The sequence below is a fragment of the Camelus bactrianus genome, chromosome 12 (assembly GCF_048773025.1).
Source record: "Camelus bactrianus isolate YW-2024 breed Bactrian camel chromosome 12, ASM4877302v1, whole genome shotgun sequence".
NCBI classification, from domain to species: domain Eukaryota; kingdom Metazoa; phylum Chordata; class Mammalia; order Artiodactyla; family Camelidae; genus Camelus; species Camelus bactrianus.
The window spans coordinates 28,920,534-29,042,640 of NC_133550.1; the positions used below are offsets into that span (position 1 = coordinate 28,920,534).

The 122,107-nt window shown below is 36.8% G+C and overlaps 3 protein-coding genes and 2 non-coding genes across 10 annotated transcripts; 4 read left to right on the forward strand and 1 right to left on the reverse strand.

Moving 5' to 3' along the window:
* The first annotated feature begins 10,854 nt into the window (after nt 1–10,854).
* Nucleotides 10,855–48,274, forward strand: NUP107 (nucleoporin 107). 2 transcript variants are annotated; one of them, XM_010970492.3, is made up of 28 exons: nt 10,855–11,013; nt 12,750–12,841; nt 13,343–13,429; nt 14,079–14,194; nt 16,377–16,521; nt 20,823–20,926; nt 22,111–22,238; nt 22,933–22,981; nt 25,166–25,237; nt 25,645–25,733; nt 27,728–27,806; nt 29,238–29,351; nt 31,789–31,879; nt 32,025–32,101; nt 33,996–34,055; nt 34,698–34,843; nt 34,962–35,010; nt 37,783–37,852; nt 38,109–38,227; nt 38,951–38,989; nt 39,285–39,435; nt 39,777–39,889; nt 40,505–40,607; nt 41,064–41,224; nt 41,886–42,011; nt 42,829–42,942; nt 47,395–47,562; nt 47,926–48,274. In XM_010970492.3, the coding sequence occupies exons 1-28, from the start codon at nt 11,006–11,008 to the stop codon at nt 48,037–48,039; spliced, it is 2,784 nt and encodes a 927-aa protein (XP_010968794.2). In that variant the 5' UTR covers nt 10,855–11,005; the 3' UTR covers nt 48,040–48,274. The 2 variants fall into 2 exon arrangements, with proteins under 2 accessions (XP_010968794.2, XP_074231201.1); XM_074375100.1 differs by lacking the exon at nt 10,855–11,013 and adding an exon at nt 11,072–11,254.
* LOC123612985 (U6 spliceosomal RNA) lies at nt 25,894–26,000 on the reverse strand. Its single transcript, XR_006720312.2, has one exon. It is a non-coding gene; the product is annotated as a U6 spliceosomal RNA (small nuclear RNA).
* Nucleotides 48,275–53,410: 5,136 nt separating the features above from the next.
* Nucleotides 53,411–87,330, forward strand: SLC35E3 (solute carrier family 35 member E3). 3 transcript variants are annotated; one of them, XM_045506979.2, is made up of 5 exons: nt 53,411–54,071; nt 54,916–55,026; nt 58,896–59,054; nt 62,898–62,980; nt 87,267–87,330. In XM_045506979.2, the coding sequence occupies exons 1-5, from the start codon at nt 53,670–53,672 to the stop codon at nt 87,301–87,303; spliced, it is 792 nt and encodes a 263-aa protein (XP_045362935.1). In that variant the 5' UTR covers nt 53,411–53,669; the 3' UTR covers nt 87,304–87,330. The 3 variants fall into 3 exon arrangements, with proteins under 3 accessions (XP_045362935.1, XP_010968793.1, XP_010968792.1); XM_010970490.3 differs by lacking the exon at nt 87,267–87,330 and adding an exon at nt 65,489–67,754 and having other exon boundaries at nt 53,413–54,071; XM_010970491.3 differs by lacking the exons at nt 54,916–55,026; nt 87,267–87,330 and adding an exon at nt 65,489–67,754 and having other exon boundaries at nt 53,412–54,071.
* On the forward strand, nt 81,643–81,715 carry TRNAA-UGC (transfer RNA alanine (anticodon UGC)). Its single transcript has one exon. It is a non-coding gene; the product is annotated as a tRNA-Ala (tRNA).
* A 2,670-nt stretch (nt 87,331–90,000) lies between the features above and the next one.
* Nucleotides 90,001–114,646, forward strand: MDM2 (MDM2 proto-oncogene). Of its 3 annotated transcripts, none has more exons than XM_010970486.3 (12): nt 90,001–90,355; nt 90,694–90,931; nt 91,060–91,144; nt 93,906–93,980; nt 96,149–96,282; nt 98,273–98,322; nt 101,287–101,354; nt 101,485–101,581; nt 105,180–105,340; nt 108,853–109,008; nt 110,279–110,356; nt 112,000–114,646. In XM_010970486.3, exons 3-12 carry the CDS (start codon nt 91,064–91,066, stop codon nt 112,573–112,575), a joined length of 1,476 nt encoding a protein of 491 aa, XP_010968788.1. In that variant the 5' UTR covers nt 90,001–90,355; nt 90,694–90,931; nt 91,060–91,063; the 3' UTR covers nt 112,576–114,646. The 3 variants fall into 3 exon arrangements, with proteins under 3 accessions (XP_010968788.1, XP_010968789.1, XP_010968791.1); XM_010970487.3 differs by having other exon boundaries at nt 90,748–90,931; XM_010970489.3 differs by lacking the exon at nt 90,694–90,931.
* The last annotated feature ends 7,461 nt before the right edge of the window (nt 114,647–122,107 follow it).

The window sequence follows — 122,107 nt, forward strand, 5'->3', positions numbered from 1 at the left end:
ACACATCCATTTATTGATTAAGTTCAGGCCTATGGGCACAATTCATAGGTCTCCAAACAATTACAATAGTAACATCAAAGATCACCATAACAAATAGAATAATAATGAAGAAGTTTGAAATACTGTAAGGATTACCAAAATGTGACACCAAGATACAAAGTGAGCAAATGCTATTGGAAAATGGTGCTAATAAACTCGGCTTTATATGGGGTTACCACAAACTTTCAATTTGTGAAAAAATACAGTATCTGGGAAGTACAGTAAAGTGAGGTATGCTTGTATAAAGTCTTTCAGAGCCAGTGTTGACAAACTTCTTTTCAAATTCAGCTGCACCAAGTCCACAAGGCATCTTTCAAATATACGTCATTGAAATATTCCTTCTCATACCTTTCTAATGATACAAATATTTTTGTTCCTCTTATTTTTCTTAAATGGCACTTAGGTGTTCTACCCACAAAAATGTGTTAGAGAGGTAAATTACTGTTTTTTAATTGAGTTGTCATTTTGTTCCCCTGTTTCTATTTTCTAAAAAAAAATACTTGTGTCCTAGCTAAACAGTATATGTTAGTTCCTAGGGCTGCTATAACATATTACCACAGATTTTGTGACATAAAGCAGCAGATACTTTTTGTCACAGTTCTGGAAGCCAAAAACCCAAAATCAAAGTGTTGGCAAGGCCTCACTCCCTCTAGCCGCTCCAAGAGAGAAGCCATTCCTTGATGCAGTATTCCTTGGCATTAGGCCACAATCACTCCTAACTGCCTCCATCTTCAAATCCCCTTTGTGTGCCTCTTCTCTCTATTTTAAGGACATTTGTGTTGGCATTTAGGGCCCACCTGGATAACCCAGGATAATCTCATCTCAAGATCCTTAATCACATCTGCAAAGATCCTTTTTTCAAATATAACATTCACAGATTTGGGGGTCAGGATATGAAGTTATCTTTGGGAGCCATTATTAGCCTGTCGCACAGTTTTACTAACTTTGTGGTAAAAACAACCAGCATTGGTCTAGTCTAGGGTAAGCAAAAACATGCTGAATTGAATCAGCAGACCTAAAAGTCTCCTAGAGAGATCCTCACCTAGGAAAACCCCAGAATTAAACTACTCTGCAGAGGTTCTTCTAAGGGAAGCCTAGAATCAGATGAGACTTTCAGGAGTCAATAAGAGGTCCGGTTTGGCTAGTTCATAATTCCAGAACCAATAGAGCATCTGTGAAATGTTGTTAACCATAATCCCACTGAATTACGTTCTGCTTGGGTTAGCATACATCTTGTCTACCTGACATTTTATATTATTCAGTAATGGTGGAAATTTCCTTCTTCCACTGATTTAGATTTAGGAGTGATATAACAGCAAACTACTTTCTCTGCTTTTCATTTTCAGACACATTAGAAAGGATTTTCCCTTTACTTCACCCCGCACCTTTAATTAGGTATGCATGATTCATAGTAGAAGAAAATGAGTGCTTCTCAGACCAGTGTCATGATTTAGAAGATTTTACTCAACTTCTGCACTGAATTGAGTGTTTTACTTACTCCTTGTTTGTTTTAAGAAACAAGAGTAATGGACACGCAGAGGAATTCAAAGATAAAAATTCATTTGGTTGGAATAAAGTACACTGAACATTCAAGCAAATCATGGATTCATTCCACCCAGTAGGATTTTGGAGTTTTGTATTTGTTAGTACATCCTGCATTAGGAGTGAGATTTCGGCATGGGTAATCACTTTTAAAAATGAATTTGGACCTTTCCCAGATAGGCTTTATCTGTTAATTATTTCCGTTAACTACAATGGTACAAGGAGACAGTAACCATCTGTGTGGTTTACATGTTCGAGATACAGATTTACAGTTCCCAGAAATTGATTCAGTCTTCTACCAGAACTATTCTGGAAGAAAAAAAAAAATCTCCATTCACTCATTCCTTTGAATTTTCTGACTTCACTAAATCATGACGTGGATCATACAAGATTTTAACTGGAATCATAGAGTCTATTTTACTAGACTTAAAGACAATAATGATTCCTGAAATAACATCTTGGGCTCCTTGCAGAAGATGGAGCAGCTGGTAATTACTATGTAGCAAACACCTAACAGCTAGCTCTTAATTGTTCAGAGACAGAAAGTTATCAGCCACTCGTGCCACTAATTTCCTTCCACCAATGCTGTCATAGAGGATGGCACCCAGCACCTCTCCCTTCATCCTTCTACTCCAAACCAGTACAGGATATTATGGTCAGGGCATTCTCCCCTTGGCAGGATGTGGGTGATGCTGGATACAGGATTGATTTTGTTGCCCTGGGACGCCTGCCAGGTTCTAGTTCACAGAGGGTAAAGAAGATAGGTCTCAGAATGTCATCTAAACAGGGTAGAAGTAAAATGTCAAACATGTCAGCCCTGGAAAGTGAAGGCAATTTACAATGCCACCTCCCCCACCACTGTCAGAAGAGAACTACATCCTCCCCAATAGTTTGTCTCCCTAAAGCTATTACATCATAAGGAAGGACTTTTCTTAGCTCAGTTACTTGTGAAACTCACTGAGAGGAGCAGTAGAATTAATCATAATTGCCTCAACTGCTCTATCTCACTTTAAAGAAGAAAGCCAACAGATTCTAGGAAGTGAAAGATTTTGTGACAGGTCTCTAACCTGCACGCAATAAACTCAAACATCACATGAGATAAACCAAAATGTATTCACTATCTAGCGTTAAACCTAGTTTGACTATAACTTGTCTTTTTCAAAGAAAAATAGTCTGGAATAGTAATGATTCCTTAGATTGTTATGAAAGAGTAACGGCTGAATAATTCTTATGTAATAATTTTTATTTATTAATCTGTTATTATTACATAACAATCTCTGGAATCATCCCTATACATAGACTATTTCTCTGCTCTCCTTTCCTGTCATCCTGTGAAGATGAGAGAATGACCAATAAAACTTACATGAAAGCTGTTAGCCAGGCTCCTCAAAACCAATTAAAGTGGAGAATGATGAAAGAATAAGAAAAAACAGCAAATAATAGTTGAATTCTTGTTCTTTGGCATGATGTTTCCATGAAAGATTTTGTTCATTTTTTAATCATGAAAAAATATGTGCAAAATAATATTTAACATGTTAATCATTTTTCCCTTCCAGCTTTATTGAGGTATAATTGACATACAGCACTGTGTAAGCTTAAGGTGGACAGCATAATGATTTGACTGACATACATCATGAAATGATTGCCACAGTAAGTTCAGTGAACATCCATCATCTCATAAATACAGAATTAAAGAAACAGAAAAAAAATGTTTTCCTTGTGATGAGAACTCTTAGGATTTACTCTCTTAACAACTTTCCATGAAAGATTTTAGATTGAAGAACTCACAAATTCTGACAGTTGAGGAGTAATAACAATGTTAGTTGTCATTTGTTGGACCTCCTATTATGTGCCACACACTACTCTAACCTCTTTACAGGTATTTATCTTATTTAGCATTCAAAACAATGCTGTGAAATGGGAATATTAATGTCACCTAATAGTGATAATGGGTGCGTTAAGTCAATAGAATGAAACATTGATTATAAACACCAGAAAATAAAATTATTATAAATGAATGCCTCAGAAGATCAAAATGTCTATTAGAATTATTCAGGAACTTGGAAAGGTAGCTGGATACAAAATAAATATGCCAAAAATCAATAGCTTTTTTTCTATATTTACAATAAGCACTTAGAAGTTGATATGAAGGTAAATGTTTATGACAGACAAAAATTACAAACGTCTCAAAGAATAAAGCTAACAAGAAAGAGCTATTATAAAATCTTATTAAATAGAACATAAATCAAGATCTGAATCTGAACAAATTCTGTATTCTTGACTGGAAAGATTTTATATCAAAATATCAGTTCCCACAAATTAACAGTTTAATATAGTACAATTCCAATTTGAATTTCAGCTGGGAAGGTTTTGAAATTGAAATTAAACTAAATGATCTTAAAGTTCAAGTGAAAGAAGAAACAATTAGTAGAATAGGATTGAGTCCAGAAGTAGGTTCTAGTATATAACAAGTTGATATATGACAAAATTATATTTTAGTAAGAGAGAATATTACTTAGTAAGTGCTGGCTGGCCCAACTAGCTATCTGTTTGAAGTAAATGAAAGTGCAACCCCTACGTCACACAAAAAGCAAATTCCAGGTATTTTTAATTTTTCTGAGCTCTAAAACTAAACAAATCTAAGAGACTGGAAGTATAGTGTAGACACAGGGGAGACATTAGCCAATTCAAGAAATTTCAAAACTTTTAAAATTAAAATTATGTTTAAATTAAATTAATGAAGTTAAAGAGTTTGTAAGTTTAAAACTTGTTTAGCAAGGTATATTACAAAGTCGGTAGATTTGGGAAAATAGAACAAATAAAATATGCAGAGTTAATATCTATAAAATACAAAAGGGTTCTTAGAAATTGAGAAGAAACAATCCAAAAGAAAAATGCGTGAAAGATACTCCTAAGCAGTTCAGAGAAGAGCAAATCCAGACTGCCCATAAATATAAAAAGGTGCTCAAAAAAAGATGTTCACACCAACTAGTGGCAGAGAGATACAAAGTACCGAAGAACCCAACACATGGGCAAAATTTGCAGAGATAGCAGTACAACCCCAGAAGAGAGGTTAGAGGGCAAGAAAGGAGTCACATATTGCTGATGGAAGTGTGCCGAGTAGAGCCTTTGGGTAAACCAAAATTTTGATTTGCTATCTGCTGTTACCTATTAAAATTCAAAATAGGTGTGTTTGACCCAGCTACCCTAGTCCTGATAGCTACACAAAAGAAATAAGATTATATGTATGTATACATTTATACACACAATACTATATGTGTGTGTGTGTATCTACACACAAGACTATTTACTGCCACAATGTAGAAGAAAAAACAGAAATAGGGTGAACGACCATCAATAAAGAATGACTGAATAAATCATGATGCATTCATAACATAGAACATTTTGCAATCACTAGAAATGAGTGTGATGTTTAATGGTTAACTCAGAGGGTTTCTATGAGGTACTGAAAGTGAACAAAGGAGAATACAGAGAAGGAATGTGTGTGTGTATGTGTACTCCATGAGCCAGGAAGAGGTACTGAGGAATACATACCAGGCTGTTAACATGGTCATAGAGGAGGGGAGGGATGAGTAAGTTAGAACTGGGGGATCTGAGTAGGTAAGAGAAGAAAAGCAAAAATACAGCAGTGGGAAAGAAAAAACTGGAGTACAAAGGTACAGAGAATTCCTTATTATCAGTAGCAAGTAAGTAACAGTTTCTGAAATATAAATTTTAAAAGCTGTATTAATCTCATTACTGTACGTAAAGTATGAATCAACATGTAGGAGATAATGTTCAATAATAAAAATTACTGCCCTAGCAGTAGTAATATGGATGACTTTTGAATTATTATTTCTTCTTCCCTAGCATTCTTATGCTATCTTTAAGTAAAAATAAATTTTTAAAAATTTAAGTAAGTCATAACTTCATACCTAAATCAGAAAAAAAGTCATCTTTCAAAAGCCAAAGCTTAGCTTTCTTGCTTTCTTCTATTACCTGAAATGTAACCATTTTACATAGCTGAAGAACTTCAGTTGACCTTGTAAAGGACAAAAAAGCAGGAGTCCCCTAGGATGGCAATCAGTTTCCTAAAGATTCAACTCAATCATTTAAAAATTGCAAATAGGAAGCCAGGATAGATTCTGAAGCACGGATGTACCTAATGCCCTTATGAGGCACAGACTCCAGCTTCCTAACAAGTTTCAAGGGCAATGTTCAAGACAGACACAGCTTTTTCTTGGCATATCGCACTGCTAAATACTTATATTATATCACTTAATGCTTTTAAATGCACTTCTATTTATAGAACCTGCATAGTTTGTTCTATAAATAGCTCAAAATATGCTCAAAGTATTTTAAAAGTCAATTCCTGCTCTTGACTTATGAACTACATATGCTACATTTTCAATCATTAAAATAATAAAATTTTGTTGTCATTAAAGAATAGATTCATAGCATCATGGATGCATGATGCATCTTCTTATGGATACATTTTCATACAGTCTTCTAATTAGAAGAAACTTATAGAAGATCACTGTGTAGATACGATATCCTTTCAAATTTTTTAATTATTTTTTACCTTTAGTAACATTTAGTCAGATAATGATGTGTGTTTGTTTTCCCTGTATTCTTTTAATCCCTCCCTGCCCTCTTCCACCTCACTTAGCAGGCAGCACCTGCCTCCCATCTTTCTGACATCTGTCAGACACTGAGGTCTGCACAATGACCTGCATCGAATGAAGTGGACTGAAGGCTGAATGTCTTTATCTGTATTCTTAGCACCACAGAAACCACTCCATGAACTCTTATGCAAACCCCAGAGAAGAGGAAAGAACTCCCGTAATGTGTGAGGTCGAATTTCCTGCCTTCAACCCACCAAACCAGGCAGGATGAGGGCTCAGTCAGAAAGATCATACAAGAAAAAAATTTAATGTGAATTTTCTTAGCCAGTCAAATTTATGGGAGAAGGTTCATGCTAGCTACCTTTTTGTAATAAAAGCTAAACAGAGTATAAATCGTGTTGTTTAGAGAAAACAGAACAAAGCAATGCTGTCTTAAGGGCCTTAATAAATCATTCCTCAATAATGCGAATGTGTGTTTGATTTACAAGACTTCTATGCCAAACAGAGAACTATGTGAAAGCAGCACAGTAAAATGCATAAGCTGCAATAATAGTTTTGTGGTTTAGCTGGAGAGTGTCCTGTATCAACAGAGAATAACGATTTTAGTTTTTCAGTTGCCCCCAAGATCATTTTCACTATTGATGACGCCTGAGATGTCTGTAGAGAAGCATCACTTCAATTGATTTGTCTAGCAAACTTTTTGTCAGCAAATTCACCACTACCTTGAAAATGTCATTGACTGCTCAGTGCTTACGACACTAGAAGCACAAGCTGCAATGAAGCCTGTATTGAGCTAACCCTACTGTCAGAATTTGAAGGAGCAATAACGTATTTGTGATTTCATGTTCAAAATCTCCCCGACATCAACGTTTATATCACAATTCAGCAATAACAGTTACTTGAAATTACAAAGTTTTACATTTCACCAATTCTGTTTTCCTATTCACAACGAACACAATTTGAAAGAATTAAAAGGAGAAGCTACAATTTAAAATATTCATGTATATAAAAGAGGAGAAGCTATAACAGATTATTTGAGGGTTCTTCCTGTTTTTAAGCTCCGCGAGATTAAGATGATGAAGTCTTTTGAACTGGTAGAGAGTACTGAGATTTCTATATACGATAGAATATAAATAAAGGTGAAAATAAATTCAGTCTCACTGTACAAATGTAGATATTCTTATTAGAATATTTGTTGAAGAATTGAATGCAATTGTATCAATTAGAAATGACACATTCATTCAAAAAAAAATTTGAGCACCTACAGAGTGACAACAGGTAGAGGTGAATAAAACAAATTACAATCCCTTCCTTAGAGCTGAACAAAAGAGCAAACACTGATACTGAATATTTACTATATGTGGTGCATGATAATATTTGCCAATGTTTACTGAGTGGTTATTATATACCAAACACTATTCTAAGTGATAATCTATGTAAACTCATTTAATCCTTATAATAAATCTCTGAGGCAGGTATTCTTATTTGTGTTATACAGAAGCAGAGAGGTAGTTTGTACAAGGCTCCACTGAGTAAGTGGGGGAGCCAGGATTCAACCCAAGGAGTCTTTGTGTTCTGCGCCACCTCTCAAATTGCTACATAAATATTATTTAATCACCAGTACAAACTTTTGAGGACAATACTCTTATCTTAATTTTACAGAAGAGGAAACTGAAGTGTAAAGAGGTGAAATAGCTCATCAAATGTGAACTGACCAAGATCCTACCCACTGCATCACACTATGTTGGCTGCTTTACTGAGAAGATAGACAAACAAGTGTCAACCGGGCTCCATGTTTAAACTTTGACCCCATTTGACCTCAAGGTAAAGCGTTTTCCTTCAAACCAGATACCACCACCACCACCACCACACCCTCCCCCACAAAAAAAGATCATATCTGAAAAGACATAATGTACCCTGTAGAGAAGAGAAGTGATCTACAGTGTCAAATGCACCCAAGATGATGAGAAATGAAAAAACAAAAAAAACAAAAAAAAAAACAAAAAAAAACCTTTACTGATAGATCATTAGCAACTTTGGAGCAGTTTTCATTTAGCAGTGAGGGTTGAAGTCAGACTGCGTTAAGTTGCATTGTCAATGTAAATAGAGACAAAAGGGAATGTTCTTTTTTTCAAAATATTTGGCAGAATGATGCAGAGGTGAAGATATAGCTCTAGAGCACATGCTTAGCAAGCACAAGGTCCTGGTTTCAATCCCCATTATCTCCATTTTTTAAAAATTAAGGGGAAAAATGATGCAGATGAATAACATTTGATATGATAATATGTTCATACAATTAAGTGAAAAAGCAGATTATAAAAGTGTTATAGTCTATTCCCACTTGTTCCAGTTATCTATTGCTACATCAAGCCACCCAAAAATGTAATGCTGGAAAACATTAACTTTCTTGGTTCTGTGGGTTAACTGGACTCAGCTAGGTGATTCCTGTTGAGGGTCTCTCATGTAGTTGTAGCCAGATGTAGTTAATGGAACCATAGGAATTTTAAATTTTTCTCCATTTGCCTCTGTCTATTTTCTTATCTTTCTCTAATAGTCACATCTACTGGATTTATAGTAAGAAAACCATGAAACAGCTATTTATAATTTACCAAAACAAGTTTGGCTGAGACAGGAAGGACACAGAAAAGATAACAGCTAGAAGGAATACCAGGTGAAAGGATACTTTCGTTTGAGGGAGGAGGGAGTTTGGGCAGATTTTGAAAGAGCCAATTGACCTCATGTGCCATCTGTTGTGACTGAGAAATACTCAGAAATACTTACGTAGTATTCCTGCACCTCGTCCCTTCAAATGTTTTTAAAAATAGGTTTTTTTAAGTGTTTATTTTATTGTAGTAAGTAGGAGAATGTCTTGTTCTTGATTTAGAAGATGCATTCTGAAGTATTTGGGGTGAAGGGTCAAGATATCTACAACTAAACTTTCAAATGGTTCAGGCAAAAAGCAAAAAAGAGAGCATCTGTGGGGAAATGTTAGCAATTGGTGGTTCTAGGTGCAGAGTATATTAATGCTTATTTTACATCTCTTTTGTAGTTTTGAAATTTTTCAGTATAAAAAGTCAGGGAGCAGGGAAAACATGATGTTTGATTTCCTCAGCTGATGGGAGTGAGGGAGAGGAAAGGGTGCTCCAGGTTAGACACTTCAGGTTTGAGTGCTTTGGAGATGGCTACTTGCTGGTCTTTAGCTCCTGAGCAGCTGTACTTTCCCAAGCCTTTTCTCCAGCTTCTTAACAATTCCATGAGCTGCTGATAGGCTTCTGGTAAATTCTCCTTCTCTTAAGTTAGCCCTAGTGAATTTCTGTGATTGAAACTAAGAACTCTAAAAACAAGGCTAGAATGTATACAATATGCATCACACAGGAACTTATTCCAAACAGTTCTAAGGCAGTCAGATGAATATACTTTGAAATATTCAAGGTAGTATGGCGTTCATACCTACTAATCATTATGCCAAAATGAATCCCAGTGCATTTTTCAACAAGTGTTCTCTGCATATGAACTGAACATCGAGCTAATCCTTTGCCCAAAACTGTGCTTCCCTTTTACTGTGTTCCTTATGGTCAACCACTTCAAGTACGTTATATGAGTAAAACACATTGGAATTCACTTGCTAAGGGACGCGTGGCAAGAACCTGAAACACTGTCTCATACTTTGAATATACCTGCCTCTGGCACGGACAAAAACCATTAAGACCACATTTCATTTCCCGTAAGAGAACAAGTGCTCTGTTTACAAGAAAATAGGAAGATGGGGAAAATGAGGAACCATCAGGATGGAACTCAAGTAGTCACTGAAGGAAGAGAAATTAACATTTCGATGACTACTGTGTGTAATGCACATTTGACATTTCATTTTAATCCTCCCAAGAATTCTGTGATAAAGGCGTTATCTCCATTCTACAGATGAGGAATCTGCAGTGCAGGGGTCTCGAGCTTAGATGGTTCCCAGAGACACGTTTTTTTGAAACACTACGTTGTCTCAGCGAGAATTAGGTATGAAGAAGCCTTCCTGGAATGACGTTTCCCGGGATTAGAACAGAATGCAAATGCCTAAGGCAAAACTTCGACTGATTCCTTCAGAGCCAGAATATACTATATTTGCCTATCCGGCACTTGGAAATAGAGGGCAATACCATCATCTTTTATGCTTTTTAAGACAGGTGACCCTTTTCTCCTTAATAGGGAAAAATACAAAGTAAAGAACAAATAGCCGTTATGGAAAACAATTTTAAAAACTGTATGGGGGTTTACACTACAGTTCAAACAAGGTGAGTACAGTAAGAGAGGGACACCCGAGGTGTAAGGCAGTGCCTGCATGTCTGAATTCCAAATCCAGGCTGTTCCTCAGAGAATACCAGGAAATGACTTCACGTTTTTCTAGACGATCAATATACGTCAAGTATCCCAGTAGGAGAACCTGGAGCCTGGACCACGCCCACAAATGCCAGTCAGGCCAAGTGGCGGCCGCCCATCACCGCTAAACTGGGTCATGCCCCGCCCTCTGTCCCGCCCCTGGTTCTACCCAGCCCGGCGCGGTCAGCCACTGGCATACTTTTGCGCCTGCGCAAACCAGACACGCTGCAGCATGCGGAAGAAGTCGCGCATGCGTCTGTTGAGAGTTTTTTTTCCCCTCTCCTCCCTCTCCTCGCCCTTTCTTTCTGCAGAGGCTTCTTGAGGACCTGCTTCCGGGTCGAAGGGTTTGCTTCCGGAGAGCGGGAAGGCTGAAACGCGGTGGCTAAACTGGAGCTGAGTTTGCAAGGTGTTCAGGGGAGAAGGCTGTAACCATGGACAGGTCAGTTCTGGTGGTGACTACTGAGCTCGGAGACTTGTCCCTCCCGCTTGTTGGAGGAACGAAATAGGTGAAACCCGACTTCCAGAAGAAGCAGAGGAGGGCCCAGGTGCTGACCCTAGGACTCCTTTCCCTGTCCGGGAGACTGCAGCTGATGGAAGAAAGGCCGTTTGGGTCGGGGAGCGATACGGATAATGATAGTCTCCTGCTTTCCCACGGCATCCCGGCCGTCTGTGCGACTTTGGTGCGACATTTTCGCTTCTAGTATGGGCAGGGCAGGTGTTGGCCGGGCATTCGAGATGCTGAGTGACTTGCACGAAATCATAAAGCCAGTCAGTGACGGAACAGGGATCTTAGCCCAGACTTTCTGATTACAAGTTCTAGCATTAGATAGTTATTTAATCGAGTTCTTTCTATGACGCTGGCCCTACGCTTGGCATTTGCGAAAAAGATGAGTTATTCAAAGTTCTTGGCCTTGGCCTCGGGGAAGGTGTAGTGGATGGGACAGCTGAGCAGTGCGAATTGATTGTTTTGTACTGCTCTGTGGGAAAAGAAATGAAGGAGCAATGAAATCACCCTGTCATGGGAGGTGTCAGGAAGACCTCTCATAGAAAGTAACTTTCTTGTTGGTCTTTGAATAGTAGCAGTAGCCTACATTGAGTACCTTAAATACTTAAACATATTATGAGCTAATTTAATCTTTCTGACAATCCTATGAGGATAGCTACTATGATCCTTTTTTCGTAGATAACATTGGAAGTAAAAGAGGTTAAGGAACTTGGTCAGTTCGGAAGCTAACAAAGAGAACTAAGTTGCCAACCTAGATCTGGGTTTCTCTAGGCTCCAGGAGACCAGGAAGACTAATGAGGCAAATATAGACCTCTGTAAAAGAAATAAAATGTACAAAGGTGTAAAAATATGAAAGTGTAGCTAAGTGGTCACGTGCAGTGTATGTTTATATGGGAGTGATGTTTGTGGCTGAATAGGAGGCAGAACTGGTTAAATTGGAGTTAGACTGTAAAAACCATGCTAGGAAATTTAGATTTGATTCTCTAGGCCGGAGACAGCTATCTGAAGTTTTGAAGTGTGGAGAAAACGCGTATTAGTTTCTTGTCTTAACATACTGGTCTCTTAATTCAAACAGTTAATTTTCTAGACTTTGGGCTGAGAATGACAAAGGCATTGTGACTACAATAGTGCTGGGACAGGAGACACCCTCAGTGTACTCTGGGGAAAAATAACTTGAAGGATCATTTCTCTGCAATTTACTAGAATTCTTTTTCACTTAGCCTTCCAATTCATCAGCTCAAACAATATTACCTGTGGTTTGAAATATTTTGGAGACTACAGAAGATCCTTTTAAGAGAGAGTACCTGTAATTTTAAGGACTTCCTGAGTCCAACGAGGAAAGATTTACCTTCATGAAGCAATTATCTAAAACAGTGTTATAAGGTAGATTTAGATTCCAAGTGTTAAAATGATTCCAAAGGAGAAAATAATAAGTGAATGCTAGAAAGTCAAAGAAGTTTTTGTGCAGGTAGAATCTGAGCAGGACTTTGAGGGATAAGAAGGATTTGGAGCCAGAAGGGCATTGTCAACAAAAATATCAAAGACTTGGCTATTGGGGTGATCTACGCCATGACTGACTCAGGGTCCTTTAAAGCTCCAATCATGATTATTAAGTTTCTTACAAATGCTACGTTCTCATTTCATTCACATGAGCTTGATTGCTGTTTTAGGAGTGGCTTTGGAGAGATGTCATCCCCTGTGATCCGGGACGCGGAGGTGACTCGGACTGCACGCAAACAGAGTGCTCAAAAAAGAGTTTTAAGTATCCTTTGCATTTTAAGCATCCTCATAAAAATTGCAACATGTTTGGAATTAGCATTATAGAATTTTCTTTTTATAAGAGGTATTAAACACTAGCTATGATAATAAAATGCTGTGGAAATTAGTTTTTTTTTTTTTAACTCCCCAGATGTGTTATTTGGTAAATACAATACTGAAATTCAGTGAGATTCATGTTTCCCTGAAAACAAAGATAATCCATTTTACTGTTAACTATCATATTGTGGTTGGCTTCTGCTGAGACTAGATTTTTTTTTTAATTTGAAATCTGACTAAGAGCTCTTAGTCAGTGTGTAGTAACCTAAGACTGATAACTGAGAATTTAAATGGGAGAGGGAATTATTTACTCTTTACATAGAAAAAATGGTAGCTATAAAATTATTCTTGAAAAATGTTCATATATTTTGTATAGTGTAAGTATGGTTCACTCTATGTTTAATGGTGTCTTTTATACATGGAAAACTTTTCTTAACTTTTCCTGTAGTCCGGGCATCCCAAGATGAAACTTTTGCTAATACTACACCAAGAAACCAGGTTATCCCCCGAACTCCCAGCTCATTTCGACCACCTTGTAAGATTTTTTTTGTTTTTAAAGCATTTGTAATGATAATAATAATAATAGTAACTAATACCTGTAATACACATAATAATTATAATATTTGCTTAGAGTAGCAGTAATTATGAACAAATAATAACAATTGCAGTTACTATTTGTTGAACTCTCATCATGTGTAAAGCACTGTATTTTACGTAAATACAGAATAACTATGACTTAGCTATCGTTTTGCCAAAACTGAGAGGAGAATTAGAGAAGTCAATTAATGCAGATAACATAGCTAAGTATGTAAGTAATGGAACCAAAATTCAAACCATAATCTTACTCCAAAACCCATGCCCTCTATACTATAATATACTTTATCAAATTAGACTATGACAAATTCATGGACTCGTTAATGTCTTTTTTTTTTTCTCAGTTATGTTATAATGAAAGCATCTCTGTGTGCAGTAAAATTTTTCCTAGTGGGCTCAGTAGTACCAAAACATACTGAGAAAAAATAAGTCAAATCTTTGTATCATGGAAGTATTAATATTGAAAGTATTTATTTGGTTAGAATCTAAGTAATTGAGAAGTGAAAAATATTCTTTATTGTTTGCTTGTTTTATTTTTATGATTGATGCTCATGCACTTTGAATTCTTTTTACTAACCTCTTGCTTGTAGTTACTCCCCCAAACAGAAGCTTCCTAAGGCAGCCAGATGTTTCCTGCATTCTTGGAACTGGAGGGAGGTCTCCCCGGCTTACACAGTCTTCAGGGTTCTTGGGAAATTTGTCAATGGTATGTAGAAAAATGGGGCTGAAATTTTCTCCCATTTTATAAAATTATGATATTTATGTAAAGGTTAGTATTGAAAGTATTTATTTGATTAGAATCTAAGTAATTGAGTAATTTAGGTTAAAAGCTTTTAATGAGAAGTGAAGTCTTTTTCATTATAAAAGTAACCAGGTTGTGTGGATTGAAATAATTTTAACCGTCTCCTGCTGTAGGTGGAAGATGTGACACCAGCAGCTGTTAGATGCAGGTAAAATGTGTTAATCTGACAGTTTCCTACTCAGAATAAATGAAATCTGATTGGTTGCTGGTGGCTATAAAAGCTGAGTCCTGTTTTGAAGCATAGAAGAGAAGGAAGCCAAGAGTAATCAGTGAAGACTGTCATAAGGAAGAGAGGCAAAGCATTAAAAGAAAGAAAAGAGAAAATTTAGGGAGAAGTATATGAGACACTTTAGGAATCACTGTGGTACCAATAAATAGCAAAAGAAATGTCATGTAAACTGTGATACAGAATGACTTAATCTAGGTATTTAAAATACCCTGTAGAAAAAGAAGGAACTGTATCTCACTGAGAAGAGAACGGAAAAGTTTTGTTGGAGTAGGAGAGTATCATGGCCCATTTGCTTCCAAAAACAAGATAAAAATGGCTCTTTATTTGGCTTTCTGCTTATTAAAAAGGCACAGAGATTTTTACATACACTGAAATTGTCTAAATTATGTGTTTTCTGAGAAATGGTTTTGCATGTTAAACCTCTTCTTGTCTTAGAAGGTTAAATCAGTCTTTAAAATATATATAGTCTTAGAGATTTTTAGAGTGTTACTGTCTAACAGTGATTAAGTCATTGAACAGTTTTACTCTGCTTATGAAACTGGTTAATTTTTGGCAATGTTTATTCTTATTCTACTTAAAAACATGAGTGAATTGACTGCCTCTGGGTTTAAGCAAAGGAAAATGACTATTATTTACTGCTTCCAAACTACAAAATGAATAGTAAAATTATTACTCTCTTAAAGGCCAGGATAGAGTAAATGTGCAGTGATTATTACAAAATGTTTGGAAATGACTTTGTAGTCAAAAGTATTTTCTTGGATTTGTTTTGCCAATTTTAATATCAGCTGTGAGAGGTGGTCTTGGGTATGTACGTTGCCCTGAAGGAAGTACAATTATTTGCTATGTTAATTTTACCATATGTCTACCTACCAAGATCTGATTATGGACCAAAGTATTTTTCTTAATGCAGAATGTCACTGCTGTGTAAGATTTTCAGTTTGATCTTTATGCTAATGACGATAAGTCACTTACAGGTACATTTTTATTGTTGCTCATACCTGGATTTTAAATAAAGGTGAATTTTAAAAAACTTTCTATTGATTTTTAAAATGTATCCAAAAATAGAATAGTAAAGTCACTCCTATGTGCTTTTTGTGCACTTTCAACAGTTATCAACATATGCCTGATCTTGTTTCATCTATACCCACAAGCATTTCCCCCACATTACTTTACAGTTCCCAGATTTCATACCATTTTATCCATAAATACTCTGAGACATAAGGATGCTTTCTTTAACGTAAACGCAATATTGTTAACACATGTAACCCCTCCCTACACACATACACACACACAGACACACAGAGTAATTCTTTTATCATTTCAAATAGCCATTTTACTTTTTTTTCTTTACAATACGTTTCATTAAGTGTTTTCATTTCCTCAGTTGTGTCAAATTTTTTAAGTTGGTTTCTTCAAATCAGGATCTAAACAAGTTCAACACATTGCATTTGCTCGTTGTGTCTCTTAAGTATTTTAATCTACAAGTTCCTCTGTCATCCTTTTTTTCATTATCATTTATCCATCAAAGAAACTGGTTTATTCATCCTGTTCTATTTCCCAAAGTTTAAAAAAATTGGTGTGAACTAGTCCTAGAGCAGTAGGACTTCCTTATTTTTCTTATTAATAGCAACTTGAATATTACAAAATGCAACTTTATTGGCTTTTTTGTTTACAGTGTGGAGTAGTTCAGAGAAGGAAACAATCAAAAAAGCCATAATTTCCTTAACAAAATAATTCCGTGGCTATCTTTTAAAAATGAGAAACACATAAGATTTTTAAAAATCTTAATAGTATTAGCCTTTTTTCACTCAATGGTAATAACTCCATTGCTTTTCTGCATCTTCCCTTTTTTTTAAGGTAACTAACCTGGATGACAGTAACTGGGCAGCTGCATTCTCGTCACAACGTGCAGGGCTCTTCACAAACGCAGAGCCTCACAGTGTAACGGAGGATGTAACACTCAGTGCCGTGATGTTACGTGAGGATGATCCTGGAGAAGCTGGTAAGATGGCCTTGAGCTGTGTTTGTGACACAGTAGCTTGTCATTTTACTGAGATCAGGGAAATTATCTCCTATTTCTAAGCGTCATCAAACAGTATTTTTGCTAAGCTAATTAGTGATGGTAATGGCTAAGCTATTTGAAGTAGTAGCTCTAGAACGTTGAAAACCTCACCTTAGTTCTCCGTTGGAGCAGCAGCTTGCCATTTTATCTTTCAGTGTGAATAGCAGCCTGTTAGGTTATTAGACTAGTCACTATGATTTTATTCTTTTCATATTTGTGCTGTGGAAAGAGCTGCTCTTTCTCTTTTGGTTGAAGTTTTGTCTGACATTGTTGACATGTTTTATTTTGGTCTGGATGCTAATGCTGTTTTTTCCAAAGAGCGTTGTGACCATTCTAGCTTTAGGTTGGTTATTACCATTCCCTTTTGGAAAAAAACATTTGCTTTTAGTGTGTCTGTACCTACACACTATGACATAAGTTCGTCATCATTCTATCCTAAGTTTGCATATGTGAGTGCTAGTCAGTATGCTTACCACGGTGTGAACATTAACTCATTTCATGGCTATTAAATGGTTATAGTCATTATAGTTATAATAACTGTTCCCATTTTCATAGAAAGGAAACTGTTGCTCAAAAAGATCAAGTAACCTGCTTGAGTTCACCTGGCTAGGAAGTGATGGGCCCAGGATTTGAAACTAAGCAGTTCGATTCCAGAGCCCTTCTCTAAACATTGTGGTGACCACTGATTCTTTGTAGTGTACCAGTAATAAGTACTCAGATTTTGAGTGACTCCAAAATACTTTGTACTTAATCTATAAAATATAAACATTTCATTTTTGGTATGAACAATGGCTGAGGCCTGAAATATATAGTACTGTAGTAGAGTGCATGCTTTTCTCCCTGAGTAAAACATGTCGTTTTACTATCTGTCATAACTTTCTCAGCTATTTTGTACTTAAAATATAATTCAGATGTTTTAAAATTTGGCTCATGTTTTTATAGTAATTGTTTACAGACTAATGACCAATACATCTTTGGACTCTTAAAAGATTTATAGGTGACAAGAGAAAAAATAGATAAATTGGACTATATCAAAATTTAAAACTTCTCTGTGTCAAAAGATACAATTAATAAAGTGAAAAGGCAACCCATAGAGTGGGAGAATATATCTGCAAATCATATATCTGATAAGGGGTTAATATCCAGAATGTAGAAAGAACTTCTACAACTCAACAATAACAGAAAACAAACAATCCAATTGAAAAAAGGTCAAAGGACTTGAATAGATGTTTCCCCAAAGAAGATATAAAAATAGCCAGCAGGCATATGAAAGGTTGCACAGCATCAGTGATCATTAAGGAAATGCAAATCAAAACCACAGTGAGATACCACCTCACACCCATTAGGATGGGTGCTATCAAAACAAAAACAAAAACAAAAAGCCAAACAAGAAAATAACATGTTGGCAAGAATGTGGAGAAATTGGAGCTCTTGTACAGTGTTGGTACAGCACTATGATGAACAGTTTGATGTTCCTCAAAAAATTAAAAAATGGAATTATATAATTTAGCAATTCTACCTCTGGGTATATACGCAAAAGAATTGCAAACAGGATTTCAAAGAGATTTGTATACCCATGTTCATAGCCCCTTATTCATAATAGCCAAAAAGTCCGTTGATGGATGAATGCATAAACAAAATGTGGTATATACTTACAGTGGGATATTATTCAGCCTTAAAAAGGAAAGAAATTCAGACACATGCTACAACATGAATGAACCTTGAGGACATTATGATAAATGAAATACTAACATAAGGGATAAATACTGTGTGATTCCACTTGTATGAGGCACCAAGTAAAACTCAAAGGAGAATAATGGTTGCTAAGGTCTAGAGAAAGAGGGGAATGGAAATTATAGTTTTAGTTTAGGTTTTTTTTTTTTTAGATGAAATTGACATATAACATTCTTTAAGTTTTGGTGTACAACATACTACCATACTGCTTTGATACATTTGCATATTGCAGTATGATTATTAGTGTTAGCGAACACCTCTATCATACCTTCACATCACATAATTACTGTTTCTTTTCTGTGGTGAGAACATTTAAGATCTAGTCTCTTAGCAACTGTGAACTATATCATACGGATTTTTTGGCTGTACTCAGTGCTGTGCATTACATTTCCAGAGTTTACTCATCTTCTGACTGCAAGTTTGTACCCTTTAACCAGCATCTCTCATTTCCCCTACCCTCTAGCCCCTGGAAACTACCATTCTACTCTCTGTTTCTATGAGTTTGGTTTTTTAGATTCCTCATAAAAGTGATATACAGTATTTGTGTCTATCAGATTTATCACACTTAATGCCTTCAAGGTCTATCCATACTGTTACAAATGGCAGGATCTCTTTCTTTCTCATGCCTGAATGGTACTCCATTGTCTATATACCATTTCTTTATCCATTCATCTGGTGAGGACACTTGGGTGTTTACTCCTGTCTTTGCTATTGTGGATAATGTTGCCGTCAATGTGGGAGTACAGGTACCATTTTGATAACCTGTCTTCATTTCCTTTGAATATATATTCAGAAGTGATATTGCTGGATCGAATGGTAGTTCTATTTTTTGATTTTTTGAGGAACCTCCATACTGATTTCCGTAGTGGCTGAACCAATTTATATTCTTACCAACAGTGTATAAAGATTCCCTTTTCTCCACATCATCTCCAACACTTGTTATTTCTTGTCTTATTGATGATAGCCATTCTTTTTTTTTTCTCTTTTTCACTTTTTGCAAGTTGTTTTATTTACAATGCCAACTTTTAAAAGTCACTAAAGTTAACTGGAGAATAACTAGGTAGAAATCGCTTTACAAAAAGAGGGAAAGCCCAAAATGCCACTTTCTATAGAGAACCCACAGTTCAATTTTATTCAGAGCAAAGAACAAAACAAACTTTTGATATACTAGAAGAAATTCAGCCATAGATTTGGAATCTGTACTCAGACTACACATGCAGTGAGGACAAAATTCTGCTGAAACAATTGATTTACTGCTGCATTTGTCTACTATTTTTCTAATATTAACAATTATAAACAAAGCAGTGCAACTAGTATTTGGAACAATCCTTACAGTGTTACAACATCAAGCACGAAAGTTCACTTCTTCTCACACCACTCCGTGATGATAGCCATTCTTATTTCTTTTCTTTTTTCTAAATGGAGGTGCTGGGGATTGAACCCTGGACCTCGTGCATGCTAACATGCACTCTACCGCTGAGCTATTACTCTCTCCCCTCATGATAGCCATTCTTACAGGTGTGTGGTGACATTCATTGTGGTTTTGATTTATATTTCCCTGATGATTAGTGATGCTGAGCATGTTTTCATGTACCTGTTGGCCATTTGTATGTCTTTGGAGAAATGTCTGTTCAGTTCCTCTGCCCAGTTTTAAATCAGATTGTTTGTTATTGAGTTGTATGAGTTCTTTATATATTTTGGAGATTAACTTCTTAACAGATGTATGGTTTGTACATATTTTCTCTCATTCCATAGGTTTTGATTTCATTTTGTTGATTGTTTCTATTGGTGTACAGAGCTTTTTAGTTTGATATAGTCCCACTTGTTGATTTTTGTTTTTGTAGCTTGTGCTTTTGGTGTTGTATCCATAAATTGTTGCCAAGATCAGTGTCAAGGAGTTTTTTCCCTATATTTTTTTCTAGGAGTTTTATGATTTTCAGGTCTTGTTTAATCCTTTTTAAGTTCATTTTTATGCGTGGTTTAAGGTAGGGGTCCAATTTTGTTTTTCTTCATGGGTTTATCCAGTTTCCTCAGCACCATTTATTAAAGAGACTGTCCTTTCTCCATTCAGTGTTCTTGGCTCCCTTGTCAAATATTAGTTGACCATGTATGTGAGAGTTTATTTCTGGACTCTCCATTCTGTTCCATTAGTTTATGTGTCTGTTTCTAAGCCAGTGAAGTGTGATGCCTCCAGCTTTGTTCTTATTTCTCAGGATTGCCTTGGCTATCCTGAGTCTTAAGTTTTGTAAAATAAAGAGTTCTGTGGACGGATGGTGGGGATGGTAGCACAACATTGTGAAGGTACCTAATGCCACTGAACTATACACCTAAAAATGGTTAAGATGGTAAATTTTGTTATGTGTATTTTACCACAGTTATAATTTTTTAAAAATACAGCAGTTAAAAAAAAAAAGAGGACTCATAGCTATGTTTTTAAGTTTAAAAAAAAAACAGAATTACCTAGAAGTATGTCATTGAACTTTCTGTTTCTTTTTAATGTGTTCTAGCATCCGTGAGTATGTTTTCTGATTTTCTGCAGTCTTTTTTGAAGCACTCTTCAACTACAGTTTTTGACCTTGTAGAAGAGTATGAAAACATTTGTAGTAGTCAGGTAAGTTAATTTAATTCTATTGTTGGTCAAACTTCAGTGCTCTTAGGTTTTTTTTTGAATAGCATCAGTTTGTAAATTTTCATACTGTATTTAAGGAAGATGTCTCAGGGGTGTAGTGGCAGGGGTGGCATGGTTAGCACGTCAGCCACAGCAGCTCTCCTTTTTACATATTGAGAGTCCATATAAGATTTCTTTTGAGGACAAAAGGATTCTGCAACTTTGAAAAAGAAGATCTACAAATAATAAGTAAGTATATGAAAAGATCTTTAACATCATACATCATTAGAGAATTGTAAATTAAAATAAGGAGATGCCACTAAAAACCTATTAGAATGACCACAATTTAAAACTCTAACAAAACCAAATGTTGGCAAGGGTATAGAGCAGAAATTCTCATTCATTGCTGGTGGGAATGCAAAATGGTACAGCCACACTGGAAGACAGTTTCTCAGTTTCTTACAAAACTAAACATACTCTTACCATATAAACCAACATTCATACTCTGTGATATTTACCTAAAAGAGTTAAAAATTTAGGTCTACACAAAAGCCTGCACGTAGATGTTTATGGCAGCTTTATTCATAATAGCCTAAATTTGGAAGCAACTCAGATGCCCTTTAGTAAGTGAATGGATTAGATTTTCATGAAACATCCAAAAATGATAAGAACTACTGTTCTAGAACAAGGAGGGATTTTGGTTAAGTTTTGGTTAGAAATGACAATACTTTGGTACCAGTCTTCAGAAAATCTTTTTCTTGATTTTTCATATGGTATGAATTTTCAGATGTAATTTGAAGGTATCTTATTTTTAACTTTCAGTGCTGTTCTGTTGATTCGTGTTATGATTTTGTCAGATACAAGTTAGATTCATCTTATGTTCTGGGTTGATCTACAGGGAGAAAAAAATGTACTCAGGGCTGTTATTGTTGAATCTGAAATCTAGTGTATGTTAAACTTTACATATATATTCACATAAACACACCTTACTTCAAATTAAGGCCGTTTCTAGTGGAAGTATATTATGTTCAATTAAAAAAGAAAATATCCAGCAGGAAAATTTATAATATAAATGTATACATATATAAAATGTATATATGAATAGTTTTAGCACTGTGTACTTGAAGAATACAAAATTGTGACTCAAAATTATAGAAAACCTCTTTACGTTTGTGTTTTTAATTCAGGTAAATATACTGAGTAAAATAGTGAGCCGAGCAACACCTGGACTTCAAAAATTTTCAAAAACAGCTAGTATGCTTTGGCTTCTTCAACAGGAGATGGTCACATGGAGGCTGCTGGCTTCTTTGTATAGGTAATGTTGTACAGGACTTGTAAGAGAAATAAACATAAGGTAACAAACCAATTGGCGTATTAATTTAGAAGTTAGAGTAAGATGTGTTTGGAAATAGTTCTGCTATTCTGAGATGCTTGTCATTTCTAATGCCTTAGTTGCCAGACGTGAGTTAGGAGGAAAGAGGGGAATCTAAAAACTGGTAGCTACTAAAAACTGGATATGTATAAAGAGTTAAGGAAAGTGCTAAAAATACTGGAATAATCAGTGAATAGATGAAGAGAAAGAACTGATGGATACACTTTATATAATGTATATAAGAGAAGATAACCAAATTTTTCTTCTCTCAGGTGCTCAGTGGTTTTTGGTTTTGGCTCTCATTCTGTTGCTTTCTCATCCTAATGAGGAAAAATCTTGAGAGAAAATCACATTCTTTCATTTTTGCCATGTGAAAACATTAAAAAGTTAGGGGTGTGCATTAGCAGGTAGCCATTAAAGACTTTGCAATGTGTGTTTTAGTAAATATCAATTTTGTTCAGATGTCAGTATTAGATTTAGAAGGCATTTACTATTTGTTTTTAAGCATGTTGGGCTAAGTTAATAGGAAGCTCATTTGTTTACACTGGATGGAATGCAGATTTGTGCATGTATCTAGCTTAAAAGGTGATTTCATATTTCATGTGAAATAAGGCTTCTTTTTGTTACTTTCCCCCAGAGACAGAATACAGTCTGCATTAGAAGATGAAAATATGTTTGCAATTACTGTAAGTTTTATTTTAATTTTTTTCCTTTATGAATGCTTAAAATTTTAAATGTTTTTAGTAGTAGAATTTGATTTTTTACCCCATCTGAGTCTCTTCATTTTTAAAATTTTACAAGTGAAGGTGCAGTAAACGTATAATAATCAAATATTTATTTATACTGTAGACTATAAGGTAAAAGTCCTCTTCTGTCCCTCTTACCTTTCATTCTAACAATTTGGCATGTATCCTATAAGATATTTTTCTGTGCATCTCTATACATGTATATACACCACAAGTTTTGTTTTGTTTTAATGATCAGGTTGAGAATGTCACTGTAGTTAAACCTTGAAAAGATCAACCGAGGTGCTCTAGAGATCCCTTTCTTCAAACAAAGGGTCCCCTAAGGCAATGACGGATTTGCCTAACGTTCCTCTCAGTCAGACATTAGGCTTCTGGGAAATTTGAGGGCGATGTCCTTCAGGCCATTGAGCAGAAGTCTTTTTAAATGCAACCTGGGTGAAGTGTTGCAGGATTCAGTGACTTGGCTCCTTGTAAAGGTATGAGTCAAGATGTTAAATTGTGCAGACTTCTTTGCTCTGGAATGCATTTTGTCTTCTAGAGACTTCAAACAGAGAGAAGATAGATCCTGAAGAGAATGAGTCTCCTGGCTCTGCCTCATTCAATAAGTGGTCTTTCCATAATTTTCTTTTCCTCCCAGCAGACCCAGGGGAACTCAGCCACTTTGTTATCCTTCAAAACCCAGCACTTTATACAGTTGACCCTTGAACAACATGGGTTTGAACTGCATGGGTCCTCTTATATGGAAATTTTTTTTTCACTAAATATATGGTACAGGACTACACGATCTGCAATTGGTTGAATCCTCAGTTGGTTGAATCCTCAGATGCGGAACCTTGGATTCAGAGGAACTGGTGATACCAAGAGCAGGCTGTATAGTTATATGTGGATTTTCAAGTGCAAGGAGGGTCGGTGCCCTAACCCTTGCATTGTTCAAGGGTTGGCTGTATTTCATTTCTTCTTTTAAAGGAAGATAATGTTCAAGCACCGTGACTCCACTCTGTCAAAAGTCAAACCTACTTTTGTCTTTGAGTGGATGGCACCATAGCCAGCTTTCCAAGGAACCTGAACATTCTCTAAGCCAGTACTTCTCAAACTTTACTGTGCATGTGAGTTACCTGGGGATCTTGTTAAAATGCAGATTCTGACTCAGTAGGCCTGGAGTGGGGCCTAAGATTCTGCATTTTTAACAAACTCTTAGGTGCTACTGATACTGTTGGTCTGTCTACTACACTTCGAGTAGCGAGGGTCTAGACCTCGGTCTCTGCCTCATCTCAAAATTTAGTCCGTCATCAAATCTTGTTGATTCTGTCTCTTCTGTTTCAACTCTGATCTCTCATCTCTGTTCCTGTTGCCACCATTTAAGTCAAAGCCTTCCTCATTTTTTGCAGGAATTATGGCATTAGTTTTCATCTAGTCTCCCTGGCTCTGTACACACACATAGTTTTGGGGGGTTTTTTTGTTTGTTTTTCTTTTTCACCGTATAGTGTGATTTCATGTATACATTATACTGAGAGTTTTTATTATTCATAAGTATTTCTTAGTTTTTTTCATGTCAATTCATATAAGTTTACCTTATTTTTTCATAGTATGCTGAAATATAAATGTACCATAATATTTTTCAGATGTTCTGCTGGACATACTTAACTTGTTTTCACTATTTTTGCTGTAGCAGTAATAATTCAGTGAACATTCTTCTTCATACTCGCCTACATATTCGAGTATTTCCTACATTTCTAAAAGTGAAATTGTTGGGGCAGTTTCACAGAGATTGTCATGTTGCCCTACTAATGAAATGTACCAGTTTACACTCTTAGTGTGTGAAAATGCTTACTCTGCTTTGTGTTTTATTTTTCCCTAAAACAACATCTCTGGGGAAATAGAACTTAAAAATTTCAAGTGTAGCCAAGAATTAAAATATCAAGTAAGAGCAGCTGTAAATTGATCTAGCAGTTTGTATTTTCTTTATAAAAATTTTTCAAAGGTGAATATTCAGATTTACTTTGTTAAAAAGATTATGGGGAATTAAATATACTTATTTCGGATTCTTTTTTACCTTTCTGTCAAAATAATGTTCTTTGAACATCTTTTCTTTCTTTCCTTCAAAAAAATTTTTTTTTTAAATAGGCTCTTAATGCCAGTGAAAAAGCAGTTGTGGAATCATTATTTCAGAGAGATTCACTTGTCCGACAAAGTCAGGTATGAGTAGAATTTTTACATTTTTTTCACAAACTTATGGAGAAAAGGCAAATGATGTAAAAGAAATGAAGTTTTTTGAGTTTAAAACTTTTTTCTTAATTTTTGTCTTTTTGATCTTCTAATTCATAATTAAAAGTAATTAAGAACCTTATTCTTTGGTTTTCAAATAATAGCCCTAGGATTTCCAGTAATAACCTGCTAAAAGCTGTATTATTCCTATAAAAATTTTCATTCTCTTTTTGTAATACTTATATATCTTTTAAAAGTAAAAATAGGGATAGGAAAAATTGTTACTTGGCATTTTTGAATTAGAAACTTTTTTTAAAATTAATTGTAGGAATACTACTACTTCAAATAAAATACTTACAGATTTTACAGTTAATAATCTCCCCTCCCCCCTTTCCTAGCTGGTGGTAGATTGGTTAGAGAGCATTGCCAAAGACGAGATTGGAGATTTTTCTGATAATATTGAGTTTTATGCAAAATCAGTATATTGGTAAGTCACTTAACTTTTATTCTTTTTTTTTTTTGAACTGCCAACTATTTTATTATAACGGCAAAACCAAATTGTGCATATTAAACTCTATTATGCATGTGTTACTGATATCTGGGGAAATGGTTGAAACATGCCTCATTTTTTTGGATGGCTTCTCTTTAAAAATATGGGACGCTTCACGAATTTGCATGTCATCCTTGCACAGGGGCCATGCTAATCTGCTCTGTATCATTCCAATTTTAGTATATGTGCTGCCGAAGCGAGCGCACGAAACTTTTATTCTTGAAGTCACTTAATGTTGGTTTTGTTGATTCATCTCTCAGCAAATACTTGTTCACTTCTTACTGAACTCAGACTGTGAGCAAAATGGATAAAAACCCTGCTTTTATGGGATTTATAATTGTATAGGAGAATTAGACAGCAAATAAATATATATATCCCATTCAGCCTGAAGAGCTTTGAAAGAAAAAAAGAATCGGAGCTGATGGATAGAAGATGGTAACGGGTACTACTTTAAGTAGAAAAGGTGACCAGGGAAGGCCTGTCTAAGGAAGTAACAGGTAGTAAGAATGAGAGGCTTTTAAGAAATAAAGGAGGCAAGTCATGCAAAAATCTGAGGGACAAGCATTCTGGGCAAGAATAGAAGCTGCGAAGACTGTAAGAAGGTAAAACATTTGCAGAGGGAGGCCTGAGCAAAGAAGAGAGTGATAGGAAGTGAGGCTGAAGAGAGCCAGCTGATACAGGACTTCTGCAGGCAGCCAAGGTAAGGGTTTGGGACTTTATTCTAAATGTGACGGGAGACCTCAAGAATAAAAGAATGACATGGTCTGATTTGTGTTTTCAAAGAATCACTTTGCTCTGTTTTCTTAATAACCATGATTGGATCATCAAGAAGACACTTCTACCATGTTTCTAGCTATTTGTGATTTTTTTGTTTTAATTTCTTTTCCCTGCATCCTTCAATACTTCTAAATTGTTATAGGACCTTGAAACCAGAAAGCACCCCTAGGATAAGGGACAATTTATTTCAAGACTTTAAAAAGTTCACATTGCCTTTAAATTCAGTAACATTACTTATGTACAAAGTCTACAAGTCAATTTTTTTTCTCTGCATGAGTAGGAAATTAGTGCTACCAAATGTTTGTTAAAAATTAAATCTTGAGTAGTTGTGATTTTTCTGAGAGAGAGAAATTTTCATTTTCAGGAAAAAAAGTGTTTTAAAGTTAAAATGTCCTGTTAATGTTTTTTGCAAGGTTTTTATCGGTTAGTCTCTCTCTCTCTCTCTTTATTTTAACCAGTCAATGGAAGAGAATAGAGAACCCAAAAACAGAGCCACACTTATATGGTCATTTGATTTTCAACAAGGCATTAAAGCAATCCAGTGGGGAAAGGAATGTCTTTTCAACAAACCATACAGAAAACCTGCATATTCCTGTGAACAAAGATAAACCTCAGCATCTCTTCCACACCATACCCAACAGTTAATTCAAGATGGATCATAGTCCCAAATGTAAAAGCTAGAACCATAAAGTTTTCAGAAGAAAATGTAAGAGGACATCTTTGTGGCTTGTAGCACAGGCGATTATTTCTTAGGTCACAGAGAGCAATAATCAGGGGAAAGAAATTTAAAACTTACCAAAATTTAAAACTTCTCATTAAAATAAGTCATTGAAAAAATGAATTGATAGCAAGCCTCAGACTGGAAGAAACATAGAATCTGCAGTTCGTAAAGAACCACCACTCAGTAACAAAAAGGTAACCCAATATAAAGAACAAAGATTTGAACAGACAGATGAATGGCCGATAAGCATGTAGAAGTGTTCAACATCATTAGTCATCTGAGCTAAAATGCCCTTTTATACTTAGCATTTTACATGTTTTTTTTTTTTCCTAAGTTTGTACTCTCTTTTTCTTACTTTAACTTGATTTGATTTTTTAAATATGCCTGTTAAAATTACTCCTTTCAAAAAAGTTGTACTTACATTTTCTTTCAGGGAAAATACTCTGCATACCTTGAAACAGCGGCAGCTATCCTCTTATATGGGAAGTGTCCGTCCTCTTGTCACTGAATTGGTAAGTGTTCTTTGAAATGAAAGTTGCCTTCAAAGTTGTGATTTTTTCCCCTAAAGGCTGAGAATTTTTCTTTTGCTTCCTTGTCTCAAAAGATTGCATATGCTATTTAACTCTAAAAAGTACTAAGTTGTGTTTGAATTTGATGGCATATATTTGAACCCATCTGTGGCCACTGGATTATAAGTTATAAAAGAAGATACAGAAAGTATTCCTGATTTGCCAGAATTAAAACAAATTAATTTTGACCTTACAGCAAGATTTGACTCTTCAACTATAAGGTGGTAACCTGTGGAAGCTCTTTTATATAGAAAGCAGGGGTAAAAATAAAGCTTTGTGAATTAGCTTGAGGTTAGAATGGTCATTTTAGGGTATGAGTAATAGAGTAACAGTAGATTTGGAAAGAATAGGAGCCTATTGTAGAAATGAAGGGACAGAGCTTTGTGATAGATGGAGGCATGTGAATTTAATGTTTATAGTGAGTAGTGGGAGAAGTAAGTAACAACTGAAAAAATAGATAAAATTCCATTTGGTAACCAAGTGGGTTATGATGAAAATTGTTTGGAAACTACTGGAAGAGCTTGTAATAAATTGTAGCAAAATTATCCTGTAGCAAGCAACTAAAAATCATTTACTCTTAATATGTGGAAAGTGGTGATTTCCTTTTGCCAGAAAGAGACCATGTTCCAAAACTGAATGATTGTATCTGTCTGCAAGATATTTGTGAAAGTAGCCAACTGACCTATTATGCATTCCATTTTCAGAATCGATATTCATATTACCATATAGTCAGTAACATTTGGAAAAAGAGTCACTTCCTTTCTTAAAATCACATTAAAATGTCTGAAATTCATCTTGTTGATCGTGTGTGCTCTTTGCTGTAAAAGTGAGGACAGTATGTTATCCCAAATGTTTAAAAACACATTTCTTTCTATTCATGAAAGGTAGGTGGTAGGAATAACTTTTAAGGGGTGGAGGTATTTATTAGAAATCTGTTTTTAAAAAATTTTATTAGGCATTGGTGTGTTTCATATAACATTAATCCCATACTGGGCTCTCTTCTCATAGGTTCTCAGAAAGAGCTGGCTGAGCACCTTCACAGAATACATTGTGATTCCTGCAGTTTCTCCTCTGTACTCATTCTCCATCTAGGCCAAATTCTCTTTAGGATTCACTTAGCAATGTAGTTTCTACAACAGGGTAAAGCTCAAGTCATCTTGAATTATGAGTAGCATTTCTAGAGCTGCGGGGCTGGCCTAGTGGTGCTTCCATCTTGGAACACCTGTGACACTTTCATTCCCTTTGTTACTTAGCTAAATTAAATGACTTCATTTCAGTAAGTAAACTCAGGAGAGATTTATCATCTCTTGATGATTAAATTGTATGTGCGTATAAGGATTTATAGTTGATGATTTTGTTTGTTTATTTTTGTAGGACCCTGATGCTCCCATAAGACAGAAAATGCCCCTTGATGATCTGGATAGAGAAGATGAAGTCAGATTACTCAAATATCTTTTCACTCTAATTCGTGCTGGAATGACAGAAGAGGTAAATGATGTATATGCCCTGCTTTTCCAATTTCAAAAAGTCATAGACTGTCAGGTGGAAGGGATCTTTGTGACTACCTTGTATGCCTCCTCAGTGCAGTAATCTCTTTCACAGAATTTCTGGATCTAATGCCTGTTTAAACTTTTCCAGCAAGAAAGAGCACGTTGCTTCAGGAAGCAATGCACTTAAGTTTTGCACAACTCGGATAGAAAATTCTTTATAAGAAGGCAAATTTTGCCTTCCCATATTGTAGTGCATACCCTAGGCATAGCCCCATTATTTTCAGTTTGGATTTTTAAGAGTAGAGAGTAAGCCTGACCCTGGTTGCTCTTACAGGTGACACTATTCAGCCTTTGAAGACTATGATACCCTCAAACTTCCTTTTAACTTCACCTCTTTAAAATGTATCTTCCTTTGTGATAGTTAAGATCTTGTACATAAAATGTTAAATATCTAATTAGATAGCTTACTGGATGGCTTTGTGGACTCCAGATGAGGCAGTCTGATGCATTGGAGATTCAAGCTTCAGATATTCTGTTGTACCTGTTTGTACTCTTGGTGATGTTCCTTAGATAGAAATATACTAGTTCAAAGTGTTGTTTGTTACAAACCACTAGTATATGTTAAGTAATATAGTAGTAAGTCTTGGATTATTAAACATCATTCTTATTTTTTAATTAAGGAAAAATATACACATACTCATGTATTCAGAAAATATTTAAGTCCCAGCCACTCATTAAGTCCCAGGTGATGAGCAAGGAATCACAGTGGCAAAGAAGGATATATTTTTAAAAATAGAAAACAAAAATACAGTCACATTACTGAAAGGCTTGAAAAACAAAAACTCTCGAGGTCCCACTACCTTTACATTATTGCATACAGTGGAGTTGTTTAAATTTATTTACAACCCTTTTTATTTTGTACCTCTTTTAACATAATCATAATCATAGTATACATTCAGGTTTTTTTTTTAACATCTTTATTGAACTGTAATCCAAATACCATATAATTCACCCATTTAAAGTGAATAATTCACTTTCTTCAGCAAAAGAATTTTTAAAACTATAAAATGAATAATTCAGTAGTTTTTGGAATATTACATTATTAATTTTTTATTGTGATAAAAGATACATAACAAAATTTGTCATTTTAACCATTTTCAAGTGTAAATTTCAGAGGCATTAATTACATTCAAGTGTTGTGCAATCATCACCACTGTCTGTTTCTAAAACTTTTTCATCACCCCAAGTAGAAGCTCTCACCCTTATGCAGTAACTCCCCGTTTCCCCCTTCCCTGAGCATTTGGCAAGCTCTAAGCTACTTTCTGTGTCTGTGAATTTGCCTATGTTATGTAAGTGGAATCATACAATGTTTGTTCTTTTGTGTCTGGCTAATTTCACTTAGGAATATGTTTTCAAGGTTCTGCATGCAGATTTTTGTTCTGCCTTTTTTAGACAGCATATCAAATACTTTAAAAATATTTTTCCATGTTGCTACATAGCTTTCACAGTTTTTAAAAGCCATAAGCCCAGAATGATGTTTGGGGTATGATACTTTTTAACTGGTTGTATTAATCAGATTCTGTAAATTCAAATGACAGAAACTCAACTCAGATTACTGACAAGTAGGGGATTGATTGACTCATGGAACAGAGAAGTGTAGAGAGTTATATCTGGTTGTTAACAGGATCCAGGGACTCAGAATATGTCTTTAGGACACAGTCTTCCAGGCTTTTGGCTCTGCCCCCTCTCTGTGGCTTCATTCTCAAGGAGCCACATGTGCCAGTGATGGCCACAAGCAGCTCCAGGAGGTTACATCCTCCTACAATCTTACAGTCCCAGCCAGTATCTCCAGCAAGAGTCCTGGGAGTTATTCTTGTTAGATCACATGCAACCTTGAAGTCCAGAAATGGAATCATATGACCTACTCAAACCATATCAACTAAATGAGGAAGAGATGGTTCCTAAAGAGATGATGGACCAATAAACATGTATCTATCTCACTAGTATATCAAGCTCATCTGGTCGTTTAACATAAATGTTGTCAGTGAGCTGAATGAGCAATAGCACCCTGTCATTATAGAGACAAATGAGAAGTGTTTGTAATACTTTTACATAAGTCTGTGGTCATCAACCCTTTTAGCCCATTTGTGCCCAGCAGAATTAAATGCTTGCTGGCACCATGGGCACCTAGTGGTAAACCCAGAATCAAAGAGCAAAGGGATTATTAGGGAAAGAAAGAAAGGCAGAGACCACAGAAAGACATGCATATGGGTGAAGTGAAATGCCATTGCTAATTGTCTACACCATCCTCTGTACCATCTGTGCCATAAGATACCTAATCCTATTATAAATTGCTTATGCTTTCCCATAAGACACAGGTACTTTTTCAGTACTGCATTGGTTATATGACTGTCTGCTCTTTTTTGTTTCTAAAGGCACAACGACTCTGCAAACGTTGTGGTCAGGCATGGAGAGCTGCAACTCTTGAAGGCTGGAAACTCTATCATGACCCCAATGTTAATGGAGGTATTTTAATTTTTATTCTGAGAGTCGGGGGTATATTTAGCTTTAACTGGGAACTTTGTGAAGTATAGCTTTTGTTTTTAGAAGTTATTGAAATAAAGGGATCTCATTCTAAACTATAAATTTTATTTCTTTTACTGTTTTATAGGAACAGAATTAGAACCTGTTGAAGGGAATCCATATAGATGCATTTGGAAAATAAGTTGCTGGAGAATGGCAGAAGATGTAAGATATACTACAAGATATACTGATACTCATTTCTATTCTTAATTTACTGAAGGCCTGCTGAAGATGCTCTGAAACGTTGAGAGTACTTTAAGACTAAACTTCCTGTTTTCGAAGAACTTCTGATCTAATTGAAGATTAGGGCAGGCTTAACTACTAATCAGAATTATTCAGAGACTAAAGTGTTCAGAATTAAAAACTGAAATAAGGCCAAAAAAAAAAAAAGAATATAAAAAGGATACCAAATGAATTCACAGAATAAGCATTGGGCTGGTTTCCCAAGAGAGAGAAGTGAATCGAACTCTTAAAAATCAGTAGGATTTGAGTTGTTGGGCATGAAAAGCAGAGAAAGGAATTCTAGGCAGGATGCCTAGGTTGGGAAAACTCAAGGGAAAGTAGATCTGCCAGGTTGGAGCAGAATGCTCACAAAAGGAAATAGAATTAGTTCTGTTATGACACGACCTCTGCATTCCTAAAAATCACTACAGCATGAAAAATTGTGCAGAAAACCCATAGGGCTTTTAGGGAAAATGGAGTTAAGAGCACAATATTCAAAAATTATCAATGATATGGAAAAAGATAAAAACTTAATAAAAAGGTAGCACAGTTTCACACTGTTAAACAGCTAGGAAATACGTAAATGCTGCAGTAAATACAGCACTTTACCTTGAAAAAGAACTAAGGTGTATTTGTGGGATTGACTGTCAGAGGGTTGCAGCTTGTGAGTTATTTAGAAATGATAGGAGAAGCAAACAAAATTGTAACACTTGCTGTGGGTGGATTTACCTGATTGGCACACCTGGAGAGCTCAAGTAGTGGGTAGATGTTTGAAGTGTGTCAGTTTTTGTGTTTCTAGGTTGCTTGGTGCAGCTAGGTGTAGTTTTCTGCATTCAACTAGTGTTTCTTGGGGACCAAATTGTGCATAAGCAAGTGGAAAGTTTGTATTATGTTAAAATTGTTTCTTGATAGATCAATTGTATTGGAACAAATTCACATTTTCAAAATAAGCATTGTAGCAGAACTGACTGTAACAGGAAATATGACTGAAAAAGGTAAATTAAGAGTGGTCTTCAAGTGCTCCTATAAGGAATGGGAACTTTATACCACAGATAGTGGTGAACCAGCAAATCTCCTGGGCACATGACAACAGTGCTTTAAGAAGATTAACCTGACAGTGGAAAATAGTCTTAAAATTGAATGGACTAAAGGCTGAGAAACTAGTTAGGAGCCTGTCAGAATTATTCAGACACTAAGTAATAAGGGCCTGTCCTAGCTTAATATTGAGGGTAGAAAAGGGAACAAATTGGTCAACACCAGTGTTTGAAAACAGAAGGCGGAGGAGGACTGTTACATAGTGAGAATTTCTGAAGTCACTTGTTTAGATGATGAGAAAACTGGAAATGCCATTACTAGAATCCAGGAGTAAAATGGGATAATTTGATGAATATAATTAATTCTGCTTAGGAATTTGATGTAAACTGAAGCATGACAGGCATGACAGGTTCCAAGTGCCCTTGATGTTGTTCTTAAGAGTCAGTATCAGGTAGTATTAGGTATTTAGAAACTTTGTAGAGGAAAACACCTTCACAGATTCTATCTGGAATAAAATTTGACTGTAATAAATAATCAAAGCGTACATTAGAGTTGGATCTGCTTTTGCCCTATATTTGAAATTTAAATGTTTGACTTTTCCTGAAGGGTTCAGCATTGACTGTATCAAACTAAGAGGTCCTTCCTTCTTATTACCCGACTAGATCTTTTACTAAAGTTTAGAAACTGTCAGGTGAATAAATAAGTTCAGTTTAGAAGATACTGCAAAATTCTAGATTGTGAAAAAAGTTAACATACTATGAAAAACAATAGTTCAATTTTATTTATATTCATTGTATTTCAGGAGCTTTTTAATAGATATGAGAGAGCAATTTATGCAGCTCTAAGTGGGAATCTCAAGCAGGTATGCAATCTATTTTTTTTTTCCTATGAAATGAAATCAGGTATATAAAATATTCTAATACAGTAACCATATATAATTGTATCAGCTTAAGTTACTTTCTAAGAATAGCAATGATAGAGATAATCATGAAATAGTGACTTGAGCTGCTTAATTTGATGTATCTCATATACCAAATGATGTTTTAATACACAGAATCAGACTTCAGTTTCTAAGAATTGTAAATTTAACTGCAATACACATTTATTGATGACTTATGGTACCCATAGCTTTATCCAGGAGTGTATTGCAAAGTCACAGTGACTGGATTGTTGTACATACGTGTGTGCTTCTTACAACTCCTCCCACTCCTACATTTTTTAGGTGTTGTGAGGGATGTTATAATTAGTTGAAGCAGCATCTTAAGTCAGCATGAAAAATTTATGCTGTTTTGAACTCATGATGGAAAAAAATCTTAATAGTTTAAAGTTCTTTGAAGATGTGGTTTGGAGGGTGGAGTGGGGAGGTTATTTGGTGTGATACTTTACAATCTGTAGTGTTTTATGTCATTATAGTGACTTTGTAGTCCATATCAAAGGGTGCAACTGCTTTTCTTTTTATTTTGGTGACTGTGTCTCCATGTTTCTGTTTTGCAATGGTGGGAAGCTGCTTCCTGTCTGTGACACCTGGGAAGACACAGTGTGGGCTTACTTTCGGGTGATGGTGGACAGTCTGGTAGAACAGGAGATCCGGACATCAGTAATGACTCTGGATGAAACTGAAGAACTCCCTAGAGAATATTTGGAATCAAAGTGAGTTCATTGGTTTGTTTTCCATTATGAGGATTTGTAGTGTGCTCTGTGAAGCTTCATTTTGTATCACTTTTTCATATTATTAATGTTATTTTATCCCTTGTTCTTTCTTTCAAAGTTGGACCTTAGAAAAGGTTTTTGAAGAACTTCAAGCTACTGATAAAAAGGTAAATATTAATATTTTAGGATAACTGGAATAGGAAACAAAATGTTACATTGTTGTGCACTGTAGCTGAAAGGCAATAAAGTATGTGAAATCTTGTTATAGTCTCTCTTTCTTTCTTCACCTCTTAATCCAAATGAGAGATATTCTTTAAAAGGAAAACACTAAATTGCATATTTAAATGATACATCATTTCTGTTTCTTTGGTTTAGGATTGGTTTCGTCTAAATATAATGTATTCACACAAGCTAATTTATACCTTTCCTTTTGAAAAATTAAAATATATAGTGGGAAATTAATAAGACTTTCTTTTTCTAGATCTCAAAATAATTTAACTTTTTAAACTAATGTTCTATGAAAATTTTGTAAATAACCAAAGTATATACTTTTAACAAAACAATTGAAAGATGTATAAGTAAGGACTTTATAGTAACTTCCTTCCAAACCCGTTATGGTTATTCTCATTCACTGAGATGATAAAACATTGATATATATGTTCCTTCAATATCCTTCTCCATATTCTTACAAATATTTGTAAATAATGTAGATATTCCAGGATAGGGTTTTGATTTTTTTTGATGTTTTTTGCAGCATTCTGCCTACATTACAACCCCACGTCCCCATTTAATGATACTCTTTTCAAGTTGGTGTATATAGATTTAACTTAATCTAACTTATTCTTTTTTTTTTTTTAATTAAAAAATTTTTTTTTAACTTTTTTCGGGGGGTGGTAATTAGGTTTCTTTCTTTATTTATTTTTGGAGGAGGTACTGGGGATTGAACTCAGGACCCTGTGCACACTAAGCATATGCTCCACCACTTGAGCTACATCCTCCCCTGGCAACTTACTCTTTTTAATAGGTATATAATGTTCTATAGAGTGATGTATCCTTATTTTTAGTCTTTCCTCTTTTGGTGGTATTTAGGTTGTTTCTAGCACTGCAGTGAACATTCTTGTTTATTTATTCTTGTTTATGCTTATCTACTAGTCCTGTTTCTTTAGGATAAGTTTCCTGAAAGCAGGGTTGCTGAGTTCAAGGTTATATGTATATTTAAGTTAATTCCCTGTTGTAGTAGTTAATTCATACTCCTACATGTGATTTATTAATGTGGGCATTTCCCTGCATTCTCACCAGTCCCTAAAGTCACACTTTTAATTTTTGCCAGTCCATCAGATTAGGTGGGAAATAGGAGCTCACTGTTCTTACGTTTCCTTGTCTATTTATAAGGCTGAGCAAGTTTTCTTATGTTTATTGACCATTTGAATTTCCTCTTTCGATCTTTCATCTATTTTTCTGTTGGATTTTATCTTTTCCTTATTATATAATAGCTCTTTGTATAGTAAAGAAATTAATGCTTTCTCTACCAAGTGTTTTTTACCAGTCTGTTATTTTGGAGATTCCAGTGAATTAAAATAAAACAAGAAAGCCAATTAATAGATATGAATATTAGAAACAGGGGAACATTTATTTATATATGTGATAAAAATATAAGCCTAGAAATTCAAGACTCAGTAAGTTAACTAGAATTAATAGAATTTTTAAAGTATCTAAATGTAAGACAAAGTTACAAAACAAACATAGCCTTTCTGTACATGTTCAGCTAGTTAGAAAAGGATTTAGCTCCCCCAAAAAGTCCCATTTGAATTACTGACCAAAAACTATTAGATACCTAGGAATAAAGTTAACCAAAAATTTGAGGACCTCCATAAAGAGAACTATAGAATCTTACTGAAAGACACAAATAAATAGATATACCACATTCCAGGATGAGATGATTTGATGTTAAATATCAGTCATTCCAAAATTAACATAGAAACCTAGTGCTTTGGGGGTATTATTTCTCAACAGAAAATTTCCAGGTAGAAGAATAAGTGAGAAGCAAGAAAATTTGGAAAAGAACAGTAGTTATGGGTTACTTGTCTTACTCAATAATAAAACAATATAAAGATACAACAAAACATTATGGAATTGGCACAGGAATAAATAGATCACTGGAACCAAAAGTTTGTATTAGATCCAAGTATTTATGAGAACTTAATAGATGACAGAGATGATCTTTCAAAGGTAAAGGGATGATTTATTTACATACACAGTATGGGCATAATTGACTTTCCATCTGGAAGAAAACAAAGCTAGATCTCTACCTCATGCCATATTTAAAATCAATTCTAGATGTAGCAAATATTTGAATATAAAAAAAGAATAAAGGCTGAAAGAAAATGTAGACAACTAAATAAAAATTAAAATATGTTTGCAAAAATATGAATTATTTCCTTCAAAAAAAATCCAACAGCAGATAACTGGTAAGTGATTTTTTCTGCTCTGTGCCTAATCACTATTTTGATCGGTTTTGTTATTCTTAGTACCATTTGCAGAAGTGAATACCCAAAGAATGCTTTCAAGAACCACTGTTTATGTTGAAGGAAATCTTATTGTTTATTTTGCTTAGGTCACACGTGCCCTTCTTTTCTGGTTCACCATGGACTGCCAGGGAAAACAGTAGTGAAATATAAAAAAATAAGTATAAGTTTTATAACATTCACAGAAATTAAAGTGTTTTACCACAGTTCTCTGCTTTCAAAGAGAATGTTCAACCTTCAGTATATATTCCAAGGGCAATATCCTTGGAATATTTTATTTTTGTCTCAAGACCCTTCATTTCCAGTTTTTTATTTATATATGTTCCTTCAAAAGTTGGCGTCTTTAGCTTACCAATCAGTACATACTACACAATGACCATAGTAGATTTACAGAAAATGTAAAAATTTTTTCAGAGAGTTCTGGAGGAGAATCAAGAACATTATCATATAGTTCAAAAATTCCTTATCCTGGGAGACATTGATGGTAAGATATATTTTATTTTACTTTGTATGAGTTCTTTTTTCTTACAGTAAATTTGTAAAAAGCGATCAAAACAATGCATATGACTTACCACATCTTGTAATTATGAATATCAGCCTATTTGAATGCAGCTATTTACTTAATTGTCAGTGAGTCTGAATTGACAGTGCTGTAGGAATACAGTAAATGTCCTTGGGAAGTGTTTATATCTCTTTGATTTTTATATCTTTCATTGAATCTTTGCTTTGCTGAATTATAGGTTTGATGGATGAATTTAGCAAATGGCTCTCCAAAAGCAGAAACAATCTACCTGGACACCTCCTCCGCTTCATGACTCACCTCATTTTGTTTTTCCGCACTCTGGGACTACAGACCAAAGTAAATGAAAATGAGCCATATACCCTTCTCTGCAAGGCTGATGCTATACACCTGTCATCGTGAAAATATGCTACGTTTTTGCTGTTATTTTCTAGAAACAGTAATAAGGGTGCATATAATCTCATGGTCACTCAGTGATAACTCAACTGTGGGTGACCTGTTAGGGTTCTAATCTGGGGCTCCAGAGTGCTGTTGGTTACCTGGTTTTTGGACAGTTTGTAACTTTTAACTCTCATCTGTACCCAAATCTAAATCAACCAGCTGAGCTAACTGAACCAGAATAAGTTCTCTGTGAGATTTTAAACCTTTGTTTTCTTTTTTCTTTTTCTCCTGTCTTAAATGATTGGTAACTTTTGGTCAGAATACATGTAGAAAGCAGAATGATACAGCATTTGAATGCTTGGGTTTTGGACTAAGAATCCTGACCTCACATTCTTACTCAGCAGCTTCTAGCTGTGTAATTCTAGTTAAATAAAACTTCCGTAGGTCTTAATTTCTTCCTCTGTAAAATGTGAACGTAATAGTAACTACTCATAGAGAGTTATGGTAAGGTTAAATCAGGCAATACGTGAACTTTGCTAAGCACTTAGCCTGGCATGTAGTTACTGTTCAGTAGATATTAAAAACCATTAAATCATTACAGCAGATTTTTTATTGGGTATATTGCTGGTGCACATAAGCAGTTGTTTTATCATTTAATTATGTCTTTTTTTTCCTGTGAAGGAAGAAGTTTCCATTGAAGTTTTAAAGACATACATACAGGTAAACTTGAGAATCCATAATTTGATTTTTTTTTCTTACCATTTTAATGAAAACAAAAATCAGAATGATAATATCCAGTGGCAGGAAAGTCATCAAACTCCATAAGAGATCTTTTAATTATCATAAGTACTTTCTCTTGGAATTTAAAATTAATTCTGTTTAGCAGCACAAAGCTGTGTCTCTATGAATCTCTCCTGAATATGTTTGAAATTTTAAAGTGAACTTTTTAAAAAGTACTGCTGATCCTAAAACTTGTTTTATTATTGACACACTTTGATCCTTTTCTGTTTTTTAGCTATTAATAAATGAGAAACACACAAATCTCATAGCATTTTATACCTGTCATTTGCCTCAAGACCTAGCTGTTGCTCAATATGCATTATTTTTGGAAGGTGTTACAGAATTTGAACAGCGCCACCAATGCCTGGAGCTGGCTAAAGAAGCAGGTAAAAGTGGTTGAGAATTTTATCTGTTGGGCTTTGTAGGCAGGTATCATTTTGGCTCTAGTAACATTTATCCTTCTAGTTTTAAATTTTTTTTTTTTGAGAAGGGAAAAAAGAAGAATGAGATGTTCAATGAAATTCTGTTTTAGGAATGAAATAACTTACACTGTAACTCGTGTAAAATATTCTTTAATTTTGGCATTTTTTAAGTAATGTCTTTCATATTTTATATGTTACATTTTTAAAGAATTGTTATCCCAAATTTACCAAATCTTTGTGACTGTTTAGAGAGTATTAGTGCGTGTGATTAATTTTTGTTTTTGTCTCTTCAAAAAATTCTTTAGATTTGGATATTGCAACTATAACAAAAACCGTAGTTGAGAATATTCGAAAGAAAGATAATGGTGAATTCAGTCATCATGACCTGGCCCCAGCCCTAGATACTGGCACTACTGAGGTAGTTTGAGGGATGGGGGAGGTGTGGTATGTAACTCCTAATAATCCCTCATGTTATGGTTTTGTGAACTTCTATCTTAAAATACTCTGGCTTCTTTCCTTTTTTAAGAATTTTTCTTTGTCAGCCAAGCTGTAACAGTTGGCAGCAAACTTACGGTCTTATGTCAAGTTTTGCTACTTAGTACTAGCATTATGTTAAAGGAAGCTTCTTTAATAGAAAAGACCTGAGCATTGGATTTTTGCTCATTAGATTGTTCTAGATACTTGATCAATCACTAACTTTTATGTAGCTTACTTATTCCTGTTTTCAGAGAATATTAAGTTTTATCTAGGAAAGAAAAAAACTTTAGAGGAGCACTTAAAGGAGTCACATGATTAAGTTGGTGGGACATCGAATATATAATTCCAGGTTCACAGTCCAGTAAGTTTTTTCTATAATTTAACAGAGAGCTATTAAACGTGAAAATAAACTAGGAAAAGCTATATTCTTTCACAATTTTGTAACTTGAGTGAAAATATTCACTAGAAGTACAGATGTAAGTTAACTCTACTAATTTGCAGAGTATCTTAGAAAAAAACAAAACTGACATTTATCTTTTTCCAATTAAATGAATAGGAGGACCGTTTAAAAATTGATGTAATTGACTGGTTGGTATTTGACCCAGCACAGAGGGCAGAAGCACTAAAACAAGGCAATGCGATAATGAGGAAATTCTTGGGTATGCTGAATTTTTATATTCTTTTTAAAAGTTTTTGTTTTGTTCTTGAACTTTGTTTTTTGTTTTTTTAACCCTTTCAATAGGATAAGATATGAAACAGCCACTCATATATTAAACATGGTATTATGAAACGAAACATATTTAACAGTGAATTTTCATGTCCTACTCAATTTTGCATATAATCTCAAGGCTTTGAAAAATGTAATTGCTTTTTTAAGACACAGGAAAGTATGTACAGGTAAGTGCATTTAATGAATCCTTTTGTGACTGTCACACTGAAATAAGTAAAAAGCCCAGCCCTTAGGTAGAAAGATCACCCAGACCTTTAACAGAAGTACCTTGGAACCTGAAATGGTTACAGCTCAATGTGAAAGTTGCAAACCAATAATTTGACTCCTTTAGAAACCATTACACAGAAATCCATGTATTTTGAAAAGTTGTATATCTTTTTTACAGCATTAAAAAAGCACGAAGCTGCAAAAGAAGTATTTGTGAAAATTCCTCAGGATTCGATAGCAGAAATCTATAACCAGTGGGAGGAACAAGGAATGGAAAGCCCACTTCCTGCCGAAGATGATAATGCTATCCGAGAACATTTGTGCATCAGAGCTTACTTGGTGAGACTGCAAAGAAAACCACAAGTGTGCCTTTCCTTATGAGTTTTCTGATTCACTCTGAGTTTTAACTGTTTTTCCAGATGTGGTGGTTGGCTCATTATCGTACCTCCCTTGTGCTGTGGTACTGAACTAGATATATCCACAAGGACTTTGCAGTCATGACCTGGTCCTCATTTGCATAAGCCTCTAATCAGTGCTGACCAATCAAGAACGTCTCACGTGGTAGATAGTAAAATATGTTTTCTTAAGATTCTCTGAAAGCTTATCTCAACTTTCACATTTATGCTTTTGGCAATAGCTGAGAAAAGCAAGATAATCTATATTATGACTAAAATAAAAACATATTCATTCAAAATTCAACAAACAATGAAATGATTACATTGGGCTGGGTTCTAGGACTAAGTCTGGATGGCTTTCTATCCTTGCCCTCTAGAATCTAACGGGCTAGTCAGGAAGACAGACAAGTAAACATGAGAACATTACAAACAAAACACTTACTCACCATGATTTTTCTTTTTTTGGCATAAAAAAGAAATGTTAAACAATTTTATTTCTTGATGCTGCAAAATTATTTCTAAGAACCAAATTTTTAAAAGCTTTGTTGAACATATGTGAAAAGTTTTCTTTTTTTGTATTTTTCTATTTTTATTTTACATTTTAGGAAGCCCATGAAACCTTTAATGAGTGGTTTAAGCATATGAATTCAGCTCCACAAAAACCTACTTTGATACCTCAAGCAACTTTTACTGAGAAAGTGGCTCATGAACACAAAGAAAAGAGATATGAAGTAAGTTGAATATAGATGAGACGTGTCTACTGCATCTTAAAAATACATGTCATATATTTAAAGAGATCCTGACAACTGAACTTACTTGCAAAATGGAAACAGACTCAGACTTAGAGAATAAGCTTGTGGTTGCCTGGGGCTGGGGGAGAGGGGGATAAATTGGGAGTTAGAGATTTGCAGATACTAACTGATTTATATAGAAGAGAGAAGTAAATTCATGCTGTATAGCACAGGGAACTATATTCGCTATCTTGTAGTAACTCAGTTGTGAAAAAGAATATGAAAACGAATATGTGCATGTTCATGTATGACTGAGGCACTATGCTGTACATCAGAAGTTGACACAACATTGTAAACTGACTATACTTCAATGAAAGTATATATATACAGAAAAATATTTAAAGCAATCCTTTCCTCAGCAGTTACATTCCTATTATAACAGGTGATCGTCCTTATTACTGTTCTGCTTTGAAAAAAGCCATCTGTTTGGTTACATTTCTGTAGATAATTAACCAAACATGAAACATACCTTCAGGTGACAGTAGTGTTCATTTACATAGTTAATAATTTAGTGTTTTATTTAAAAGTAAAAAGCCCAGCCCTTAGGTAGAAAGATCACCCAGACCTTTAACAGAAGTACCTTGGGACCTGAAATGGTTACAGCTCAATGTCTGTTGATGTGTATTATATATTTGGCTCACTGAATGTCAGCTCTTTACAATGGTATTCCATATATGTATTTTCCTGTCTGTACTTTATAAATATATCATTTATTGGTTTCAGTCTGTTATATATCTGACTTGTGTTTGTTTTGCAGATGGATTATGGTATTTGGAAAGGGCATTTGGATGCCCTAACTGCTGATGTCAAGGAGAAAATGTACAATGTCTTGTTGTTTGTTGATGGAGGGTGGATGGTAGATGTTAGAGAGGTAAGCTGTGTGCACTGTTTATAGCTAAAAACAGAAACAAACTATGTCTTTTAAAAGTTATTTTCTGAGTAGGAGCATCTGCAGATCTTGTATAACCTTGGTACTCATAACTGAACATCCCATAATTTAAGCTTAACCTGAAATACTAGCTAGGGAATATAAGAACATTTGGCCCTTGTCTAAACTATTTCTTCATATTTAATGTTTGCTCAGGATACTGAAATCTAATCTTTTTAAATTCTGGACCTAAAAATGTAATTATACACGTATTCAACTCAATTTACAGATATGAAGATAAATCTAGTGTAGTATGAGTTAGAGATATATAAGGCAGTCGCTCTCACTTCTGAGCTGTCCATTTAAATGACCTGGAGAACTTTTCAAAAATACTAGGTTCCACTAGCAATTACCAGTGGGGAGGGGGAGGGAGGGACAATATAGGGGTGCATGAGTTTGAGATACAAACTATTGAGTGTAAGACATGCTCAAGGACATAGTGTACAACACAGGGAATATAGCCAGTATTTTGTAAATGGAGTGTAACCTTTAAAAATTGTGCTGTAAATAAAAAAAAACCTTTTGAAGAGTCCCCAAAACACATGAAAATTAAATGCAGTATGTGGTCCTAAACTGGATCCTCCATTGAGGAAGAAGATGCTATAATGGACACTCTTGAGTCAGTGAGTATTACATCAGTGTTAAATTTCCTGAAATAGTGAACAGCATTGTGATTATATATTAGAAAAAATTCTCTATTTAGAAATAAACACTGAAGCATTTAGAGATAAGGAAACATGATGTATGCAGCCTGACCTCAAAGGGTGAAAAAAATGTGTGTTTATAGACACACACATGGGTGCAGATCATAAAACTAACAGGTCAAAGACTGAACAAAGCAGGGTAAAGTGTATTGAGATATTCTTTGTAGTATTGTAGTTTAATTGGTTTGAAATTATTTCCAAATAAAATATATTTTTAAATACAAAATAAAACACTGGGTTCCACCCCCAGAGGTTCTGATTTAATTGGTCTGAGGTAGGACTAGACTTTTTTAAAATAATCTGAAGAGGTTTAACATGTAGCCTGGCTTGAGAACCAGTTACAGAAGTACTGAATGCCATAAGAAAGGCATAGAGGAGGCATTTTGTGAGCTCAGGAAAAGAAAAGGTTGCTTCTGCCTGGAAGAGATCTGGACAGGATGCTTGAATGGTATAGCATTTGACTGAACCTTGAACAAAGGGGTAGAATTTGGATGAGCTGAGGTGGGGGAAAGGAAGGATACTTACTGCAGGCGATAATCACGTGAGGGAAAGACACTGAGGCCTGCTCCTGCGGCAGAAACAGAACAGTGAGTAACTCAGCTGTACCTCCGCAGACCGATATTCTGTCCAAGGATTGTAAATGCCAGGTTCTTGGATAATAGGTTTATTATTTTGAACAGAAAACCATAGGAGTGTTGTTGGTATCTTTCCTTCTCCCATCCCCTGAATCCTAATATAGTTGCCTCCTTTTTTTTTGTTTTGTTTTAGTTTTTCCTACTATATTTTTCTAGCTCCTCTGGCTTCCTTTTCTGACCAGAAGCAAAAACATTAGAGACAGAAGACTAGATTTGAGCCCCTGTTTGCTACTATTCCTGATACAGTAATTATCTTAATTATCTTAAATTCTCCACTTCTTATATTAAAAGCTGACTTCATAAAAAGTTTTGCACTTTAGCAGGTTCCTTATGCTAAAGTTGTCTCTTCTGATTCATGCTGGTTCTCATGAAGATAAAATTTCAGTTTGTGAAATGCTAATTAAATGGTATTTAAATTTTGAGAAGACTTGATGCCTTATTTATGCATAAACCTTTGTTATTCTCAGTATTAATCTTAGTAGATTGGACAGTGAAAGCCACAGAACAGTTTGGAGTATTATAAAAATGGAGTTGGAATGGAAGGCAATGAATGATACCATTTTTTAAAATCAGACATTCAAAAATCAATATTCAGTCTCAATGACTCCTTCAAATCTAATCTAGACAAGAGGAGATTTCTTGAACAATCAGATGATAAGTAATGATACTTTGAATCACCTTGGTTGAGTTTAGCTTAATATTCTTACATATTCAGCGAAGCGAGAAATTACTCAGGGCTCCTGCCGGCACATGCATCACTCGTATAAGAATTAGGAAATGGTGCCCATTCTCTTACACAGATAGATTGCAGGCCAGGTGCACATGACCTGTAGAATGGAGCACCAGTTAGATTTCAGCACCCACTCACTCACAGCACCATTGTGCAAGGCACAACTGTTCAACAAAGCCATGGCCTTATATGCTAACCCCTACATCTGCACCTCACTTTTTACGTAACTGCAGAATGGTCGGAGACTAGTGGCATGCAGGCCACACAGGGGAGCAGGGAGGTCAGGTTTCCTACTTTTTGCCATCTCCACCTCTACCACATTCAGTTGAAGCCTCAGCTGTCTTTCCCTTGCTTCTACTCTTTCTTATACAGTCTACTACTCATATAGATCAGCTAGTAATCCTTTTAAAATGAAAAAGATGTCACTTTCCTACTTAGAACCTGATGGCTACTCATTACACTTTGAATAAAACTGAAAGTTTTTTCCTTGACTGCCAAGATCACATGTACCCTGGACCTTGGCTGCCTTCCCAATCTTGTATCCCACTGCTCTCCCTCACTATAATCTTTTTTTGTTTATATATTTAGAGGATTTTTCAAAGCTTTTGTTCATTCAGTTGAGAAAAATATAGGTTGTAGCAGAGCAGTTTATTCCCCTTTCCTTGTGGCAAATTGCTGGGCCCATCACGGATGATTCTGGATGGTTGATAGCAGCCAGTCTGCTGGTAAGGGAATCTGTTCACAGTCAGCAGAAGAGATGACACCCTGATATTTGGCAGCAACAGGATTTAGGAGGGGCAGGTGCCAGAATCCAGCCTGTGAGATGAGTGCATCAGTGAGCCTGCAGTTACTTTCAGGTGTTAAAGAGTCTAGGATCTGGGGGTACTTTTCTTCTTTAGCGTAGGGAGAAAAAGTGCATTGGAGCACATTTGGAATGACCCAGGAAGAAGTGGTCCTCTCATTCTCAATGGCTCCAAGTAGGAATCACTAATATGAATTATGATTAAGACCTTGAGGTGTTTTAAATCCACCTCTGAAAGTAGTGAGTGCCTATTTGAGAAAAGAAATGAAGGTCCTTTTCCTTTTAAAGCTAACAAAATGCAAAGCATGCATTTTACTATTTGCTTCTCTGTATCCATAACTCAAAACAGGACAAAAAGGTTGATAGACAGTAACTTTTCCTGTGTGTGGAAACCTGACCTGTCACACCAAGTTGTAATGGTTACTCCTTGATATAATTTCCAGGTTACATTGTGTTGCTTCATACCTTCACTTACATCTACCGTGAAAAATGTTTTAGCAATTTAATATTATAGCCTCTCATATGAAGAAATTTTTAGTGATTAATATAATTGTCATAAGGAAAAATTTTTTAAAATTCATTAGGTATCTTATTAGGCTTTTAAAATAGCCAGTTACTATTTTAGTTTGTCCTGTTTTTGTTTTGTTTTACACTATGAGTACTATGGATTTCCTTCCAGCTTTTAAGATTATTTCAGAAATTTTATTGTGGTTGGGTACCTTTTTATTATTTTAATTAATTATTTTAGTTTTCAACTTTGTTGTAAGAAAATGCAGTGGGCATAAAAGGGCTATTCTTTTTTCTGCACTCTTAGTGTCCCACAAAACCTTTTAGAAAGATCCATGTATACTTAGAAAGAAATGCTCTTTGTTTTCTCTGCAGTAAGTTTTCCTCATGTATCTGTTAGCTGTCTCATTCATTGAATTATTCAGATCTTTAGAATCTTCCAGTTTTTCTATTTTTAAAAAATTATACAAAAGCATCTTAAATTCATTCTTTGTTTAAAAAACAAAGCATTTGCAGTGAAGTTGTCATCCCTGCACACCTCTTCCCTCAGCCTGAGCCTTTTTCCCAACAGGAATGACTGCTATGGGTCTGGAATGTCCTCACAGACTTCCCAATATCTGTCTGTATTTCCATCTGTATATAATCAGGGGAGTGGTGAATATTTTCTGTTCTGATTTTTGTTCTGGTCTCTAACTCTTTTCCTTTTATGCATGTTTTTATTCAAGACATAGTAAATACAGGTTCAGAAGCATTTTGTTTTCATTAACAGACTTGTAGCTCCTCTGAAGTAAATTTTGTTCATCTTTGTGTTTTTTTGTTTTTTTGTTTTTTGCCAAAAACTCATGTCTACTAGATACCATGATTGAAACCCTGCCTTGTTTTATTTTTAATGGGCATGATAAGATTTATAGAAACTGTTTAGCTTCTACCTGTTGCATTTTGATTTGATTCATTGACTTTTTTGTAAGAGTATTTAGCTTACTGTTATTAAAATGACTACTTGATGTCTGTCTGTAGGATGCTGAGGAAGACCATGAAAGGACACATCAAATGGCTTTACTGAGAAAGCTCTGTCTGCCAATGTTGTGTTTTCTGCTCCACACCATACTGCATAGTACCGGTCAGTATCAGGAATGCCTGCAGTTAGCAGATATGGTATCCTCTGAGCGCCACAAGCTGTATCTGGTAAGTTCTAGAGTATTTACACTTTTACATTTTAGTGATTTGGTAAACTCTGTAGTAATATTTAATTTTGTGAGATGTGTTTATATTTTTTTAGCTGCTCTTAGATTTAATAGTCCAATTTTAATGTTTGCGCCTTTTTATCTAAAATGTGTATACATTTCTGAGCAGTTAGAAGTATATAGACTGGCTCAGAAAAATAGGTTTGAAGTTCCTGAGCTGTGCTAATATACTGGCCCCTGGCTACATAAGTCTTAAAGAGGAGTTTCTTCTGGTATTAAGCTAATCAGGTTGATTAGATGGCTATAAATTCACCTTCTTCCTTTTTCTAATTCTTAACTCTTTTCTCTCATTTTAAAAAATCAGGTATTTTCTAAGGAAGAACTAAGGAAATTGCTACAGAAGTTAAGAGAATCCTCTTTAATGCTCCTAGACCAGGGACTTGATCCGCTAGGATATGAAATCATCCAGTCTTTGTAATCTCAATAATTTCCATGATAAATCGAGTTTTTTTGTAAAATACATGTATTTGTAATTAGTGTTTTTTTTTTTTCTTTTGCATTATCATGGGGAATATATTTGTAAAATTCAGACATTTGAATTTTGTACTTTTAAGAATACTGTGGTGACACTTTGAAAATTTAATGTATTATATCACTATTTCCCTGTTTATTAATAAAATCATATAAAAATTTAAAATTTCTACTCTTACAAACTCCAGGACTGTCTCTGTATTGTGTAATAAGAAATGATGTTTACTATTATCCTACTTTTCCCCTATGATCATAAGGACTGTGTTATCTTAAAATTATAAACAGGATGGAAAACAGATACATTTTTAAGCTGGGTTTGTAATTCCTCATAAAATTTAGTATTTTTAAAATATCACACTGAGTTAGATGAACATAGGAAAAATGTTTTCTAAAGATTGTTTTCTTTATTTTGAAGACATTTCTAGTTTATTAGCTCTCATTCAACAAATCTGCTCCAAAATAAGTTGGAGCGTGTAAAGACTTAACATAGTGTCTGGCACACAGCACTGAATAAATTGGGAATACAAAATGAGTAAGATCTAATCCGGCCCTTGTAGTCTGGGAAATGCAATAAATATATTTTTTTAAATGCCATTAAAAATACAAGTAATCTGTTGGCAGAGTATAAATTAAGAGTATGGGATTAACAGATACAAACTATTATACATAAAACAGATAAACAAGAATATACTATATAGTACAGGGAACTATGTTCAATATCTTATAATAACCTATAATGGAATATAATCTGAAAAAACACATATATATATATATATATAACCGAATCACTTTTCTGTACACCTGAAAGTAACACAGTATTGTAAATCAACTATACTTCAATTTTTAAAATGAGAGAAGTCAGCCAGCTTCCTAATGAAGCTAAGGGAAAAAAAAGTACAAGTAAGCTGAGCAGGAGGAAACTATTTCCAGTTAAAAGGTTTCTGAGGAAGTAGCATTTGAGCTGGGGTTTGAGTAATGCCTGAATTTGGAAAGACAGAGAAAGCACAAGAGTGAGGCACTGAAGATTAGGAAATTGGTCTGGGCAAGGCCTACAAATGGTAAATGCTTGTTTATGAATCAGCAAATATACCAAACTGACTCGAGTGTAGAACTCACAAATGAGATGACTGAAAGAGAAGGTGACTCTAAGAGAAACCTGATGCAGATTAACAACTCCCAAAGCTAGCTGATCATCTGGGTCACATGATGAATTTGTTAAATGTATTTACGGACACTACCCCTAGAGCTGCCTGGCTCAGGAGCCTAGGATAGGGTCATAGAATTTGTGTTTTTAAATATGGTAGGCCATAGGTGATTCTAATTAGCTAGGTTCAAGACATTCTGGCTAAAATCAGAGATGAGTATTGGTCCTCCTCCTGTACCCAAGACAAACGGCAGTAGTTGATCTTAACACTGTCCTCCTGGCATTATTTGGGGAGAGGTAGAGGTAACGGACTCTGCCTAAAGTTTTGAATTATGCTCAATAAAGTGATCCAAAGATGAAATGTTTACTTCTCAAAACCTCTTCAATTCTTACCCCTTACTACGCATCCATTTAAAAAATGAGGTAGAAGTATGAACTGATGTGAAAATATAACTTTAACAAAACATGTACCGAATTTGTATGCTGAAAACTACAAAATGCTAATGAAAGAAAACAAAGGAACAAAATAAGTGGAGAGACACACCGTGTTCATTCTTTGGAAGACTCAACATAGTAAAAATTTCAATTGTCCCCAAATTGATATATGGGTTTTACACAATTCCTATTAAAATTCTAGTGTAAAATAGTTGTAAATTAGTTGGTATGGTTGAATTAATATTCTTAGGTTTGATAATGGTATTGTGGCTAGGTAGGAGAGTGTCCTTACTCTAAGGAGATGCATACTGAAATATTTAGAAATAAAAGGTCATGAAGTCTGCACTTTACTTTGAAATGGTTTAGCTTTAAAATAATACTATATAGATAAAGCAAATATGGCAAAAATGTTAATTAGTGAATCTATATGAAAGACACAGGTGTCTTTATTATACTAGTTTTTCAACTTTTCTGCAGATGTAAAAATTTTCAAAATAAAAGATTTGGGTAGAGTTCAGTAAATTGTGAGGGAACCACTGAATATCCATATGGAAAATAATGAACCTTGACCCCTACTTTATACTGTACACAAAAATTAGAGATGTATTGTAACCTGAATATAAAAGCTAAAACTATAAAGCTTTTAAGAAAAATAGAGAATATCTTTATGACCTGAGAGTAGGTAAAGATTTCCTATACAAGAGACAGAAAGCAGTTACCACTAAGGAAAAAAATTCATCAATATATACAACTTCTGCTCATCAAAGACATCATTAAGAAAATAAGCCATAGTCTGGTAGAAAATATTTGCAGAGATATATCTGGCCCAAAAAACTCATGTCCAGAATAGATAAGAACTCCTACAATTTCATAATAAGAAAAAGGCCAAAAAAAAAAAAAATCTAGAGTGGGCAAAACATTAGAATACGTGATTCAGAAAGGAAGACAATACATAAACAATGTGCCCATGAAAAGTGTTCAAATCAACAGTGAATGTAAATTAAAACCACGATCTGTCACTACACATCCATCAGAATGGCTAATATCAAAAAGACTAACAACCAGTGTTTGCAAGGATGTGGAGAAACTGTGACTTGGACACACTGCTGGGGGGAATGTAAACTTGTAGAATCTTCAGGAAAAGTTTGGACTATTTCTTATAAACAATCACCTACCTTTCAACCCAGGAATTTCACTCTTACATATTTACATAAGAGAAATGAAAATAAATTCCACAAAGATACCTGTACAAAATATTCATATCAGCATTATTTATAATAGCCAAAACCCGGAAATGACCCATATGCCCTTCAATGGGAGAATGCTAAACAAATTGTGCCGTGTTTACACAAAACAATACTACCCAACATGAAAACGAAAGAGCTGATCTAGTCAACAAAACCTAGCCACAAAAGAATACATACTGTATGATCCATTAATATGAAATTCCAGGACAGTTAAAACTAATCTATGGTGAAAATAAATTAGAACAGTGGTTTCCTCTTGGGGGTGGGGTGGGGACTCTCTTGGGAATTTTGTGGGGTGTTGGAAATGTTCTGTATCTTGACAGGGGTATGCATTACTAAGTGCATCCATTTGTCAAAAAGTGTACAAAGTTTGGACATTTCACTGAATGCAAATTTACCATTTAAAAATTAAATGGGGTGGGGAGTAGGGATACCTGAAACAAAAATGGCAGTTGGTGAAGCCAGGTCTGTTGGACAGAATTGATTACCGTGGGGTGGGTATAGCTAAGTGGTAGAGTGCTTGCTTAGCATGCATGAGGTCCTGAGTTCAATCCCTAGTACCTCCACTAAAATAAAAAAAATAAAAAAGGATTGACCACCATAGCATTTTAATCTTGTTTGGAATTTTTCATAATAAAAAAAGGTAAAATGGACCAGGAGCCAGAGAAATTTGGGTTTGAATCTTACTCTTATCCCATTCTAGCTGCAAGATTAACACCCATGACATCTCTTTTCAACCTCTGTTAGTGATAATAATAATCACACTTCAGGACAAGTAAGGATAAAGGCCCCTGTGCTTTGGTGAGGAAGGCAGAGAAAGCCACTTAATCAACTGAATCAGACTGGGGAGGTACACATTCTGGAAGAGTAGGAAATTGAATGAATGTCACAGGTGGGGTTAGGCTCATGAAGGCCTTGAATGGCAGGATTAGTAAACCTAACCCAATAAGCATTTGGAATCTGCTAAATATTTTTATATTTTAGCCCAAATTTCAGAGTTCATATTTTAACTATTTAACAGATAGTTAACAAATTTCAGAGTCAATAATTTAACATATTTTCAAATATTATAAAGAGAAATAGAGGAATGATAAAAATATAATTTATCATTCACGCTTAGATTAGCAGTCTGAATCTATAACCACAAGGAGAAAATGAACTGGGTAGACTAAATGAAGATAAGCTAATTAAGAGCTAGGCCGTTTCTTGGGGAGCAGGTGAGGGTAAACGTCTGATAAGTCACTGACCAGTAAGGGTTCTGTGGATCCAAACTGGATGAGAGGGTGGCAATATAAACACACGACTGAGAAGGCGCACAGTACAGAAGGAATTGGTAGTTTGGTGGCATGACAGGAAGAAAAGCTTATCAGGAAGACAGTTTTAGGAAAGCTAGACTTCAGACTTTACGTAATTAACTTCTCATTCTCAAATCTTCATATGAGTCATTTTCTTGGGGAACCCCTTGACCACATCTCCCTTGGCAAGTTTAGATCAGGTTCTTATTACACATTCAAAGGATTATATTTTGTTGCTTCAGAACATTCACTTCTCATGGTTTACGATTGTTTAGTGTCAATTATAATTGTCTAGTAACATGTGTGAGAAAGGGTCTGGTCTGATTTTACTTGCCATTACCTCCCAAGTGCCAAATACAGTGCCTGGCACAGAGCAGATGCTCAATATTTGAATAATTCTTAAAGAGGCAATTGAAACTGTCCGACTACTTAGGAGTTAAAGACAGAGAGACTACTACATTGTTCTGGAGACTGTGGGCAGGCTAGGCTAATCTCGGGGAAATTCACAGCCTTCAGTCTTTTTAAATAAAAATAAATGAACTGACCATTCCATTCAAGAAATCAGAAAAAAGTCAGAGTGAAAAAAATGAAACAAAATCAGTGTAAGCTATCTTTGAAAAGGCCAATAAAATACACAGTTACGCACAAGGCTAATCAAAGGAGAAAGGAAACCCACATGCATGTTTAGAGTAAGTAAAATGATGTAACAACCGATGAAATTAATTTAAAATACAGCAGAATACTATATCCGACTCTGACCAAGCATATTAGAATATTAAAGTAAAATGGGCACTTTTCTAGGACAGTGAAAAACCAAACATTGATTCAAAAAGAAGAAAATCTGAATAATTTACTAACCATGATGAGTATGTGACGGCTCATCGTACTGTCCGTATACTCCTCTATATGTTTGGATTTTTAAAATAAAATGTTTAAAAATATGCTTTCAAGAAGTAATGCTTTCCTCTCTCTGCGGAGGGCTAAATTTATTCAGCACCAATACTGTGCAGCAAGTTGACCCGACTGACACACAGGAAATGTCAAACATCAAGAAAGGAGTCCCGGATCGGCCCAGCGAGGGTTAGCCAACACCGGAGGTAAGGGACTTAGAGCTAAGCTCGCCACACCCAGAGCCCAACGCGCCTGCGCAGGCAGAAGCCGCTCGGCCAACAGGTCCAGCCCGGAAGCGCGGGCGCCCCGCGTCACGTGGTCGCAGACGGAAAGGGGCGGGGCGCGCGGGACGTGCTGCCGCGTAGTCGCCGGCTGAATGGGCGGCGGCTGAGCATGTGTTTGCCGCTGAGGCTGCTGCGCGCCTACGACCCGAAGGTTGTATGCCTATCCCTGGCCCGATGGTGAAGCCGGCGGCTGCAGGGACGTAGAGGAGGAGAGAAACGGCAGCCAGACACAGGTCGGGTGCCCCTTCCGGAGGCTGCTAGGCCCTGGCTTCGTGGGGGTCATGGCAAGCCTGACGGACCGAGTGCGGGGCAACGGGCGCATCGCCGCCGGACTTCTGCTCAACCTGCTGGCGTCCATCTGCATCGTGTTCCTCAACAAATGGATCTATGTGCGCTATGGCTTCCCTAACATGAGCCTGACCCTGGTGCACTTCGTGGTCACTTGGCTGGGTTTGTATGTCTGCCAGAAGCTGGACATCTTTGCCCCCAAAAGTCTGCCGCCTTCCAAGCTCCTCCTCCTAGCCCTCAGCTTCTGTGGCTTCGTGGTCTTCACCAATTTATCTCTGCAGAACAACACCATAGGCACCTATCAGCTGGCCAAGGCCATGACCACGCCGGTGATCATAGTCATCCAGACCCTCTGCTACAAGAAAACCTTCTCTATCAAAATACAGCTCACACTGGTGAGTAGCTTCAGCTTGACGAGGCTCCCCTCCAACCACCCACCTCCTGGACCGTCTTTCCCCCCGGGAAATTTGAATGGTTAACCTTGCACTAATTCTCTTTCCCATAATCTTGAAATCCACACACGAGTCATCTGTGAGCATGTGAACTTCAGGCTTATTTGGGAAAGGTGGAAAAAAGCCATCTTGGCACTCTGTTGGGCTTTTAGCCCAATAGCGTTGCTTGTGTGAGTTTTAATAACTATAATTTGATGGAAATGAAATGCTATGATCAGTAAGAAAAGAAAACTGTATTGGGTGATGCAAGTCAGTGTATCGGACTAAGTGCAAAATCTCAAACTAAAACGATTATGATCAACGCTAAAAGTTTAGCATAAAATATGTCTCAGGATATGCCTGTGCCGACTTACTGCAGAGGTTTCTGCATCTTTAAATTCAAGAAAATGGGCTAAAGTATTTTTGGCACTTCATAACTTACAATATTCAAAATCGTAATGCTTTTGTTATACGTTTTTGTTTATATATTGTTGAGACACTAGGTTTGGGGGTCCATTTACACCTATTGCATACATGTGATTTTTTTTTCTTGCAAAGTGAAATACATTGACTCATTATTTTACCCAGAATTTTAAACAGAATTAAATGTGAGCATAAATACAGAATTATCATTTCACTTTGAAGAATAGGATTATCTGTATCTTTTCCGAATGGAATAAAGTATTTGTGGAGATTTGTTGTTTCCTAGTGATGTTTTTATGATTAACCTTGTAAGACACTGTGAAAGGAATACTAATTTTGTCTCGTGAATTTAATCTGAACAACATTTACCTCTTTTTCTTTACAGATTCCTATAACTTTAGGTGTAATCCTAAATTCTTATTACGATGTGAAGTTTAATTTCCTTGGAATGGTGTTTGCTGCTCTTGGTGTTTTAGTTACATCCCTTTATCAAGTGGTTGGTAATTTTTTTTTCTTTATGTGCCTTTTTAGCAGATTGCATAAATTTTGAAGCTGTGTCCCAAGGTTTAGAAAATACAGTATAGAGACAATAGACTGTTGGAAAGAAAGCATAAGTGCATAAATTGTCTGACTCAAGGTGAAGAGAAGAAAGGAGACAGAGACACGTGGGTGTATGATGCTCACCAAATACCTCCCTACCTGTTAGTAAGTGTATAATACCCATGCTTAACAGTCTGAGTTTGGGGTGATGTTATATTATTTTCTGGGAAATCTTTACAAAATGAGTAGTAAGGCTTTTTACTTGAGGATTGAGTTCACTGGTTATATTTATCATTTACTCTTTAATTATGACATCATTTTGAAGGAGTGAGTACAGGCCCAAAAATTTGAACACAAAAGGAAAATTTCAGATTTATAAATCCTTGCCCCCCCAAAACATACCACAGTTACAGCTTATATATTGACTTCTGGTAATTTGTCTGTGTCAGTACTTTATAGCAGTGGGTATTTTACTTCTTGCACTAGCGCTGTGCTTTGCCTGTAGCAGGCATTTTTTAGAAATTTGTTCATTCACTTACTTCGTTACCATAAAATCTCAGCAAATACAAGTTTTTGTTTGTTTTGTATATAGTGGGGAAAAGAATAACGAACGGTATAGGGTACAGTGAAACAGTATTTTCTCTATACTGAAAACCTTGGACTGGAAATTCTGGGTGTGCCTGCATGGGGAATCAGCCAAAATGTGTGACCAATTTTACTTTTTTCGCAAATGTTCACTGGTTATCAACTAAGGCATTCTTGTTAAGAATGTTAGGAGTTTAATGATACAGCCTTAGCATCTTAAATTTTCTAGTACTGGTCATTTCAGAAACATTGTTATGTGAAAATTCTGGGGTTGAATACGTTTTTTAAGTGGCACAGAAGCAGTTTAAATGAAAGAACAGTGACATGAAAGGATGGGGCACCCACTCAGTCTTGTCCCTTGGCTCTAAGATATTCTTTTATTACAGAGAGAAGTCAGAGGAAGCTCAGGTTTGTGCTTTAAGAAAACTACACTTGGGTGTATTTCATTGAGTTTAAATTTTTTTTATTAGATCCAGTGAATGAACGTTCCTATTTACCTTTTTTGTTAAATGAACTTTTTGGGGGGGCCTAGTATGGATTAATTATTGAATATAGCAAGTTTAATTGTTGAACATTAGAGTTTCTTGTTTTTCTCATCAATAACTTCAATTCATGGTACTCTCCGTCTATGCCGATATGACCATTTTTGTTCACATAAGTCTTAAAATTGCTCTAGATTGGAATCGAAGGGTCCTGTATATTTATCCTCAGGTAGCTATCTGAAATGAGGTTCATCAAGGAATGATTGTCTACTAACTCATGGACAGAGTCTTTGAGTACTAGTAAATGATAAAAGTACGGTTACAGAATAGGTACATTCCCCCCAAAATTCATTTTAAAGAAAGTCGTATTTTTCAATCATATCCTGGTGTAATTTCTATGTTATTTCTTCTTATACTGCTACAGCATTGAAAGGAGTTAAAAGATGCATGATCAGCTGTTAGCTTTAGTAGTAGATAGACGGTTGACTCCTTCGTTCATTCAGCAGACGTTTCTTCTGCTCAGCTTGCTACAGAGATGAAAAGCAGCTATAATCCAGTGTAGCAGAAACACATGGAGACAGGTGATCACAATTTGTATAGCTGAGGGTGTGAGGAAAGTTCTGAGGAACACCAGAGAAGAAGGGGCAGTTCTGCAAGAGGGTGAGGAGGTAAGATGTTATGGGAAAGTTAATTTAAATCAAAGGACACATAGGATAGGAATTTGCTTAGCGAAGAAGTATAGCGGAGGTCTTTCTTGGCAGTGATGTGTGAAGTACGGAGCATTTTTGGAGAACTTGGTTTGTTTGGTGAGACTAGACTTTGTGGAAACTTGTGCACTGTGGAAAGACAAGGCTAAGGGGTGGGTGAGACCAGATGGTGGAGTACTTGAGTATCTCTAGGAGGAAGTATGCTCTTTATCCTGCGGGCACCGGGAGAGGAGTTCAGCTGGGGGAGTGACTTGATCACTCCCTGTTTTAGAAACTTAACTCTGGTGGCAGTGAAGGGAGAGGAGGAGAAGGAAGGCAGAGTGACAGACAGAGCAGTTGGGAAGCTCTCCAGGGTTCAAGGGGCAGGCGGGCAGGACCTGAACAAGGACAGTGGTACTGGGCGTGGAGGTAAAACTCCAGAGCCCTTTTGGAAAAAGAATTAGTGGGACCTGACTGAATGTGAGAGTGAGGAAAGTAAGGAGCCCGAGCCTTGGAGATTATTGTATCTTCATTATCCAACCCACCCAGGAGGAGCTACTCTGGGAAAGGAAGGAAGGAGCTTCACCATAAACAAGTTCCTGCAGATTATCTAATGAAGCCAGCCAGTAAGCTGTGGAAGGTGTGACGTTCAGGAGGCTCAGGGAAGGAGGTCAGAACTGCAGGTGTCAGTGGAGAGTAAAAGAGATCAATTGGGGAGAATGAAGAAGGCCAGTCTCCTTTACAGATAGTAGGCGGAGGGAGAGGTGAGTGAGGAGGGTGTGCAAACTGAAGTCACGTTCTTTCAAGAGCATCTGCAGGTTGTACACGGAGCTCCAGCAGGAAGAGGGCCTAGGAGGGGTCTGTGGATGTGGCTGTGGAGGGGAGGGTGCCCTCTGGGGGAGCAGCTTCTTGAGAGGGATGGCAGCTGGAAGCCAGCCTGCACTGCAGTGTGGACACGCGGAGGCCTGAGGTCCCCACTGTCCCAGGCTGTTCTGTGTTGGACACGTGGCTGCCCAGAGAGGCTGCTGCAGCCACGCGGGGCCAGCGGATCCTCGGTGCCTTCATTACTGCTCCCTGCGTGCCCTGCGCCAGAGAATCGACTCTTTGTCCTTCACAGGCACAGAGAACTCTTAGCAAGGCTGGCAGGAGTCCGCTTCAGATTTCCTGCTATATTTGTCCTGGTGGATTTCTATAGACGAGACTTTATGTAACGGGATACCCAGACCTACAGGAAAAAGAATTATGGAGGAGCGGTGATTCAAAAGCACGGCTATTCCTGCCAGATCGCACTCACACAGTCCTGTGGAGCATTCTTTAAAGCCACCTTTTCAGTTATATTTGTGAGGCATTTTGAGGACTGATGGGATTTGAGGCTTTGAGGCATTGGTTCTACTGAATGATGGTCTTTGAGGGTTTGTGATTATTGAGTTTATTGAGGTGTCCTGGTGGGGGGTTACCCACAGGAAAGTCAGCCGTGAAGGGGAAAGTTCTTTCTACCATCGATCGGGTTTTCTGAAGCGAATGAAAAGACCTCACATGCCTTTGTAGCCACACACCTTGGCAGCCACCTGGGATAGCTGAGGTTGCGGTCAGTCTCTAATTAGAGCCCGCCCTGCCCCCTCGTCTTCGCTTTGAGGGGCCATTTTTAGAAAGAAATGAAGTCTGACTCTGCATTTGTATTCCTGCTTATCCTGCTTGTAAATATTATCCTGCTTATTCCTGCTTATAACTTTCCTTTCCTGCCTAATTTTCCCAAGATCTCTAATGTCTGTGAGGCCCTGGATGCAGAGACTTTCCCCATTTACTAGGATCAGGAGGGAAGAGAAGACTGTTTTTTTCTCCTTTACAATCGAGAAGAAAATAGATCATTAAATTTATAAAGCTCCTTTCATCCAAGGTGCTTAAAGGATATGCATGTATATTATTGATCTTTGGAATCTTATAAGATCATTAGGCATTTCCTCTTCCCCTAGCTCTGCCCCACATTCCCACCTTTGTGGCTAGAGTTGCATATTAAGTGATGCTATTTTTTTTTCATTTCTGCCTCACTTGTTTTCTCTCTCAATTTTCAGTGGGTGGGAGCTAAGCAGCATGAATTACAAGTGAACTCGATGCAGCTGCTCTACTACCAGGCGCCGATGTCATCTGCCATGTTGCTGGTCGCCGTGCCCTTCTTTGAGCCAGTGTTTGGAGAAGGAGGAATATTTGGTCCCTGGTCAGTTTCTGCTTTGGTAAGTTCTAATTGTTTTGGTGTCTAAGAAACAAGACAATAATAATTTCTCCTTTATTAATGTAATTTTTAGTTTTCAGAGCACTGTCTCAGATCCATTTTCACATTTAATATTCAAAATTACCCTGTAAGGGAGGCAAGCAAGCTAAGGATTATTCTTCAGATGAAGAAACTGAGGCACAGAAAGATTAAGGGACTTGATTAGGGTCAAACAGCTAGTCAGCAGCAAACCCAGGACTAGAATTCAGGTCTTCTGATGCCTGGCTACTATCCTGACCATGCCAAGCTATAGCCCACAAATACTGTCAGGATTTTATTAACTTTTTTATAATGAAAGTATAGCTTTGTTGATTGTATTGTAATAATACAAGTAGTACATGCTCGTTGTATAGATTTCTGAACGTACATGAAAATATAGAGTGAAGGTCTCTCAGAATCCTGCCACGCTGAGATAATTACCTTTACCACTTTGGTGATAATCTTTTCACAGATCTCTTTTTCATATACACAGACACAGGTATGTGTGTGTGTTCAATTTTATTTACATGGAACAAAATTTATATACTCTTCTTGTCATGGATTCCTTTTCCCCAGCCCTCCTACCCACACACACTTCAACATCCCGTTTCCCCACCCCTGCTTGTTGAAGTAGGTCGTGTTCACATTCTAGTGTTTGTTCTCCATATTTTTCTCCGTGCTGTACATGCCCACATATAAACACACACAACATCCACAGGCACAGAAACACGTGTGTATACATAGATTAAATGTTTGTTTCTCTTACAAAAGTGGGGCCGTATTACACATGATTTTCTGTGTCTTGCTTTTCTCACTTAACAATATCTCTTGAAGTCTCTTCAAATTATTCTTTTGAGTGTCTGTATAATAGCTGCAATTCTTAACCACTGTGAACGGTATTACAGTAAACATCCTTGTACATGTGTCCTCGTGAACAGGAACTTTGTGTTCTATGGAATAGAGTCTTAGAGTGGAATTGCCAAATCAAAGGGGTATGCATGCTGGGGACATTCTAATAAAGTTGGAAAGTATAATCCCCTACTGAGGAAAGGAACTTCTGCTTCTCATACTTTTAACACAGTCTGTGGGAATGTCTTTTTTGTTGGTGACATTAATTTCTCAAACATGCATAGCCCTCAGTCTGTTCCAGGCACTATTCTAAGCACTTCGCAAATATTAATTTATTGGATCCTCATAACAACTTTATTAGGTGGGTACTATTATTATCCCTGTTTACTGTTGAGGAAGCTGAGAGATAGAGTTAAGTAACTGACTTAAGATCCAATAACAGAGCAAGAGTTTGAATCCACACATTCTGGATCCAGAGTCCACGCTCTTAACCACCTACTAGGCTACCTATGAGCAGATTGGTAGTTGTTTCAAATTTGTGTACTTTGGCCATAGGGCCTTTTTTCCAAAGTAGAAACCAACCGACCTCTCTCAGATAATATTTCCTCTTACTTTTACTGAAGTTCTAGCCAACTTGGTCATCTGGTCTCCTAACCACTGTGGCTCGGGCACCTTAGACTAGAAAGGGAGAGGTTTCCTGTGACTGGCCCTCCAACAGATTTGAAAATGAAGAACTCAGCTGAAAAGCCATCAGAAAGGTCAAAGAACCAAGAGCACAGCAGTCTGAGGCCATTGAATAAGGGAAAGTCTCTTTCATTCCTTCTTGTCCCTAGAGGGCATCATTGCCTCAAAAGTAGAGTATGTAATTGTGTTTTTGATGATGTGCCAGGTCATTAAGAAATAGGTCTGTGACTTTCTGTGAACTCAGTAAAATCAACAGTGATACATTTCTAGAAACAGTTTCTAAAGTCTTTAAGGAGCAAGTTTGTCTTGGTTGAAAACTGAACGAACCTCACTGTTGGCAAACAAATGAGGTGTTCCTGTTTCTACCTAAATAGGAAGTACATCGGGCTCCCCTGGTCCCCTTATAACTGCACTGATTTAAAAGCTGAAAGGAGGTAGGGTATAGCTCAGTGGTAGAGTGTGTGCTTAGCATGTACAAGGTCCTTGGTTCAATCCCCAGGACCTCTGTTAAAGTACTACCACTACTACTACTACTACTACTACTACTACTACTACTACTACTACTAAATAACTAAACCCCCCCCAAAATAAAAACAAAATGAATAAAAATAAAAACTGAAAAAACCCACATGAGACAGAAAGAATCTTCAAATATGACATGTTTTCTTTGGCATTGAAACTTCTTAGTAATTCAAATCACAATTAATATTTGCTTTAAATTCTCTTATTTCAGAAATAGAAAATGACTTTATAACTTTTACAGTAATGCTGTGGGATGGGCTTGAACAGAATGTTGTGTGTCTCCAGTGGTGCAGCCACTTTGTCCGCCATCCTCAGCCATGTCGGTGTACTCGCTGTTCTAGGCACATGCCTGTGACACCCATGCTTTCATGCCTCCGTGCTCTGAACCATACTGTTTCTTCTGCTTGAAATCCTACCCCTCTTATTTCTCTCTCTAATCTAAACATACATTTGAAATCCAAAGACTTTTCTTGCTTTCTCAGCCCAAAATGCCATCTCCAGCCTAGAGAGTCCTGTAGAATCTGTTGTCTCTTTGCTCAATGATGAGGCAGAGCTCAAGACTCATTTTCTTTCATTGAGCTGTGCATCTTGTATTGCTCTCTCTCTTCCACATAGTTATGAGGTAGCATAGCATAGTGAGTTAGGAGCCAGGACTCCAGAACCAGACTTCCCTGGGTGTAGATCTCAGCCCTTCCACTTACTAGCTGTGTATCTTAGGCAAGTTGCTTTACCTCTCTGTGTTCTGTTTTCTTGTCTGTGAAAATGGAAGATATTTTACTTCCTTACGGCTGTTTGTAAGGATTAAATGAGCTTGTATGTGTAAAACATTTAGAACAATTCTTGGCGTATAATGAGTACTATGTGAGTATAAGCTATGATAATTAAGAGTTTTATTATGTCCTCGGGTGGTTTCTAAGATCTTTGAGGGCAAGAGTCCATTGTGTTCCTTACAAGGCCTGGCCTAGTTTTGTAGATATCCAGTGAATGCCTACTGAATGAGTTTAAATAAGAATGAGTATGAGCAGTTCAATGGATAAAAGATCTGGAAGGATATATACCAAGGTATTAACAGCAGTGAGTGGTTGACATTGTAAGAATTCCTTATAAGAGCTCTCATCACATGGGAAAGTAATTTTTTTTTCCTATTTAATTTTGTATACATGTGAGATGATGGATGTTCTCTAAACTTACTGTGGTAATCATTTAATCAGTCAAATCACGCTGTCCACCTTAAACAGTACGCAGTGCTGTATGTCAATTATACCTCAATAAAACTGAAAGAAAAAAGAATTCTTTATATTCTTTTTGCTCATCTTTATTTTCTGACTCTTCTATAATGAATATATACTACTTTTATAATAAGAAATTATTACAAAATGCTTTTTTTTTCGATGGATAAGAAAAATGAACCTGGAAATTCACATTTAGAGGCAGGATATTATTGGAGCATTTTCCCATTACATTTTATAGACAAAATTACATTTCTGAATAATTTTCATTCTGCTCTTTTACCCTCAGTTCTTGCTGTTTCCCAACTTGATTCTCTCTTTTTTAAAAATCTTTTTTTTTTTTTAATGGAGGTACCAGGGATTGAACCCAGGAGTACATTCTAGGCAGGCACTCTACCACTGAGCTATACATATACCCCGCCCCCCACTAAAAATCTTATTCTTAATGGTTGATGGAAATTCCTGACGAAGTGTATTTTTTACTTGATGATGGTAATGATTGCAGCAGCTTTGCATTAATGATTCTTTTGGTTTATTTGTAGCTTATGGTCCTGCTATCTGGAGTAATAGCTTTCATGGTGAACTTATCGATTTATTGGATCATTGGAAACACTTCACCAGTCACGTATCCTTTTCCTAGTAACTTACAAGTGCCTAGGTGCCTAGTCTTTTGTACTCTCCAAAACTCTGTCACCTTCATTTTGTTATTTCAGTCTACATTTCCTATTGCATGGCCTCAGTTGAATAGAGTGAATTCTTTTTTGTTTTTTTAGTGTGTATCTTTTCACACTAGAGTCCTTGGAAATGTAAAGAAATATGTACTAGAGAAATGGGTTAACTTTCTGTACCATAAATGCTTTTGAATTTTCTTAAGTAAGAGCTGCCCTTTTCCCCTACCAAAACTAACATAGATCACCATTCCTTGCACATAGTGAAGTTAAATAAGTATTTGTTGAGCAACTAATGAAGTGGATACTCTGGTTTGCCATCACTTTTCAGTTATTAATAGTAATAGCTAGATGTGGTTAATCCAAATAACAGAAATAATTGCAGACCAGTCACTCTGACTTTTGAATTTGTTTTTGTATTTATTTGGACATTGGTGTGCCCATGTTCTCAACATTTAAGAAATGAAGTCATGACTTAAAGGTCTGAATCAAATTCAACTGCCCATTTTTAACATTTTGCTTTTGATGAGTGAACACTGAGAGCAAAGTAAAAAAAGCAGCGTATTTGCCAATTATCAATAAATAAAGCAATGATAATAATAATATTTTTAAAAAACAACACTTAGTAAGTGTTTATTTTGTGCCAGGGACTGTTTGAAACACCTTATGCGTATTAAGCATTTCATTTTTGAGCAGTTTGATGAGATAAATTCTGTCATCTTACTCTACAGAGGAGGAAGTGGAGGTGCAGAGGGGTTGGATAACTCAGCATCATCCAGTTGAAAAGCTCAGTGTCCAGATTTGAGCCCCTGAGGTCTTGCCCCAGATCTTGTGCACCGTGCTGCCAAATCATGACATCTAAGTTTGTGCCCTGATGAAGAACATCCATTCATTCAACAAATATTTATTGAGCACCCAGTGTAAACCACTCCTTGACTTAATAAGTATTCTCATACTGAATAGCTACTGTATATCGGGCACTGGAGATACAGTAGTGAACCAAAGAGACAAAACTCTTTGCTCTCACAGCCTTAAATTCTGGAGCAGGAGACAGGCTAGAAATAAGAAAAATAAGAAATATACATATACAGTATTAGATAATGTTAAGTGACAAGGAGAAAAAATTAAGCAGGAAAGGGAATATGGAATGTCGGGGACAGAGGGCCATCGGGAAGGCCTCCACAGGGAGGGGACTTCCAAGTAAAGACCTGAAGCGAGTGAGGTTACTCCGAGCAGATGGGCACGGGTGGCATTCCAGGCAGAGAGAACAGCCAGGGAGGGGCTGAAGGGACAAGAGGCCTGTGTGCTGGAGCTGGAGGAACAGAGGGCAGGGGTAGTAGGACTCTGAGAGTAACAGGGAGCCAGACTGAGCAGAGCTTTCATATGAGGATTGTTTTCTGAGTGCGAGGGGAGGCCATTGGAGTTTTGAGCAGAGAAATGATGTGGCTTTATGAATGTTCTCATAGGACCCCTCTGGGCTGCTGGGTTGAGACTAGACAAAGCAGGGCTTTTCAGCCTCAGTGCTGTTGACCTTCTGGACCAGACAGCTGCTCGTTGCAGAGGCCTGTCCTATACACGGGAGGATGGATGTTCAGCAGCATCTCTGGCCTCTACCCACTAGATGCCGGTAGCACCCCCCTCCCCAATTATGAAAACCGAAAGTGTGTCCAGACCTTGCACACATGACGGAATCAGCCCTCGCTGAGAACCACTGTACTGAAAGGGCCAAGAGAAGAAGGGAAGCCATCAGGAGGCCACTGCAGGGTGCTGTTTCAGAGACCACAGTAGTTTGGTACTAGGATGGTCACAGCGGCTGTAGTGAAAAGTCACTGGATTCTTCATATATGTTCAAGGAGTGCCAACAGGTTTTACTGGCAGATTGGAAGTGGAGAATGAGAAAGGAAACAAGGTTGACTCACCCAGTTTTGACCTGAGCACCTGGTAAAGCAGAGTTGCCCTCGACTGAAATAGACAGCAGTGCTGTGTGCTTGGTGACCAGTGTTCCTCCCTCCCCTTTCCCTGGTTCCCTCCTAAACTTATGCACAGCGGATGTGTTGACCTTGAGGCAGCTCTCTGGTGCCTTACACTACACATCTCACCTCATTAGCCAGGGGAGGTTTATTAGAAATGGCTCTATGAAACAGCATCACAAAGTGCTCTGCAAAATATCTTCTCTGTACCTTGTTTTGAATCTCTTTCCCAACCTCATATTATAGCCCCCTTTCTCTTCTTTGGCAAGGTCAATGGGGAGAGTTGAGGCAACCTCCTATCACTGATTAATTGCTGAAACCTACTTGAAGAAACTAGGATCAGCCCCACATCTCACTGAAGTTCTCTTGTTCTTTGGATGGGGGCTGCTGTTCAGTCTGTTTCATGCACTTCTTTCCAGCCACAGGAAGCTTTGCTCTGTGTGTGTGAATATAGTATCTATCTTGTTATTTTTTATCCTTATCCTAAAACCTCAGCTATAACATGTTTGGACACTTCAAGTTCTGCATTACTTTATTTGGAGGATATGTTTTATTTAAGGACCCGCTGTCCGTTAATCAGGGTCTTGGCATGTTATGTACATTATTTGGCATTCTCGCTTACACCCATTTTAAACTCAGTGAACAGGAAGGAAGTAAGAGTAAATTGGTACAACGTCCTTAATGGGGTTTTTGTGGAGAAAAGAAAGTCACCCCAAGAAGATTTTTTCTTAAGTATTAAGTGTGCAAGTTACTTTCAAAGAAGAAAAAAAATAATACTGCAAAATTCATCAAATGATGGTTTGTAAGAAGTAACTCAAATGAAATTTTATTCATAAATACTTATTTCTCTTTTAGAGTACCTTTAAAAAAAACCTCGTTCTCTAAAACATAGCTCATGCTTCTTTCCAAAGATGATTATGTGAGGTGTATAGGATGGTTTGTTTATACCAAATGAAGTACATGAAATTAAAGTTTTATAATAAGGACAAAGGAATTCAAACTACTGTGCTACAAATGTATAGTGGTTTTTAAGGAAGGACACATAGGACTCTTCTGCTTGCTTATAGGTGGTCCCCCAATGCTCTTTTATAATTTAGGCCAAAGTATTCAAGTCAGAATTTAAAGCTAGCATTTCTGTTTTAGTATAACTTCCTGCTTTTTTAATTTATAGAAATGAAGTCGCATTTATCAAAAGCAAAGTGTTGGAAAGATGATAAGACAGAACCCAATTCTAACAGTACCATTTCTCTGGTAGAAAATTGATATAAGAAATTAGATGTTTTTGAAAAACTGCAGTGCCTATAGGTATTCTCTTGTTTTTGAGCTCTTAGTGAACTCTAGAAACTATACGTGAAGTTAAAAAACAAAATAGCTCCATGTTTAAATGGCCCAAAGAAAAGACTGTAGGAGGAATTGAGCCAATTTCTTCTTTTCTGGTGGTGGTTCTCCTGGCCTCTGTGAGCATTTCAGGTTGGTGATTTCTTAATACTACCTCCCTGCTATCACTCCCTACCCCTCACTTTGAGGTGCCCTCGGAGCTTTCTTTGGCACTGAAGGATTTGGAGTGAACTAGGTCAGCTTTTCTAAGGTGGCTGGGGAAATTTCTTGAGCAGCAAGTCAAAGCAAATGTTATCAAAGACTAAGCAGAAACTTGATAAATATATGAGGAAAGATTTGAAAGAGAAGCAGAGAGATAATCAGTATTTAACAAGTTCCCTGAATTTTTTTAAAGGATACTTAAAAATAAGTTATAGGGGAGATACATGATTTCTACTTAAAGAAATGATAGTCCCACATATTGAATTGCAAAATGTATTTCTGCCGACTCCTGACAGTTGAGCTTTCAAAGCAGTTGTTGATAACCTCTCACCATAAATTGACTGAGGAAGATAATGCCTCTTGTAATAAATAATTCTTTTTTTCTAAATATTATTTAGAAACCTTAAATGAGAAAACAACTCTTAAGTGGACAGAGAGCCATGTGTATAAAATACACCTTTTAGGATGTTTTTTTTCCTGGCCTGTTTGAAATGAAAAGCCTCACTGAGAATCTGTTTTGATAGAATTTCAATGTATCCGTCAATCTGTTGTGTGATCCGTGTGTGTTATTTTCTTTGTTTTAAATACTCTTTGGTTATTCTCAGTTTCCAAAGATACATTTTATTGTGCTAAGAAGTACAAAGCAATTTGTCTCACCAAATGAGCCTCAGGCATTATGTTTGCCTAAGAAATGTTCCCTGTGTATGTTTACATTAACACGTAATTATTCCCCGAAAGCTGGAGAAAAGTATTTCAGCACAGTGAGTATTATGTGACCTCTGTGCACTAACAGCTGAGTTGATTTGTGCCATGTACAAATACTTCTTAACTGTAAATAGAACTTGGGAGGGGTGATTTTTAATCAACGTTGGGGGAACGTTATAATAAATGACCAACTTCAATAGGAATGCAAGGAAGATTGGAGCGAACTAGGGTCAGGGTACATATTGATAAGTAAATAAAACATGTACTGCTGGAACTGAAGTCTGATAAACATTTTTTGCCCTGAGGACCATCTTCCCATTGAAAAGAAAGTTCCTGGGGAAAAAATGCATCAGCTGACATGGACCAACCCCAGAGACAAACCCGAAAGGCAGTGTATGGGAGAATGCATGCGGACTCTCCTTTTGTTACAGTTGTAACTGCACCTGTTTTTTATCCTATGTTCGATGGCTCAACTTCGGTTTTTCCTGTTACAAATAAAGAGAACCTGATGTTTTTACTTTCGAATTGCATGTTGGAACTGGCGGAAGAAGGATGGCATGTGTGTGTGCAAGTTGTCTTATCAGACGAGCCTCAGGCATTATGTTTGCCTAAGAAATGTTCTCTGTGTGTTTAAATTAACATGTAATTTCTACATGTATGTGCAGGGGTGACACTCCCACGTGTGTAGCATCTAATGAAGCAAAATCCTCATCTCCCTTTCAAAAGAGTGTAAGAGAAATCTTTCCCTGTGAAATGAAGTAAGCTTTCTCCTGTTTCATTTTTTGAAATACTTTTTAAACCTTGTTTAACTTGCTAGTTTCAAATCATTAGTTGTCAATTTCACTTAAAAGCGCCAGCGTTCACCAAGCAGTCCACATTGACTCCAACCATGAATATTTGTTGGGTGAATGAATATGCAGAATGGCCAAAGGAGAAAGTTTGGTTAAAAGAATGGAGACCAGATTTATTAGATAAATTGTTTTGCATTTGTTTTCACACTTGAACTGGTTTATACTTGCTAACATCAGGAATACAATGCTCATTTCATTCACTCAGCAAGGATTTATTGAACATGGCTGTGCAAAGACAATCCTATGTTCCCTGTGATCTTAAGAAACATTGTTCTAGCAGAAAAGATAGACACTAATTCAGTAAAAACATGAGTTTATTATAATAAACTTACATCCTAAAAGGAACATGGTTCTCTGGAGGCTATAACAAAAGAATCTGGCTCAGAATGGACTGTCAGTGAGAGTGTCTGTGAGGAAAGGACAATTGAGCTGAAATCTGATGGGCATATAGAAGTTAGCTGAGTAGAGAGGAAGGGGAATAGCACATAGGCCTATTGGGGGAATTTAGGATGAGTTTAAAGAACTGCAAAAAGGATGGAGGGGAGAGAGTACATTTAGGGAAGGGGAGATGTGAGACAGGAGACTGGAAAAGAAGGCCAGCCTCAGACCATAGAATACCTTGTAGGCTATGTTAGGACGAGCAAGAGGGGGTATTCCAAGCATTGTCACAGTCAACTCCTTTGTTTTGAAACAGAAGGATGAGAACCAGAGATGCTAGGAGAGCAGTTTGGAGATGACTGCAGGGAGATGAGATAGCTCAGAGGAGTGGTGGTGAGATGACGGAAGTGGGTAGATTCAAGAGGATTTAGTAGATGAAATCAAGTGGACTTAGATTGGGCACAGGAGGAAGTGAAGTTAAGAATCACACGTATTTGGAGGGGGCGGGTAATGACTCAGTGGTAGAGAGTGTGCTTAGCATGCGCGAATTCCTGGGTTCTGTCCTCGGTACCTCTGTTTTAAAAAATTAATAATCACACATGTTTGATATGTGCAGCTTGGTAGAGTCTGGTACCACTCTTTGAGATAGGAAACAAAAGAAGAGGGCTGGGTTGGGAAGGACAGAGACTGAGTTCATACAGGGCCATCTGGATTTCGAGGCATCTTTGAGAAATCCAATAGAAGTTATTAATTAAATAATCATATAGGTTTAGAACTCAAGTGTTTTCTTTTTAATTAAGGTACAGTTAATTTACAATATTAGTTTCAGGTGTACAGCATACTGAGTCAGTGTTTTTACAACTGAGCCTTGAAGAACTCCAGCCTGTGCTGGTAGAGGAAGGTAATTCTGAAAAGGAAGACAGTCTAATGCAAAAAGACAGTTTACAACTGAGCCTTGAAGAACTCCAGCCTGTGCTGGTAGAGGAAGGTAATTCTGAAAAGGAAGAGTCAAAGAGGTAGGAGGAAAACAAGGATGATGCTGTAATGGTAGAGAGGGTGGCCAAAGGTGACAGTATTGCTGAGAGGTCGAGGTAGACTTGCACAGAAAAATAACCATTGCATTTATTGGCTGTTTATTGTGGATCTTAGTAAGGCTGTTTCAGTGGAGTGCTGGTGGCAAAAAGCAGTTTGGAGTAGAGTGAATGGTCAGTGTGTGAGAGGTCAGGATGTGGATCCAAGAATATAAACAGCTCTATTGCTATTGCAACATACAGCATTGCACGAGGCATTGCATGTTGCTTGACATGAATGGGGGCTTCTTGTGTGTGAGTCTAAGACTTTTATTGCAATGCTAATTTATTATTACTGGGTTAAAATTGTAAAGCACCAGATACCCTGTAAGAAGTGCACATACTTCTGTCACAGGATGACCTTTTGTTTTGAAAAGTAGTTTTATTTTTGGCCTCTGAATATATTCTTGAAATGTGGGTTGCTGTTAATAAAATCAACAGTTACTTTTGCCAACTGCCAGCAGACTTTGAAAAAACAATTTTGCAAGCCCACTAAGGGATGATCAGTTATACAATCTCTTGTCCATATTACTGCTAAGGTTAAAAAAGGGCAAAGAAATCTGCCAAGAGAGAGACCACTCTGTTTTGGGGGCTAGTGTGGCACATGGAGCAGGGCTGGCTTGGATATCTGGATCGTGGCTTCCAGTCCAGACTCTGCCATTGACAAGGATGGCCTTCGGGTTTGGGCAAGTCCAAATCCTCAGTTTCTTTGTGTATAAAACGAGGGCTTGGATCCAGATGATTTCCAAGAGACCTTCCATCTCCAAAATCCCCTGATTTGCTTTTTCAGATTAAAATTACAATTTCTCATTTGCTTATATTGAGAGCAGATTGGATTAAATTAATAAGAAAGATATTGTTTGGTCCTTCTGAGAACTTGTTCATAGGTACTTCTTTACTTACAGAGTCTGTTTTTAGTATATGCAAAATATTAAATGTAGTTTATTTTCATATTTGTTATATTAGAAGACATGATTTATCAAAGCTGCTTTACACTTCACATGAAATCATTGGGAGGTGAATTATTGCCAAGTCAACCAGTTATTTATGGGTATTTGGAGGATATTTTTTGCTATGCTGTTTTTAATTTGGAAAATAGCACATCACCTACACCGTAGTTATTCACATTTTTCTATTTAACTAAAAATATTTCATAACTACTATTTAGCATTATTATACATGCCACAAGAGCAAGCCTGCAGATTTCTTTAACCAGCCAGGACTATGCATTTTTTAAAAGGACTTAATTTTTTAGAGCAGTTTTAAATTCTTATGCATTTCTAAATTTTGAACTTTTTGTTATCCATATGAGGTTATTTTTTTCTTTTAAAATCAAATGATCTATATCAACTACATGTCTTCATTTTTTTCCTGTTTGTCCTTACACTTCCCCAAAAAAGTCAGTTTCCTGTTTTTTCAATTCCCCTCTTCTCAATTTAAAATGAGAGTCAGCCGTTTGGTGCAGGAGACGGATGGGTGGGCTTTAACCCAGGAGGTGGGAGATGCTAAGTCAGTCAGTCTGTTGAGGAGATCTGGGATCTCCAAAACTGTGATTTACCACAGGAATGAGCAGACTCTCCACGCCTTTCTCTGCCTGGAGTTTGGAGGCAAGACTAACCTTAGAGAATTATGGAGTGATTCCTTGGCCGTATTTGCTAGAATCAGAATGTTTTATACAGTATGTATAACTGAATTACTATGCTATACACCAGAAATGAATACAACATTGTAAATTTTTTAAAAGTCAAAAAAATTTTAAAGTATAAGTATAAAGAACAAAAAAAAGAGAATGTTTATGCAATTTAGCAAACCATTATACAGAAAAAAAAGGCAAAAATGCTATGAAAGACACAGTTTGTTTCCTAACCAAATACTCATTCCTATTCTGTTCACCTTCACTCAAGAGGCTAGAAATGCTGAATTCTCTTTTTGCTGTGTTTCCATATCCTCAGAATGTGGGTGTCTAGAATTGTGCTAATTGGTAAAGAAGAGGTGAAGAGAACCTGACCCAGAAGTGCTAAGCTGCTTAAGCAATGCCTTCAGCTGCCAGTCTCCTGTCTTCTTGTTCTAGATGGAAAGTAAACCCTGGTTTGTTGAAGCCACTTTTAATTGCTACTTGCAGCTAAAAATGTACCAGTGTTCTATAGCAATTTGGTACTGCTGTGACAGCCAGGCATTGGATTTTGTATTTTACAAAATTCTCACTCTTACCGTGGATCAGAATTCAAAAGCTGGTCTTCAGACAATTGGCGCAGGTGTGCTTCCATCCGCGTGGGGAGGATGTGAAGGAGATGGCTGGAGTTTGGGCCATGAGGTGAGATGATTATGAGGAGCTTTGTGGTTGACTCAGCCTGGCCTCTTGGTTACTTGGCCTCAAGCAGGTCTTCTCTTAGGGGCTTTGAATTCCCAGACCTCCCCAGTCCGCTAGAGGCTTGGAGGGACAGGAAGAGTGTGTGGGGCAGTCAGATTGGGGCATCTCATATACAACTCATTAATCCGATGGGCTCCTCAGCATCTCCACTGGGCAGTCTGCTGGAATCTCAAACTGACACCCCTAAACCTGAGCTGATCTCCCCCCACCCCCAAACCCACTCCTGCGGCATTCTCTGACCATGGGCTCAGATGAAAAATCTCAGAGGCAGTCTTGACATTTCTCTTCTTCTCACCTTCCTACCCAGTCTGGCAGGCTGGCTGGATCTACCTTCCTAACATATCCAGAATCCAGCCTCTTCAAACCATCTCCACTGCTATTGCAATGGCCCCTAAATGGTCTCCCTTTCACCCACACTCCCTATGGTTCCATGGCTTGTTTTCTCCAGCATCTGCCTCTTAGAGCACTGATTCAGGGGGAACAGCCAGCCTCAGACTCTGGGCAAACCTGGAATGAATGCACAGGCACAGACTTAGACAGGAGAAAGCAGGAAAGTCTTGTTTAAACTGTGGTTGCCGCCATTGTCTTTGGGGAAGGAAAATCCAGGTTGAGTTTATTAAGAGCATTATTTTTTCAAGTATAAAGATTTGTGACTACAATATAAACAAGTCACTTGAGAAATGAATACAACAATGTTTGTGACACAGGGATGAAAAATGGTCACTCTCACTGTCAGTTTGACAAAGTGTAATTAGGGATATCTGCTATATTGCCACTTGCCCATTAATTCTGGATGTTTTTATGTTGAAAATTTTCTGGATGAGCAAGGATTCTCTATTAAAGGGGAAAAAATTAAGATCCTTTAAAGTTGTATTGGTGTAAGTAGAATCTCATTTTGCTGAACAGAACCTTTACAGTTACAGTTATAAGGGGACTGTTTCTCCATTTGGCTTGTAGCCCATAACCACCCTGCTTTGCTCGTAATAAACACTACTGCTTCGCAGAGATGTTTCTTTAATCAGTGTGTTTCCTAAGTGGTTTCCTGCTGACCTCTCTTTTTCCTCTCTCCTAGGTTCAAATATTTAGCAAACCTCCATCCTGACTTCTACTGTTTCTTCTCTTAGAAGCTCCTTGAGAGCAGGAAACTTGTCTGTGGCTAGAACAGTGTCAGGTACTCATTAGACATTGTCTTTCACTATCAGCTCTTAGCCGGTAATTCTCAAAACTACGTCTTGAAGAGAGAGGCAATAGCTCAGTGGTAGAGTGTGTGCTTAACATGCACTGGGTTCGATCCCCAGTGCCTCCATTAAAGTAAGTAAGTAAATAAACAAACAAACAAACAAATACCCAATTACCCCACCCCCATAAAAAAGATTAATAAAAAGAAAATTTTAAAAATACAAAACAAAACAAAACAAAACAAAACAAAAACACCCACATCTTTAGTTCTGTGCTCCCATCCCTAGCTCATTGTTGCTCTGTCAAGTAGAAATGGTATCCCATGAAAAATGCAGTTTTCTCCAGCTCCCAGCTCAATCTGGAAGTAACTGGTGTACACACTTAAGTGTCCAGCAGGAGTGTTTTATCCTCCCGCTTTATCATATAGAATCCTGAAAAGTCATGTCCTCGAGGGTCAAGACCAAAATTCATATTTTTGACTGCTTCTTCAAAGACATTCTTGCATGACTTTTAAGTGAAACTGGCTTTTTTTTTCCACTGTGAGTCCAGAGGGGTGAGGAATGATACAGCGACTGCTGGTACAGCTGGTGTCATGACCTTGATTTCATGCCAGCAGCATTAGCCACCATTGCCTTTGCACATCGGGGCAAAAGTCGACATGGTGAAAAAACAAATGAAGTCTTAGTATTATTAGGAAAGGAATGTTGATCTTACATGACCCTTCCGGAGGGTCCACGGACCACACTTTGAGAACTTCTGCCCTAGGCCTGCAGGATGCCATGGTAAACAAGACAACAACATCGCTGCCCCTGTGGAGCTCAAGTTCAGTGATGGAAGACACTGGACAAGTAGAGAGTAAACAGGGTGATTTCAGAAAAACCGGGTGAGGGACCCCGTGAAGAGAACAAACAAGGAGCATGTGACAGAGAGGCACCAGGGGTGGAGGCAGGGCTGGTATTGAGAAGGCACCTCTGAGGGGGTGGTGTCTGAGCCCAGAGCTCCAGGAGGAACAGGTCCACTGCGAAAGACCGGGGAAGAGTTTCCTGAAAAGATGAAACAGCAACGGCCAAAGCCCTGAGGCAGGAAAGAGCTTGGCATCTGAGAGAGATAAGAAAGAAGGCAGTCAGTTCCGAATAACAGCAGTATTTTTTATGGCCCTTAAAATTCTTTCAGCGGGATTCCACATTATTATCATTACAAATGGTAACAGTATATGTATGAACTTATTCAGTCCTTGCAATAATCCTGTTATCCCCATTTTACAGATGAGGAAACTGTGGCATGCAGAGACTAGAAAAGTTGATGTCAGAGCTAGAACTTCAGTTTGACCACAGAACCTACACTCATAATCTTTAGAGCCCCTTTTTGAGAAAAGAATCTCAATTAGTAAAAACTTCCTTGTAAGTGCACATAAAAGCATAATGTGTGTGTAATATATCTGATTCATCCCTCTTTATTTTGGGTTTGGAGAACTGGAAGCTCTCAAAGCCACCTACATAGGAATCTTATCACTCAAGGAAGGAACTGCAGCCATCAGCAACGTGGAAAGGAGTTTCTCTGAATAATTCCCCTGAAAAGTTTCTCTCAGTGTAAGCAGCCACAGATGCATTGGTAGATTCGTTATGAAGCCTTTGTCTTATCCTAAATGTGATAAAAACAAAGAGCAATGAGTTGTGAAGCTGAGCAGTCTACTGTGTGCAGGTGGGAGATTGAGTGACTAGTCTAACCTCCGTGGTGGTCCCATAGGGAGGTTACAAAAGTACAGTGCCCTCCTGTCAAATCTATGCAGAGAAGCTGGAAGGTTGTAATTCCCTCTCCAGGAGCAAACCTCGCTTGAGTCACCCCTTCATCCCACCCCCATACACACTGCCCCCAGTAAGAGGACCTAACTGTCAGCCTTGATGGGAAAGGGCAGCCTTCCCCTAGACGAAGGCAGTGAGACCACCCATGTCACGTTCTTGTGATGTTTGTACTGATATAGCAGCATCTCTTTAATCCTCTCCTTGTGGAATCTTCTCTGCTTTGCTTCCTCTCAGCCCACTCTGCCCCAATCTGCAGGCGCTGGGTGAAGGATTGAACCTAGCTCCAAAAATCGCTGTCACTTGAAATCAGACTTACTCCTTGGTTATGGGCTCTCTGTGATCTGGATTGCAACAGAACCGTGTTTCTTACTAAGAGGTAACTTCAGTCCAGGGTTTCGCCATCTGTACCTTAGCCCTGATAAAGTAGACTCTGGCTTCTGCACAGCAAGGAGTGCTGCTCTGGGCTTCTGGAAATTATGTGGTTAAATCAAGGTGCAGATCTATGCCTAGTCTCTCCTGACAATAAAGAAAATATAGTATGTGCTTGATCACTTTTCTGCCCCTGACTTTTGTAGTAGTTAGACCATAAGCTCCACGAGGGCAGGGTCTTGTCTGTTTCTGCTCACTTTGGTGCCCCCAGCCCTGGCACAATGCCTGGCACACCGTGCTCATTGATTATCTGTGGAATGACTGAATGATTGAATAAGTGGTTTCACTGGATACATGGAAATAGACGTATGAATGTAGTGGAAAATGTATTCATTCACTTGGTCTTTGATTCACTATTCCACAAATATTTATTGACTGTTGAATATGGCAGGCATTCTGTTAGAAGCTATGAATGCTGAAATCCATGAGTGAAGCCATCTAACCAAGGGGCCTTTCCCAACTAGGTAGACTCAAAGAAATTGTCCCGTGTTCAGTAGGGAATGTGGGTCGAGTCCTCTGTGTGCAGCACACGGTGCTAAAACCAGAAGAGTGGAAAGAAATGGAAGACATCTCCTGTCATCATAGAGCTCTCAGTTTAAAGGCAGAGAACATGGCCCTAGGCAAAATACTAAAATGTTGTGTACTGACACATAAGTGAACAAAAAAATATTAACATAGCACCAGCTGTCCCAAAATGCTGCAGCTCTGAGTAATCGAGTGATCATTACTCATGATGTCTCTCATCAGAGTTTCTGACTCCTGTAAAGCTCTCCCCACCCTCTACTTGGCTAATGAAGATCTCAGGGAGGCTGTGTCTACATCTGTGTCCAGATGCCCCGTTAGTCTCATTTAAGAACCTAGTTCTTTCCCTTCTAATGCTTCATCCCAATTTGCAATTATATATTCATTTGTTTGTTTCTACCTTTCTCCTTCACTGCACAGCAGGCTCCAAAAAGGCAGGGACTTTGTATGTTTCGATGAGGCTGTCTTTCAAATGCCTTGCACTATGCCAATAAGTATTTGTTTAAAAAATGAGTTAAGGATCACACCCAAATTCCTGCTTAAAGTCTTTTGATACCTGGCTGAAAGGATTGCAGCTGTAATTCAAGAAACTCCTGATGTGATTGGTCACACAGGATTTATCTTTCCATATTATCGCTAAATGGCTGTGCTGGACAATGTTCTTATCTAGATCCTAGTTTCTTTTTTTTTAACCTTATTTATTTATTCTTAATTGTGATAGGGACTCTAGTTTACTTTTTTTTAAATTGGTATTTAAATTTTAAGAGATTTCCACAATTTAATACTGGTTTTGTTGAAATTTTAGAATTTTAGACGTTTTTAAACATCCACTGATTTAGGAAGGAGCATATCACAAATCAAGTAAATTGATACTGTAAGAGATGACATGAGTGGAGAAACTTAAAATAGAGCTGGATAAACAACAAGATCTTCTTGTAGAGCACAGGGAACTATATTCAATACCTTGTAATGGCCTATAATGAAAAAGAATATGAAAGGGAATATATGTGTGTGTGTGTGTATGTGTGTGTGTATAAATGAATCACTATGCTATACCCCAGAAATTAACATAACATTGTAAAGACTATACTTCAATTTAAAAAAAAGAATCTCTGTAATTACCTCCCCTCAAAAAAAAAATCCAAACAAAAAAAGAAAACAGCAGCAGCAACAACAGCAAAAAACCAAAAAGCTTAAAAAAAAAAAAAGAATCTGGAAAAATAATAGGGCTGGAGCAGCCATTCCAGAGGAACAGCCTGTTTTCTATACTTTTGATCTGGACCAAACTGTCAACAAGCCAAAAAGTCAGCAAAGAAACCAGCTAAAAATTGGCACTTGCCACTTGCCTCTACAAGGATTGGCTCACACTGGCACTTGTCGGCTGCCTCTGCTTGGATTAAATCACGAGCCGCTGCAGCCGCTGACCTCCAGTAGTCCCTGAAGGAGTTCCAGGTGGAGATCAGGAGTGGGGCACTCTGTGCTCTGGGAAAACTGGCAGAACAGGCCTTCAGATAGATATTTTCAGAAGATTTTAATAGGCCTAATTCTTAGATCTCCTCATGTATGGAAAGGCACTGAAATCATTAACAGTGACATCTGCTCCTCTTGACTAGCAGCAAGCCTCTGCCTAAATGTGACCCTAACTGCACATACCCCCTTCACTATATCATATGTAATACTGAGTTCCCCCCTACCTCTTCCAAGCACTTACTCAGAGCTATCTGAAATGCTGTCTCCCAGGCTATAGTCCTCATTTACCCCAAATAAAGCTTCACTCACAATTCTCACATTGAGTGATTTTATTTCAGTCGACACTACCTTACTCTATGTACCCCAAACTGCAATTCTTTGATCCCAAATAACACTTTTCCTCTTGAACTGGATTCTTGTTTTTTAAGTTGACAATACTCTGTTAAATAGATATCCATTGGTCTATCTTATGTTTTGTTTGTTTGTTTTGGGGTTTTTTTTTTACTTGCTCATAATTTTTATTTTTATTGGATATAATTGACATATAAAACTGTGTCAGTTTAAGGTACAGTGTGTTGATTTGATACATATATTGCAGTATGATTACCACCATAGCACTAGCTAATACCTCCATCACCTCACATAATTATCATTTTTTTTATGGTCAGAACATTCACGATCTATACATAATACATAAATACGTAATATAGTATTGTTAATTATAATCACAATGCTGTGCATTAGATCCTCAGAAACTACTCATTTTCTAACTGCAAGACCAACATCTCCCCAGTCCCCCACTCCAGCCTTACTTTTTAAAAATAGAAAATTATTTACTTTTTAAATTACTCTATTAACTTTTGTTCCTATTTTTATGTGACATGTTTGGATTTATGTCTCTGACTAACTTGAAATTGATGAGGACACTAAATAAGTTGATGAAAGATAGGAAACAATTAGCCCAACTGAGATTTTTAAAACAAATGACAGTTTCTGAGCTTGAAAACAGTATCATAATTAGGTTGTGGCATTTTCTGGTCAGTAGAGGGAACCCTTGCTACTGTTGGCTTTCTAAATCTTAAGCACTCACAGAGAAAAGTCCTCTTCTGTTATCTTAAAACCAAAAACCTCTGAAAAGTATTTAAATTGAATTTTAGCCCAGTGAGTGCCCTTAAATAGGTACCTACCTAAGAGGTAGAAAGAAAGAGTCAGCTGATTTACACTTCAACATTCAGAAATGCTGCTGATTAGAATTTGAATTCATTCTCAGATTTTTTGGAGAGGTTTGAAGGGCCCTGCTGTGTTTATTAACAACACAATGACCAGTTAGAAAACTAGGGAGGGAACTGTTTACAAGGAAGGAATGACTAACGTTGGAAGGTCGGAGTCCTAGAGCCCTGGTGACTTAACAAATCACAACCCATGGATTTTCCTTTTAAAAAACATTCTGTGCTGATTTCTCATTTTGGCCCCCGTAATGACTTCTCAGCCTGTAATTATGCTTGCTCTTTCATGATAAAAGAAGCTGCAGTCGCTAAATGTTTGAACGGAAAACATCAGACGGGGCGACTACATGAGAAGATGGACAAGCTCAGGCAGAGCATGTGGGGGCAGGAGTCGTCTTCTCATGCCTCCACCGTTCCCTTTCTCACTCTTGTTCTTTTCGTCTCCATTTCCTATCATACTACATTTTCTTCTTAACTTTTCCACCTTTTCCCTTCTGCTACACCTCGACTTAAAACCCTGGAAGAGCACTTCTGCTCTGACTCAGGAATATCTATAGACGCCGACAAGACCCCTGAAGTCATTGCAGTATAATGGAACACGAGTTCCTTTTCGTACAAACCTAACAGACAAGTTTTTCTAACTGATTAAAATAGTTTTGAAATGACAAGTTAAGTGGACATTTTAACATATAAAATTTACAAACATTTTATTTTCATTTTTGTAGAGACCTAGAAATCCGTATTTTTCCAAACTGAGTATATGCAGGGGTATGGGAAAACAAGTACCCGCTTATATCGCTCATAAAACTGTAAATTGGCATAGCCTTTCTTTAACCCAAGGAATCCACTTCAGGAGATGATCCTAAGGAAGTTAAAATGTGTACAGGGATTTTTGTCCAGGGAAGTTAATCACAATATTACCGATAATGGCAAAAAATTGGAAAGCACCTAAATGTCCAACAGTTCTTGGTCCACTAATCTGTGTGATTCCCCAGCCTTCTGGAAAGCCCTGGGTTTTTAAACTTTATACTTGACACATGAACCTCAGTTGGATGACTGGGACCCTGGAGGTCCATGGACCTCTCCAGTTAATGATCACTAACTAGTCTTCTCTCATCTCTGAGTGCGAGTAGCATGGTTTCCCCACCATTTTCAACCTGCTGCTTAGAGCTTCCGTCTGCTTCCAGTTGCAACCCCCTCTACCTTCCACTCTGGTTAAATACAAGAACTGTAGTCTTAAAAAAAAAAATTATTGTTACTATATTTCCCAGAGCTTAGCACCATGGTTAATAGGTACTTAGTGAATTTGTATTGAATGAGTGAACAAATGAATGAGGTATTTGTGGTCTGCCTTGAATGTGATTAGCTCTACTTCAAGCTGGAGGCCTGTATCCTTTTGCAGAAATAAATCATTTACACAGACAGTAATACTATGCAGGGAAAATGACTGTGATTCATAGCATTTCAAATGTTAACCTAACCAAGTAACAGTGATGGTTTTAGCCATCCATTCACTCAACAAATGTACTGAGTACTTTCTATATACCAGACACTGTGCAGGCACTGGAGATAAAATGACAGAATTAGAATTTCAGAAAACTGTATGGCTAGAGCTGCTTAAACTACACAAGTAAGGTCTCTTAAGGGACCAATTTGTATACCAGAATATCAATGTCTTAGTTCAGAAAGATAGATTTACCTGAAATACTCCTTTTTTATAGGCATCCCTTCCTTTTGTATCAAGGTGCCTGTGAAACTGGATAAGCTAGCCCAAAGTTTTTTAATGGGCATATAATCAGAGGTAAGGGAGTAGACCGATGTAAAAAGCTATTTCTTTCAAGCCATGGAATGGCCTGGAAGATTTTATTATCTAGTTAATTGATCAAATTCTTACATTTATTTCTCCTTTTTATATACTTCCTGTATATAAATATAATCCTCCTTTAATATATACATTTGACCCTCTGTATTCACAGGTTCTGCATCTGAGGATTCAGCCAACCTCAGATGGGAAATATTAAGAGAAAAAATAACCCAGACAGTTCCAAAAAGCAAAACTTGAATTTGCCGTGCACTGGCAACTCTTTACATAGCATTCAGATTGTATTTACAACTACTTATCCAGCATTTATATTATGTTAAGTATTTTAAGTAATCTAGAGATGATTTAAAGTTATATGGGAGGATGTACATAGATTATAGGCAAATACCACGCCATTTTATATAAGGGACTTGAACATCCATGGATTTGGTATGGGGGATCCTGAAACCAATCCCCCATGGATACCGAGGGACAACTGTATTATTCCAGACAGGCTCTAAAATAACTAAGTTACAATTCTCATTTTAAGGACACATTCTGCTCACTTAGAGAAGTCTAGGGTATTTGCCTAGTTTCAGCAGCCAATGTGTAAGCCTTTCCTTAGTGTGGGTTATGCCTGCAGATGGGTAGTTCACCCGAGTTAGAGTGGTATGTATAGTAAGAATGGAAACACGTTTCATTGGGCGAAGTACTAACAATTCAGCAAGTGGCTTTAGGACAGTTGATCGTTTGTTTTGATAAAGTTAGATTCCCCACCTGACACCATTCATGAAAATAAATTCCAGAGGGACTAAAGATCCAAAGAAACAAAATCCTAAATATAGCAGAAAAAAATATAGGAGACTATGTTTCTGACTTTGGAAAATATAGGAGACTATGTTTATGAATTTGGTAAACTAGAAGTCCTTTTAAACCAGACCCTAAATAAAAAAGATGTAAAGGAATAAATTGATATGTTTGACTGCATTAAGACTGATAAATTTGAACAGCATGTAAAAGTTCTCTACTACAAAAGGCCTTGAATGACATGTGCACCATGTTTAAGCAAAGTTAAAAGACAAGCAAGATTAGGAGACAGTATTTGCCCTGCGTATAACACAGAAAAGATTAACATTTAGATCCATGAGATACTCCTACAAAAAAGGAAAACTTAAATAAACCAGTGGGAACATGGAAAAATCATAGGATAAGTAATTTATAGAAAAAGAAATACAGTTGGCCACTGAACAGATAAGTAGAAACTGAACCTCACCAACTATCAAGAAAAATTTATTATATTTAGGAGGGAGGGTATAGCTCAGTGGTAGAGTGCATGCTTTGCGTGCACGAGGCCCTGGGTTTAATCCCCAGTACCTCCATTAAAAAATTGTTTTTTAACTTTAAAAAAGAAAAATGGAATACATTTAGAATATTGATAATTTTCAAATATTATATTGCACAAATTAGATCCATTACTAAAATGTATTCCATGGGTGTGGGAAAACATACACACTGCTAATGGGAATATAGAACTGATACAGCCACATTGAAAGGCAGTTTGGAAATATTGAATAAAATAGAAATACACGTATGCTATAAGCCAGCAATTCCAGATATCAGTGTCTATTTTTGAAAAAAACACTGGCACTTGTGCACAAGAAAACATGTACAAACATGTCCATTGCAGAGTTCCTCATAGGGAAAAACAGGAAACACTGAAGCATGCATAGAAGAATGGCTAATAAAGTGTGCACTCAAACTGTATATGCAGTCGTTTGAGGCCGTTAGAGGGTGTGGTAGATCTGTGCCAACCTGGATAGCTGTCCAAGGCTTGCAATTGGGTAGTAAAGCAAGTTACAGATGTATTTCTGTGAGGGACAGGGATGTGGATGGGACTAGAAGGGAGATTATAATGTTGCCCCCTTTTTTAACAAGAATAATTTACGTATTATTTATTTTAATTTTACTTGTAAAAATTAAGTCCATTTTCTGGTATAATTGATGTAGATGAAATATATTTACTCCCTTTAAACATTTAGAAATGCTGCATAAAACATCAGATAGAATTTAAATACGTATATGTATATACGGCATAACTTGAAATCAAGAAAGAGCCGTTTTCTTTTGTACCGGAAATAAAAAGGGACACCCCCCCCCAAACTAAATAGTGAGTGAGTGCTAAAGCCAAGGAGCTCACAAAGCAAGAGAATGGGATGGGACATTTTTAGTAGGGATGGGACTTTAACCTCTAGATTGTGGCGTCAGAAGCTAACGGACTGGAGTAACCACATCGACAAAGGATATCATCAGGCTGGAAAGCTGTGGGTTTGAACAGAACTGACACAGAACAGCACACGTCCAGGATCTGCTCCCCCTACACCCCGCCACCCTAATACTAGAATACCAATTTAGAAATGCATGGGGTTAGGGAAATCTAAAAGACAGATTAGCATTTCTATTTATCTATCTACCTACCTATTTATTTTTTAAAACCAGAGCATTTATTGCATGACTAATCATCGAAATTCTTAAGATAAATTGTGAAATACTACAAGCACCTATGAACATTTCTATTTAAAAGAGACTGGACACTGTTTAAATGATCAGCTTCAACCAGATTTAAATAATGTTGGACATTTAATTAGCTTTCCTATTATAAACTCCAAGGACAGCCTCAGGAATAACTGTAGACAAAATTAAAGTGTTCTCTTTAATTTGCCTGTTTGAGTTGTAGTGAGTTAAATGTGCAACCCCACTGCTTATATAATAATCCATTACAATATTGTTTACAGATCTATTTCCCCTCATGTTTTCAGCAATGGGTATGGTCACAGCCAATTAGAGCTGGGAAGGCAGGTGTCCTGTTTGCTCCAGCCAATGAGAGTAAGTGTACTATGCTGCCAAGTCTCTCAGCCAATGAGAGTAGCCTGCGTTATCAGCATGTCCTGCAAGGTGAGTCATTTGTGCTGCTTTGGTGTAACTTGCTGCTGTTTATTCTGGATTCTAGGAAACAGTTTGATCCAAAATGTGTGTAATCTATGTAAGTGATAGTGTTGGCTCACAATAAAGAAACAAAGAATATCATGCATGGCATTTAAAAAAGAAGAAAACAAGTATTAGGGTGACCCAAATTAGGAGACAGACAAATAGAAATTGGCTTCCCCTTCTAGATTTGGCCGCATTAGAAAAAACTTGAAGATCCATCAACCTGTGAGGCAGCTCCTCATTATGGAGAAGGCACAGTGCCTTTTTAAACGCTTTGAAGATCAACAGCTGAAACACCTAGAGCCAGTTGTAGTGGTCAGACAATGCCAAACACCTCAGCGACCAGCAACACTATCAAGTTGAGTGGTCAGGTAGAGACTGCCGACCTCCAGGGCAGCAGTTCTGACCCACTCAAGGCATCTGCTGCGCGTGGCAACAACCACCCCAACTTGCCTTGGGAGGAAGATTTTAATGTCACCAGACTACTTTACAGTCCTGCAAGGCAGTACTGCTTTTGTGAGATTTTAATCTGAAGTCCATGTGTACCTGCCATTCAAAGACACCATCTCCACCTAAACCAGATTTTCCAGTTCTGGGTTGTATCATGATTATTCACTCCATACAAAATTATATTAGTCATGGGGGAGGGTATAGCTCAGTGGTAGAGTGCTGCTTAGCATGCATGAGGTCCTGGGTTCAATCCCCAGGACCTCCATTAAAAAAAATTTATATATATACACATATATATAAGTATATAAATACACATATATAAGTAAATAAACTTAATTATCTCCCCCCAAAACAACAAAAACAAACAAAAATTTAAAAATGATATATCATGCTTCTCAGCCGTATACATCAGAAACTAACTGTGTTAGTTTGCAATGGCTGTCTTAGCAAAGGGCCACAAACTGGGTGTTCTCAGAACAACAGTGATTTATTATCTCACAGTTCTGGAGGCCAGAAGTCTGAAATCAAGGTGTCAGCAGGGCCATGATTATGTTCCATCACACAGCAAAAGTGAGATTGAGTTGGCCAGTTCTAATCACAGGAGCCTTTAAACTCAGTTTTCTCTGGTTGGTAGCAGAGGAGTGAGTCAGAGTTTCAAAGCACAGGCATATCTCTTAAATAATTGTATTTCTTAAATAATAAGACTTGAAAGTCAAAATTACTCCTTGATCTGTGGGCTGCAGAATGAATGTTGCATTAGCAGGCATGAAAACAACATGAATTTCACAGTATGGACATCTCCACCAAAGCTCTTGGGTGACCAGGGACATTGACAACAAGCAATAATGTTTTGAAAGGAATCTTTTTTTTCTGAGCACCAAGTGTCAACAGTGGGCTGAAAGTATTCAGTAAACCACGTTGTCAGCAGATGTGCTGTCGTCCAACCTTTGTTGTTCCATTTATAGAGCACAGGCAGAGTAGGTTAGCATAATTCTTAAAGGCTCTAGGATTTTCAGGTGGCAAATTTCAGAATGGTAAATGAGCACTGGCTTCAACTTAAAGTTACCAGCTGCATTAGCTTTTAACAAGAGAATCAGCCTGTCCTTTGAAGCTTTGAAGCCAGGCATTAACTCTTTGCCTCTAGTTATGAAAGTCCTAGCTGGCATCTTCTTCCAGTAGAAGGCTGTTTTGTCTATACTGAAAATCTGTTGTTTCATTAATTATCTTAGATAGATCTTCTGGATAACTTGCTGCAGCTTCTACTCAATATTGCTGTCTCAGGGAATAGCGACATCCAAGGAGGGGGGGGGGAATGGCCAGTCAGTGGAGCACTCGGAACACATACAACATTTCTCAATTAAGTTCACTGTTGTATATAGGGACAATTTATGGTGTCCCAAAACAATGACAATAGTAACATCAAAGATCGTGAATCACAGATCACCATAATAAATATAATAATGATGAAAAAGTTTAATATATTGTGAGAATTACAAAAATGTGATGCAGAGATATGAAATGAGCAAATGCTGTTGGAAAAATGGTGCTGATAGACTTGCTTAATGCAGGATTGCCACAAACCTTTAATTTGTTAAAAAAAAAAAAGCAATCTGTGAGGTGCAATAAAGGAAATCACAAGAAAACAAGGTATGCCTGTGTAAGGGGAACTCAACACACTATTGCTGGGGGGGGGGGGCTTGAGGATAAAGGGAACCACATGCTAAGGAAGGCAGGCAGCCATCAGGGGCTGTGAGCTGTCCCCACTGACAGTCATCAAGGTAAAGGGGGCCACAGTTCTACAATCACCACAAGCCGAATTTGGCCAACAATCTGAATGAACTAGAGAGGCGGTTCTTTTCTAGAGCCTCCATATAAGATCTCAAAATGGCCAGTCTTGAGTTTGACTATGTGAGACCTGGAGCAGAGAAACCCAGTTGAGCTCACTCAGACTTCTAATACGTAGATCTGTAAGCTAATACATTTGTGCTACTTTAAGCTGCTGTGTTTCTGGTGATTTGTTACATGATGCATTACAACTAAGTAGAGTTTATATGAGTAAATACAAGCATGGATTAATATTAGCAAATCTATCACTGTTATCTTACTGTATTAACAGATTAAGGGGAAAAAAACCACATGACCGTCTCCAGATGCATAAATAAGCATTAGGTAAAACTGAACACTTTTTCATATTTAAAAAATAAATTTAAAAACCTGTGAATAGAAGGAAACTTTTATAATGTAATACAGGGCATCTACCTAAAACTTACAGCAAACATCAAACTTTAAAAGCACTTTTATTAAAGTCAGGAATAAGACAAGGATGCCCAGTATTATTGCTACTATTCCCCAAAGTAATAATTGTTCTAATGCTTTTAAGACAAGAAAATGAAGTAAGATATAAGAAAGGAAGAGATAAATTGGTGATTTTTACAGATGATACTGTTATTTACATACAAAGTTCAAGATCATCTACTGAAAAACTAGTTGTATTTATAGTAACAAAATGCAGCAGTATTCCTGGCTATAAGATCAAAACACAAAAATCAATCATTGTCCCATATGTCAGAAATAACCAACTAGAAATAAAATAGAAGAAATGGAAAAGCATCTGAAAAAAAAGTATGTGTGTATATAACTGAATATATATGCCTGCAACATTGTAAATCAACTACACTTCAATAAAAAAATTAAAACAAGAAATAAAATAGAAGAAAGATATAATTTACGATAGAAATAAAAATTATAAATTACCTCAAAAAAAATAGCCAAAGATACCAGAAGCTTAAGGAGAAAATGACAAGACATTATTAAAGGATATAAAGGGAGGTCTGAAAAAAACAGAATAGGTCATGTTCTCAACTGGGAAGAATCCATACTGAAAAGACGTCAATGTAATCTACTAAGTCAATGCAATTTGGATCAAAATCCCAATAAGATTCTTTTTTATGAATTAGACAAACAGATTATAAAAGTAACATTCCAGAAGAGCCAAAATAATACTGAGAAAGATAAGGACAGCTGTCCCTGTTAGATGTTAAAAGTTACCATGCAGTGTATACCCTGTGGCCCAGCTATTCCTTTTACGTGTATGAATATAAAAGCTATTGTACTTACTGTTAATGGACTCATGTGTTTATCCTCAATGTATAAAAACACAGGGTAAACATCAAGTTGATAATTATGATTGCCTCAAGAGAGGGAGGGGAATGATTAAGAATGAGAATAGGGTTTTTTTTTACTGAATATATATCATTATGTGTATATATCAACTTTTTTTGATGTTCCATTTTAAAAATATATCTGAAGCAGAAATGACAAATGTGATTTCTAGCAGTGGTTACATTGGATATTAATTGTTTTGTGACTATTTCTGCATATTTTAATCCTGTCAAAATAGAAAGTTAGTTATCAATTCTCAAAATAGAAATAAAAAGCCTGTATTTATAGCCACCATTTGCTGGGATTTTGCTCTTTAACACTGTTTACCTCCAGATATTTGCAAAGATATGTGGAATTTGAACTACTGTAATTTTAGATGATGTCATAAATACTGCTCAACTTTCAGCATTTTAAACATTGTTTCTGAGAGAAATCTTGTCTGTTTTTCACCATTCTTTAACAGTTAGTCAGTTGTCATTAATAAATGCAAGTATGAAGTGGCACTTGGACTGTGATAAAAGTGTACACATTGTGGATATGCTTGCAGAGTTTAGGTGCCAAAGAATATAAAGATGCTCAAGTTATCTCCATCTCTTGGAACACAGGAGGGGGTCAAGAACAATGCTACTAAAAATTTACCAGAAGGTGCCCCTAGAGAAGCCTCCAGTAAGCACAGCGAGGGCAGAGTGACACAGGACAACCGTGGAATGCAGGAGAACAGCATCAACTGGTCTGCATTTTTTCCTTAATGGTAAAGTCACACAACAGGGACTGTTTTGCAAGTGAGCAGATCCAGTGTGTCTTCTCATTCCTCATTTTCTTTGATTCCTGCAGTATACAGTACCATTGCTTGGCTCCTCTGGTTTTTGAGACATCACCACATGGCCCTGTGTTGGCCAGCCTTCTGGTCACTCTTTGCTGTCTGTTCCCCTGCTGCCTCAGCCCAGTCTTAGTCCCTTATCTCCTTTGAGGAACTTATCAGGTCTTAAGGGTGGAGCCAACCATTGCCTGATAGCTCTGTCTCCAGCCAGAGCTTCAGTTCCACATTTTCTACCACAGAACTCTTCATTCTGTGGTGCGTCATCCAAAACTCAACAACTCAAATTTTCATTTCCTCCAGACTTTTGAGCAGTAGTGTCATCATTCTCTTTGGGTGGAAATTTAGAGTCATCCTGCTAGGCTGTGTGACAGCAGGGAGTATGACTATCTTGTTCACCATCAGGGGCCTTGGGTAGTGCTTGGTACACTCAGTAAATTTTCAGTATCAATTCCTCTAAAGGTAGCTTGCTTGCCTCATAAGTCTCTCTCCCCAACACTCTAAATCCTGTTGCTTCTTCCTTCATTCCTTCTCTTCTTTTCTGGTTTCATTAGAAAAGGACTAATCCTATCAGTGCTGCCCTTTGTTTCTGGTCTACTAATTAAGCTAAGATTTTTAAACCACAGAGAAAAGCCAAAGAGAAGAGGGAAAGCTGGTTTAGAGGAGGCTGGCCAGACATCTCATGAATTTGCTCATGGTGGTACGGTTAAAAACAGCTTTAAGCAATTCACCTGTTTCCATCCTTCCATTGTCCACTGCTTATCCTGTTCAAAGCCCAAATTCCTTTGCTTAGCACTAAAGGAAACTTCAAATTCTTAAAACTTTTTCTTGGTTTTTATGCAAGTCAAACTTACTGTTTCTCAAACAGTCCTTTACATTTTCACTTCAGGACTTTGGGGTAGTATTTTTCTTGTGCCCAGAATATTCTCCTTTGTCTTAATTTAAAATCTTACCATCCTTCAAGGCACCAGATGTTTCTGATCCTCTGAGGCCTTTGTGAACTGCCTGGGTATTCATTGAGCCAGCAATCCTTTGAACACTCCTAGCACATACCTGTCCCTTCACTTGGCATCAACGGATGCCAATTTGTATAATATATGTTTATGCTATTTTCTGCATCTCATGAGATATTCTTTTATCCAGTGTCAAGCATACACTTTTACAACCAGAAACCTTACTATATTTGATCTGATAAAGATGAGACTTTTTTTTTAAAAAACCAAACCAAATCCCCAATGATTTAACTTAGCAATTAAATCAATTGAGTGACCACAGTTTAAGAAAGATTCCTTTCTAGCAGGTTAGCATGGGAGAAGGGAAAGGTATAACTTTATTAAAAAGTTCCTTGTGAACAAGGAACTAATTGCTTCCTGTCCAAACAAGAAGCTGTTCTTTACAATGACTGCGTTTTTTGGCTTGAACCAACTCAATTCTCGTGTCCGGGCTCATTTTTGAGACTGTTATGCCAACGTGCCAAAAGAGGCAAGTAGGTGAGTCTTTCAACATCGTGTGCCTAATATATAAACAGATATTTTTAATGGGAATGACGGCATACATCACATAAACTAACCCAAACGTTTTTTTTTTAAAGATTTATTTATTTATTTATTTATTTACTTACTTATTTTTAAAGGAGGTACTGAGGATTGAACCCAGGACCTTGTGCATGCTAAGCATGCACTCTACCACTGAGCTAGACCCTCCCCCCAAACCCAAACATTCTTAAGGCACAAAGTGTAAAATAACCGTTTTTCTCTATCCCCCCACTCTAACGGTAACCACCAGCTTTTTATTCCCTCCAACTAGAATATTGTACGCATCCCTGAACAAGCTCATACTGTGCTATTTTTAATCATACTTTTTTAAAAAAGTCTTGAAATAACTCATTTGTATACAAAGACAGCGGCTGGCGGTGCGGGCTTAATATATCGCACAGCTGTTCATTTTGGTTTCTTTTTCGGTAGCAGCACTTCCATTCGCATCTGCCTGCCGTTTCCACCGCGGTCGGGAGGTGTAAACACACAAAATACAAAAATAGCACAAGGGATAAACAAATCTACCCCAGAGAATGTTTGGCGCAAGCCAGCCGGGCGGGCTAGCCAAGCGCCCAGTCCCCACCTGCCGCTCCGCGCGCCGAGCTCAGGCCCCGCCCACTCCGTCGAGGCGGCCAGGCCCCGCCCCGTCCCCCAATTGGCGGAGGCGGCGGGGCCTGGGCACGCGCGCGCGCACAAAAGCCCGGATGGGCCGCGGCTTCCGGCGCGCTGCATTCGCACGGTAGGGGGCGCGCATCCGGCGCGCTTCGGCCAGCTCGGCACCTTCTGGGGCCTGTGCGGCCCGGTGTGACTGAAAGGAAAATGGAGCAAGAAGCCTAGCTTGAGGGGTAGCCCTAACCCCTCTGACGGAGGTCCTGCTGCTTTTGCCGCCAGGAGCCTCTTTCTTCTCCGGACCTAGTACGTTCGAGCGCCCGAGTGGCCTGGGCCTCGCGAGTGGAATGGTCGCCGAGGCCCAGGGCGTCGGGCTTCCGCGCGCGCCGTGAAGGGAACTGGGGAGCCTCGGGGACCCACCCAGACTCCAGGGGCGGAAAATCCCGCTCAGTGACCAGCAGGTATCGTCCAGGAAGTGCGTGGGCTGTTCTAGGTTTGCTTTGTAACTTGGGTCTCCCCGCTCGCTCTCGTCCTCAGCGTCTGCCCCGCACGCGGCCTTTGTGCTTTTCGTGGTGGGGGGCGTCGGGCACGTGGGTTCGTGGAGACTTTGTTGGAAAGAAGCGAGGTGGTTGCCGCCTGGGAGAGGGCGGGGCTCCGGGCCTGCGCTCCCAGGGGGCTGGGCGTTGGGAGGGGGCTCCGCGGGCGTCCGGGGTAAAGGTCACGTGCGCTGGGGGCGCCGCGGGGCCGCGGGCAGCCTACCGGCCGGGGTTCAAAATCATGACAGGTGCTTGTTCGGTAGCTTGTAGGAACCGAGTGTTGAGTCCGGGCAAGATTGGGCTGGTTCTCTGGGCAGGTTGACTCAGCTTTTCCTGTTGGGCTGGTCAAGTTCGGACACGTTCTGAGTCTGCAGAAGAAGGAGCTAAGCCCTGACTTGTCTCTAGCTGGGGCTATTTAAACCATGCCCTTCGCCAGCTGTATCCACTTGTTAGAGATACCTCTGGTCACCGACGTATAGCACTTGCTTTATGCTGAACAAGGTAAGGACCCACTTGCTAATGAGTTTAATAAAGGCTTAATTTATCTCCTTTTGTATAATTTTTGTCTTTTTTCACAGGTGTTTCATTTCAAGTTTTTATCGTGTTTTTTTGTTTTTTCCTACTCTTAGGCAAATGTGCAATACCAACATGTCTGTGTCTACTGAGGGTGCTGTAAGCACCTCACAGATTCCACCTTCGGAACAAGAGACCCTGGTTGGTATTTTTGTCTCCAGTGTAACTTTAAAAAGAATTTATTTTATAAGGTGATCAGCTAAATTCTGTAGACCCCAATTAAAGCATGGCTCTTTAAATGAAATTGTGCGTAGCTTAAATTCTGCCACTCGGGTGTAACTGTGGAGCAAAAGTTAACTGTAAGAATTCTTACTTCCTTGGCTTTTTACCACCCTGTATTTAAAAGTCAGCTTCATTACATTTTTAAACTTGGATGCTGAAGTTTTGTTTATTATGTGACTGATTTTTTCCCCCTGTTTTGACCCGTCAGTATTTTAACTTTTTTAAATGGTTTCGGAAAGTCACGGAAATAATTCATGCTTGTTTCAAAGATTTTAGGCATTACAGAAAAAGTATAAAGTAAAAACTGAAAATTCCAGTCTTCTCTTTTGACCTTGCTTCCTTTTTAGGTATTTTCCTTTGTGCATACCTACATAAATACGCAACATGTGAATTTTAATCCATGTTGTTGCCCTTTTTGTTTTACTACAATAGAATTATACTTGAGGTATTCAGCAAATACTGTGTCAATAAATAAAATCTACAGTATTCTTTAACAACTGCATGATAATCCACATCATTAGCATACCATTTTTAAAATGCGTGCCTTTACTGATAGATTTTTGTTTCAAATTGCCTTTAGTTTTTGATGATCACTAATAGTGCTGCTTTGCACATGTATCCTAACACAAGTGAATATTTCTGTAAGAAAAACTTGATAGAAGTAAAACTCCTGGGTCCTGAACTATACAGGTTTGATTGCTTACTGATAACATGCTAAGAAGATTTTAACAGTTTTCCCCTCTGCCAAAACTGAGTATTATCACTTTATTATTTTGCCCCCTTTTTTGGTTGGGGGGGTAAATTTATATTTGCCCAGTCTCTAGTGAGGTCTCGCATCTTGTCATTCGTTAAATTATCTTTCTTCTAGGATTTCTATTTAGTCTTATTTGTATACTTTTCTTTTAGGCTTATTGTATTTTTCTCAACAGTTTGTAGTACTCTGTTTCAAGTGTATTTAATTCTTAGCATTTACAAATGTTACGGTTAACTTTATGTGGTCTTTTTCTCATTGAGAACATTTTTATAGAGTCTAATTTAACTTTTGTTGACTTTTGAATTTCATACTATGCTTTGGAAGAACTCTCCCATCCTAAGATATTCCTGTATTATCTTCTAGTGTTTTTTATTTAACATCTAGATCTTCTCTCATCTGAAATTTATCTTTTTGTTCTTAAATGTAAGATTAAGAATGGTATTGTCTTTCATAGTAGTTTTCTTATTAATGTGTGTCTTTTATGTCTTAATAAAAAGCTAATGGCTTTCCAGTGCAGAGTTTTACGTAGTTGGAAGTTAATACAGCATATATAGAATTTGAAGGGGGGGGAGTAACTTTTTGTTTTCTAGGAGAACTCATTCTTTAAATAGCCTGAAAGTAAAGTGCATATGTAAGCACATAAGGAAAAAAGTGTGAGCAGAACAATTAGTGATTCAGTACTACATTTATTGTGTATTTTAAGTTTTTCAGTTATTAAATAATATTGTTAATTAGCTGGAAGTAGGTAGTTTTTGAAAATCTAGTTTTGAGAGTTACATTCCAAACTGGGTTCAAAGTTAGACAGGGCAGGAGTGTATTAAAGGGAGATGTAGAGGCCCCAGTTTCTGTAGAGATGGCAATCTGTAAAGATACTTGAGTTTTGAAGATTTTGATAACAGCAACAGATAGGGAGACAGAGCATAAACACATTACATCCCTGCCCCCTTGCCAGTTATTTTCTCAATACAGCTTGCAAGGCCTCTTGATCAGATTCAGGCAAACTACAGCCTATGGGCCAAATTTGGCCTGCTGCCTACTTTTGTAAATGACGTTTTATTTCAGTGCAGCCAGACCCATTGGTTTACATATTTATGCTTCTGAGTCATACCATCTGGCAAGAAAAGCTTTAAAATATTTACTCTCTGGCTCTTTACACACAAAAAAAATGATCCCTGATATAGTTGGCTGACTCCCTGAATACAGATCATATGTCTTTTTTGTCATTGTTTTGTGTGTACAATATCCGGCACTGTCTGGTGCTTGGCAGAGGCTCCATAAATGTTTGTCAAGTAGATATTTGGAATGTAGACCAACTGAAAGGCAGCATCAATATTACAGTAGGAAGAAAATGCTGGCTTGCAGTTGAGGGATGTGAGCTGCAGTCTCAGATTTGCTCTTAATTATCCTTGTCAGGTTGGGTTAGTTGCAAGTTCCCCAGCCTTCAGGAACCCAATTTGTAGAAAGAGAAGACTGATAAAAGGGCCTACCTTTAAGATTTATTCTTTTCTCTCAAATTTTGTATCTTAGCTGATAGTAAGATCACTGGGATATTCCATTTACGGTTGCGTTTCTAAGGTAATAAGCAGATGATAGAAATAGCTGGAGGAAAAAGGTTAATTTTCAATGCCTTAACATGGGTAGTGTTTTTGATTGCAGCTGACAGTGCTTGAGGCTTCTGATTAGTTGCATAATTAGATGCCAGCATTTTTTTTTTCCAAACACCCTTGACAGTCTGTGGTATTTAGTTTACATAGTCTATGACATTTAGTGAAAACATTATGACTTATTTTCTGAGGTCTAACCTTGTGAGATTGTTATACATTGTATTTGCTACCTTTATTGAAATTCTTCATGAGTAAGTTTCCTGCAGGGCTTATAGTTCTGGAATAATTTGGAAGCATAATAGCAACTCTTTGTTCTTTACAGGTTAGACCAAAGCCATTGCTTTTGAAGTTGTTAAGGTCTGTTGGTGCACAGAAGGACACTTATACTATGAAAGAGGTAAGCTGTACTAAGAGTTAAGATAACTTAATGTCTTACTACTTGCATATACCATGGGGAGAAATCGGCCATATAGAGAAACTTTCAGCAATATGAAGTATTGAGGTCATATGGACTATATTTTGAAGCTGAAAATTCTATTTACATTTGAATTTCATTTCTCAGCCAGGAACTCAAAGGGAAGCTCTATAGGAGTTCTTAGCCTTTTTGTGCTGTGAACCCACTTGGTGCACTGGTAAAGTCTTAGACTGATAATTCTTTCTTAGAATCATGTTCTAAATGCATGAAATAAAATATATAATATTACAGTGGGAAAACTTACATTAAAATATAGTGAACAAAATAGTAAACAAGTTTGTGATACATGTGCTTTTTTATGAACACATTAATAAGATTCAGCAGCAGATCTAATAAATAATTTGGAAGTAGTGAGGAGTATAACTGGTATTTTGAGATGTTTAAGCATAGTATGGTAGGAAAAATGCTTGCCATTTTTATTGGTGACAGTCAGTTATCATTAATACTTGGTGATTTGTTTCCTATATTCATAATTGAAGGAAAAGCTAAATTTTAGTTAAAAGTTAGTGAAAATAAACATAGAAATTTTTTTCCATCCAAATTAATGGACCCCCTGAATTCTATCCAAGGACTTCTTGGGCATCCATGGATCCCAGGTTAAGAACTTCTGCAATAGAGATACATGAGTACAGTATACTGATCTTTCTGGGATAGAGGTGAGCTGATTCATGAACATATGTTCTGTTTAATGGACACATTTCAATGTATTGTTCCCTAGCTTTAAATCTGTGCACAGAAGCATGCTTTTCCGTGAGAGATTGGGCCATCTTGGGCAAAATTTCGATGTGAATGAAATGTGCCTCTTCCCTATCTCTCGCACTTAGTTTATGGGGCTCAGATTGCTTAAAACACTGAAGTACCTTACCTACATCAGGGTAGTGGACAGGAAGAGATTCCAGACCCTTGTCCTTTATAGCCACACTCGGAAATTTCCTTACAGGTTGTTTGGTAGGAGTCTAGGTTCTCTTCCTTCTTCCTTTTCCACTGTCTCCCATCTTTAGCCCATAGTCATGTATTCATTTAAGTCTGAAGCCTGCTTAGTCAGTTAAGTCTATAGACAGTACTTACAGAGAAGTGTCAAGGTAAATGATGTTTTTAGGACTCTTGGGTTTGACTTTATATTATTATATAATCGGTTAAGGAAACAAAAAAGTGTAAGTTTAGTAGTAGATAGGAATAAGGAGAAAGTTGATCGAGTCCATCACAAAGACGTAGAATGCTTGTGCCAAACCACGTAACAGTAATGTATATATTATCTAATACAGTGTTCAGTTGTAGGATCTTTGTTCTGTGGTATATGAGATAGTGATGAAAGCTGGTATGGGCTAGTAGAAAGAACACTATACTAGGAGTCAGAAGACCAGGTCAATTTCCTTATTTCTCATATGTTGTTAACAATTCTATGAAATGTCAGAAGAACGAGACAGTACTTATAAAAGTACATTGTAAACTGTATAACACCTTAAGTATTTAGGTGGTTATTAATAGGTTTGTGTGTAAATGTCTTAAAATATTTTGCCTACTTTGTCTTAATGGAGCACACAATATAAATTAAATGTATCTACATGATTCAGGGTCCATCAGTTTGATTATTTATTGTATAGATTATATTGATCTCTTTGAGGGCTTATTTCATTTACTGAATTCTCCCAAACTGTTATGTAGATGTAATTGGTCATCATCTTGCCTTTCTCATCTGTGATGACCTCAGAGGCAGTTGAGGTATATCGTGTCCGGGACTATTTACTGAATGACTCCAGGTCACTACTGTGTTCTAGTTGATGTTTTTGATTCTGCAACTTGTTATTGTTATTAAAAGACACATTTTAAGCTTTATGTGAGGAAATCAGAAGCAGTATCTCTGCTTCCATCAGATTAAAGGAAAAGACATAAAGTCAGCTTTTTTTTGTTTTAAAGAGTACAGAATGGTAGTCATTCTTTTTTTTTTTTAAGAATGGTTTTTATTCTAGATGGTTATCAGTGTGGTTGGTGGTGGTTTAACCCTCTTCAGATAAATGAGATATTACTGAATGTATTTGAAACTAACATTTAATTTTGTTTAGTGCTCAGAAATCATATTTCTATTTCAGGTTATATTTTATCTTGGCCAGTATATTATGACTAAACGATTATATGATGAAAAACAACAGCATATTGTGTATTGTTCAAATGACCTTCTAGGGGATTTGTTTGGAGTGCCAAGCTTCTCTGTGAAAGAGCACAGGTAAGTTCCTTCGTCTGTTGTAAAATGCCACCTGGGCAAACATTTGAGCTCACTTTCATCTCACTCCCTTCTGTCAGAGAAAAGTTGTTATAATGTCTATATATAAAAGATGCTGAAATTTTATTTCTTAGTGATATAGCATATTGCTTGAGAAACTTGAGTTCTGGAATCTTATAAATCTGGATTTGAGACTCAGTCATTTACTAGCTGTGCGACTGGGTAAATTCACTTACCCTCTCTAAACCTTAAGTTTCCTCTGAATGTGAAGTAGGAATAGTATAAGTACCTTATATGGAGGTTTAAAGAGGCATTGTGTAAAATACATAGTGTTTGATACATGGAAAGCATTTAAATATTAGCTACAGTTACTGCATATTAAAAATATTATTGTAGTCACTTTCAAAGACAATCTTTATAATAGTCTGTGGTAAAGGCTGAAATTTGAGCCCTAGTTACTTTGGAGATAATTTTCTTTGTTACATACCATTGTGGCACTTAATCAGTTGAATTTAACCCAGATAACATTTCTAGAATTATTCTACTGGGAACTGAAGAGTCTTTTTTCACTCATTCTTACTTTACATTTGGAATTCCTTGTTTCATTTGCTTTAGCACAGTTAGTCTGTTTGCAGTGTACCTTAATAAATGTGATGAATACTTTTCACATGAAACTAGATTCCACTAGTATTTAATGCTCAGTAATATAGCTAAAAGATGATTACTAGGTAGGATATTTATAACATTAAAACAACTTCGTTATTATAAGTATATATTCATTATTGAACATTAGGAAAAATCAGAAAGCTAAGAATAAGGAAAAAATGACTATGGTTTGTCATCAAAAGGTATTTTTAACTCATCATTTTTATATTTTGCACCGATGTGTTTTAACTCAGTTTGAACATACTATATTTAATTTCATCCTGCTTAATTTAACTGAGAAGTATCTTTCCATTGACAAACCATTTCTGTTTAATATTTACATTATAATTGGCCTTGGGATATAAGCTTTAATTTTATAAATTTAAGAAATAACAATATTGATGATTTTGCACCATCTGGTATTGAATCTTGATGTTTGGAGGTGTAGTTTCTGGGACTGAAAGCACAAATTTAAAATTATCTTTGATTTAAATTATGTTGAGAGATTAAACACTGGGGAAACTACTGACTAGGAGAAAGGATATGAATAGGAATATTGATTTTTGTGAGTTTAGGAGCTGTGTATCTGTCCCAAGGGTGAAAAAAATTTAGTTGGGATTGACATTTTCCTCTTAACCTTGAGAAGTAGGAATGATATCTTGTGACCAATAAACATTCTCTAAAATCACTAGTTAATAGAAAGAAATATGTACCATGACTTCAGTGAATACTGGCGTAAGTCAACTGTTTCCTTATGCTCCATGAGGGCAGGGATTTGTTTTTATTTCATTCTTTGTTTTCCCCAATTTCTAGAATAGTGACTGGTACTCAGAGCAGTATAGTCATTTAATACAGCCTATCTTTTAATAAATTTTCAGATCAAAAAAGGAAATCCATTAGATGATTAGTCCAAGTTTAATGAAAGTAAAAACTATAATCAAGCTCCTATATAGAGGGTTTTGCATAACCTAATACTTTTTTAGGCAGTTTACTGCTATGTACAGAGCTAGATAATTTCTTTTCTGTTTGAAAGCAGCCTGCCTCCTGTGTTCACACCAGTTCTCTGAGGACTTTTGGTAAAGTCTAAACAAGGCATGTTTCAGGAGATGGAGATATTTTATCTTTGAGCTAGGGAGACTTAGTGGTTGTTAATAACGGCTGTATATAATCATTGTGCAACTAATTATGGTGCTTTTTGGGGGTCTAGAAGCTTGTCAATATTTGAATGTAGTGATTTAAAATTTGGGTTGTAATGGGATAGTTTATGCTTATATACATTTGAAAGACTTGTTAAGTCTAGTTTAATACATTTTTATTTTAAAATGTGTATCTTTTTTTCTCTCACAAGGAAAATATATACAATGATCTACAGAAACTTGGTAGTAGTCAATCAGCAGGGTAAGTTAATTTTGAATGCCATCAATATATACTATAAAAATATTTTAAAGACGTTTTATGGATGTGCAATCATTTTATAATTGTGATTCTCTTCAAAAGTTGCTCTAGTTGTATATTTAATTATAGTAAGGGTGTGATAAATTTTAACAGGAGGAGATACATATGAACTAAAACAACAGAATACTAAGGTTTTTATGCAGATTTGCAGTATGTGAAGTTAAATATCCTGTTAAATCCATTTAAGTCTTGGAATATTAGGTTGGAATTTGTTTTGAAAGGTAAGTAGTTTCAAAAGCTTCTGCACAGTAAAGATATGATCAAACCTTGAAACATGTATTCAAAGGCTTTGGAAGGTAATACAGATACCTTGGTAGGACCATTTGAATGGATGGGGTCTTTGTGTTTTTTATAATAGACAAAGCTTTGTTAACTAATTTGTTCAGGTGAGTGACATTTAACTTCCCTTCCTTTTGACTTGTAGTTCTTAACTGGTTATTTTTGAGTCACATATCCCTTTGATAATCTGATAAAGGCACTAGGTTCTTACTCCAGAAGAATACACCTAAGCATGTACAGTGATAATGCTGATAACTGTTTAACAACCCACTCTCCAGGGTAAGAGCCTTGATTGGTGGTTACTGGTTTCTATGGTGTAAATACTGTCACCATGACCATTTTCATCTGCAAACATGGAATTGGGAGGAGATGTACACAGTCTGCCTGGAAGTGCTAGTAGGAGCTGGCTCCAGTACACCACAGGCTTCTTAAAGTCCATCCTTGAACTACAATTAAGAACTGTTCTCAGAAGCTTAACAAACTGACCACTTCTTTGTGCTCCTATTAATTCCGTTTTTTAATTTTATTGTTACATTGTTTTGTTACACTAACTTGACTACATATCTATTTCCTGTGTCCTGTTCAGGTTTGCATTTTGTATGACACAATACAGTATTTGAATACTTTTCCAAAGTTAGGATTTAAGACCCAGAAAAGAGTATCACCATCTTTTCCTAGAGTAGAAGTAACTATTAGGCTGGTGACTTGGCATTTTGTTTTTCAAAGCGCTTTATGAAATCAAATGAAGGCAAATAAAGTAAACTACAGTATCTGATAGTACTTTCAGTTTTCTGAAGTATTAATCCCTGATGTATTAATTCATTCATTTAAATAATGGAAAATCAATGAGCTAGTAACCTGTTGATCTCTTATGCTATTTCCATTTTGAGTTTGTTTCAGGTTTTAGTTTAATGTTAACTTCAGAACACCTATATCAGGGTTCTCGATCTTGTCACACCTAGTGCTTCCTTTTTATTATATCTGTTTTGTAACATCTCATATATCATACTGACACAATATATAACCTGTCTATGTGACGGCTTAAAAATCAGTAACTTACCTTATCCATAATATAAAGAAGAAATAAACTATTACGATAATTCATATAATTTCAAAATGTTAATGCTCAGGCCTAACTTCATTGTTAAGATGAAGATGTTTCCAAGGGAGTAGTAAAGGGTATTTGATTATAATATTTGGTGATTGTATATATCCCTTATCTGAAATTTTGACTGTTCTTTTTTTTTAACTTGAGGTACTGGAGATTGAACCCAGGACCTCATGCATATTAAGCACACACTCTACCACTCAGCTATTACCTCCCTGAAATTTTGACTTTTGAGCTCCATGTCTGTACATCCAAGTACAAATTAAACCTATCTCCCTGGAAGTTTTACCCACTTAGTTCATTATCTTTTCGTCCAAATCTATTAATCATCTGAAGTTTCTCTCTTGGTGACTGGTACTACCCATTTATCCATCCAGTGTAAAATCTTGGACTCCTCCTTGACTCATTTTTCCCTTGCCTTGTGTATTAGATACCAGGTTCTTACTGGTTTTTACCTTTTAAATTTCTCTGGAATTGATCTTTTTTCCATGTCTTAGTTTAGGCTTTAATGCTTTTCATTTGTGTTATTGCAATTACTAATACTGGTTTCCCTGCTTCTGTTCTCTTTTTCTTCTATTTTGGCAGAGTTCTCACTCCTGCTTAAAATGACTATTTAAGGGTTCCTTACTGGGATCTCATTTGGATAAAATACTTACTATGAACAATTTTCTCTCTTAGATTAAACCTTTTTAACGGTAAGCAGCTGATCAGTTCCTTAGGGAGGACTATGAAATTAGCTGGGAAGGATGCAGTGATATGTGATTGTTGGTATGAGTGCTGCTTTTTGACAGCCTTGTGCTGTTTAGCAGGATACACAGGATCTTTTATGATCCTGCTTACATTCACATAATAATGAAGTACCTGTAGTTCCCTGCAGCACGCTGGTAGTTCACTTCTGGATGCTTTTTCACACAGTGTTCCTTCCCTCAGGCTAGAATGACCTTTCCCAGTCCTACTTCCACATATTCTGCTATGAAACTTCCTGATTCCTTGTTACTCAGACCTTGCCCTGCCTTTACCATATAATCATTGCTCCATTTTCTCCATTGACTTCTCTTAACAATAATTTTTTTAGTGTGTTTATTGTATTTTGATTATTTTTATGTATCTTCTAAAGTTATCTAGCCTAAGGATATAATCAGAAATAAAAACATTTAAAGTAGAAATATTAATTGTAGCATTATTCATAGTTGGAAACATATATGATGTTAGAGAATGTCATCATTCTAGTCCAGGCCGTTGTCTTCTCTTACCTGGACCACTGCAGCAGCTTCTGATTTTTTTCTGTTTCTACTTACTTGGTCTTTCTGTCCTTTCCCACAGTACCAGAAGGGACTGTAAAAGATAAATTGAGTTATCTATTTACATCTTTAGTATCTACCACAAAATGGCAGTTGGGAGACTACACGTTCAGTTTTTGTTAAAAGGTTAAATTGTATAAGGAGTTGGTCCTGGACTAACATCTGTTTAGTAGCCCTTGCTTTCCTAGTTTGTGATTCTTTGTTTTTATTTTCTGTCAGAACCATCGGATTCAGGCACACCTGTGAGTGAAAGAAGGTGTCACCCCGAAGGTGGTAGTGATCAAAAGGTAATCTTGAACTCATTCTACCATAATGTTTCTTGAAAATTGGTAAGGTTATTTAAAACAATGAGTTTTTAGTTTCATGGTGTTATAAGTTAAGTTTTTGGGTTTTCTTTTTTCTCCGTTGAATGCTTAGGACCTTGTGCAAGAGCTACAGGAAGAGAAACCTTCATCTTCAGATTTGGTTTCCAGACCATCTACCTCATCTAGAAGGCGAACAGTTAGTGAGACAGGTATATGTGAATATTTAATTGGCACTTTCAGACAGCTTTTCAGTGTTCATTCTTTATTGAAATCAGTGCATCTAGGTTTAATGAACTTGTGCTTTTTTGGTTTGGATGAATGAATTTCTGAGTTTCTTATTTTTATATAATGTATTTGGCTTAAAAATTGCTTTCTTAGTAACACTTCTCTGGTTGACTGTAGCAGGCACACAGTTTACTGTGTCCTGCTGGATTTTATAGTTAGCCAGCTCTCTGCTACTCAAAATAATAGAGGACAAAAATACAAACTCTTTTTAGTCATTATTCTTTGTCACCTTAGCAGTTATGATTTATTAAAAACAAATATTTTATCAGTGAGTTTAACAACAGAGAAAGTAAATAGAAAACAAGATAATGAAAATAGCTGAGAGCATTTTTAACAGAAAAGAGTAGAGAAGGAGGCTATTGGCTGATGAAAATCATAATAACTAAAACTATGATTCAGGTGAAAAAAAGAGTTCAGCAGAACAGTGACATAGATAAACCTAAAGTAAGAATTTTGTACATGAAGGCAAAGGGCAGCAGGGGCAGAGGATGTCTTATTAAATACCTGGGACTAGGCCAAATGAGTTTAAAAGATAAATAAAAAAATTCCAACGTATTGAAATAGATTGACTTTAAACGTGATAGTGTTAATATCCTTGTTAAATAAAAAGTCTCCCAAAATTAATAAGAAAAATACTAAAAATCCAAATTGCCAAAAAAAGAAGGTTTTTCAGAGTAAATACAAATGACTAATAAATATGTGGAGGGGGATGTATTTTAATGATTAAGTTTTACAGATAAAAAATGCAGCAGTGTTTTTGTGGTCTTTCAAATTGGTGAAGATATGATTTTTTACTTGTGTGTGTTGGCACTGATAGACCATTGGTGTATCAGTTGATATAAATTGGTTAACCTTTATGAATTATAAAAAGCCTTGGAGTTCTTCTTACCATTATCTCAGTAACTCCATTTCTAGGAATCTAGCTTGAGAATATAATCAGAAATTAAAACATTTAATGTAGAGATATTAATTGTAGCATTATTCATTGTTGAAAACATGATGGTGGAGAATGTCATCACTCTAGTCCAGGCTGTTGTCACCTCTTACCTGGATCACTGCAGCAGCTTCTGGTTTTTCCTCTGTTTCTGCTTACTTGGTCTTTCTGTCCTTCACCACAGTACCAAAAGGTACTGTAAAAGATAAGTTGGATTGTTCACTTCCCCACTTAGCTACTTTGGTCATTTACCATTGACCTTCAAATAAAAGCCATACTTTTACCTTGGCTTACAAGGCCCTGGTCTACCTTTAATCTGGTTTTTGGCCTTTTGCCCCACCTTCATTGTGTTTCAGCTGCACTGATTGGTTCCACGAACAAGTCAAAACTCTTCCCTGCTTTAAGGCTGTTTGCAGTTTTTTTCCTGCCAGGAGTTCTTCTGCCTACCTCAGCCTTGCAAGACCAGTTTCTTATTTTTCTATTTTTGCTCAAGTATTCCTTTCTCAGAGAAGCTGTTCTTGACCACCCAGAAAAGTAGATCCCTTCTTGTTCCTTTCCTTAGCACGTTGTTTGTTTCCTTCATAGCACTCATTATAGCTTGTAAGTGATTATATTTTGGTTGCCTTGATGTTTGAATGTAAGCTTCCTCTGGTGGTATGGATGAAGGCTGACTTCATTTTTGTATACCCACTGTCTGGCCCTGTGCCTGTTGGGAAGCATGTGCTCAGATTTGCAGACTAAATGGTTCAGTGATGAAGAGCATATGAACCTGTATCGTGGACACCATATTCTTCAGTCATTAAAAGTAATGTAAAAGAACATGTAAGAAAACAACCCCAAGTTGTACATGTAGTGTGATTTAAATGTTTTTTTAAAAAGGAAATTTTTAAAATAAAAATTGGAAAATTATCACACCAAAATTTAATAGTAGTTATCTGGTAACATTGTAGATGATTTACATTAAAAATTTTTTCCCCTGTGTTTTAGAGATTTCTGTAGTGAGTAATAATTATCAGAAAAAAGCCCCAAATGTTATTTTTAATAGAGTTAAAAAATAGGGATCGACAACATGGTTTTAGGCTTCTAGCCCACATCTTTCAACCAAGATCACCTCTTCTTATAAAGAATACAAACATGATTAAAAACTTAGATCAAGAACTTGGAATCTTGCTGTGGAGATAAACACAAAATTACTTAAAGTAGAGGATCTTACATCACTTATAAACACTTTTATAGTGTTTTGGGAATTCAGAGGAAGAAGAGATGATTTCTGATCTGAAAGATCGAGAGAGGGAAATGGAGTGAGCAAAGGTGTGAGTTAGAACTGTTTCAGGCATATGGAGGCACATTTCACTTAATCTCATAACCCTGTTAGATACTTAAATATAAGACTGCAGTGTGCACCCTTGCACATATATCCTTAAATGATTATGCAGGTATTTGTGTAGAGTAGAGAAGTTGCCCATAAAATACTACACTATTTTACATTTCTACTAATAGTGTATAAAAATCTGCCAAATCTCCAAGACTATCTCTCATTTTAATTTTTGTCATTCTCATGGGTGAAAACTTGTGTTTCATTTCAACTTACATTTCCTTAATCACTAGGAGGTAAGCCATTTTTTCATGTTTATTGGTCATTTGTATTTTATAAATTGCTTTTTCATATCTTTGACTTTTTAAAGTCAAGTTTGTCTTTTGCTTGATTGGTAGGAGGACTTCGTATAAAATACTTTGTTTTAATCTGCCATTTGCCTTTTAACTTTGGTTTGTAGTATTTTATTTTGCCATGTAAACCTTAATTAACATAACCTAATCTTGTTAGTCTTTTCTTGAGGGCTTTGCAGTGTTACATCATGCTTTCCCCACCCCAGTATATTCTCTTATATAAGTAGTTGGGTGGTTTTGTTCTTTGTGTTTGGTTCTTTAATACACCTGGAATTAATTTTTATAAATAGTCTGGTATAAGGTAGGACTCTAATTTATGTTCCTGACAGATATGGTAACATTCTGACTTTGTCAGAGATGATTTCTTATTTAAAATAAAATGGATCAGTTTTACTGGTTTTGATTCTTGTTGAAAATACTGGATACTGAGGAAATGGAAACATTAAGTATACCTTGTAAGTAAATTAAATGTTTTGGGTTCTTTCCAGGGGATAAAAAGTGAAATCTTATATCCTAAAGTTTGCCTTTGACAGAAAAATCCTAGACTGGCTAATAAAAGCTCTAGATGGACTGTATTAATTGTGACTTAATTTTTTTAAGCTTATTTCTGAACTTTATTTTTTTTTAAATTGAAGTACCATCAGTTACATTGTGTCAATTTCTGGTGTACAGCACAGTGTCCCAGTCATGAATATACATACATATAGTCACTTTCATATTTTAAAAAGCTTTTAAAAATGAAGTGTTCTGCTATAACTCTCAGATCCAGTAAAAGTACTGACTTAGTGAAACAGTAATGCACTATTTTTCACTGTTTAATTTCATTGAAACAGTTTTAATACAAATAGGTACTCAAGACAGCTCAATTTCTAAATTACAGTATAGCAATTTAATTAACTTGTTTTTCTTTACATATTCAGAAGAAAATGCAGATGAATTACCTGGTGAACGACAAAGAAAGCGCCACAAATCTGATAACATTTCCCTTTCCTTTGATGAAAGCCTTGCTCTGTGTGTAATAAGGGAGATATGCTGCGAAAGAAGCAGTAGCAGTGAATCTACAGGGACTCCATCGAATCCGGTAATCTCATTTTAAACAAAACAAGACTTATTTTTAAATTCTAGTTCTGGCAGTCGTAACAAGCATTCAGATAGAATGCACACATATGGTATGTGACTGCTGCTATACACTTTATAAATTTTTCTTTCAGATAAAACTGTGTGGTTCTTCTCCACCCCTAACCACAGGGGTGGTTATCTCCAGAAGATAGTGGAGTTGCACTGGAGTGTGTTGGTGAAATTAGTACTAATATTAATAGTTATTAATGTCACTGTACATATTGGAGAATCTTTATGGGTCACTGCACCAATAGTAAATTCAAATAAATTGGAGTGTGTAGAGTAGCCTGAAAATCTAGAAGTTTTACTGTTTAAAAGATAAGGGGACAGAAATGAAAATTTAGTTGGTTAGCTGTCTTAGGATTCTAAGGCAGTTTTATCCTGACTATTTAGAGTAAAAATATCTTATTACAGCTATCAGCAAGTAAGTGAGCATAGCCTGATCCTCACATTTGCCATATGTAGATCTAGACATCAGGGAAGGTCTGTTTACTAAGGCCGTAAAATGTGGGTATATTACTGCATGGATGATGGTAGAGTATCAGTACATTTTGATAACTGATATAAAATTCCCAAGTATTAGCCCATCATTAAAGTTCTTAAGAGTTAACATTGAAGGAAGTTTTGTAAAGAAGTTTTTGCTAACAAGAATGCTTGACAAATGAATATTTTCTTGTCATTAAACATTTGTGTTTAAAATGTTACTAAAATTGGAATCATTATTTGTGATATGGCAGTGTCTCATGGCCATTATTCTGGATATTAGTGATCATTTTTATAGTTCTCTAGAAAATGTAAAGGACTGAACAAATTGTGATAGTAACCATATTCTTTTTTTCTATTTTTGTACTTACAGTATCTTTACATCTTTTTCTTCCAAAGCAGTGGTTTTTATGGATACAGATGTGCCCTCTAGAGTTAGTATTTAATAGAGCTGTTACTTGTGTAGCCCTCTAGGTGGCGTGATGAGATCCTCCAAGAGCAAGTTCTTCTTTCAGTAGTATTTGTGTATTTTCTATGCCAGGTTCCATTTGGCATTGGAGACACAGTGGTAGTCAGGGTAGATATGGTCCCTGCCTTCATTGGGAGATAGAGTAGTCAAACAGGTAATTAAGGCAGTCAGTAAATGCTATGAAAAAAATAGAAGTTCTTGAGAGCAAAGTTTATGTGTGATCTAAAAATTGAATCTAATCAAAGAAAACTTGATGTGTCAAGAACTTCATGTTTGGATAATTTTATTCCTTATAAATTGTTTAAATACAACTATTGTGCCCCATTAAACTTATAGTCTTTGTTAAGATTATTTTAGAATTGTAACTAAATGATATTAAAAGTCCTTATTCTTTCTACCTGGGACACTGCCGTGTTATCAGAGCAATGTAGAGGGTATTTCTACTTTCTTTTTGTTAGTCCTATCATGCACTCTTTTCTGAAAATCCTCTCTGTTAAAAATCTGTTGTATTTCAGGCAGAGTCCCTAGTTGTGAAAACTTTTTGGCAGGGCCAATTTTTTCCCTTCATTTTAGCTTACCTCACATAAATATATTATACTTACTACTTGATGTTGTCATTCACCAGTGAGTGAAGGGAGTTAAAGGAAAGTGCATTTGTCTCCCATCTTGTCTTTCTTTTTGGCTTAAGAAATTGGGGAACGAAGGCTATATTCTAGGCTCTATACCAGACATGATATTTCCATTTACAGATGGAAAACTAAGACTTGGGGATTTCAAATAACTTGTTTAAGATCACATAACTAATAATTGTCACAATTGGAATTTAGAAAAACCAGGGATTTTAAGATCTTTCCAGATCAAGCTTGTCTGATGCTTTTTTTTTTTAATTTTAATTTTTTAATGGGGGGAGGTAATTAGGTTTGTTTATTTAGATATGCAGTATTCAGAAGTTCCTAGGTTATTCTTTTTTGAACATTAGCTAAAACTTTTGAAAACTACTTTTAATACTGCTTTCTTCATAGTACTTCAGAATAAGGGTGGGCAGGCTTTTTCTGTAAAGGGATAGTAATTATTTTGGGCTTTGCAGGCCATACAGTCTCTGTTCCAGCTACTTATCTCTAGGCTGTAAGGCAAAAGCAGCCATAGACAACAAGTAAACAAATGGGCGTGGCTGAGTTGAGTAAAATTCTGTTTATAAAAGTAGTTCCATGGTGAGCCTCAGTTTGTTGACTCCTGCCATAGAAGATGCCTTCTGAGACTTAATTTTTATTGTGATTTTTACCCCCTTAATCTAAACATAGTACACTAGACTAGTTAATTGAAGCATCCAGTTTGTTAGGTTACTTTATTAGAGACGTTATATTCTAGCTTGACTTGTGTTTTCATTTGATTGTTCCCTTTTTAGGAATTACAACTGCAGTTTGATGAACGTTGCTTTTACTACTACTTTCCTAACATCATTGTAAAAAAGTCTTTTGACCTCAGTGGTTATAAAATAATATACTTTGTTTTTGTTTTTATAAATGTTGGAAATTTTAGAGATTATTTAATCCAAACTCTTTCACAGATGAAATAGCTGTGGTCTTTAAAGCTAAATATGTCTAAGGTTAAAAGCTACTTAATGGCAAATCTAGAATAAGAATGTATATATCTTGACTACTAGACCAATGTATTTTTTTCTAGTTTTAGCCTTCTGCTTCTGTGTATGTGGCCACCCTTAGCCACTGATGGCAAATATTATGGGACTGAAGGTCTTCTTAGGTTTTTATGCTATTATCAGAGTTTTAAAATAAGGAATCACATGAGCAAATACAGACTTTTAAAAATAAATTTAAAAAATTATATCTGAAAGCCCTTCCAAAGAAATTATTCTCAGTTAATTAAAAAATATAAATCATAATTATTGTATGTGTTGTAGCTATTAGCATTCTACCAGTCTGAAGATATAAAGATGATTAAGACATGATCTTAACTCTTGAAGTATGTATAATTCAGATTAAAAAATGCATGCAGAATTATGTTTGCATAATTTGCATGTGGAAATACATAATGCTCAGTAATGTCATAAGTAGTAAAGATAATTAAAAGTAGAAGAGCTCTTCTAGTTATAGTGTTAACAAAGGCTTTGGCAAAAAAGGGTGAGCAGAATTTTTAAACTGCTGAGTTACTCCAGTTAGAGAGGGAAAGTGTGGAAGTTGAGGTGCCAAGTTTGCTTTAGGGAACAATCTGAATCTAGCTAATTGTTTATAGTTTTGGGGGTTGGGGAGCATCTGGTTGGAGATAATATGAAAGTGTTAGTGTAGTCATACTGTATGTACCTTGAATGCCAAAGGGATTTGGCCTTTCCTTTTATGTAATGGGATTTTAAACAGACAAAATATTAGTCTAGTCATAACCCAGAAGCTTAACCTAGTGTTAGTGTGCAGGATGGAACTGAGGGATTAGGTTCACAGGGATGCATTAGAAAGCTGGGCAACAGGTAATGTATGTTAAGTCACTTTTTTTTTTCTCCTTGATTTTAGGATCTTGATGCTGGTGTAAGTGAACATTCAGGTGACTGGTTCGATCAGGATTCAGTTTCAGATCAATTCAGTGTAGAATTTGAAGTTGAGTCCCTTGATTCAGAAGATTATAGCCTTAGTGAAGAAGGACAAGAACTCTCAGATGAAGATGATGAGGTAGTTTTTTTCTCTGATTATATTCTGAAGTTGTTAAATACTTTCCTTATTCATTGATGAGTTTGAAATAATGTATTCAGATTTCACATCGCAGTGTGACTCTTGATTTGTTCAAATTAGAATATTGGTTTGTGGGCTTGAGGCTTTGTAGTTGCTTATTGTCTGATGTTAAAAATATGTCAAAGTCAGTAGGCCTTAATGAGCATTCTTATAAGAGTACTCACATTTTAAAATATTTAATTCAATTCTCTTTTACTATTAATTTATTTAAAATTTATTTTTTTTATTGTAGAGGTAATTAGGTTTGTTTATTTTCTTAATGGAGGTATTGGGGATTGAACAGGACCTTGTGCATGCTAGGCATGTACTCTGCCACTGAGCTGTAACATTCCCTCTTACTTTTTATGAAAATAAAACATGCACGCAGTTAAAGTCACATAGTACCACCAGATCTGTTTCCTGGAAGTGACCAGCTTTAACATTTCTAGCTGTTTTCACTGTGACTTAATACCTCTATTTTTATAAAACAAATGCTTGTACTGAATTTTTTCCTTTTTCATTTTAAACAGCCTATGTGTTGACTTTTTATCAGGGGTGAGGATTTTATTATCCTCTATTTCTCCCCCTTTATACGCACTCAGTCCATTTGACCCTTATCTCAGATTGCTTGTATATAATACAGTTGGACCTCCGTATCCACGGGTTCCACATCCATGGATTCAGCAAAGCCCTGATTGGAAATACGCAAATAAAAAAAATTTCCAGGAAGTTCCAAAATGCAGAACTTGAATTTGCTGTGGGCCATCAACTATTTACATAGCATTTACATTGTATTTACAACTATTTGCATAGCATTTATATTGTATTAGGTATTATAAGTAACCTAGAGATGATTTGAAGTATAGGTGAGGGTGTGCACAAGTTGTATGCAGATACTGTGCCATTTTACTGAGGGACTTGAGCATCTGCAGATACTGGTATCCTTGGGAGTCTTGGAACCAGCCTTCCCACAGATACAGAGGGACGACCGTAGTATACATGTTGTTTGTTTAGGACTGACCCCTAAGAAGCCTTACTGGCTGAAGAAAAAAGGTGATGAATTGATGCTAATGTTTTTTGTTGTTGTTTTTGTTTTTCTTTTCTTTTCTTTTCTTTTCTTTTCTTTTCTTTTCTTTTCTTTTCTTTTCTTTTCTTTTCTTTTCTTTTCTTTTCTTTTCTTTTCTTTTCTTTTTTTTTTTTCTTTCTTTCTTTTTTTTTTTTTTTTTTTTAGGTGTATCGAGTTACTGTGTATCAGGCAGGGGAGAGTGATACAGATTCATTTGAAGAAGATCCTGAAATTTCCTTAGCTGTAAGTATGCATTTACTTTTTTGAGGAATCAAAAAGTAATACTGAGGTCAAGATTAGAAAAATATGTCTAGTCTACTTCCTGACATGAGATAATTTTTATAAAGTTAAAAATGTTTTAAAGTTTTAATGATTTAGAGTATTTTTGTTCTTTTATTGGGTAGGGAATCTGTTGATACTTTTTAGGTTTTTTGTGCTGAAATTTGAACTTTTGAAGAACTTTATTATGGAAAGTATGTACAGCAGAGAATAGTATAATATATGTCCTTTGTGCTTAACACCTAGCTCTAACAGTTAACCAACATTTTGCCACTCTTATCAAATATAAATATTTTTCATATTGATTTGTATTAGAGAATGTGGTAGGATTTGCTCTTAAATCAGGACTTAAACATTAACATTTCATGCTTCACAGGGTTCCTGAGATACTGTTTTTTTTAAGCTAAATATTACTGCTTTAATTTTTGTTCTTAATATTGCCTTTTATTATATTTGAATAGGAAACCTCATTTTTCTCTTTTCTGAGACAGAAATAACAATTATCCAAATAACAATTATCCAAATTATAAAATTTTAAGAAAATATTTTGCTATATTAGAAAACAACTAACTAGTTGATTCATTTGAAATCAGGTTGAGTGAAATATTTTAAACGTAGGTCTTGAAATTTATTACTTTCCTCCCATATTACAAGATCTTTGTCTTTGGTTTTTATCAGTGGAGACCTACTTTTCCAGCTTGAAAGAACCAATGTGGGAGAATGAATAGTCTCCACCCTTATTGCTAATGTGTTATATCATTTGTCAGGCAACTTAAAAATGGTTACATTATTCATGGCAAGATAAGAAGGACCTCTTAGGCAAGTTTACCCGTACAATATCCTCAGGCAAGGACCATGCTTCTTTTAAGGAAGAAAGATGTGTTCAGTAAAGAGGCTGGGGATGTGGGGGGGTTTGTTATCCAAATTGCATAGTGGGTGGAAAGGTTTGGGAAATAAGTTGGGATAAGGATGAAGCAATGAGCAGTTACAGAGGTGAGAGCACAGAAAAGGATAGAGAAGTAAGGTGCATATATTTTGAATAGTGACAGGGATGGCAGAGTTTAGCTGGAAGTGATTTGCTGAGAAGAATGTTATAGCATTTCCTTTGTGGATGAAGTTAGGGAACACCCAGTTGAGCCCTGGTTTTAGAGCCCTTCTAAGGGAGTCTTAATCAATGGCAGATTGTATGGTTGTTTTGTCTAGTGATTTGGTGGACTGTGGGCACGGTATCAGAGTGGGTCCCTGATACTTGAACAGAATGGAGTGGGTCCAGGCCTCATTACAGAGAAGGATCTGATAGCAGTTGCTTCAACTAAATGAACTGACTGTGTCTTTGTCCCTGAACAGGAAACTTTATAGGTATTTGGTTAAGGTTATGGTGAATACATTTTTTGTTCTAGAATTCTTCAGCATGGTTTGGCTGGGAAAAAAAGTATAATCTCATGCTTGAGGAAAGACTGTTAAATGTTGAGTGTTTTATAAAAAATGAAATGCTGAAAATTGAGCTGTATAACACATTTTACCTTAGACATATTGAACAAGTTGCTAGCATTGGTATGACTAGTCATTGAAGGGTTACAGAAACTAACTGTCTTGTTTCATTGAAGGACTATTGGAAGTGTACTTCCTGCAGTGAAATGAATCCTCCCCTTCCACCTCATTGCAACAGATGTTGGGCCCTTCGTGAAAATTGGCTTCCTGAAGATAAAGGGAAAGATAAAGAGAAAATGCCTGAGAAAGCCAAACAGGAAAACTCAACACAAGTAGAAAAGGGCTTTGATGTCCCTGACTGTAAGAAATCTACAGTGAATGATTCCAGAGAATCATGTGTTGAGGAAAATGAAGATAAGATCACACAAGCCTCCCTGTCCCAAGAAAGTGAGGACTATTCTCAGCCGTCAACTTCTAATAGCATTATCTATAGTAGCCAAGAAGATGTCAAGGAGTTTGAGAGGGAAGAAACACAAGACAAAGAAGAAAGTGTGGAATCTAGTTTTCCCCTTAATGCCATTGAACCATGTGTGATTTGCCAAGGTCGACCTAAAAATGGTTGCATCGTCCATGGCAAGACAGGACATCTTATGGCTTGCTTTACATGCGCAAAGAAGCTAAAGAAAAGGAATAAGCCCTGCCCAGTATGTAGACAACCAATTCAAATGATTGTGCTAACTTATTTCCCCTAGTTGAACTATCTATAAAAGTAGAATTATATATTTCTAACTGTATAACCCTAAAAATTTAGACAACATGAAATTTATTCTTATTTTTTTACCTGTAGCAAAACAAGAAAATAATAGGCATGTAGATTTCATTATAGTGTAATTTACCTACTATACGAGAGAGAAAGGTGAATATTCCTTTTATGAAAATGTCCCTTCTGTTAATATTTTATATTTTGATTTTAATATAGTTTGAATTGGGTATACAGTTCATCCTTTACCCCTCTACCCTTCATACTTTAAATAATTTCCACTTACACCTATCTCTTACCATACCAAAGAGACTGGAGGATGAGAAGCACATTTTTACTAATAGCACCAAACATAAGTATCTATCTTTATGTAGAAAGATTATCTTAAGAGGCTCTGAAAGACCAGAGAAACTAAGGTTTGGAAGTTCTTAAGAGTATTTAAATTTTAAGTATTAACTCTTTCACACAGACTTCCTCCTTACATGAAAGATCCTAAATAAGTTACTTTTAAATGTCCTACTTACATATGTTCTAAAAGATCAGAATAGGAATTTAGAGATCAGTGAAGTCACAAAGGCTAATTCAGAAGTGTAACTAACAGAAGTACTATTTTTTTGCTAGCTGGAAATGTCATAAATACTCTTAATTGTCCAAAAATTACACAGCACTTGCCTTTAAGAGTGGTGATGTCAGAACATAAAATTCTAAAATAATTCTCAAACTGCATAGATTAGCATCTTGATTTATATTAAATCTTCAACAGAATAGTGAGAATGACAATTTTGATGTAAGGTCTGTGTTTTTCTCCCATGTATGACAGTTGCACCTACTCCAATGAAGATAATAAAATCAACTGAACTGTAAGTTTAGAAGTGAGGGATAATTACGTACAGCAAGTTTGTGTGCCAGTTACAGAACGTATTAAACTTTAAAAACAAATAGCACACATACACATATGACTTACCATGTATAGATAAGTAAGTAATGGCTGAAGGGATCAGTACCTTAGCCAGAGTGGTCCTCAAATACAGCAAAGCTTTATTAATTTGGGATTTATAATACTTGAACTAGAACTAAGTAGAATTGATCCTCTCTGAAGAGAAATAAAATGAGATTCTAAACACTACGGTCAACCCTTCATATCTCTTAGTTCTGCATCCATGCATTCAGCCAACCATGGTTTGGAAGTATTTTTTTGAAAAAAGGAATTTCAGAAAGTTCCAAAAAGAAAACTCGGATTTGCTGTGCACCGGCAACTATTTATGTGGCATTTGCATTGTATAAGGTATTACAAGAAATCTAGAGATTAAAGTATATGAGAGGGTGTGCATAGGTTGTATGCAAATACTAGTACCATTTTATACAAGGGCCTTGAATATCCACAGATTTTGGTATCCTGGGGGTCGGGGGACATCCTGAAACCAATCTCCCATGGATACTAAGGGACAGCTACATTTACATTATAGTATGCAGTGATTATGCTATTTACAGAACATTGAAATTGGTGCAAATAGTCTCATCCATCTAGGCATTACTAATGTATTCTTGCTTGTCTAAATTTTTAGGTGTAGCTTATTTATTGATTTACAAATAAAAGATCTATTCAATGTTTAAGAATTGTTTCAAAATGTGATTATTATTGGATCTCATGAACAATTTTCCCATAATAATTTTTTTCTTCCAGCTTTATTGAGATAGAAGCAATATGCAGCAAGCACTGTAAGTTTAAAGCGTACAGCATGATTTGACTTAAATTTAGTGAATATCCGTTATCTCATAGATAAAAAATTAAAGACAGAAAAAAATGTTCTTTGTGATGAGAACTCTGAGAATTTACTCTTAACAACCTTCATACATTACATACAGCAATGTTAATTATATGTATCATGTTGTATATTACATCTATCATACTTGTTAGTCTTAACTGGAAGTTTGTACCTTTTGACTGCCTTCGTCCAATTCCGCCCCCCCCCAATTCCCCACCTTTGGTAACCACAAATCTGATCTCTTTTTCTATGAGTTTGTTTTGTTTTTGTTTTTTGAAGTATAATTGACTTAAAATACTGTTGGTTTGTGTTTTATAACAATGATTTTTGTATTTCTATACATTTTTAAATGATCACTTCAGTAAGTCTAGTTACGGTATGTTATTGTACAAAGATGTTACATAGTTATTGCCTGTAATCCACACTTACGTATATTTCATACCCATGACTCGTACTTTGGAACTGAAGGTTTTTACTTAATCTTCCTCACTTATTTCATTCCTCTCCCCAACTCCCTTTTCTTGGGCAACCGCCTGTTTTTTCTCTGTATCCTTGTTTTGTTGTGTTCCTTTGTTTTTTGGATTCCTTATATAAGTGAAATCATACAGTGTTTGTCTTTCTCTGTCTGATTTATTTCACTTAGCATAATACTCTAGGCCCATCCATATTTTTGCAAATGGCCAAGATCTTGTTCTTTTTTATGGCTGAGCAATATTCCATTTTGTGTGTATGTGTATGTATACGCCGTCTTCTTTATTCATTTTTTGATGGACACTTGGGTTGCTTTCCCATATCTTGGCTGTTGTAAATGGTACTGCCATGAACTTTGGGGTTCATCTATCTTTCTAAATTAGTGGTTTTGTTTTTTTCTGGATGTATACCCAGAGTGGAATTGCTGGATCATATGGTAGCTCTCTCTACTTTTACTTCTTTGAGGAATCGCCACACTGTTTTCTGTACTGGCTGCACCAATTTACACACCCACCAACAGTGTACAACGGTTCCTCTTTTCTCCACATCTTCATACTTGTTAATTGTTTTCTTGATAATAGCCATTCTGACAGGTGTAAGGTGATACCTTGTGGTTTTGATTTGCATTTCTCTGATGATTAGTGATGCTGAGCATCTTTTCATGTGCATGTTGGCCATCTATATGTCTTCTTTGGAGAGAAGTCTTTAGATCCTCTGCCCATTTTTTAATGGGATTGTTTGTTTTTTTGATAATCAGTTGCATGACTTCTTTGTTTAGTTTAGGTATTAACCCCTCCCTTATCAAATACATCATTTGCAAATATTTTCTCCCATGGCTTTTCGATTTGTTTCCTTCACTGTGCAAAAGCTTTTTAGTTGATTTAGTCCCATTTATTTTTGCTTCTGTTTCCCTTTCCTGAGGAGACATAGCCAAAAAAAAATCACTAAGACTGATGTCAAAGAGCATACTATTTGTGTTTTCTTCCAGAAGTTTTATGGCTTAAGGTCTTAAATTTAAGTCTTTAATCTATTTAGAATTTATTTTTGTGAATGGTGTGAGAGAGTAGTCCAGTCTGATTCTTTTGCATGCAGTTGTCCATTTCCCAACACGACTTATTTAAGATGCCGTCTTCCCATTGTATGTTCTTGCCTCCTTTGCCATAGATTAATTGACCATAAGTTCGTGAATTTATTTCTGGGCTCTTGTGTTCCATTGTGTCTGTTTTTGTGCCAGTAGCATACTGTTTTGATGACTGTAGCTTTGTAGTGTAGCTTGACCTAGGGCACGAGAGACCTCCAGCTTTGTTCTTTTTCTCAAGATTGTTTTGGCTATTCAGTTTTCTTTTTAATGTTTCCATACAAATTTTACAATTAGATCTAGTAGTTCTGTGAAAAATGCCACTGGTATTTTGATTAAAGATTGCTTTGATGTGTAGATGGGTAGTGTCGTTATCTTAACAGTATTCATTCTAACAATCCATAAACAGTATATATTTCCATCTGTCTGTGTCATCGTCAGTTTCTTTCATCAGTGTTTTAGTTTCTTGAGTACAGGTGTTTTACCTCCTTAGTTATATTTATTCTTAGGTGTTTTATTCATTTTGATGCAGTTATAAATGAGATTGTTTTCTTAATTTTGCTGATAGTTTATTGTTCATGTATAGAAATGCAACAGGTTTCTGTATATTAGTTTTGTCTCCTGCAACTTTGCTGAATTCATTGATGAGCTCTAGTAGTTTTTTGGTGGCATCATGAGGATTTTCTATGAGTGGTGTCATGTCATCTGCAAACAGTGAGTTATATGTCTTCCTTTGCAATTTGGGTTCCTTTTATTTCTTTTTCTTAACCTGATGGCTGTAGCTAGGACTTCCAATACTATATTGAATAAAAGTGGCAAGAATGGAAATCATTGTCTTGTTCCTGATCTTAGAGGAAATGCTTTCGCCTTTTCACCATTGAGTATGTTAGCTTGTCATAGATGTCCTTTGTTATTTTGAAGTATGTTCATTCTGTACCCACTTTGTTAAGAGTTCTTTTATTTAATCATAAATGTTGAATTTTGTCAAAAGTTTTTCTACACCTATTGAGATGATCATATGATTTTTATTCTTCACTTGGTTAATGTGTGTCACACTGATTGATTGGTGTATATTGATCTATCCTTTCATCCCTGGGATAAATCCCAGTTGATCCTGGTGTATGATCATTTTAATGAATTGTTGAATTCAGTTTACTAATATTTTGTTGAGGATTTTTGCGTCTGTATTCATCAGTGATACTGGCCTGTAAGTTTCTTTGTCTGGTTTGGTATCAGGATGATACAAGCCTTGTAGAATGAGTTTGAAAGTGTTCCTTTCTCTGAAGTATTTTGGAATAGTTTGAGGATAGGTGTTAACTCTTCTCTAAGTGGTAGAATTCACTTGTGAAGTCATCTGGTCCTGGACTTCTGTTTATTTGGGAGTTGTTTTATTACTGATTCAGTTTTATTACTGGTAATTGATCTGTTCATATTTTCTGTTTCTTCCTAGTTCAGTTTGAGGAGTTTGTACATTTCTAGGAATTTGTCCATTTCTTCGAAGTTGTCTACTTTATTGGTGTGTAATTGTAGTAATCTCTTACAGTGCTCTGTAATTCTGTGGTAACTATTACAACTTCTTTTCATTTCTGATTTTACTGATGTGGGCTCTTTTTCTTGTTGAGTGATTTATGAATTTTGTTAATCTTTTCAGAGAACAAGCTCTTTCATTAATCTTTCCTATTGCTTATTTCGTTTTTTGTTTTTTTTTTTAATTTCTGCTCTAATCTTTGTTTTCTTTCCTTCTACTGACTTTGGGTTTTATGTGTTCTTTTTCTGGTTCCTTTAACTGTAAGATTATGTTGTTTATTTGAGGTTTTTCTTTCCTGAGATTGGCTTGTACCACTGTAAACGTCCCTCCTAGAACTGTTTATGCTGCATCCCATAGGTTTTGGATTACTGTGTTTTTGTTTTCATTTGTTTCCAGATATTTCTTTTTTGATTTCTTCAGTGATCCATTGGTTGTTTAGTAGCATATTGTTTGGCCTCACACGTACATTTAGTGTGATTATCGATAGGTATGTATTTATTGCTGTTTTGTTCATTGTTTTGGGGTTGCTTTTATAGTTGTTTCTGGTCCTTTTCTTGTGATTTGAAGACTGTCTTTAGTGTTGTGTTTGAATTCCTTTCTTTTTTCTGTGTATCTGTTACAGATTTTTGGTTTCAGATTACTATAAAGTTTCTATCTGTCTGTGATTGTTTTAAGTTGCTGATCTCTTAAGTTCAAATGCATTTTAACAATCCTGCATTTTTACTACCTCCTAGCCTCATGGACATCATATTTTATATCTTCTTTGTTTTGTGTATCTCCTAACTAGTTATTGCAGATATTGACAAGTTTTACTGCTTTTGTCTTTTAACCTTACTAGCTTTATACATGGTTGATTGACTACCTTTACTATATTTGCCTTTACTAGTGAGATTTTTCCTTTTATAATTTTCACTTTTCTAGTTATGGTCTTTTTTTTCCCCCACTTAGGAAGTCCCTTTAACAGTTCTTGTAAAGCTGGTTTGGTGGTGCTGAACGCTTAGCTTTTGCTTGTCTGTAAAACTTCTGATTTCTCCATCAAATTTGAATGAAAGCCTTGCCAGGTAGAGTATTTTTTGTTGGCGGTATCTCCCTTTTATTATTTTAAGTATATTGTGCCAGTCGCTTTTGGCCTGCAGAGTTTCTCCTGAAAAGTCTGCTTATCACCTTTTGGGAATTCTTTTGTACTTTCTTTTCCCTTGCTGCCTTTAATATTCTCTCTTTGTCTTTAATTTTTGCCATTTTGATTACAGTGTGTCTTGGTATGGTCCTCTTGGGGTTGATCTTGTTTGGGACTCTCTGTGCTTCCTGGACCTGGATGTCTGTTTCCTTTCCTAGGTTAGAGAAGTTTACAGCTATTGGGTTGTCAAATATGTTCCTGCCCCTCCCTCTCTCATCCTTATGAGACCCCTATAATGTGAACATTGGTATACTAGATGTTGTCCCAGGGGACTCTTAAATTCGTTTTATAAAATTGAGGTGTACTTGATGTACAATATTACATGTTTCAGGTGTACAACATAGTGATTCACAATTTACAGTTACACTCCATTTATAGTTGCAAATTATTGGCTGTATTCCCTATGCTGTTCAATATATCCTTGTAGCTTATTTGCTTTATACATAGTAGTTTGTACCTCTTAATCTCCGGGTATACCCCTATCTTGCCCCTCCTCCCTTCCTTCTCCCCACTGGTAACCATTAGTTCATTTTCTGTATGTGAGTCTGTTTCTTTTTTGTTATATTCACTAGTTTATTTTTTTAGATTCCACATGTAAGTGATATTATTACCTTATCTGGCTTTCTCTAACTTATTTAACTAAACATAACACCTTTTAAGTCCATCCATATTGTTACAAATGATGAAATTTTGATTCTTTTTTATGGCTGAGTAGTATTCCATTATAAATATATATATATTTTATAAATACATACACACACCACATCTTTATCCATTTTTCTGTTGATGGACACTTAGGTTGCTCCTATATCTTAGCTATTGTAAATAATGCTGCTGTGAACATTGGGGTTGTCCTAATTTCTTTTTGTTTGTTTGCTCATTTTTTCTGTTCAGCTCCAGTGATTACCAATACTCTGTCTTCTGGCTTGTGGATCCATTCCTGCGTGTCATCTAATCTACTATTGATTCCTTCTAGTGTATTTTTCTTTTTTTTTTAAACTTAATTTATTTTTGGGGGGAGGGAGGTAGTTATGTTTGCTTATTCTATTTATTTTTGGAGGAGGTACTGGGGATTGAACCCAGGACCTTGTTTTAGCTTGTAGAGAGGTAAGCATGCTCTCTACCACTTGAGCCATACCCTCCCCCCTGAATTTTTCAGGTGTTATATTTATGTCTATTTGGCACTTCTTTATATTTTCTAACTCTTTGTAACTGTTCAACTTTTCGCTCTATTCATCCACAGAATTTCATCTAAAGTTCTTTGATCATCTTTATGATCATTACTTGGTGACTAGGGCTATATTATATGCTCTAGTGGGCCACCCTGTTTGGGCTGCTTGGGTCCTTCTGTTGTGTGGGCAGACTACTGTGAGCTGTCTGGTGGGCATGGCTGGCCCCAGTCTGGTTGGTTTCCAGGCCCTTCCTTGTGTGGAGACTGCCATCTGCTGGTAGGTGGGGCTGGATCACAAGGCTGCTGGCTCCTAGTAGTCCCTTGGTGTGCAGAGCTGGGTTCTGGAGTGGGTAGTTGCAGGGGGTGGGGGTGGGGGTGGGGTGTCTGTGTCCTAGATCTAGTGTTGGCCTGCTGGTGGGCAGGGCCAATTCCTGACACAGCTGACTGCTGGATCTGATGTGTCTCAAAGCTGGTGATGGCCCACTGGTGAATGGCGCTGGATCCTGGGGCAGCTGACTAAGGGGTCCAAGGTGTCCGGAGCTGGTGTCTGCCTGCTGGTGGGTGGGATCAGGGCCTGGGGTTTCCTGGGGCTGGTGTTTGCCTCCAGGTAGACAGTGCTAGAGCTAATGCCAACTCAGTGGTAGGCAGAACTGGGTTCCCAGGTCTCTGGCTGCAGGGCTTTGAGGGTCTTAGAGCTGGTGTTGTCCTGCTGGTAGATGGTGCCAGATCCTGGACTGGCTATCTGAGGGAATCCAAAATGTCTCAGAGCTGGTGTTGGCCTGCTGGTGGGTAGGGCCAGGAGCCAAGGGGTCCTACAGCTGGTGCATGCATGCTGGTGGGAGTGGTGGGTCCTGATATGGCAGGTGCAGGACTGCAGTGGTCCTCAGGCTGATGTCCACCTGCTAGTGAGTGGAGCCAAGGTCCAGGGTGTCTTGGGGCTAGTGCTGTTTCATCGGTAGGCAGATCCAGGTCCTGAGGTCTTTAGCTGCAGGGTCCTGAGAGTCCCAGAGTTGGTGTTTTGGCCTATTGGCAGTAGGGCTGGTGCCCTTTGGGTCCTGGGGCTGGTGTCTGTCTACCCAGCGGTGGGCAAGGTGGTCCCAGGGCTAGTGCCAGCTCACTGGTGGGCAGGAGCAGGGTCTGAGCCATCTGGTAGACAGAGCCGGGTCCTAGGTTGACTGGGCTCTTAAGGCAGCAGGCCTGCTGGTGGGTGGGGCTGTCTCTACCTAGCTAGTTGCTTGGCCTGAGACATCCTAGTACTGGTGCCAACAGCCTGGTGGGTGGGGCTGGATCCCAAAGCTAGAGAGGACTCCAAAATGGCACTTGCCAGCACCAGTGTCCACGTGGTAGAACAAGCTCCCAAAGATGGTTGCCGGCAGTGTCTGTCTCCAGAGTGAGCTACAGTTGCCTTCTGCCTCTGCAGGAGATTCCAAGATCAGATGGTGAGTCTGACTCAAACTCCTTTCAAATTACTGCTTCTGCCCTGGGTCTTGGAGTGTGTGAGAGTTTGTGTGTGCCTTTTAGGAGTGGAGTCTCTATTTCCCACAGCCCTCTGGCTCTCCCAAAAGTAAGCCCTGTTGGCCTTCAAAGCCCAACATTCTAGGGGTTCATCCACCTGGTACAGGACTCCCCAGGCTCCGACCACTCACTTCTGCAATCATAATTGTCCCCTGATTTGTGGGTCATGCACCCGGGGGTATGGGTTTTGACTATACCGAGACTCCGTACCTCCTACCCGTCTTGTTGTGTTCCTTCTTTATATATTTAGTTGTAGATCTTTCCTGTTAGTCTTCATTTTTCTCATCCATAGTTTCCCTGTAAATGGTTGTAATTTTGGTGTGCCTGTGGAAGAAGGTGAGCTCTGCCGTCTTGGCTACACCTCTCCCCTACTGGAATGAGTTTTGTTAAAACAAAAATTATATTTGAATATCATTTATTTGGGCAATCAAAGGCACTAGTCTGAGTATGCTGCTTTTTTTGGAATGGCCATGCCTGCCCACTTTAGAAGTTCACATATATGAGCAGCTTGATGCAGTTGGGAGACTTCAAGGCTTAAGACTTACTTGAGAGAATGATGTTACAATTTAGTAGAGCCACAAAAATGCTGTTGTCTCCCTATTCTGTTCACTTGTATTACCATACATCAGGCTGGCTTAAGTGGTTTCTCAACAAGTGATGGTTCTGAACGGTCTGGAAGGGACGTAACTGGGGCATGGAAGGGACCAGGGTTAGCCACCCTGCCACTTGTCAGCATGAAAAGCCCTATTTTAATTGCCTGTAACTTCTGTGTCATCTATGAAACTAAATTCCATGAGGCCAAGAACCTCTTCTTGATT

What these genes read in the sequence shown, in the direction of transcription:
- NUP107 (XM_074375100.1), top strand. Translation starts at nt 11,205, where the DNA reads ATGATAGTCTCCTGCTTTCCCACGGCATCCCGGCCGTCTGTGCGACTT. An exon ending in TATCCTGGGAGACATTGATG is followed by an intron (nt 37,853 to 38,108) that starts GTAAGATATATT and finishes GCTGAATTATAG; the next exon opens with GTTTGATGGATGAATTTAGC. An exon ending in TAGATACTGGCACTACTGAG is followed by an intron (nt 39,890 to 40,504) that starts GTAGTTTGAGGG and finishes TTAAATGAATAG; the next exon opens with GAGGACCGTTTAAAAATTGA.
- SLC35E3 (XM_010970490.3), top strand. Translation starts at nt 53,670, where the DNA reads ATGGCAAGCCTGACGGACCGAGTGCGGGGCAACGGGCGCATCGCCGCC. An exon ending in TCAAAATACAGCTCACACTG is followed by an intron (nt 54,072 to 54,915) that starts GTGAGTAGCTTC and finishes TTTTCTTTACAG; the next exon opens with ATTCCTATAACTTTAGGTGT. An exon ending in CCTGGTCAGTTTCTGCTTTG is followed by an intron (nt 59,055 to 62,897) that starts GTAAGTTCTAAT and finishes GTTTATTTGTAG; the next exon opens with CTTATGGTCCTGCTATCTGG.
- MDM2 (XM_010970486.3), top strand. Translation starts at nt 91,064, where the DNA reads ATGTGCAATACCAACATGTCTGTGTCTACTGAGGGTGCTGTAAGCACC. An exon ending in GCGAACAGTTAGTGAGACAG is followed by an intron (nt 101,582 to 105,179) that starts GTATATGTGAAT and finishes TTACATATTCAG; the next exon opens with AAGAAAATGCAGATGAATTA. An exon ending in CAGGGACTCCATCGAATCCG is followed by an intron (nt 105,341 to 108,852) that starts GTAATCTCATTT and finishes CCTTGATTTTAG; the next exon opens with GATCTTGATGCTGGTGTAAG.